Genomic DNA, 144,179 nt, shown 5'->3' on the forward strand with positions numbered 1-144,179 from the left:
AAGAAACCGTCTACTTTCCATTTACACTTTCTCTTTTTGTAACTGTTGAGTTTCCCCTTCTCTATATAAATAAATAACCCTCCTCTGCCCTGTTAGTCTCCTTTGCACTTTCCCACCATTTCATGCTTCTCAGTTTTTTTGAACATAAAACCTATCACTAAAGTTTTGGTAGAAAGTATTTTTATGAATACCATGAATTTTGATGTTTCCTTTATCGTTTCCATTTAAAAATCAATTTGAAATTCCCTTTCTTACTGTTTTTAGTTTCACCCGGTATATGGGGTTTATGTCGTGGGTTTATGGGATTTCACAGAAGTAACTTTTTTATCTTTTATGAGAGTCATAGAACTAGTTTTCACTATTCATGTTTGTCTTCTATTTTTGACCCTCATCCTGTGTAACATGATGGTGGTGGGGACTTCATTTTATCTATTTAATATTATTATTATTAGTTGATTTTAGATGGATAAATTTGATCCTTTTTTATTAGGTAACAATGTGTTTCAAACTATAAAATTTGGCTAACTTTTTCATTGATAATTTTGATTATAAAAATCGATTGTCAATTCAAATTATTCATAATAATACTCAACATACATATTTGGGTGGCTATATCCTACATTTTGGAGGTGATCACAATTTTGCGGTCAAACCAAGCTAGCTGTTTATATTCCTATAGCACTAGAAAAACAAATCTGCCATATTTGAAATTGGGATATTTTACGTAGGCTCTATTTTATCCTTGCATATTGCAAATTCATTCATGATGTTCATATTTTGTTTCTGGGGCAAAATGTTGCTTACTGTTAATTGACTGGTTATTCCATTTCATATCTCGGCACGAGAAGACTTTAGTGTTCAAGCAACCATTAGTTGGTTATTATCAGAAATATTTGGAGTTCAAAACGTGTCAATTGTGGCCGAAGAAGACATACAAACCATTTCAAAGGATGAATCAGCAAGCTTGCTGGATAATGTTGTGAACACTGTGAATGAGTCTTTAGCTTTTGCATCCAAGTATGGTCTTCAAAGTCCAGAGACAACTCTAGGATCAACTGAAATTCTTGAGGCCATTGCCCGTTGCAACTCAACTGGAGGGCCCAGTGGAAGATATTGGGTACTTGATCCTGTTGATGGCACATTAGGATTTGTACGTGGGGATCAGTATGCTGTTGCTCTTGCTCTGATTGAGGATGGAAAAGTTGTTCTTGGAGTTCTTGGTTGTCCTAACTACCCAATAAAGACAGAATTGCTTAATTATCATTACCAGCATCACCAAACAACGCCGCAATCGTCTCTAGCAACTCTTGATACCGGAGGAAAAGGATGCGTATTGTACGCGAAAAGTGGCAGTGGCGAGGCTTGGTTGCAGTCATTGATTGATGGAGAGAAAATGCTGGAATGGCCAAATCGTGCTAGACTTATTCGTGTTTCTTCGATTGATGATCCGACATTGGCAACGCTCTGTGAACCAGTGGAAAGGGCAAACTCTAACCATTCATTCACAGCTGGACTTGCTCACAGTGTGGGACTTAGGTGTGTATATTTTCCCTTGTTTCATTCAAATTCACTAATTCACTGAACTGAAACTAATTCCTACATAAGCGCATTAGAACATGGTGTTAAAAGGTTTAGAGATTTAACTGTCATGACAGAATCTATTTCTGGAATAACAATAGGGTAAGTACAAGTGGAAATTAGTCAGTTATGGCTGTAGTATTTTGCTAGTAGTGAAAAGAATATAAAGAAAAACCAAGCGTTGTAATTCTTGGACTTCAATAGAAATTATAATGAGCAGAAAAATCTGTTGTTATCAACCATAGAATTGCTTTGTCTCTTATGTATAATTTTTTACTGCAAACATTGGAAAGTTTATAAATGAATTATTAAACTGATGATTATCCTATGATAACATAGGTAGTGCTTGGCGTAACTTTATTAGCTTTACTTTCCCTTGAAAGGAGATAGGCCAAACACATTTTGGTAAAAACTCCTATTAAAATGAAGTTTATTTTTTATTAAAGAAAATAGGGGAAAACAACATACATATATATATATATATATATATATATATATATATATATATATATATATATATATATATATATATATATATATATATATATATATATACAAAGAAAAAAAAAAGAATCTGAGTTAACTTTTAAAGATTAAGTGCACATACTTGAGCATCCTTCCCTCCCATCTAGACCAGAACTAATTAATAAACTCAAACAAAACTTCCAGTTTGAAAGCTTTTTAAAACTCTTATTTTGAACTTGAACTTTAATGTTTTTCCTAGAAAGGAATTAAGAACTAAGCACTTTACTTTTAGCCTGATTTAGTCCTATAATTTCATGGATTCATGGTAAAAAGGTTCAGAAGAAGTTGCTATTCTCCAAAACTCCTTGTTTACAGTTTCTTTCAGAGTTGGACCTGAATTTATGACATTTTTTGAATGTTCATATTAATTGTTCTGTTTCAAACAACACTATTGCTGGGATTGAATCATTCTCTGTGAAAATATGGTGCAGAAAACAGCCCTTGCGCGTGCACAGCATGGTAAAATATGCAGCAATAGCACGGGGCGATGCAGAGATATTCATGAAATTTGCAAAGTGTGGGTACAAGGAGAAGATATGGGATCATGCTGCTGGTGTTGTGATTGTTGAAGAGGCTGGTGGAGTGGTAACTGATGCTGGAGGGCGCCCTCTGGACTTTTCCAAGGGAATGTACTTAGAAGGTCTTGACAGAGGTATAATTGCATGCTCTGGTGTAACACTACATGAAAAATTTATTGGTGCTGTTTATGCAAGCTGGGACTCCTCAAATTTATGACCCTTCCTTTCTTCTATCAATGAGGCAAAATTTTGGTAGAGCCAAACTGCAACATGTCTTTTTTTTTCAATCACTTTTTTCCTTTGTTTTTCATTCCAAAACTTTGTGATGCATGTTGGTAGACACAGTAGCTGGCTAAGTTTCCCACTGATATAGCATATTATATTAAACTGATGACATATTTATACGTTGGATTTAGCTCTTCTGTCAAAGAAGGGAGTATACTTGAAAAGGATAAAAGTGTAATTATAATCATTGATTAATGATAAAAGTGTAACTATAACCATCGATTAAACACTCAAAGGAGTGTTTGATTTGACAAAACGTTTTGTTTGTTTTTCTTAGTTACAATGTTACATTGTTTTCACTTTGATTTCCTTTTATGGTGAATAATGGAAAAATAACTTTCACTATAATATATATATATATATTTTTTCATTTTGTCCTTTTAAGATTGTACAATCCGGAAGTAAATGACTTTCAGATGCAATTCGAAAGCTTTTTGGAGAGTGTAAATAACAAAAGGACTTCTAGATTGTGAAATTTGAAAGTCATTTTTTGAATTACATCTGGTTACACAATTCAAAAAGTCAAAAATGATTTCTAGATTATGTGTTTCAAAATTTATTTTTTATTTTTTAAATGTACAGTCCAAAAATTAAAATATGACTTTTAAATTTATACAATTTGAAAAGAACAAAATTTGAAAAAAGTTATAGGAAATGCAGGAAGAAGTTATGGAGGTGCACGAAGAAAGTAAATAAAGTTGTAGCATTATCCATTTGGGGCTTCCTAGTGCGGCATGAAAAGGTTTTTATTATAGTTTGATGATGAATAAATCCTAAGAGCACTTTGTTTCTTGTTAGTTCAACCGTAGACATGTAGATCACGTGGGCTAGTTTTATGTATTTGTTAAGAGAGGAATAAGTTAAATAGCAACCTTTATGATTCAATAAAGGAATCAGTTTCTAGTGCAAGTATACTTATCTCATATTCTTTCAAACTGGTATCAAGAGTCCCCATTGGGCAGTCGCAGCTTCCCACGTACGAAGATGAACAACAAAAACTTTCAGCAAAGATTCCTTATTTTGATGGTCAACATTATGACCATTGGAGTGAGTTGATGGAGAATTTACTTCTTGTAAAGGGTCTCTGGAAATTGATAAAAAATGGTGTTGAAGAGCCAACTGAAGGCACTATCCTGACTGAGGCACAATTGGAACAATTGGAGCAGTCCATAAATGAGGATCACAAAGTCACGCACTATGTTTGTAGGGCTATTGATTGCTCCATTTTTGAACAAGTCTTGGATAAGAGTACATTCCACATTGTTTAGGAGTCCTTGAAAAGAAGTTTGGAGGCAATGCTCGAGTAAAAAGAGTTCATGCTTAATGCATTGTGACGGGAGTTTGAGGTGCTTGAAATGATTGAAACGAAAAATTGTTATAGAATATTTTGCAAGAGTAAAGGCACTAGCATATGAAATGAGAAGTAACAACAAGGATACGTCTGCCTCAAAAGTAGTGGAGAAAATACTTTGAACCTTGACAGCAAGATTTACCTATATTGTTGTCTCGACCGAAGAATCACAGGACACGGAAATAATGTTCATTGATGAACTACAAAGCATCTTGGTGGTCCATTAACAAAAGTTCAAAAGATTCAATTGAGAAGATGAGCAAGTCCTCACGTCAAAAAGTAGTAGAGGAAGGGGAAAAGGAAGAGGAACCAACCGAGGTCGTGGATGTGTGAGAGGGAGGTAATCCTTCTCAAAAGCTACAATGGAGTGCTTCAAGTGCAACAATTTGGGCCACTTCCCATATGAATGTCCGCAGTGGAACAAAGAAGCAAATTATGCAGAATTAGATGAAGAGGAAGAGCTTTTGTTAATGGCTACTACAGAAAAAGGAGTCACAAGGAATAATGTTTGGTTTTTGGACTCAAGATGTTCTAATCATATATGTGGAGACAAAGGTATGTTCGTTGAAATAAACACTACTAAAATTTTCTGTATTTCATGGGAAATTTGTTGCAAATTTTTTACAAAAATTTGTAGAAAAAGTGTTTCCTGCCAATTTTCTTATAAATTTTGATTGGTGGGTAATACCTTCGTGGATAATTAGTTATTAGGAAATTTTAAAATTCGTAGGAAAGTTTAAAATTCGCAGGAAAATTCTTGCAAATTTTTTTATAAAAAATATTCACAGCAAATTTTCTTACGAAAAAACAATTCACAGCAAATTTTTCTACAAAAAAATCAATTCAAAAAATCGCAGGTATATTTTCCTGTAAATTTACATTTCGCAAGTAATTTTCTTGCATATTTAAAATTTGCAGGTAACTTTTCATGCGAAAATAAATTTGTAAGTATAACCACAAGTACTTTTTCCTGCAAATTTACATTTCACAAATAACTTTCTTGTGTATTTTAAATTTGCAGGTAATTTCTTGCAAAAAAATTCACAGGTAAATTTTCCTGCAAAAATGAATTTGCAAGCATATTTTTTCTACTAATAATGTTGCAAGAAATTTCACAAAAAGAATAATAATAAATTTTAAAAACTATATAATTTTTATTTTCATATTATTTTAAATGACAAAATAATTTGTAAAAAAATATTTCTTTTATTATTATCAATACCATATATTAATTAAATAAAAAAACAAAACACTTTCTACGTCTATTTAGCTTTTTTACCAAATAAATGATCCTGAATAACATAATTCATGAGAAGTTAATAAATTTTTACATAAGCTATTTCAAATCTTTAAAATATTCTTCAAAATATATCAAACAAATCACAATAATTTCAAAAATGACATTATAACTTTATCCCTGCAAAATTACCTACGAGCATCCACGAACATACAAAAGATTAAGCTTAATTATGCAATGGTCAACAATGTAGACAAAATAATGCAGAAAACACTTTTATTAATTTGAGCTTTAGAAATTAAAACCATAAAATAAAAGTAAGCCTCTCAAAGGGTCCTAATATCTTTGTTTAAAGGAACTTTTCTAAGAAGCAACATATAATACTTTAATCTTTTGAGAGCCAATTATGATATTTGCCTTGAATCACCAAATTGGTCCTTGCCATATGCATCAGACCTTGCAAATCTTGGAGAGAAGAATCCATGCCTATCATTCTAACAAATTAGTTTCATTCACAACAATAGTTAGACAAGAGTATAATTAAATTAAATCAAAAGCTAAATTGTAAGGTTCTTGAAATGGTCTACAGAGCCTAAGCATGTCTAATGAAAAAAAAAACAACTAAATGCACCTTCTAGATACAAAACAATAAATGTAGGAGTAAAAGTCAGATGCATATCCAAAGTAGTTATGTACAAATATTCTAAAATCAGCATCAAAACATTACTCATTGCGACATGGGGTCATGGAAAGTAGCTTTTGGAAAAATCATAATCAATATTAGATGCTACAAAAAGCCTAAGTTATGCATGTGCATGAAGTGGCCCATCCAGTAGCTTGCTATAAACTTAGACTTAGGCTACGAAAAGCCTAAGTTAATGCATGTACATTATATGCTTCATGTCGCATCAATTCTTCCTTTTTAATTTCTGCATTTTCTCTCCCGCGTCACCTATTTTCAATTTTTCTTCTTTCACACTTAAAAAAAAAACTCAGACAAAATTTAATTTAACCTTCTACAATGCAGCATCAGAAACAAAAGAGAAGATCGTAAGTGGTGGACATAGTCACATAAGACTTCACCATAGTATGAATCCAATATTATAATAGTTCATCATTAATCAATCGTGGTATAAACATAAAAGATATAAGTAAATGAAAAGTGTTGGTATCGCGCAGCAGAATATTTAAACTATGGTAAAAAATCAGGAGGAGGAGTGAATTGGATTTTTATAAGTGTTGACAGGTTTTAAAAATTTTCCTCAAAATTTAAATGATTAACTTAAAATAACAGTTACTTTAAAACCAAGTGCAGATAAATAAAGAGGTTAAGGGAGGAAGATGCACATTGATATTTATACTGGTTCAGATCAAAAGACCATACGTCTAGTTGTTAATCTCTTAAACAAAGAGATTAACTCAATCACTATAATAATCAGATTACAATAGATTATAAAAGAGTAAGGATTAGAAAACACCTCTCTTTAACAACCACAAGAGATGAACAAAAGCTCCCCCTGAATCACACAGAGGATGACCAACTTTCCTAGCAACAACACAACACTCAATCTTCTAAGAACTTTACTTAGAAAAAGTTATCACTCACTCACACTAGGCTTTTCAAAGCTATTTTTAAGAATCTCACAGAGTAAATCTTTGCAGTCACAGCACAAGAACTTTGAATCTTAAAGAGGTAGTTTGAATTTTGGAAACTGAGTTCTATTTAAAGAGGTTTTCGCAGGCTGAGTTAGAAATGAAGAGTTTAGCTGAAACTGCCAAGGATAATCGATTACCATTTAAGATAATCGATTATTCCAATGATTTTTGAAAACAAAGTTTTGTAGTGTTAATCGATTACCCAAAATGGTAATCGATTATCTCATGTACAAATTTGAACAAATATTTTAGGTTAAATTACTCTTTTGGTCCCTCTATTTGTCATGAAATTTCATTTTGGTCTTCAAGTTTTTCGTTGTCTCAATTTGGTCCTCATTTTCTTAAAAATGACTCAATTTGGTCCTCACCGTTAACTTTGACCAGACAGTGTTAAGTCAATGACACGTGTCAATTTCTGTTTTTTTTGAATTTTTTAATACTTTTTTAATATTTTTTTAATTTTTAATATTTTTTTAATTTTTTGACACGTGTCACTTCACAGTTGTGCCACGTGTAAGTGACTCAATTTGGTCAACATATTTGTTTTTAATTTCAATTTAGTCCCATTTTTTGTAAAAATGAAGCAATATTGTCCTCCTTAGATTGAGACTCAATTTAATCTTTGTATACAACTTATGATGATATTCTTAATAAAATTGACGTTTTTATTAAATATTTGTAGAAATATTTTTAAATAAGTTTTTTTTAGTTTTATTATTAAACAAAGTTAAACCCAAACTTAATTTCAAAAGTTAAAAATTTTGTCATCATATATAAAGGCATCAAGTGTATCATATTATACAAACTTAGTAAAAATTAAAAACCAAATAACTTGTTACACATAAGTTTAGGAACTAAATTTCAAGTTCAAAACAAAATCAAAGTCTAATGTTTTGTGTAGAATTTAAAGTTAATTTAAAATATTTATAGAAATATTTAATAAAAACATTAATTTTAGTAAGAATATCACCATAAAATTTATAAAAAAATAAATTTAGTAACAATTTAAGGAAGGACAATATTGTTTCATTTTTACAAAAGTTGGGACTAAATTGAAACTAAAAATAAATATAGGGACCAAATTGAGTCACTTTGACACGTGGCACAATTGTGAAGTGACACGTGTCAAAAATAAAAAAATTAAAAAAAATTAAAAAAACAATTAAAAAAAATTAAAAAAATAAAAAAAAAACAGAAATTGACACGTGGCCTTGACTTTAACACCGTTTGGTCAAAGTTAACAATGAGGACCAAATTGAGTCATTTTTAAGAAAATGAGGACCAAATTGAGACAACGAAAAACTTGATGACCATAATGAAATTTTATGACAAATAGAGGGACCAAAAGAGTAATTTAACCATATTTTTATAACTGCCAGTGGTAATCGATTACCACTGGTAATCGATTATTTCAAGTCGTTTTTAAAGAGCCAAGTTATAACTGCCAATGATAATCGATTATGGTAATCGATTATCTTAAGTAGGTTTTGAAAAATAGAATTTTTTGAGTTGGTAATCGATTATTATAAGTTGGTAATCGATTACCATACTAATTTTTGCAAAAAAAAATGAGTTTCTCTCAGAGGAGTTACGAGCTGGCTGTTGTTCTAACAATTTTGCACCTAACTAGAAAAAGCACCTAACTAGAAAAAGTTCAAGTCTATTAGAATAAGAATCTTTAAACATAAACTATATTGTCTTCAATATCTTCAAGTGTTTTCTTCAGCATCTTTATCATCATCAAAATCTTTTAATCAATCTTTGTCAACAATCTCCCCCTTTTTGATGATGATCAAATATATGTTTAAAGTTTCTGAACTTCCTGCAATTAAACAACTTATGGGAAAGAAACAGTGAGACAACCCTTTAAACTTTTTCTCCCCCTATTTTGATCAGAAGATAAAAAGGGGTCATGAAGGAGGGTAAGAAAAAAAAAACACCAGACAAATATAACATAGAGAATTTGTTATTTCAAAGAGAAAGTCATTACACAAGAAGCAATAACATTAAATTAAACAACTAGATCTCCTAAAATTCTTCACTCATGTCATCATCATGAGTGAATGCATCAAATTTTGTTTCTAAATTGGAGAGTCTAGTATTGACTTCTCCAATGGACCTAAGGACTTCTTCATGGCGAGATGTAGATAGAAGAAAAAAGTCTTCAAGTCTTTGATTCATGCCAAGAATATGGTCTTCTAAAGAGGTGGAGGATCATGTTGCAACATTGCTTGAAGAACCAACATTGGTTTGAGGAGGGACAGGATCTAGGGAGGGAGTTCCTTCATCATCTTCATAGTTAGGAACACCATCTTTATGAACATATCCACCTCCAAATTGCACAATCTTCATTTGCTTGAGGGAAGAGTCAGAGATTTCATTTGAAGGTAAGGTGCTTTGACAGAGTTCCCCCTCGGTTGGAACCTATTTGTACTCACAAACGCGAGATATGAGAAGAGAATATGGAAGAGGATATTGGGTAAGCTTCCTTGCCTTAAGCATAGTCTCCATAAACAACATTGACCAATCAATCATAGTATGATTCATTAAACAATAGATGATCAGTAGGTCGGCTTCACTACATTGAGCATGATTGGTGCCACGTGGGCACAAAATCCAGACAATGAGACAGTGCAGCAGCTTTGCCTCAATTGTGAGAGGGCCAGCCAATAACTTTTTGCTGATGTGCAAATCAGGCTGCCGTAAAAGAGACTGGTATGTAAGAATTCAATTGAATCCATCAATGTGAGTAGACAAGATGGATGTGCGGTCAACAGAAGGAGGAATTCGTGTTACGTTGGTCCAGATATCATCATCAAGAATGATCTCTACTCCCTTGACTTTAGTATACCCAATGTTTCCCTTGAATTTGAGGTTGTAATGGAAAACGCGAACAAGATCGGGATAGTAAACACCTTGCATTTCTGTGAAGAATCGAATGCCTTGTTCTTTGAAAAGATCAGGGAAGGAGAATCCTTGGTTTCGGAACCAACCATTATTGATGAACTTGGGTGTTTGTAGTGGTTTTTATTTGAAGAGGGTGAGAAACTCTGGGCGTCTGCTTTCATCAGAGATCCAGCCATCAATGGAGGCATCTCTCAGAGGAAGATCAACAGAGGATGAAGGTTGAGCACCTCGTCGACGAGAGGGAATCTTCTTGCATCGTTTCGCCATTGATTTGCAGAAAAGGGGTTTTAGGGTTTTGAAAAAGGGAAAAGTGATTTTAGATGTTTGTGAGTGAATAGTGGTTTGTGGAAGAAGGATTTTATAACTGAGAGAGGGAAAACGGTTTGATTTGGTGATTTGATGGAGAATCTAGATGTTACAACGACTAATTGAGGAAAGGTAAACGCGCAACGACGAAGGATAATCGATTACCAAACTATTATTTGCTCATATTGCAGAGTCTAGAATGGGGCAACGAAGGTGGGTAATCGATTACCGTAAGTGGTAATCAATTATTTTCTCATAATCTGGAAAATAAAATGTTCAGAGAAGTTTGGTAATCGATTATCGTAAGTGGTAATCGATTATTTGCTCATAACTTAAGAACCCTGAAACAGAAAGAGGACCTGGTAATCGATTACCATAAGTGGTAATCGATTATTAACACTGTTTTTCGAAATTTTTTATAATGTGTGAATTTGTGCATTTTTGTTCAATTTGGTGCACTTTTAAGACACTTCTAAAATTCCCAGATCTCTTCTAAGTTTATAAAATCTATCTTCGGCTAAAGGTTTGATAAAAATATCAGCTAATTGGTGATTGGTATCTACATATTCTATCTCACAATTGCCTTTATTTATGTGATCCCTTAAAAAATGATGTCTAATTTCAATGTGTTTTGTCCTAGAGTGCATGATGGGATTTTTGGTTAAATTAATAGCACTGGTATTATCAGATTTCAAAGGTATATGATTTAGAAAAATATTATAATCTTCTAACTGTTGTTTCATCCAGAGAATTTGAGCACAACAATTTCCAGCAACTATGTATTCAGTCTCTGTAGTTGACAAAGTCATACAAGCTTGTTTCTTGGAGTGCCAAGAAACTAATGAGCTTCCTAAGAGGTGACAAGTACCACTGGTACTTTTTCTATCTATTTTACAGCCACCATAATCAGCATCAGAGTACCTTATTAAACTAAGTGAGGCCCCAGAAGGATACCAAAGTCCAAAAGATATAGTTCCTTTAAGATATTTTAAAATTGTTTTTACTGCTATAAGATGTGATTCCTTATGACTGGCTTGATATCTAGCACAAACACATACAAATTGCATAATATCAAGTCTACTTGCAGTAAGATATAAAAGAAACCCTATCATACCTCTAAACATAGTTTGATTTACCTCAATACCTAATTCGTCTTTATCCAAATAGTAGGAAGTTGCCATAGGAGTACTTGCTACTTTAGCATTATCCATTTCAAATTTTTTAAGTACTTCCTTACAATATTTAGATTGAGATATGAATGTCCCTTCTTCCATTTGCTTAATTTGCAAACCAAGGAAGAAGGTTAATTCTCCCATCATTGACATTTCAAACTCACTCTGCATTATGCTTGCAAAACCTTCACATAGAGATTTATTAGTTGATCCAAAAATTATATCATCAACATAAACTTGAACCAATAAAATGTGTTCACCTACCCTTTTAATAAACAGAGCTGAGTCTATTTTACCTCTTTCAAAATCATTTTTGAGCAAAAATGTGCTTAAGCGTTCATACCAAAATCTAGGTGCTTGCTTTAAACCATAAACTGCCTTTTTCAATTTATAAATGTGATTTGGAAATTTATAATCCTCAAAACTAGGAGGTTGTTCAACGTACACATCTTCTTTGATAAAACCATTTAGAAAGGCACTTTTGACATCCATTTGATATAATTTAAATTTCATAATAGAAGCATAAGCAAGAAGTAAGTGTATAGCTTCTAACCTTGCAACACGGGCATATGTTTCATCATAGTCTATACCTTCTTCTTGTCGATATCCCTTTGCCACAAGCCTAGCTTTATTCTTAGTAATATTTCCATCCTCATTCATCTTATTTCTGAAAACCCATCTTGTGCCAATCACTTGAAGTGATTCATCTCTTGGAATCAACTCCCATACTTTATTTCTTTCAAATTGATTGATCTCCTCTTGCATTGCAATGCACCATTGATCGTCTTGAAGAGCTTCTTGAATATTCTTTGGTTCAATATGTGAAACAAAGGCAACATTCATACAAAAATTGTTCATATTTCTAGTGATTACCCCTTTTGAAATATCACCAATGATATTGTCTAGAGATAGTCCTCTTGGTGACTTCCAACACTTTTCATGATCTTCAGATTGAGGAGGTGGATTCTCATTTAAATACATTTCATCAAGGGCCTCCTGAATATATTCTTCATCACCTGTAATTTGCTTATTTGACTCAAGAGGGTTCTCCTCAAGGTCTACAACTTCATCAAAGACAACATGCATGGATTCTTCAACATTCAAAGTTCTTTGATTAAAAACTCTATATGCTTTACTCGTGAGAGAATATCCTAGAAATATTGCCTCATCAGCTTTAGAATCAATTTTTCCTAAATTTTCTTTTCCATTATTTAGAACAAAACATGTGCATCCAAAAATTTTAAGATGGGCAACATTTAGCTTTCTACCTTTAAATAATTCATAAGGAGTAATTTTTAAAATAGGTCTAATAAGCATTCTATTTAAAACATAACATGCAGTACTCACAGCATCAACCCAAAAATACTTAGGAACATTATGTTCATTTAGCATTGTTCTACCTAGTTCCTCTAAGGACCTACTTTTTCCTTTCTACAACTCCATTTTGTTGAGGTGTCCTAGGTGTGAAGAAGTTATGCAAAATTCCATTTTCATCACAAAAATTTTCAAATGACTCATTTTGAAATTCCCTACCATGATCACTTCTTATAATCTTAATTTTCAAATCTTTTTCATTTTGAACTAATTTTGCAAATTTTTTTAAATGCTTTAAAGGCTTCACTTTTTAAAGTAAGAAAGAATGTCCAAGTAAACCTAGAGTAGTCATCCACAATAACAAGAGCATAATAATTTCCTTCATAACTCTTAAATCCATATGCAAAAGCTCTAATGGCTTTGAAGTAGATAAAATATTTTTTGAATGAAAGGATGATCTTACTTGTTTTCCTTTTTGACAAGCAGCACATATTTTATCTTTTTCAAATTTTATTTTTGGTAAACCAATTACTAAATCCTTAGAAATCAACTTATTCAATTGTTTCATGTGAATATGAGCATCCCTTTTATGCCATAACCAAGGATTTTCTTCTTTTGCAACAAGACATGTTATATTACTAGATGATTCATAATCAAGATCAATTAAATAGATATTGTTATGTCTCATACCTTTCAGAGCAATTCCCTTAGAATTCTTTTTATGGATAGTGCAATAGTCACTTTCAAATATAACTTTGAGACCTTTATCGCATAGGTGACTGATACTGAGGAGATTGTGCTTCAGTCCTTTTACAAGTAGCACATCCTTGATTTCCAAGGTATCCCCTCCACCAACATCTCTAGTTCCAATTATTTTCCCTTTATTTTTATCTCCATATGTAATAAATCCTTGATCATTTCTTTTGAGATTCTTGATTTTCCTTTTATCACCCGTCATGTGTCTTGAGCATCCACTGTCAGGGTACCACATTGATTTTCTGGATTTGGAAGTTAACTACAAAATAAGAAAAATAATTTCTTTAGGTCCCCATTAACTTTATTGGGTCCTTGGGGTTAGAGAGATATACTAATTATCTAACAATAGGCATCCAAGTATACTTCCCATTTGGAACATCATAATGTCTAATATTGCATTTATTTGATGTATGCCCCTTTTTCATGCAATAAAAACAAGTAGTTATACAAGTATTTTTAGAGTGAGCAGTTCCTTTTTCTACCCACACTCTACGAGTCTTTTTAATTTTATTTTTAGGAACATATTTGTTTCTACTTAAATTCTTTTTCTCACAAACATGTTTTTCAAAAGATTTATTTTCTAAAGCATTTTTAAGTTGATTTTCTAAAATCATTAAATCAAACATATAGCTTTTGCAAGATGCACATTCAACTGTCTCAATTTCTCTATTTTCCAAACTTAAGATTTTATTTTTTAAAGCATTTCCTTCTTGAAGAGATTTTTCAAAATTCCTCTGTAATTCTTTAAAATCACTTTTTAATTTTTTGTGAGCAATATCTAGTTTACTAGATTTAGCAAGCAAATCTTGAAAGGCATCATAAAGTGAATCATACTCATTTTCATTTTCATTGTCAGAGGAGCTTACCTCACTGTCAGAGTGATCATTATTGGCCATTAAGCAAAAGTTTGCTTCTTCCTCATCGGATCCTTCAGAGTTGGATGAACTTGAGGCATTATCTTCCCACACTATGTATGCCTTTTTCTTATAATATTTCTTGCTTTTCTTTTCATCACTCCTTTTTGAATTTAGGCAGTCTGCTTTTACATGACCAGTTTCTCCACATCCATAACATTTAAAGTTTGAGGAGGATCCTTGATTCTCCTTCTTATTGCTCTTGAATTGATTTCTGCCTTTGGCCTTCATGAACTTTGTGAACTTCTTTATCATGAGACTAAGATTCTCATCATCATCAGAATCTTCCTCCTCTTTTTGCTTCTTTCCTTTGACAATTTCAGTTTTGAAAGCAATATTCTTCTTTGTTCCTTGATCTTCTTCATCATTCAATCTTCCCAGTTCAAGCTCGTGCTCTCTCAGTTTTCCAAAGAGAGTCGCCATTGTCATTGTTGCAAGATTCTGTAACTCCGTGATGGCCGTCACCTTGGGCTGCCAAGTCCTATTCAAGGATTTAAGAATTTTTATGTTAAGTTCATCAATATCAAAGGTTTTACCTAGCCCACTGAGATGGTTAACGATGTGTGTGAACCGCTTCTGCACATCATAGATGGTTTCTCCCTGCTGCATGCGAAACATTTCATATTCTTGAATCAAGGAGTTCTTTCTAGCCCGTTTGACATCATCAGTTCCTTCATGAGTTACTCGAAGGATTTCCCACATCTCGCGTGCATTGGTGCAAACAGAAATTCTGTAGAACTCATCAAGAGTTAGAGCAGATGATATGATGTTTCTAGCTTTAACATCATATTGAGCTCGCCTATTTTCATCAACAGTCCATTGAGAAAAGGCTTTGGTTCCTGCATTTCATTAACATCGTTAACAGGAACAAATGGTCCATTCAAAACAGCATCCCAAATACCCCTATCAACTGATTCTAAAAATATTTGCATTCTGACTTTCCAGAAAGGGTAGTTTTCACCAGTGAAAAGTGGAGGTCTATTGATAGACGCACCTTCAGCAAAAGTTTGGTTTGACCCTACCATTTTCAAAAAATTTGAATAACTATCAAAGCACGCTCTGATACCAATTGTTGGTATCGCGTAGCGGAATATTTAAACTATGGTCAAAAACCAAGAGGGGGTGAATTGGATTTTTATAAGTGTTGACAGGTTTTAAAAATTTTCCTCAAAATTTAAATGATTAACTTAAAATAACAGTTACTTTAAAACCAAGTGCAGATAAATAAAGAGGTTAAGGGAGGAAGATGCACACTGATATTTATACTGGTTCATATCAAAAGACCCTACGTCTAGTTGTTAATCTCTTAAACAAAGAGATTAACTCAATCACTATAATAATCAAATTACAATAGATTATAAAAGAGTAAGGATTAGAAAACACCTCTCTTGAACAACCACAAGAGATGAACAAAAGCTCCCCCTGAATCACACAGAGGATGACCAGCTTTCCTAGCAACAGCACAACACTCAATCTTCATCATTTATCTTATTTCTTTTTAAGATTATTGAATATGGTGTGAGTTGATTAAGAAAGCTAAGTGAAATCCCCACTGGACATTAAGATAACAAGCTATCTAGATGTGAAGGTCCTTTCACAAAACTTAAGAGATGAAGATGATGGATTGATTCAAAACAAAAAGGAAATGAAAAACACATAAACCACAGAAAACCAAGAACAATTAAAGGAAGAAGAAAACATAAAATGGAAAGGAAAGAAATGTTAAAAATGTGAGAAGCACGCCACTACAAGGCTAGGCTAGAAGCCATGTCAACCTTGAAGATGAGTGGATGTGTGCCGCCACTTGCTATGCAAGATAAGGCTTAAAATTATTCACTCCCTAGGGAGGAAACTCTCACAAATGGTTAAGACACAAGAGTGTTTTTACTTCAAAATGTTCAACCCTTTTACATGTCTAGGAGCACCCCTTATATAGAAGAGTTTAGGGGCCTCTAAGCAAATAAAAGATACATAAGGATGTTTCTACAAAAACCTAACCCTAGCTTCTAGAAACTAGGTCAAATAAGGTTACAAACAATGAGAGACAAAAGAGCTAATTATGGTGTGTGCAAGGCTAATTTCGTTCTAGCACAAAAGGAGACAAAGAATGTGTCTCATATGTCTCCAAAAAGTGTCCAAAGTGTGCTTAAAACAAAGGAGACCAAAGGTACATAGGTACACTTGCTTCATGCCTTTTACTTTATGCTTTATGCTTTATGCTTTATGTCTTTGTTTTACTCTCTACTCCACATCATTTATGCTCCCCAATCACCATGCGCCACCTAGTATTGCTTTCTTACTCCTAATTAACCTACAAAGAAAATAAACATAGATTAGCATGTTGGCTTAAGTAAAGTCAACTATAGTCAATAAGTCAAACCTAGTCAAAGGTCAACAAGTCAACTAAAGTTGATTCAACTAAGTCAACTTAGGGAATCAAAAATAACAAACACAAATGAAAGGGATGAAGGATTAGTGAACTTCTTTTCTAAACATGCTTAGTCTTCTTAAGCATGTGCCTCTATTCTTGGTTGGGGTCAATCCTTCATCACACCCTTTAGCTTTAATGATAAAGCTTGTTGGCAAAGTATATTAAGGTAGATTACTGGTTTAGATTTCATCTACCTATCATTTTCAGTTCAAATTTTGAAAATTTGTAGTATAAAATTATATCATCTTTATATACTGACCCTAGAAAAAAAAGGTAAGAAAACCTATGTGGTGAATCATGCTATCTACATCACCCTTAATGTGTATATCTATGCAACAGACCTAATGCTAACAAAAGGATTTAACATTACAGGGCAAAAAATAAATTTATTAATGTGTTTTATACCAAAAGGAACATGCAATTTAACCAAATCATCTTTTTCTATTTCAATAAATTTCAAACCATAGTAGCTATAGAGTACACTAGCATACCTCAACTAAAGACAGGGTGGAACATATTTTCAATAACTTCATGAATAATAATACGATGTACTTGCATTTCATATCAATGTACATCTTTTAAAGGGCACACTCTAGCAAAGGGTTACTTGATATCAATAAAACATATTTTTTTAATGAAATATTCCTTCCATTCCTCTACATAGATGTCATATACAATACATTCAATGTGCTTAGTTGTTAAGTTACGTATAAGACAAAGAACAATGTGTGACCTATGAGTACGAGGGTAGACAATGTAAAAGTGAAACTGTACCAGATAGGGCAATGTGAAAATGCATTTGCTGTAAATTTTTACTTATTGGCTACTTATTATTTATTATTTTTAAAATGAAAAATACAAATGCTACTTATTAATTTTTTCCAAATATTCCCGTCGCGCGCGTTCTATTCATTTTAACTTTAATCTTTTAAAATATTATTTTATCAAATATTAAATGAGAAAATAGTAAAAGCTAGGCTACACTAATTGTTTATAATTATAAAAAATAAAAATTATATATTAATATTGATTTTTTATGAATTATCTTTTAGAATTTTTTTTTTGTAAAAAATTAATTCTAAAAAATTGATAGATATTTTTTGTAAAATAATTGTAAATATTTCTTATCACTACTAAAAAAACCTATATTTCTTGTCAATTTTGTTTTGAATTTTTTTGTAGGAAATACTTATAAATTTTGTTATGACAAAAAAAATTGCAAGAAATTGCTGCCAATTTTTTTGTCAAATATTTTGTATAAAACACTTTTCGCAACAAATTTTGTAGGAAATAATTACCCACGACGGAATTACTTGCCAATTAAAATTCTTAGAAAAAATAGCAGGACAAAACCTTTTCTTGCAAATTTTTTTAACAAATTTGTAAGAAAATTCCCATGTAATATTAGAATTTGTAATAGTGTATGAACAATGTTTTATAGAAAAAATTATAAATAATATTTTTTCTAATAGTAAAACTTAAATTGGGATAAAACTTAATATATGCTTAAATGTAATAAATTAATACAATATTTTATTTTACTTTTCTGAGCCGTGGAAATTTTTTTTTAAAAAAAGGAAAGAACATTAGCGAGTTTCTTTCATTTTCTTAATTTTTCATACTTTTTCTACAAAATGTTATCGGCAAGAAAAAACGATAAATACATATATAAATTGGCATGAAATTTTAATTTATCTTTTGCAAATAAATTTACATAAGAAATTTGATAGGTATTTCTTACAAAATTTTATTAATAAGAAAAAGATATATGATAGAAAAATACATAAATAAATTTGTAGGTAATTTTAAATTACATTCTAGCAAATAATTTAACATAAGAAATTTTGGAGGTGTTTCATGCGAAAAATATTTCGCTACAAAATTTCTAAATATTTCTTGCCAATTATATTTTGTATCAAAAATCAAATGAATTTCATGCAAAAAAAAAATCAAAGAAAAATATGCATGAATTTCTTGCAAAATTATTTTTATAAAAAATTTTGCAGGAAATGAGTGATTTTTTAGTAGTGAAATGTAGGTACTAAACACTTTGTCAAATGTGGAAACAATTCTCATAAGACTGTAATTGGATCATGATGTGTTAGATGGACATTCAATGGTACTACTTTTCTCGTAAGTGATGTATATTATGTCGCTGAGTTTCGAAAAAAATTTGTTAAGCATGGGGCAACTGCAAGAAAAAGGTCTTGGATCCTCGTACAAAATGGGACATGCAACATCTATCATTCAACTAATGACTTTATTACACACACTAACATGAGTATAAATCATATGTTCATTCTTTTCAATGAATGCTCCACCCTCCCTACTGTTATTGGAGAATGTTTACATATTTCCTCTAATCTCACCTATATTTGGCATCAAAGGTATGGTCACTTACATTACAAAGGTTTGAAAACTCTCCAACAAAGACACATGGTGCGTGGATCGCCTTAACTTGAAGCATCAAATATCACTTGTACTGACTACTTCACAAGGAAACAACATCGTAACCCAATTCCTCAAGCTAGTGAATGGCACGCTACCAAGGTCTTGGAACTCGTTCATGCAAATATATGTGGACCCATACAACCCATCTCGAATAGTGGAAAGTGATATTTCTTAAGCTTCATTGATGATTATAGTCTTAAAATTTGGGTCTATCTACTTTCTAAAAACTCAAAAGCTTTGGATTACTTCAAGTCTTTTAAGAAATTGGTGGAGAACAAAGTTGAAGCAACCATCAAATGCTTACAAATAGATAGAGGAGGGGAATTTAACTCACTCGAGCTTAAATCATTTGTGAAGCAAACGAAATCAAAAGGCAACTTACCACAACTTATAGACCATACCAAAACGGAGTAGTAGAACACAAAAATAGAACATTCATGAACATGCTACATTGTCTAATTTCTGCCAAACGTGTTCCCAAAATATTTTAGATAGAACTTGTCAACTAGGCATTTTATATGCTAAATCGATGCCCAAATCATGTTATGAACATCACTCCTCAAGAAGCTTGGAGTGGAATTAAGCCCTTAGTAAAACACCTACGAGTGTGGGGATGTGTGGCCCATATACTAGAGGAAATAAAATAGGTAAATTAGATGATAAGAGTTTTCCTTGTATTTTGTTGGGTCTTAGTAATGAATCAAAGGGTTATCGTTTGTTTGACCTTAAGACAAAAACAATCGTAGTTAGTAAAGATGTCATGTTTGAAGAGGAAAAGAGTTGGGATTAGGGTTAAAATTATGAAGAACAAATAGACATCGAACTATTCATACTAATGAAAGTAAGGAGAAGTACAAATGAGAGGATAACAGTTTGAGAAAGACATTGATAGTTGTGGTGAGCATGATAATAGAGGTAGAAATGAATCAGTAAATTTGCAAGAATATGTGATTCAAGGGAGAGAAAGGAGGAAACCAACTTGAATAGGGGAATTTATAAGTGATGAAGGATTGAATGAAGAAGAAGTCGAGGCTTACATGGTATAAGATATTTTAGGTGAAGATCCAATTTTTTTTGAGGAAGTTGTTTAGCATGAGAAATGGAGAAAGACAATGGACAATGAAATCCAATCAATTGAAAAGAATCAAACCTATGAGCTAATAAATTTGCCAACTATAGCAAAAACAATTGGAGTCAAATGGATTTTCAAGACAAAATTGAATGAGATGGGTGAAGTGGATAAATATAAAGCAAGATTGGTGACTAAGGGGTACTCTCAAGAGCATGCAATTGATTTTCTTAAGTCTTTGCCCCTATTGCACGAATAGACATAGTAAGATTGGTACTAGCTCATGCAACTAGTGAAGGATGGGATTCTTCTAGTTAGATGTGAAATATGCATTTCTGCATGGAGAACTCAATGAAGGTATGTACATACATCAACTAAAAGGATATGTCAAGAAAAGGAAGGAACACAAGGTTTACAAGTTACATAAGGCTTGTGGATGAACGATCTGCTTCCTTGTGGCATAAGCGTTTGGGACATATTTCCAAAGAAAGAATACAAATATTAGTTAAGAATGAAATCCTTTCAAATTTGGATTTTACTGATCTGAATGTGTGTGTGGATTGTATTAAAGGCAAACAAACAAAACACACAAAGAAAGGAGCCACGAGAAGCACTCAGCTTCTTGAAATCATACACACCGATATATATGGTCTATTTGATGTGAATTCTTTCAATAAAGAGAAGTACTTCATCACCTTTATTAATAATTTTTTGCGTTATGGACATGTCTACCTACTACATGAGAAATCTCAATCAGTGAATGCCTTGGAAGTTTATATAAATGAAGTGGAAAGGCAGTTAGACAGAAAGGTGAAAATCGTAAGGTCATATAGAGGTGGTGAGTATTATGGAAGATATGATAAAAGTGGACAACATCATGTTTCATTCGCTAAGTTCCTTGAGAAACATGGTATTTGTGCTCAATACACAATGTCAGACACACCATAACAAAATGGTGTATCAGAAAGGCGTAATTAAACCTTATTGGATAAGGTTAGGAGTATGTTAAGTAATTCATGTTTACCTGTATCATTGTGGATGTATGCTTTAAAGACTGTCGTGTATTTGTTGAACATGGTTCCTAGTAAAGTTGTTCAAAAGACTCCTTTTGAGTTATGGACGAGTAGGAAACCCAGTTTGAGACACCTGCATGTTTGGGGTTATCAGGCAAAAGTAAGAATATACAATTTGCAAGAAAAGAAACTGAACGAAAGAACAATCAATGGATATTTCATTGGTTATCCAGAAAAATCAAAAGGGTATATGTTTTACTATCCTACCCATAGTACAAGAATCGTTGAAACTGGAAATGCTCGGTTCATTGAGAAAGGTGAAACCAGTGGGAGTGAAGCTTCACGAAATGTGGAGATTAAGGAAGTTAGAGTACAAGTTCTTGTAGCTAGTACTTCTTTAACAAGAGTTGTTGTTCGACATGTTGTAGAAACTCACAACAATCAAGAAGAGCAACAAATTAATGATCTCAAGGTTAACAATGAACCAATAGTAGAACAACCACAAGAAATAGTATTAAGAAGATCTCAAAGAGATAGAAATTCTATTATTTCAAATGACTATGTGGTTTATCTACAAGAGTAAAAAAATGACTTAAGTATTGATAATGGTCTAATTTCTTTTTCAGAAGCCATTAATGGTGATAATTTTGATAAGTGGTTAGATGCCATGAAAGATGAGATTAAATCAATGGCACATAATGACGTGTGGGACCTTGTGGAATTGCCAGAAGGATGCAAGAGAGTTGGGTGTAAATGGGTCTTTAAGACTAAGTGTGACTCTCAAGGCAATATTGAACGTTAAAAGGCCCGACTTGTTGCCAAAGATTTTACTCAGAAAGATGGCATTGACTATAAAGAAACATTTTCGCCTATTTCTAAGAAAGATTCTTTTAGAATTATCATGGCATTAGTAGCTCATTATTATCTTGAGTTGCATCAAATGGATGTTAAAATTGCTTTTCTGAATGGGGATTTAGAAGAGGATGTTTATATGGACCAACCGGTGGGATTCGCTGAAGAAGGAAAGGAACACATGGTGTGTAAACTTAAGAGATCAATATATGGACTTAAGCAAGCTTCTCGGCAATGGTATTTTAAGTTCAATGATACTATTGTGTCCTTTGGATTTAAGGACTATTGATTGGTGTATATATCTGAAGGTCAGTGGGAGCAAGTTTATATTTTTTTATTTTGTATGTTGATGATATCTTGTTTGCGACTAATGATCTTGGTCTATTAAGTGAGACTAAGAGGTTTCTCTCTAATAACTTTGAAATGAAACATATGGGTGAGGCATACTATGTGATAGGAATAGAAATATTCTGTGATAGATTACAAGGACTATTAGGTTTGTCTCAGAATGCATATATTAATAAAGTCTTAGAGATATTCAGAATGGATAAATGTTCAGCATCTCCAGTTCCAATATAGAAAAGAGACAAGTTTAGTCTCATGCAATGTCCAAAGAATGATTTGGAATGGAAACAGATGGAAAATATCCCTTATGCATTTTTTGTTAGAAGTTTGATGTATGCTCAAACTTGTACGAGCCAGATATTAGCTTTGCAATTGGTATGCTTGGTAGATACCAAAGTTATCCAAGACTGGAGCATTGGAAAGCTACAAAGAAAGTTTTAAGATACCTACAAGGAACAAAGAATCACATGCTTACTTATAGAAAATATGATCACCTTGAGGTGATAGGTTATACAGATTCAAACTTTGTCGGTTGTGTGGATACAAGAAAGTCTACATTTGGTTATGTGTATCTATTAGCCGGAGAAGCGATTTCATGGAAAAGTGCGAAGCAGCTTGTCATTGCTGCATCCACCATGGAAGCTGAATTTGTGGCATATGCTTTGAGGCCACAGTTCAGGCTAATAGGTTACGAAACTTTATTTCAGGACTTGGAGTAGTCAACAGTATTTCCAAGCCACTAAAAATTTATTGTGATAATTTTGTAACAGTCTTCTTTTCTAAAAACGATAAGTATTCCAACGGTGCTAAGCATATGGAGTTGAAATACTTTGTCGTTAAAGAAGAAGTTCAGAAACATAGTGTGTCAATAGAACATATTAGCACATATCTTATGATTGTTGACCCTTTAATAAAAGGGTTACCGCCCAAATTGTATGTTGGCCATGTAAAGAATATGGGCATTATGTCTACTAGTGAATGTTAATTGTTAGTTATTAATGTTTATGTGACACTCTAAGCTCTTTAATGTATAAGTTTCTAAAATCTGTGTTTTCTTCTTTATATTTATGCATGCAAATTATGATGAAGAAAACAAATTATGTTATGTTATTGTTTTGTAAAAATGACATTATGTTTGAACCCACTATGGACTTCTCGTTTTAAGGTCATATTAAGAAGAAAGGGATGATATAATAGTACATGGAAGGGATCATGTCGATCGAATGATGTGTGACCGTCATGAATTTTATTATTTATGTACCTTTAATTATGAATAATGATGGAACCAATTTATGTAAGGTCTTTTAATGCGCATTATGTTTATGTATTAAATCACATAATGTTATGACATCGTATGAGTCAAGTGGGAGAATGCTAGAATTAATTGACGAATTAATTATATTAGTGACTCATTTGAAATATTATGATGGCCCAATTGTGATTTAATAAAATTTAAAGTAATATTGGTTATTATTATGGGAAGTGATAATAAAATAAAATAAAGATAAAATAAAAACCAACTTGATGGACGTTGGTTTATAAAAGGGATTGGGGTTCTGTCTTTGACCATAAGGTTCTTTTCTTTTCATAGTAACCATCAAGAACGTGCGTGTGAGAAGAGAAAAGAAAGGCAAAGAGATAGATTGGAAACAGTGGTTGAAGAGCACACAAAATTACAGATTGAAACACGCATTTTCACATGATCTCTCATAAATCAATGTTAGTGTTCTATTATGTTTTATTGTGTGAGAATCCTAAATCTTAACGATCCTTGATTGTTTTACAAAAGTATGGCATAGACAAAGCCTCGTTAGTTTGATTATCTAGACAAAGCTTCATCTAAGGCGTAGTTGAAGCTGAATCACTAAATGAATGAATTAATTAAGAAATATTCTTTAAGCAATAAAGTTTAATGAAAAGTAGCAAGTTTTTTTGTATGTGTATTTCTCTTTAAATCCTAGTTTTTTTAAGAGTTCCCTGTACGAACTATTTATCAATTTGGCTGTTAACTATGATTATTGGAAAATAGAACTCACCAAATCTTTCATTCTAATCGCTTTTTGTATTATTTACAAAACTAAACCGGTTACTTAAAACAAAATCAAATTGACACTTGAATAATTAACTTTAAAGTTGTCAAAATAATTCAAATGGACTTGACTTATATTAAACTAAAGTATATTATATAAAAAATACTATATTATTAAGAATAGTGACGGATTTGATTAATAATTTTTTGAAAAAAATAATAATATATTTAAACTAAATATAATTTTAAGTCTAACCTCTATATAAAGTCAATATAGTTCATTATTCCCAAGTCTTAAAGTTGTGTAATCGAATTTCTATTTCGCTCACATATGTGGTAGCGGTGAAATAGATACAAAATAATTATATCTCTTTTAATCACCAAACTGCTCTCAATTATATCTTTTTTAATCACCAACAAATATATGGGATTTTTTAAGTCAAAACTCCCATCGTCTCTATTAGAATCCACATACAAAAAGTTAAATTGAATTTTTTAAGTTTAGTTTTAAAAATTGAATTATTTTTAAATAAAATTAGTTATATTGAATTGAACTATAATTTATGAGTTTAAAAATATGTTTTTAAATAATATTCCATTGATAATAATTCAGAAATTTCAAATATTGAAAAAAAAATTATTTAATTAGTTCAATTTAATTTACCCAATAAGTAATGCAAAGGAAGAGCAAAGAGAAAGAAGAAAGTTATATATTTTGCAGTGGTATTTCGAAGATGGTTAGTAGGGAAGCAAAGCCTTTAGTACAAATATATTCTCTTACGAACTGAAAGGAGTAATGTAATTCATTCATGGGACCCTATGATCCCATCATGCCAATCATTGCACGTTCCAAGAGGCTGTTATATCCAGGGCGAGAAATATGAATTATGATAATATATAATACTAACAACACATCTTAGCTAGTTCTTTGAAATTAAGGAACAATATTTGTCTTCAACCTGATAACTAGTTAGTTGGTGCTCATTTATTATCCCAATCATCCCAAATTTATCTCTCCTTGAATAATATAGTGGATCGATCATTATTTTTTATTATTTTTTATGTATTGTTTATTTTAAAATCTGAAATTTATAATGATATTATTTTTAAAAGACGGTTGAGAGGATTAAAGGAACAAGGAATACATAAACTTTTTTTTTACCTCAATTTATAAATGATATTAGACTAGTGTTAAAACTTTAGGAGGAAATTTCACTGGAGAGATACCACACCAATAAGACCTGAGTCCAACCACATAAGGTATTGATGTCACTCTCAACCTAAAACCTCAAGACTATGGGTTTATAGGTCTTTATTCTTATATTACTCTACTTTCTCATTTATATCCAATGTGAGATTTAGACTCACTTGAATTCCTAACAATTAGGTATACCAGAACAACAAACAACATGTATATCAATAATTGTTTGGCCATATCATGCTAAATTAGGTTGAAAATAAAATTTCAGCTAAAATGGCTTAGTTTTAAAGTTAAAAAACGCCATAAAAAGAAAATGCAATTAATACAATATTAATGCAATTATTGTTATTTTGTTATGCAAATGAAATTAAATAACCTAATCCTCTATGTTTAGTCAGCTTTTTATTTTCTTTCATGAACATATTTTTATTACAAGATTCCGACTTCGTGTGAACTAGACTGCCCCATTATCAGTATGCAAGTCATTATTGGATTTTAGTGATGTAGCTTATAAACATCAATAAAAATTAATTTAGTGTGATGAAGAAATATATATTTTCCCGCAACCCGTTTCTTCTTAAAGTGATACACGTTTTAAAGATATTTTTTATTTCAATAACTTTTTAAAAAGTTCAAAATAATATTAACCAATATATATATATATATATATATATATATATATATATATATATATATATATATATATATATATATATATATATATATATATATATATATATATATTTTGTAATTGAAGAGAAAAGTAAAATATAACATGTACCATAGTGGCCAGGTTAACCGCTACCTTAAAGAAGTCATTAACTTGAGGTAACTGTATCATAGTAGGCTGATGATCTACTATCCTAAAAAGTCGCTAACTTGAGGTTAACCACTAAATCTAAAAGGAATGTCATACACAAACCATAACCGAGTGCATGACGACGACATACTAAATTAGTATCTCATCAATAAACATGAATCAACTAAAGTACATAACGGCTCGATCATTCAACTAGGCGGATTCACTAATTGGACAAGCGACACCTATACCAACCGGTCACAAGAGTACCGCCTACTTTAACTTAGAAAAAAGACAACTGAAACCACTTTGAAAGTATGATGAGCCTGAAGTTTGGGACCAACCAAATCCACACCAAGCCCAATAATGATTGGGCTATTGTGAACATAATCAACACCTAATACATAGTTCGAATCAGGGTAAAAATAAGATTAAACTCCTATAAATAAGACATGATGAATAAAACCAAAGAACATCCATCCAAAAAACTCAAAATTTGTAGTAAAATAAAGTTTGAATCCTGTGACGATCTAATATTATTTGTGCATGAACAGAAAATTTTACAAATAGTTTAAAAATAAAGAAAATTAATTACATTTTTATCTAAAAGAACCGTAAACCACAATTTAAAAGAATCCGGGTATTATTTTGTAGTGATAATAATAAATCAGTAATAATTGTGACAATAATGGTAATTCATTCATCAATATTAACAATTCTTTGTCGATCTTAAACACCACCATAACATCTCTCATTGTTTCTATCATATACTTAGCATATCTATAATTTCTTCTTTATTTTCTCACTTTCGTATACAGCAAAAAATGAAGCATACCACCTTTATAATTACCCAATTTCAATTTTAATTTTTTAAATACTCACTCATTCTCTCTCTCTTAATTATTTTGTAGAGGTATATTTACTGTCCAAACAACTCTGGCTAAATATAAATACGATATAAATAATCAATGGTCTGCTTGGAAGGAAAAAAGAAAGAAATAAACCTCACTGATTACAGTGATCTCTCTACAGTCTTCTCTCCCTCATTTACACGCTTCCCTGTCTCTCTGACACTGAGAACGGAAAACGAGGAATCACTGAGAGTTTGTTTCAACCAAAATGACATCACACTATTTGATGCACCATCACCATTAACGTCAAATAAACCTTCGAAGATCCAAACCTCCCACTTTGTACTACCAAACTGTAACTGTATGCCACACACTCCTAGACTCCTGTCTCCTTTTTTGGGTCAATTAAGGATTTTATTTTCAATTTAATTTTGTAGGTATTTTCTGTGAATTGCTGAATCAAAGAATGGGAAAAACATCAAGCAGAGAATGGACGCGGATCTACCTCATCTACGGAATGGATCAGTGGCAAACCTTCGTCTTCCTTCTCTGTCAAGCCGTTCTCTTCTCGATTCTCTCAGTACTCTACCTTCACTACTTCAACCAAATCTCCAACCTTTTCGAGACCCTTCTCTCCATCGCCGCCGTACACCGCGGCGCCGCACGCTTCGCGGCAGGCTTCACCGGCTCCGTCACGGCTCTCTCCGCTCTCTGCCTTTTCTACGCGGCGGCCAACTTTTTCTACTCCGCCGTGCCTCTCCATTCTGAGATGGCTCAGCGCATGGTGAACACGGTCGAGGAGTGGTCCACGGTGCGCTTAGCGCTTGACCTCGGCTGCTGCGGCCGCGGCATTTTGCTGAATGCCATAGCCGCCCGCCTTAAAAAGGAAGGAGGTTCGGGTCGGGTGATTGGATTCAGCGGTCCGAATAAGGCCGGGTTAGCGGCGACGCTTCGGGCCGCTAAGTTAGAGGGAGTGGAGGAGTATGTGACATGCCGCACAGGCGACCCGACCAGACTGCCATTCTTGGATGGCAGCTTTAACGTTGTGGTGTCCGGGACGTTTTTGCACACGGTGGGGAGGGGACACGGGGCGGAGGTGGCTGCGGCGGAGAGGGGTAGGGCGATGGCGGAGGTGGTGAGGGTGTTGAAGGAGGGTGGCGTTGGAGTGGTGTGGGACCTTGTGCACGTGCCGGAGTACGTGCGGCGGTTGCAAGACATGAAAATGGAAGACATAAGAGTGAGCGAGCGCGTGACTGCGTTCATGGTTAGCAGCCACGTCGTGTCGTTCAGAAAACCCACTCAACACGTGCATGGCCCACCTGAGGTTAGGTTGGATTGGAGATTCTGCTGACGTGGATTTTCTCACAAACACTACTGATGTTCATATATACAAACAGAACAAAACCATTTCGTATTTTTGTCTGAGTTTTTCCTTTTTTTTGTTTTCTCTATAATTTTATCAAGGGGAAGAAAAATTACTACTTGGCTGGGGAGGCAAAGTCGCACCATGTAAATGAGTAAGGTTATATAATTTATATTATAGTTTATATACACTTAAACTTTAGTTTGTTGAGTGCAAACTTAGTTTACGAATAATAAGTTTCATAGTTTATATATTTAGATGTGTTTAAATTTAATTTTGCGTTTCAATTTCAGATTGTAACTTGAGAAGGAAGAAGCAAAAAAATCTTTTGGTATTGAACTGTCATTTAATTGTAAGTCAATGACGTTTCCCATTTACGTCTTAAAAATAATATTCCCTGAAAATCAAATTTCTTGGAATGGTTTTATCTTTGCATATAAATATTCTCATGCAGATGTGAACAATCTAACTTTCACTAATTAGAATAAAAAATTATAAAAAATTCATATTATTCTTATTAAATCAATTAGTGTAGTAAAAAGTAAATCTTTTAATAAAAATATTATATTGCTCTTTAATTTTTAGAAATCTTTATGTAAATATTCCTCGAAGTATCTCTTACCGATAAAAAAAAAGAAAAAAAAAAACCTTAGTCATTCATAGGAATCGTAATTTACAAGAAGATTAGAAATCACGATTCCCATCTGTGAAAAAATTTCCCTCATGCCAAACCAATTGAAATGTTTAAATGTGCCATTTAAACTTAAACATAAGTAGAAAAAGGTCATAATTGATGGACTTAAAATAAGTATTCAAATCACTTAAACCTTGATTAATATTATTATTTCAAAAATATTTGTATCATTAAGCATAATTTTCAATAAATAATTATTTGAGGGTAACTAAGAAAAATATCTTCTTGTTACATAAAATAAAAATATTAAATAAACTATTATTCTTAATCAATATAGAAATTGTTAATTTTGTTTATAAATGAGTTGGGAAGTATTATAACATAAGGAGATAACTACCCAAGCATTTTTGTGTTTGTTAGTTGTATAAGAAAAATGTGATAAACAATATAATATAATATAATATAAAAAGGAATAGTAAGAGAGTAAAAAAAGCAATAAAAACAGTAACGTATATTATAATATTGGGAAGAAATTAAAAGAAAATTAAAAATTGGGACACAGAAGGAAAGGGATCACGTTGTCACAATCTAATTATTGCGTTTTCAAGTGTTGTGTCCATGTGAGCTTAAAGTTATGAATAAAGTTGAAAGGTAGTGCTAAGAATTGATGAAAAAGAAAAACAGTGACATGTGTTTGAAGACTCTACTACGTGCAATTCAATTTTGTGGATGCTGTGATTTGATATGAAAAACGTGGCAAGCTGCCCCTGAAGTGTTATTAAGGTTCGGAATGAATTGGTTATAGGTTACTATCAAAATGGTTACTGCTTATCAAATTAACTAACTGTAATAAATCATTTTAAAATATTAGGATTAAAATTAATTGTAAATGATAAGACCCATACATTTCCAATCAAAATATTCCTAATTTTATCTTTCTTTAATTATAACTTTTCACATTCAAAATCATTCGTTCAAAACAGGTGAATTACATCATTAACTTGGAATTATCAAAGGTGGAAACTCTTGATCTTATTCTTAAAAGTCTCAAACTTATTGTGAAAATGCAATCTCAAAATTAATTATTTATGTTAGAAATTTAAAAAATGATAAAATTTATTTATTCATGAATATTGTTTATGCGTACCATTTTTTCCTTTCAAATTTAGAAAACTTTTATACTTTGTTAGCCATTGGGTCATATATATATATATATATATATATATATATATATATATATATATATATATATATATATATATATATATATATAAAATAAATAATTAAATGTGGTAGAGTCATTATATTATTAATCAAAGTATTTAAGTGATTTAATTAATTAAATATGTGGCTATGAACTTACATATGATATATTAAATGTGTGTATACTAATAATATTCTAATTTGATGAATGAGTCAAATTAGGAATATTGAAATTAAGTAACTATCAGAAGTTATATAAAGGATTATGTTAGTGTTCCCATTTATGAGCACATTACATTACATATTATTCCTGCTTCGTTCTCTCCCTTTCCGTTAAGAGAGAATCTAAAGGGAACCTTCAGGTACTCTACTGTTGGAAAACCAGGTACCATCTTTCTTCATCTACGGTTCCCAATTATAAGGTACGCTTCCACATTCAATTCTTTAAAATATTGAGAACTGTTTAATTATTAAGAGAGTTTATTATTTTGATATTTTCATAAATCAACATACTTAATTGATTCGAGTTCTAATCTCACTTCTAAAGTATTCAGAGTTATTTTAACATATTTAAAGTTAATTATATAACTAAATATATTTTATATTTTCTATTTAAACGACTTGGATATATTAATACGACAACTAAATATTTTTTAAGAGATTTTAGATAACTCAATCAATTTTAAGTAATTAAATATATATTTTTTTATCTTTTTCTAAAGGTCTAATAAGTCTATACTTACAGCACATCAATTTAGAAAGTACTTAATACTAAATTCTTAATTCGTTTAATTTTTATATAATCGTATTTTAATATTTTCTTTAAACTTTATTGACTCAGACATCGAAAAATATTTTACATATAAATCCTTCTTTAATTATCCCAATAATTCGACAACAAGACCTTAGAAAGAATAGTTCTTTTAATGACCTTATTTAAAACATCTACTATGATAAAAATTCATTAATATTTTTAATCATCTCAACTAAATCATTCTAATATCATAATTATAGTTTTTTCCCCCTTACCAATTGAATATGCTAATATGGTATTTGACTTGTGACAACAATTATACGATCTTTTGATGTATTGGATACGAATAAAGAGGCACATAAAAATTTATTAAAATAATGTAAATAAGTAAAAAAAAAAAATTTATAGTATACAATATTTGTTTATGATATATTTTTTATTTAGGTTATACTTTGTCATTGAATGATTTTTTTGTGTGTGTCTTAATTAAGTATGGACAGTACATGGTTAGATCAAGTGTTTACTATTAGGTCAAAAGTTATAGCTACACAACACTACTACAGTTTTAACTTTTTAACTCGCTCTTTATGCCTCGGTTGTACAGCAAACGAGGCGTATAAACACGCGGTGGCAATTTTGAAATTTTTCAACCTTTAATGCCTCGGTTATTTCAATACCCGAGGCAAAAACTTACATTATGCCTCGGTTCACTCAAACCCGAGGCCTAATGTCTGTCAATATTTTTAATTCTCCCGTCATTTTTAATTTTTCAATTAAACGAAAAGGGTTTTGTCTCGGTTGTTTAAGACCCGAGGCATAAACTTCACACTGCTTTGATTTTATTTGCACTACAGGAAGGTGGAAAATTTAGGTTAAATAAACCAAAATCAACCACAATCCTCGTCTTCCTCTCTGCACCGCATTCTTCCTCATTTTCTCTAACACTTCAAACTTTCTTTCTCTCCATCTCCAAAATAAAACCCAATCATTTCCAAAGTTTCAAACTTTCTTTCTCTCCAACATCTCAGATCCAACATCCAATCTCAAAGGTAAGATCTTTCAATGAGGGACGTTGCGGTAGCGTCGCTGGCCATCTGACGCGCCACCACCATTGCGCACACTGACGTCGTGGAGACATGGCGGAAGCAGAGGGACTTTGGTTCGCCGGTGCTGCTCGTCGCTGCACCACAGACGACAAACGCACGCCGCCACACGCAGTGAGGGACTCTGGTTCGCCAGTGCTGCTCGTCGCCTCTGGTTCGCCTTCATTGTCGTCTCCGTTCGAAGTTCCGACGCCATCATCCTTCGTTCGAAGGATAGCGTTTTCGTCGAACAGGCATGAGGCGCAGAACAGTGAGGTGTTTGGGATTTATTTGGTGAGACCAGATGGGAGTGGGTTGCGGAGGGTGGAGGTGGCTAAAGGGGTGGAGGGTAAGAGGGAGAGGTTGAATCACGTGTGCTTCAGTGGCGACGGAGAGTGGCTGTTGTTCACGGCGAACTTGGGTGGCGTGACCGCGGAGCCGATTGGGTTGCCGAACCAGTTTCAGCCGTATGGTGGTCGGGAAGATGAAGATGAGATAATGGTGAAAAAAGGGTTCTAAAATGGCCACTGTTTTTGTGCTTTGGGTGCGTGAGTGTTTATGTGTAATAGACATTGAATCTGATAATGGAACTCAGGCAGAAAGGCTGGGTTGTTTTAATTTTTATTTTATTTTTAATGTCTATATTAGGCCTCGGTTATTCTAGAACCGAGGCAGTAATGAATGAATATGCCTCAGGTGTAAACCGAGCCAGAAAGGTAACATTTTTTACCTCGGCAATATATACCTCGGGTCTTAAACCGGGGCCAAAAGACTAAAATAACCGCGGCAGAAACTCTTTCTTGCACTAGTGCAACTATTTTTATTTAAGGGTGTAACATAAGTCCAAGCGCCACAATTTGATTGTGACTCGACCCATTTAGTCTCTGTCACTGGACAATTGATACCACCTATAACAATCTCTCTCTCAACAATTGTCCTACTAGGAATCTCACTTGTGATCTGACCCACTTGGCTTCTGCCACGGGACAATTGTACAACCTGCAACAATTTCTCCCTTAGTAATTATCCACCAAAAATTAAACTGGTGACCTTAACTCTGATACCAATTGATATAAAAATCCCAATAATCACTTTATTAATAGATAAATAAAATAAACACAATAAAATACTTCCTAACATAAATAACCAAGACAATTTTTTGTTTTGATTTTAGTTTTTAATTTCTCTTTATTAAGTGATATCATATATAATAATGTTGATTGTCGGTACGTAGCACATGGTGCATGTGGTCGTGCCTCTCTTAGATGGGCCATGTGTTGAGAAATTAATCAACTACAATTGTTTCAGATAACCAATGTGATTAAAATTGGTCTTTGTAAGACCTATTCTTGGATGAGTGATAAAATTGTAGTTCAAAATATGTGACCGTATGATCTTTTACAAGATACGAACAAATATCATTTTCTTTGTTTGGAGATAAAATTTGTTAGAGTACTCTAGAGCAAACAGTCTGTGATCTATTCTATAGTTTTTGATAAAGGTTATGTAACTACCAAATAAAACACATTGACAAAGAATTTTCAATTAAAATTTACTTTATTAAATATAATCGTTTACATTTTTATAAAAAGAAAAAACACACTTTTTATTTACCATAATTGTTTATTTAAATCTTGTAGCTTGTAGTACATCTTTGTCTTTATTGTCCATCGCATCCTAATTGTTTAAATGTTATTTTGATGTGTATTTTCTCCATTTTTTATTCTATAAAATACAAAAAGAATGTTATTAAAAAGTTATTTTCCAGATTTAATATAATATTTTGTGGAAAAGCATATATTCCTGCATATTGGAAAACTAAAGAAAATTTTTAAAATTGAAATTTTTTTAAAAGATTGTTTCTTTTAAAGAAGGATCTTTAAAGATGAAAAAATTAGTCCATGTATGACCTCAACAAGAAGACAAGTTTTTTAACTAAATCATTCTTCCTATAGCACCTTTGTTTGCTTTCAAATAATTTTTTTAAATAACTCAAAAGACACTGTTTAAAATTTGGTTGTTTAAAAAATTTACTTTCTTCTTTTTCTATTTCTTTATCTAGACTATGGTTATTCACATCCTTCTCATTCTTCTTTGTATTATTTTCTTCTCTTCTCAATTCTCCACACTCATTTTCAATCTCATTTTCTTCTTTTTGCACAACTTTTTCTTGTTCATGCTCACTCTCAATATTTTATTCTTCTTTTTTCTCTCCTTCTAACTCTCATCTCACCTTCTTTATCTCTCAAGTTGTCTTCAATTCCTTTTCTTATCACTATGCCTTGTTTGACAGTGATGGGCTTGCATTGATCCTTATGATTGACCCTTGTATTGTTTGAGATTTGAGCTTCTTATTGATTTGTGAGTTGCTTTGCAATCTGTCCAATCCACACTTCAAGGTTTATTGTGTATACCTCAGTGTTCGTTTCATTAGAAATTTATATTTGTATGAACTAAGTCAAAGCATCTTCAATCTTGGAAACTGTGTCATGTTGCTTATTATGTTGTCCTTGATAGGGCATATGTGCATACTGCCTATTGGATGTTCCTCATTCTTGCCTCCACTAGAATATTGATTTTGATTTTGATTTTGATTTGATCTTAATTGTTGGAATAATGGTTTGTTCTTCTATTGTGTTAATGTAGTTCACCTCCTCCTCTTTTCAAGTCTCTAATGTAGAACATTAATCATTTTGGTGTTTTCCAAAGCAAAAATCACATCTCATCACTTATTGCATTAAGCCAAGAGGTTGTGGCTTAAGCTGCAATTTCTTCATTTGCTTCTTCAGTTCTTTCATTTGTTGTGAGATTATTTTATTTTGGACAAAATGGCATCCTGTGTTCCCAGCTCCAAAATTCTTCTTCTGGAAGGTTGACTTATGTCCTATGATGCATGGATACAATATGAGTATCAAATATGTCGTATACGATGATTCGTCCTACTTTACAAAATATAGGATACAAACATTTCTGATACAACAATTTATTTTATATTAAAAAAAATACACGATGTTATTATAATTTGTTTTAAATCATATTAAAACAGAGAAATTAGTAATGAATATTATCTAAATAGAATATGCTAAATACATTAAACTCGATATATAAATTAAAACTAATAAATTATACTTTTAAATAGTTTAATAAATAAAATTATAAATCACTATACGTTGTCTATTGTCTAAAAATAAATACTCTATATTTTAAATTTATTTTTATGTTAGGTGGTTAATATTAAAGAAAGAAGAAGTGTTAAATTTTTTTAATAAATTAAAGAAAACCTGATAAATAAATTAAAAATAATATTTAAAAATATACTTTTTTATGTGGGTTGTTAATATTGGAGTTGTAAGTGTTGAAGATAATAATGTTAAAAAAATAAAAGAAAAATCCTTTAATAAATTAAAGTTTGGATGAACAAAATAAAGTGTTGTACAAAATAATTATATGAATCAACGAAATTTAATTGGTGAAGCATAAATGTCTAGATAAAACGAATTTTAATGAACTAAGACGTATTTGTGTCGGTTACGTCCTCGACACGGATACACATGCTTTATCTACATGTTCGTGCTCCAGTACTTATGTTATATTGAACTTGTTGGTCATTAGTAGTTATTGATTCAATAATCACAATGGCTTCTTTAGTATTTTTTAACATCATTATTTCTCTTGTAGAGGCATCCAATAACATTTTGGTTTAGGGCATGAGTCCATCGTAAAATATGTTACGTTGTGCTATGTCATTAAATCCATGGTTTGGGCATTTCTTTAATAATGCCTCATATCTTTCCCATGCTTCAGAAAAGTGCTCACAATAGCTCCTTGAGAGAAGGTGGTTATGGCAACTTTTGCATTGATATATTTGGAAGGAGGGAATAATCCCTCTACGAACTTTTTCCCTACATCTTCCCAATTGGTTAAGCTTTGAATTGGGTGAGATTGTAGCCATGTTTTGGCATTACCTATGAGTGAAAAAGGGAATAGTCTGAGGTAAACAACATCTTCATCATCAGAATTAGTTCCAAGAGTTCCACACAACTTATAGAACGTGACAAGATGATTAAAGGGGTCTTCTTGCTCCAAACTAGAAAATTGATTTGTTGTGATTAATGAGAGTAATGCAAGCTTCATTTCTATACCATTAGGAGGCTTGACTATGCTTGAGAAATAATGAGGTCCCTACTATATGTGTAATCACCTAACAACCTCCTTTGGTTATTTTTTGCAGCCATTTGGTCTGGTGTATGAGAATCCATACTAGAGTTTGAATTAGCCACCTCTGCTTATTGTTGTTACTGTCTTTTCACGAGTTGCTTATGTTTTTTTGTTTTTGCTATTGTTTCTCCTACTTGTCCTTTCAATTTCAGGATCAAAGAGTAGACCTTGTTTTTGTTTTCTTCTTTGCATACAAAAAACCTTCGAGCAATAGTGAGCAATAAAATTATGCAATAACAAAATCTATCAAACAGAATAATTTTATATAGTTTATACAGTAATCAAACTAGTTGTAAACAATGGTTTTCTTAACACAAATCCACGACAACCACATAAAAAAACTTGTTGATGCTCCAATGTAATCAATTTTTCCAACAAGTATACTCGGTAGTTCGTAGCATCTAAAAGTAGGAGGAAAATCAGTTGGACCACAACTTGGAACCAATTTCCACTCAATCTCAAGCTAGTGAAATAAGATGAGTGGTAAGTTCATCCAACAACAAGTATAAACTAATTCACAAACATGTAATAAAAACATACCTTGATAAATGTAACAATACCAATACAAGAGTGTTCCAAAGAGTTACATCTTTGCTTCAACACTTAAACAGATTTAGCTCCTCATAATAGATGAAGAGAATAAAATATATTCAAGAATCATCCTTCTTATGCCCTTTAATAATGTTCACTAAGTATAGAGGTAAGTGATTACAAAAAGCTCTCAAAGAGTCTCTCTATAGAACCCCTAAAAAAGTCTGTCAAAACAGGGGTACAACTTTGTTTCATTAATTGTCTAGGGCAATGCTCAACAATGCACTTGTGGCTCTAGTTGCAGAGGTTTCCTTCCTAGTTGAGTTTCCTTTGTGGCTCAAGCCTCATGCTTTGGTGTTGTGGCTCGAGATAACTTCCTAGAGAAGGGGTCTTCAAGGCTTAGCCTCAGGTTCAGTGCTCGAGGTTTTCCTTTGTAATGAGTTCGCTTTTGTGGCTCAAGCCTTGGCTTTGCCACTTAGACCCACCAGTGTCATTTTTTGCCCAAAATTGCTTGAAATTCATTTAATTTATTTATTTTTCCACTTTGACTCTCTGTTGATATCGGGAACTACAAAACAAGTTAAACTGGGGTGATTTGTTAAGAAATTCAACAAAATCAAAACATGACAAGTTCCAAATTCATCTCAAAATTATCTCATATTGGGCACTTATCACTATGTTTCGAAATGGGTGGAATCCAAAGCCATCAGGACTAATGATGCTCGAGTTTTTGTAGATTTTGTTATATCTAATATATTTTGCAGCTTTAGAGTACCCGAAGCTATTGTTAGTGATTAGGGCACCCATTTTTCCTATAGATCCATGCTGGCTTTGTTTAAGAAGTATCAGGATGTTCACAAGATTTCTATCCCTACTAGCCTGAAACTAACAAGCAAGATGAGATTTTAAGCAAAAAGGTAAAAAAGATATTGGAGAAGATTGTGCAGCCCAACAAGAAGGATTTAAGCAACATATTAGAGGACGCTCTTTGGGCACATATGATTGATTACAAGGCACCTATAGGGAATCGAGCCTACTTGGTTGTGAAGTCCTACAACTTCTCTCTTGACCAGACTGGGAGGAAAGGAAGCTGCAATTGAATGAATTAGATGAGATCCGACTCAAAGCCTATGAGAAGTTCAAGTTCTACAAGGAGAAGACCAAGAAATTCCATGACAACTTCATAGCTAGAAAGGAGTTTGTGGTTGGACAAAAAATGTTGTTATATAACTGTAGGATTTGTATCGTAGGTGGTAAGCTCTAGCCTAAGTGGATTGACTCTTTAGTTATGACTAATGTTTTTCCATATGGTGCAGTTAAAATCAAAAGTGAGTCTACATATAAGAGCTTCAAAGTTAATGGGCACCATCTGAAGTCATTCCTTAGCAATCCTTCTTTGGTGGATACGGTCGTCGAGGGTATTTCTCTACTTGACCTTGATTCTCTCCCACCATGACTTAGGGAGTTTTCTCTACCTTTCCTTACTTTCATTGAACTTTTCCAATTCCATTTGTTGATTTGAATGCTTGATCTTGTGTTTGTGCCACATTGGGACAATGTGTAGTTTAAGTTTGAGGGGAGGTTTACATGTTTTCTTTGTTTTAGATTTATGTTTTTTGTACCATTTTTACATGTTTTTCTTTAATTTTTAGGTTTTGTTCAATTTGAGGGCACTTTTGCTTGATATTTCATGGATTGAATTCCTTGTGTTCTTTGCATGTCAAGTTCATTTTGAGGTTTCAGAGGTTGAGTTGAAAGTGATACGTGTACCTATGTGAGGTTTTGAGACATTCTATGTTCTTTCTTGTGTGTTATGCCTCTTGATTGCTTGCATTGTGGCCTTAGCTTGATTCTTTGTATGCTTCTTGATTCATATGTATGTTTAAAGATGATTCAATTATTTTTGTTCTTTTGAGCCTCTAACCAAATGATCCTAACTTTAATTGATCCCTTTGATAACCCTTTTTGTAAGACCCATGAAAATAAAATAAAAAAATATTTATTTAATATAAATGCAACTAAAGTGATCTTTATGATAATTAATGTAGAGAATTATGAAAAGGAGCAATGGTAGCTCAAGTGATTGAGTGTGTTGGGTGGTGTTGAGAGGCCTTAGGTTCAAATCCTGTGTATGCCATTATTGTGATGTTTTAATTATTTAATTTGTTTTGTAGGTATACATGGACACGTGGCACAATGTCATAATTATGTGTGCATGATATGCTAATAACCATGTAATGGCATAATGGTAATTGGGTGGATGAGAGTTTGAACCTTGGTAAGCGCAAAATAGTGCTTTTTATTTTTTTATCATTTGCCATATTGGTATAGGATCAAGAAACCCTAGTCGTCTTCAGAGAAGCTAGAGAGGTAAGGATCATGGCAATTGATGAGCTAAAACCACCATATAATTGCAATTGAATGACACTTAATCATTATTTTGGTTTTGCAAATTAATGTAGTAATTACTAGGGTGAAAGCTTAATGAGAGAGTAAAGGTAGTGTATGAGGGAAGTAATTTCGTGTAGTTGGCTAAGAAGGTTTTCCAGAACACCAAAATGGAACCAAAAGGAAGAGTTGGAAGGGAGAAAGCGCACTCAAGTGTAGGAGAAAAGAGCTAAGGTAATTTCAGTGCAAGAAGGAACTCTAGGAGTACTTGTGGAGAGGGAATACCAGGTTAGGGGAGCTGCAATTTGTGATTTCATTTTTATTCGAGTGATTGCATGATGTATTGGATGTATATGTGTTTTTTTCCTTTGTCAATTCTGGATTTGTATGTTTATGAATTTTTCCATAAACTGCCTAGCGGAATTGAAGGTCCACCAGGCGACGCATGTGCAACCCATTTTTTGGGTTTTTCCTTGAACTGCCTAGCGACAGTGATGATCCGCTAGGCAACACGAGCACAATGGGACATTTTTTAGCGTTGGGTGGATGTCTTGTGGCACTTTTGGGGGGTTTACTATGAAATTATATAATTTTGGGGGATGTGTAATGTTATAAATGATGAAAATACTTTGTTTGATGATATTTTGATAAATTGATGGGTGCACGAACTCGAAAGTTAATATTTGTGCACAGAATGAATGGGAACATAATGTCACGTGCTAAATGATTGTGATTTCATGCTTGGTTGTAATTATTGAATATGTATGGAGGTTGAACATGATTGAATGAGTATTTCATGCAACAAGATGTTTGGGGTCGAGTAATTGGGGATTTAGGGGTTACTACAGATGGAAAAATCTGGGATTTTCCCAGAATCGTGATGCACCGCCTGATGGCATATAGGCATCGTCAGGCGGCGACCAGTGCGCAACAACACTAGTTTCTTTTTTTTGCTTGTTGCGATGGTTGCGTGTGGAGTCTCAATCAGAGGCCATCTTGTTTTAAGGCATGTGGAATTATTGTAAAATGAACAAATTTCTATTGTGGGATTCATATGTATGAACTTATGGCCATGTGACAAGGTTAAAGTTGGATTGGTATGCAGGATGGGGTTCAGGGGAATTTTACAACTACTGTTTGGGTTATTTTATAAATTTCATGAGTTGGGTGCATATTGGATTCTGATTTTGAGTTCCTTATAACATGAATGGTTCTTATTAAATCAAGTATTGACATTGTATAAATATATGAATCCTTGTGTAAAAATATATATGCTTGATTCTTATGACTTGTGGAATGTACATTGAGTTTTGGTAGATGTATAAGTATGTTTTTTGTGTTTTGGATTGTGTGTGAGGTGTGTAGGTTCATTAGAACCTGCTCCGGAGTGCCAAAAACCATTAGCATTGATGCTATTGGTATGGCGCAAGATAAGCCGTCAGACGATAGTAGGTGCAGGGAAGCTTTGGGAGAACACAACGCTAGGCGACACAGGTGACCCTTCAGACGGTTGCGTGGAATTTTTGGGTCTGGACCAACTCTAGGGTGTTGGCGCCTAATAACACAGGGTCCTTCGCCAAGCGGTCTGCACTAATTTTGCCTAGCGGTGTTAGAGTTGCACCAGGCGATACCGCATGTAATGATAAGTTGTGTTGGAAGATTTTACACAACTTTGGATGAAAGTTGTACCCTGATGGTAATTGTAATTCCAATGTGAGCGTACAGGTTGTGACTCGTACGGATTGGTTTCACAAGATTGCCCTTCATGCTAGTGGTCAGTGAGGTTGGTAGTCTCATGATTAATATAAATGGTGGTTCATATTGGGGAGCTCCACTCAGTGTTGCAAATTGTAGTCCATAACCGGATAATTCTCGCGTGTGATCTATAGGTGGTGGCCGGTAGATGGTGGAACCACGAGTTGGAGCTTGTGGTAGCAAGAGTCATCTTAAGGATATCATCAGAGTGTGTAGAATCGGGATGCACACAATGGTGACTGTGATTTCTAGTGCATGATGGTGGAGGTCCTCAAAAAGGGTTTGAGTTAATTTTAAATGCTTTTGATGATGGCTTTAGGGATGGAGACTTTTTGAGGTCATTCCTTGAGTTATAGCTTAGAAAAAAGGGTAAACATGTGGCGACCCCGGGTAATGGTCTGGTGGTATTGGAAATCCAGTGTGAGTATACGAGTTGTGGCTCATATTGGTTGACTCCACTTGATTTACACTCACGGGTAATGGCTTGTGATGTGGGGAATCTTATGTTGAGAATATGAATTGTGGTTTGTATTGGGGAACTCCACTTGGCGTTGTAGATGATAGTTCATAACATGATATTTCGACACATGTGATCTACGAGTTGTGGCTCGTAGTGGTGGAATCACGAGTGGTGGCTCGTGGCAGCAAGTGTTAACTTAAAGTCATCATCAAAGTGTGTAGAAGTTGGATGAACATGGTGGTTGGCCATGATTGCGAGTGCATAAAGAATGATTCTCAAGAGAAGCTCTGGAATCTATGATTTTGCTTTAGGTTAGGGTTTTTATAATTTTTATGTGTATGTTTAATTATATTAAGCTCACTCTATCTGTTTGTGTTTGATGATGATCGTGTAACTTATTACAGGGATCAAATAATGTTGCAAGTGGTTGGTGATGCGTAGAGCCGAAATAGGGCTAGTATGGGGAATATATATATATATATATATATATATATATATATATATATATATATAAGATTTTATCACATTTTTATGTATTTCAGATACTATGGCTTTTATGATTTGGAAATTTGGAAACATTGATGTTTGAGTTTGAATTTTGAACTATGGCGCATTTAATAAATTTAAAATTTTCCCATGCTTTGGGAAAGAGGTTTTATTAAATTGCTTATTTATTTTTACATTTTTTTTATTTTATTTAAATTAGTAATATTCGGTCAGGATGCCTCATCTTTGAGCATGTGTGCCCTACTTCATTGTCTTATAGCTCATTACAAGCCCTTAGCAAGAAAAACCATCATTCACCTTCTCTTTGGAAATGTTGGAGCTTTGGAAATGTTTTGGGAATTGGTTCTCAATTAAGTGTGAGGGTGTGTGCATATCCGTGTTGGTTCTTGGGTCCTCTTTTGTGTATATATGAGTGACTTTGGAAGTTGTTTCATCACTTAAAAATAAAATAAAAATAAAAAATGAAGAGAGAAAAAGAGTTTGGATTTGGACATTGTGTGAGAATTGAAATTGGAAGTGTAGGAGTTTGAAATTGCTTTCATGCTTAACTTTGACTTATTCGCCATTGCTCTTATATTTTCTTTGGTTCTTAGCTACTTGTCTATACATTCCACACCTTGTCCTTAGTCCCATTACAACCTTCAAAAGTCGTTTTGATCTTTACGTGCATGTGTTTTGGTTATTGACTTTAGAGGCTTGGCAAGTCTATCTGATATAATACACCTATTCACAATGTAATACACCTATTTCACAATTTAATTGGGATACTAAGGGAATGAGACATCAATACAAATGTGAATAAAGGCACATGTATAAGAAAGTTCACCAGTGCAGTAAGGGCTTTTTGCCCCGGTTATTTTCCTCATTTTGTCTCGGGTTTGGAACCGAGGCATATTGGGGTGAGGCTAAAAGGTATCTCTTTTGGCCTCGGTTGTTACCCGAAGCCATAAAGTCCCTTTTATGCCTCGGTTCTAAATGAACCGGAGCCATAGGTAAAAATATTTTTTTTAATTAAATTTTTCGCGAGACATGTCCCTCTGCACGTTCTTGATGATAGGTTTAACGGACCTTCGTGTCACCACCGTCATCTGCCTCGTTCTCCTTCTCTTCTACCTCCTCCTCCGCCTCCTCCTCCTCTTCCTCTTCGCCGGAAAAATTTGTCACCGACCGTCGAACCGCAAGAGCTTCCCTGCAATACAACATCACACCGAATCAGAACCCCCATCCCAGCACAAAGCTCTCACATTTCATCTTCCCCAATCGTTCACACCCAAGAACAAATCAGAAATAGAGAAACAGAGAGTCGGAGTCTCGAACAGGAGCGGTCGTTGTCGCGGCGGCCGGAGGGCTGGTTTCCTTGGTGCTCGTGGACCCAGTCTCGGTGGCTGGCGTGGTGGCAGCGAGTCGCAGGACCTAGGACGTTTCTCTCGTGCGGAAGAAGAGAGTTAGGGTTTGGAGACGAATGCGCGCCGGCGTGAATTGTTGACGTAGTCCCCGTCAGGCAGGGCCGCTCAGCCGTGAGAGGGATTAGGGTTTGCGTTGCGTTGTCAACCGTGAAGACTGTAGCAGCGGCGGTTCCGAGGGTGGCAGAGACTCTGCGTCGTCCGATGACTGCTGCGACGAGGATTCGTTAGCCATTTCTGATTCTCTATTAAATCTGAAGTTGATGATACTCAGAAATGGCAAAAAAACAAAAAGTTTCAGAGGTTGCATTTGAGAGTGCGCGCAGAGGGGAAGAGTGAGGAGAGTGTTCATTTTGAATAGGGTGAGGGTCAGTGTTATCGCTCGCAGAGAGAGATGGAGCAGCGGCGCGCGAGGAAGAAGTAGAGGAGTTCGTGCCCTAATTAAACTATATGGCCTCGGTTCAATTAATAACCGATGCATATAGCCTTATTTGGTCCCGGTTCAGTGTCACCCGAGGCCAAAGACCTAACCGCTAGTGGCATTTTTGAAATTTCTAGCCACCTTTTTTGCTTCGGGTCTATTCAACCAAAGCATATAAGGACCTTTTGGCACCGATTTTATTTGAACCGAAGCCTATAACCCCTTTTGGCTTCGGGCTTTTCTTGAACCGAGGCATAAAAGTTGCCTGGAATTGCAAAAATGCCACCGCGCCGTTATATGCTTCGGTTCTTTACCAACCGAGACCTATAAGGCGAGGTAAAAAAACTGGGAAAAACAAATATAAAAAAATATATGTTGCACACTCAACTAATAGGGTCGACTCTCGAATGTCCCTAGTGGAGTCACCATCTGTCGCAACCTTGGAAAGTATTGCGACGGGATGGAGAACTTAAAAAACATCATTCTAAATTATAAATTTAATAAAAGGGAGTTGCCACTGTAGTTTTGGGAAGGGAAACTATGGAAAACCTAAAATACAATGGTCTACAAAATCGAAACAGGTTCGAGAATCGATTACGTGTGGGAAAGATATTAACACCCCACATGTCCATCCTAAGATGATTCCTTTTAATTAAGTGTGTAATGTAATTTTAAAATACTTCTTTTTCCCCAAAAGTCAAAGGAAACAGGCAAATGTGAAGTAAAGAAAATATGTTTTTTTTTATTTGAGCCTCACAAGGTGTTTAACCTTACTCCTACGTATTTTCATGAAAATGAGAAATCAGGATTACTAACACTTTAATTTGATTAATATCTTTTCATTTAATTTTAAATTTTAATATATCTATATTATTTATCAAGTGAATCTGAGACTCAACATGACAAAAAAGTACTATCAAACAAGTTCAAGAATAGACATGATAATTAAAAATTTATAATTATAAAATATTTAATTATTAAGTAAATCCGAGACTTAACATGATAATCAAATTTATTTATGAAAATGAGAATTATAATTATCAAGTAAGTTTGAGACTTAACATGATAATCAATAATCCCTAATATAAAAAAAATCATTTAAAAGAGAAAATGAATTTATATGTAAAAACATAAAACCGAATAAAACATAAAGGAGTGTGTGATAGCTAAAACATGGGTGCAGGCAGCATAAATTTCTAATTAACAATGTGATGGGGGTGTAAGCACGTACGATTAGAGATGGCAAATAAACCCGTCCCCATGGGTATTGCCCGAACTCGTCCCCGTTTTGACGGGGAATCCCCGCATTGACTGGGTATGGGTATGGGGAATCCCCGACTTTTTCAATTGGGTATGGGGATGTACATATCCCCGCCATAATACTCGTCCCCGTTTAAATTATTAAAATATTCACAATTAATTAAGTAACCATATATATATATATATTATTTTTTATTTCTTCTAATTATTTGGTTTGTCATGAAACTCATTCGCATCTCAATTATATTTTTTATCTTATCAAAACCTTTATGTAATTATGTTTAAAAGATGTATGTCAATTAAAATTTTATGTCTCACATTTGAATATTTCTATTATTTTTTAATGTTTTTATTTATTGTATATTTCCCTTTCACATGAGAATGTTTAATACTCTCAATTTAAGTATTTAATAGCACAAACCTTTCATTTATTAGGTGATATAAAAAAAATCCTTTACTTATTATTATTAGTTTTTGTTTCATTTGAAGAACTCTTTTGTTTCACTAAAACCATTTTTGTTATTTCTCAAGCATTGAGTATATATGTTGATATTTGAAAAGTTTTCTTAGATCTCTAATATATTTTTCAACTTATCATACCCTTAATTATACATTTATTTTTCTTTGTGCGATTTCTTTCAATAGTCTCTCAAATTATTTGTAAACATTTGTTAAATTTTTAATATTTTTATTTGTTGTTTATTTTCATTATGTAGAATACTCTTTTGATATATTTTATCTAATTATTTTTATTTTCTAACTCATTATCAATCATACTGTCATTTTTTCACTATAATTGTATAAATAACTTTTATTTACTACAATATAAAAATTTAATGTAATTGTCATGAATATTTTTTTATCATCATCCAAAATAATTGAAGTTCAAAAGATACAAGATCTGTGATAAAAATTTTATTATTATAATTATTATTTGTTTTTTGTATCATTTTGATCAAGTAATGTATTATAACTTTGATTAGTGTATTAAAAAAAGATTCATTAGAATTTAAAAGATTGAAGTAAACAAACATTTAAAATATATTTTAATTTGAATATTTTTTTTCTTTATATTTTTTTTTTAAATATTTATAAATTTTATCAACTATGTTTCATTAATATTTGCAAATTTAATAATTGTTTTGGTTCTCATGAAATTTTATTTGGTATTATAATCTAAAATGTAAACAATTATAATTTATTTTAAAGTATTTGATATTAAATAAACAACCATCATTCTAATATTGAATATTTGATAATATTATGTTTCCTTTACCATAATTTTTTATTATTTTATAAAAATTAATTAAAATTAATATTGAAGTAGTAAGAAAATAGGTATGGGTATGAGATTATACCTGTTACCTAGTGGGGATAGGGATAAGACAAAAGGTTGATATCCGTTGGGTTTGAGTATGAAAATGATGATAAATTTTTTTTACGGAAATGAAAATGGGATAGCGAAACCCGTGTCCGTCCCGCTGTGTTGCCATCCCTACTTACGATGGGTAGAAAGGGTAAATGAATAGGGGTGCATTGTATAAAATATAGGGTGCCCAAAGTAATCTAATAATATCAATCCAGAGGTTGCAAATATCAAACAATGGGAATTCGAAAAAACAAAGAAACAAAATGAAATGGATTTAAGATAAAACCAAACAACGATTTTTAGAACAACTAAAAATATCATGGCCTCACTAATCATATACCCCAAGCAAGTAATCAAGACATTACACATCAATAAACCTTTGTTCCGAGAAAGCTGAACACTTGAACCTCAATCTGTGAGTCCCTGTTTCAATTTAAATGCACTAATTCCAACCTCATTTAATAATCAATAATTTATCATTCATATTATTGAACTCTAAATCAATCCATTCCACCATCGTGATTCAACCAGAAACTTGACATTTAAATGAATCCAAATCAAGAGAAATCATCAAAGATTTAATCATTTCTATAACTTCAACCACTCCATCTCAGAATTAACGGTAAGTAAAATGTGAGCAACTAAAAACCGAACAAAGTTTCACTGTACTCCTTATTCAAACATCCAAGAATGCGAACGTTTTACTAAACCGCACTAAAAATCACATTGCAAATAGAGAGTCCAGAGACGAATGGAAAGCACAAAACTATCCAAAAACAATGCCAAACGAAGCCAGTTCCAGAATAATTATCAGGTTATGCAACTTCATCAATTCCATCTCAAAACCAATTCCTTCTCATTACCAACAACATCATCAATTTCATCATATATTTTCTTTTTCTATTGGTTGCTTAGTCTTCGAGTTGCCAATAATATTTTCTCTGCGAGGCTTGGGGATGTGTTAGGTTTACAGAGAAAGTTTCAATGAGAAGATACACTCTCCCTCTAGCTAAAGCATTTCCAATCACGAGTATCCTTTCTCGTACCGCTAGGTTCATAGAGGGGTTTCATTGGGGAGATACAACATCAATGAGTCTTGAGTCCAACTACATAAGACATTGACAACACTCTTAACCTAAAACCTTAAGGCAATGGATTTATGGGTCTTCATCCTTATATGGTGCTCCACTCCTGTGATGCTCCGACACGGTGGTTGGACGGCACTTCCCGCTCCCGAAGCGGACACAGACGCGGAGGCGTGGCGGACACCTGCACGACACGGTGTCGGAGGCTTCTCTCTGGATCAGACACGGCCAGCTCGGAGACACGCGCCAGCGGACACCTGTAGCTGCTCGGATGCGCAGCGGACACCTCTGATAATGTTTCTGCGTATGCGAGGGAAGATGGTTCTCTGTTCACGCCCTTTTCTTTTAATGTCACTATAATATTTTATTTGATTGTTCTTTATTACTCAAATATTTTATTTGATTTTTTCTTTGTTACTCAAATATTTTATTTGATTGGTATGATATTTTTTTCTCTGTTTTTTAGAGAATAAAGGGAAATCTAACAAATTTAAAATAAAAAAGAAAATAAAAAGAATAAAAATAATCTTTTATACCTTCTACTAAAATAAATTTAAAAAATTTAAAATAAAAAGGGAAATAAAAAATTAAAAATAATCTTTCATACTACCTTCTATTAAAATAAATCCAAAAAATTTAAAATAAAAAGGAAAATAAAAAATAAAAAATAATCTTTCATATCTTCTATTAAAATAAATCCAAAAAATTTAAAATAAAAAGGGAAATAAAAAAATAAAAAATAATCTTTCATACATTCTATTAAAATAAACCCAAAAAAATTAAAATAAAAATGGAAATAAAAGGATAAAAAATAATCTTCCATACATTTTATTAAAATAAACCTAAAAAAATTAAAATTAAAATGGAAATAAAAGGATAAAAATAATCTTTTATACCTTCTATTAAAATAAATCCAAAAAAATTTAAATAATAATGGAAATAAAAAGATAAAAAATAATCTTCCATACCTCCTATTAAAATAAAATAAAATAAAGATGATAAACAAAAATAAATTATTCTAGATTGGGAGCTCTTGAGTTGAGGATAAATTTTTCTATAAATTAGAGTAAAATGAGATGTTATAATCACAAGTAACAAAAACAAAAGAAAGAATCGAGATTGGGAGTTCTTGAGTTGAGAGGAAATACAATTAGAAAACTTGTTAGCAATTGCAGAACAAAGGAAAGCTGTTGCTTTGCAGTTGTAGAACGAAAGAAAGTTGTTGCTTTACGGTTGCAGAACCGAAGGAAGAAGAAAGAAAGACTAGAAAAGGTAACTTTATAAACTTTCTTTTTTATAATTTAAATAAATATCCTTCATAGTTTTTTTTATGTAAAAATAATTTATCGTAGTTTTTCTTATACAGTGTATATTTGTATATCTGAACAATTTTCTTGTTAATGTTGTTAGTATTTATTAAATAATGTTTTATTGTATTTTATAATTTATTTATTATATTAAATTTAAAATTATGTAATTTAATTGTATAATTGCTGGAACAATATATCTATTGTTGAAATTTTATAAGATCAAATTAACTAGAATAGAAGAAAAATAACATTTTTTATGTTTTGAAGTTTTTTATTGCTATATTTTTATTATTTAAAACACCTTTATATAATGTTAAGATATAAATTCAAATAAAAAAGATAAGTTTAAAGTAAAATGAAACAAATCTACATAGAGCGAATAATTTTTTTTATATTTAAATTTTTATTTTTTATTTGAATTATATATTTTTTTTTAATATTTGTCCCATTTAAATTAAAATATTAGTTTTTTATTGTTATAATTAATATTTGTCGCATTTAAATTATATAATTTCTTTTTACTTTGTGATATTATTATTTTTTATACCCAAATAAATTAATTTAATAGAAAATTTATTTTATTATAGGAAATTAAGATGAGTATACCTAGTCATGCCATCGAAAAAGAAGATGAAACGAAACCTTTTGTGGAGATATGTTACAAAGTTAAGAAAAACTCCTGGTGGTGGAAATAATATGATTAAATGCAGTTTGTGTGATTTATCATTCAATGGATCTTACACTCGAGTAAGATCTCATTTGCTAAACATTACGGGAGCAGGAGTTAGAATTTGTCCAAACGTGACTACATCAAAACTTGCTGAGTTTAGAAGATTAGACAATGAAGCAGCATTGAAAATAGAAAATTCAAAGAAGAAAAAGGTCTCTCTACCATCTGTATCTAATGAAGGAAAGCAGACGAATAGCGGTGTTAATCCAAAACACAAAGGTCCTTTAGAAGCTTCTTTCAATATCCAAGCTAGAGATACTCTTGATTATGAAATTGCAAGGATGTTTTATTCTGTAGGACTACCATTTCATCTAGCAAAAAATCCTCACTTCAGGAGCGCATTTTCTTATGCTGCCAGTACTTCTAATCTCAGTGGATATGTACCACCAACATATAATAAATTGAGAGGTCCTTTAATTGCAAAAGAAAGAAGTCACGTAGAAAATCTTCTACAACCCATAAGAGATTCATGGAATGATAAAGGTGTGACAATTGTTTGTGATGGGTGGACTGATCCTCAAAGAAGACCACTTATAAATTTTATGGCTGTCAATGAGAGTGGTCCAATGTTTTTAAAGTCAATAGATGGATCTGGTGAGATAAAGGACAAAGATTTTATTGCTAAACACATGAGAGATGTAATTATGGAGGTTGGATCAAAAAATGTGGTACAAATTATAACTGATAATGCAGTTGTATGTAAGGCAGCAGGTATGCTTATAGAAGCAGAATTTCCTTCAATCTACTGGACTCCTTGTGTAGTGCATACATTGAATCTTGCATTGAAAAATATTTGTGCAGCAAAAAATTGTGAAAGAAATAGTGATACTTATAAAGAATGTTTTTGGATCACACAAATTGCTGATGATGCTACATTTATCAAAAACTTTATTGTGGGGCACTCTATGAGATTGTCAATGTTCAATACCTTCAACTCATTCAGGTTGCTTTCTGTTGCTTCTACAAGATTTGCTTCAACCATTATCATGCTCAAAAGGTTTCAACGTTTGAAGAAAGGACTTCAAGAGATGGTTATTAATGATGATTGGTCTTCTTATAAAGAGGACAATGTGGACAGTGCACAATTTGTGAAAGAAACTTTATTGAATGATAATTGGTGGATGAAGGTTGACTACATACTTGCTTTTACTGCTCCTATTTATGATGTTCTCAGAAAAACAGATACAGATATGGCTACTCTTCACTTGGTATATGAAATGTGGGACTCAATGATTGAAAATGTTAGAAAGATCATATACCAACATGAAAGGAAGACAGAAGTTGAACATTCATCCTTTTTTGAGGTGGTAAATTCAATATTGATTGATCGTTGGACTAAAAGTAGCACATCTCTTCATTGCCTTGCTCATTCTTTAAATCCAAGGTAATTATGTAGTTCAATTACTTTATGACTATATTTTATTAAAATTTATAATATTATGTTAATATATCTTTATGTCTTTTTTAAAATTGTAGATATTACAGTCCTGAATGGTTAAATGAAGACCCACAAAGACGTGCCCCACATAAAGATTTTGAACTTACTCAAGAAAGGAAAAAATGTTTTAAGAGATACTTTGATGACGCTGATGTGAAGAGAGAAGTGAATATAGAGTTCGCAAACTTTTCAGGTAAATTGGGAGATTTTGCAGATGAGGACTCTTTAAGGGATAGAGGCAAAATGGATGCAAAGTCATGGTGGATTATTCATGGATCTCATGCACCAATACTTCAAAATATAGCTCTTAAGCTACTTGGACAACCATGTTCTTCTTCTTGTTGTGAAAGAAATTGGAGCACCTACTCTTTTATACATTCTTTAAAAAGAAATAAGATGACACCTAAAAGGGCGGAAGATTTAGTATTTGTCCACAGTAATCTTCGTCTTCTTTCAAGAAACTCTTCAAAATACAAGGAAAAGGAAACTAGCCTGTGGGATATTGCTGGAGATGATTTTTCAATGGATGATAATGAAATTCTTGATATTGCTAGCCTATCTCTCGATGAACTAGAATTAGAAGTTGTATTTTTTGATGAAGATTAACATATATAAGACTCAAACATTATGATATTTTAAATGTTTTTTTATTATGAAATAAAATTATTAGATTTTAATATGTATATTGCCGTGTCCGTGTCTTATACTTTTTCAATTTTGCCGTATCTCCGTATCCGTGTCTGTGTCGTGTCCGTATCCGGGCATCACAGCTCCACTCTCATTTCTACCCAATGTGGGACTTTGACTCACATTTGGATTCCTAACACATAGAATTCAGTTAAAGGCCAACGCTTAGCTGGATCGTGACTCTCAATCACAACATCCACAAAGCTAGTGGAATACTTCGTCGGCCTTTCTTTGATTTGACCATTTGAAAGCATGTCCCATATACCTAAGATCATGTAGGGTACAGTCTACCAATGCCTCTTTGAAGGCTCGCATTAAACTCGGGGCCTCGATCTTCCGATCCTGTCGCTTCACTAATGTGTAGAATCTCATTAAAATCACCGATAAAGAGAGAGCCTACTGAAAGTGAATTTTCATTTACTGACTTGCATTTTTATTCTTTTCTGCTCTAATTTTTCTTTTATATATTCTACTTACACTATAATTTTTGGATTAAAATACGAATTGATGCTAGAAGAAAATTCGTCGGAACAAGAAACAAGTAAATGCCCAATCAATTCAAGAAGAAATAGAAAATGAAGGAAAAAACGATTCGAGCTTATATCAAAATATTCAATGAAATCGATAATAGATATAAACCTCTTTAGCAAGATAATTCTTTATTGATCTTCAATTCTTCTCGAATTTCCAGAATCTTCTAGGATCAACTTTCTCTCTTCCAATTTGCTTCTAACTTCTTAATTTCTTTCATCCAATAAAGATTCCTTGCTCTTTGGTTGATAATAGGAGAATGAATGGTAAGAGAGAGAAATTGGATCAGGAGAGCGTTATTAGAGGATCTATGATGCTCTGACATGCCTCATAAATGATATGTCCCGTGTCCGATACGTATCGGACGCCCACACTCATACGATACTTGTAGGACACACTATGTCCAATTTGAAAGATATTTTTTTATCGTTGACATGATTTTGACAATTAAAATAAGGAACAAATCTTACATTATCATTACTTTTCGCATATTGAATATTAGATAGATAAATTAAATTCATTTTTGTGCTAGTTGACAATGTGTTAGTTGACACTTTCAAACTTAACATGTATATACACGTCGTGTCCCGTGTCCTATATTTTTTCAATTTAGCCATATTTTCGTGTTCATGTCCGTATCGTATCTGTTTTTGTATTCGGGCAACATAGGCGAGGATTTTCTGGAAAGGAATCCAGAACCGTGTGAAGGAGTGGGCCTTTCCTCAATGAGATTCGAGAGGGGATGAAAAGGTTGGATGACCTTGAATATATATTGCTGCATGAGGAAGTGAATCGTTTGTGTTTGCGGGTTTTGTAGAGAAGAAGAAGAGAATTGGAGAAATAAGAGGATTCGTGTTGTGTTGGTGTGGGTCATGGCTCCTCAGAAAGTGGGGATATCCGTGGGTTTTTGTATGTGTGTTTTGTTTTGTGAAAGTGTTGAAGCGTCTGGTGTTGGGGGGTGGATCGGTTAGTTGGTTGAGTTTGTTAGGTTAGTTGGTGGACTTAATGAGTTTAGGTTTTGTGCATGAATTAGTGAGTGTATTCGGGTTATTGTGTGTGTTACGTGAGAAGAGGAGGTAGCAGTGGCGGAGCATATAAGGGGCAGGCGGGTGCCACGGCCCCCCTCCCCAATTTTTTATTTATTTATTTTTTATTATTTTACATTTAATTTTTTTTAAATATTTTAAATTATTTATATTTTTTAAATTAAATACTATTATATTCAAAATTAATAAAAATTAAATTAATTATTTTTTATTTATTTTATAAAGTACAACAATAAATAATAAAATATAAAATTAAATATATAAGAAAACAAAATTATTAAGATATTTTTTATTTTTTTTCTTAATTATTTTTTGAGTTTTTGATATATTGTATTATTCTTTTATGTTTATTTATTTTCTTTTGTTACTAAAAAAAAGTTAGGCATAAATTCAGTATTTCTATTCTCATCTTTTTATATTTTCTATTCCATTATTAAATAAATAAATAAGGTAATTTCCTCTTGTCTCACTTGATAGTAAACTATTTCTTTAACATTTAGTATTATTTTTTTATCTCATGACCTTCTTGTATATTAATTTTTTATTAATATAGAAGAAGAAACAATGTACTATGTGATTTTTCATAGTCAATTTTTAATTGTAACTTGATTATTATAGTTTTTTTAGTAATTATATGTCTCAACTTTTGATTAGATTATGATAAATTATTTTTTAGTCTTAAACTTATTTTCTAAATAGGTATATTAATGAAAAATAAAAGAATAAATTTATTTTTTAAAATTGATAGAGAAACTACTGGTGAAGATGAAAACATGATAATATGGTTATTTATCACATAATAATAAAGTGAAAGTTTGTGAATATTTTTTGAATCAAATGTATGTTAATAAAACGGAAGATGAATATTTTGCAGATAATATGATTATTTACATCCAAAAAAGTTAACTGAAAAATCTAATTATAATCAATTTCCATGAGTTCAAAAATATGACAAAAACAATAGACATTCCTTTAGATTATGTAATTTCTTTGATAATTATATATGTACTAGATTATGTATTCATTTTTATTGAATTAGTCACAAAAATATTAAATATATAAATTTTGAATATATTATTTTGGCTCCCCTAAAAATTTTAGTGAAGATCCGCCATTGGGAGGTAGTGTGGCAGTGAGTGTTAAGTGTTGCTGTGAGGTTTGAGTGAGTGCAGTGAGAGTGTGCGTTATGCGTGGGTGTTATTAGAATGAGTGAATTGTGAGGAAAAAGAAAATGAGTGCATGGTGCAGGTGTGTGTGATGCGTCAATGGTATGGAGTGGGTGTACAAGTTACATGAGAGAGAGAAGATGTGAGGGGGTGTGGATCCCACGGTGTGTGAGAGATAAAAAAATGAAAAGAGAGAGAAAAAAATGACACGTCTTGTATAGGAGGAGATTTTTGGAGGAAAGAAAAGAAGAAAACATAGATACGGTTCGAAATAAGAATTGTACTTTTTGAAAGAAGATTATGACTGGTAAGAAAATAGAAAATAAGGTGTGTTAAAAGGAAAACTTTCCACTATTTTTAATTAATTTAACCAATTCATTTTTCTTTTCATTTTTGTTTTATTATTATTTTTATTTTTATCTTTCTTTTACCCTTTATTTCATTTATTTTTATCCCTTTATTATTATTATTATTTACCATTTACTTTTTTTTTAATATTTAAAAATCATTTTATTTGTCCGAACGAAATTGGATGTTGACATAATTGCATAATATGTTTAGTTGGTTAAATTCAGGTGGCATGAGACTTATCTGAATTGAACAATAGATTTTGTAATCTGGGATAAGTGGATTTACATTTGAATCAAGGAGTCAATGCATTTTAATCATGGTTTCATTAACCATTTTTAATAGCATTTTGAATCTGCCAAACCTCTCTAACTTGTGTTCTATTAGAACCTTTTATTGAAAACAATGGTCATTGGGAGATGACCTTGAAAGAACTCCGAGTACTACATTTAAATTATTTATTTGATTGGGTATGATAATGATCATTTGTCTCTATGCATCTTTTATTAAATCATGTTTGTTGAGCTATGATTCTTTTATTAAATCATATTTATTGAGCTAAATGTCTAGTATTAAATGTTTGCATGTTATATGTATAGAGTGTGATATTAATTCTAGAATGTTCAAAATTATAATTAGCTTACCCTTTCTTTTTTGTATTGTTGTTATGTTTTCTTTTGCAATGATCATTGTTATCGCTTGTAGTGACAGTGATAGTGACAGTGATAATGAGACTAAAAAATAAGGGTGTGGATCACTAATGGGAGTTTGAAAGAGTAGTTTTATGCATGTATGGATGGATATATTATGTAGTGTAAAATCATAGTCCTTCTTTTAATTTTGAATTATGTGGAAACTAACTTTTTTTTATAAGCTTTGCAACAAACGACTCTAATTACGTTTTGAATAGATTTAAGCATGTCTCATGTTTGCTTGGTTTGTTTTACTTAATATCTATCATGTATGCGATCTATAAATAGAATTTCTCTCTATTTTCAGAGTGTTACAAGTATCATTAAAAATTATGAATAAATATTATTAAATATATACATAATTTTTGGGGACAGGGAGGTACAAATATATTTTACTTTATTAATTTCAAAATATCTCCCCGAAAGAAAAAAAAACATCATTATTGCTTTATCCACTCAAGTCATACCTACTTCCGTAAAACTGAGTTTGGTCTTCCATCATGAAGCTCTCTAGATAGCTCTACGTTAGGTGAGAAAACTCCACCCATTTCCATATTGCATATCCTATTTAACCCTCCGTAATTATACACGTAATTATATATCATTGAGAAGAAAATGAAGATCTCATACCACCAATCTTAATTTTTTATATTTATTTATTTCAACACCTTTAATTTTATTTTTATCTAAATTTTACTAAATGTAAAATTTAAAAACCTAAAATATTTTTTTTTAAATTAGAAAAGTGAATTTTATTAAAATATAATGAAAGTGAATGTCATTCATAAAATAAAATAGAGGAATTGTTGAAAATTATAGAAAACTTTAGCGTCTTTTTATTTAAATAATTAAAAATGTGATTGTTTATTTTAAAACTACATAGAATGAGTATCATATACCGTATAACCTATTCTTGGCAAGTGAATTTTCTTAAGGAAACATATTAAATGAATATAATCAAATTCATAAAAATTTAATTCTTTAATCTATGTAATGACAATTTTAATTAATTAAATACTATAAACTTGATACAAAATTATCAAAGATATTAAATTCCATTTTATTTTTCGTTCTAAGTTATTAATAGTTTGTTAATTTTACATTGATTTCATTAAGCAAACCCTTTAAAATAAAATAGTGTTGTAAGAATAGAAACTACAAATAGGAAAACACCATACATCACAACTACTACAATCTCGATCTATATATATATATATATATATATATATATATATATATATATATATATATATATATATTCAAACTCCGAAACCATTCAAAACCAACAATTATGACTATTTCAAAAGTTGAAAATGTGGTATTTTCCTAAAATAACTAAAACCCCATCTTTAAAAGCCCATTTACATCACCATTATTCCTCAGACCTGTAAGAAAATAACATAACAAAGCCATACACATTTGTTTCATCAACAACACTTGCAGGTCTCAAACAAAGTCACATTTATTCATCATGGACATGAGGAAGATTGCTTGCGCTGCTCTCATCGCCGCTGCCTCCGTTAGTGCTGTCGTGGCTACCGTCGAGGTTTCTGCCCCTGCCCCTGGACCTAGCAGTGGAGCCTCAACTATTGTACCGCTTGTCAGCTCCTTGGTTGGTGCCTCTGTCTTGTCTTTCTTTGCCTTGTTACACTAAGCTTTCATGGCAAGAGGTTAATGGAAGAGTCATCAGTAAGGAATAATAGAAAGAGTGGATGATGTGATCTTGTAACAAATTCATTTAATATGTTAATTATACCACAAATATATGTGATAATAGCTATGAAAATATAATATTAGTCTTAAATGAGACTCTAATAGCATCATTAAGAATGCAAAAGCAAATGAGAAAGAAGAAAAAACTAGTTAGAATTGGTCCAACCATTCTAAAATGAAAATAAATTTTAAAAATAATATATAAATAACGTCGACTAAAGACACTCAAAATTCAACACAATGTTAATTTTTTGTCGTCAATGCTAACGATGAATAAATATAAAAATAGAAAAGAAATAACCACCATGGACTATTACGACACTAAAATGGACATTGCAATTTAATTTTATATTGAAAATTAAACTTAAAGTTTGTCAGACTAACGCTATGGAAGGATATATATATATATATATATATATATATATATATATATATATATATATATATATATAAAAGCAAAAATGATATAAATTGTGTTGGTCATTGGGACACTAATGAATACTACAATTTAATTTTGAATTAAAAATTGAATCATAGCATAAGTTAGACCAACTCTAAGAAGTCATAAATGTAAAATTTCAAAATAAGTGTTGCGTGTTGTTTCTGAGATGCACAAAGGGTCAAGTTTCAATAATAAAAAAATTAGAGCATTTGATTGGATTTGTCGACGCTTTAGATTTTATAATAAAAATAAAAATAAAAATAAATTCTTTAAAAATGTTTCTGTTGACTTGGCGGATGCATTTCAAATAAGTTTTTCATATGAGATTTACAGTGTTGATATAGCCAACGCTATGTGAAAGTTAATACGTGAAAGTTAGTAAAGTTAGAAACATTTTAGAGTCTAGGTTTCCTCCATTTTCTTTCCATAAAATTGAACACCATTACGCTCGCGAATGTGCTTCGTCCAAGCTTACGTCCTTTTCATAGTTTGTCTTGGTTGAGCTTATTGAGAGTTTGCGCAAGATTGCAAGCCGTACACTTTTGAAGGGGATGCAATTTGTACCCTGTGAAGTAAGAAGAATATAGACCTGGTATGTAATCAAAATTCCCCATGTTATTGTTCATTTTATCCATTGCGGAACCATAATCTTTGAATTTTTTTTCCCAATCATGGTCCCCAACATTGAAGGCGGAGCTGTTTATGAACAGAAATAAGAAGTGTTTTGTTTGTTAAGGTAAAGGTTAATGGTTGGATCTGAAACCCTGAATTTGAATTAGAGGTTAATTTTATGACCGAGTTCATTAAAAAATTTAGTACATATTTGATTTTGATTTTTGTTGTGATTGAATGACCTATTGTGGAGGTTGAACAAAGACTTTTGCATGGAGGGGAATCCTTTGTTGGCATGGTGTTAAAGGTTAGGTGAGTTCTGTGCATGAAATTGTTTTAGTTGTTGCTATATACATTTTCATAATGTCTATGCTTTTTTCAATGTCTATGTTTTTTGTGTAAGTTGTATCTGTGTTTTTTCTTTAAAGTTAAAACTTAGGCTCTTTTTTTTATATAAATATAGTTAGTAAACCTATACATAATATGCACTTGAACTAGTAGTCTACTCCTATTGTGTTTTTGTTAATCCTGCTAATTTATTCATAAATGAAGATTTGTTTGTTTAAAACTACTACCAATAACTCATAACAGGCTAATGAGCATTTAAAATGAACATGTAAATTAAGAAAATTATTTATAAAAGGAAATATAAAATAACAATGTCCTCTATTATTCAAACAAAAGCTATCATCTGAAAAATTAAGGGATACTATTTTAAAAAGATATTTTTCTCCACTTTGTTTGTCATTGCTTTGTGCTATGCAACAACAAGATGAAGTGATTTTTTGGTAGAATTTTGAAAAAAAAAAGGTTAGATTCATTATGCTTTTGGAGAAGCAGAGTTCAAGTTTGTGCAATTCATTTTAAAATTTTAGTTCTTACCTACTTCACAAGAGGTTTGTATAATTAACTCTACCTCTTTCCTACGATGCCTAGGGATTTGTTGATGGTGATCATCATGATAATGACTATTATACACCTCTTCAAGTCTAGAGAAGTAAGGGACCTCATTATGTTCTCACCTTCTATATGATCCCTGACGTTGTTTACTCCTTTGTTTGTTTTCCTTTTGCACAAGTTGAGCAAGCATGCTCTTCAAACCTCATCTCTTTTTCTAAATTCCTTTTGTCATTTTCTAAATTTTCTTTAAAGTTTCCAATCTCATCTCTCAAGTTCATTCCTCATTAGGGTTCTCATTGCTTCTATGCACACTATAATTCCTTGTATGTCTAGAATGACAATGATCACTCCTTTTTTATCAAAAGATTTTCTCAAAGTTTGAAAGGCTTTTACAAAAATGGAGTGACATAGGTTTTCACAAAAAAGATTTTTCAAAGAGTGTGTGTGCAAGTTTATGTATTTGCACGTGAAGGGGGATTAATGGGTCATTTTGGGGTGCAAAATACATATAACATCTTGCATGAGCATTTTTATTGGCCTCATATGAAACATGATGTGCATACATTTTTGTGATAAGCGTATTGATTGCAAGAAAGCTAAATGTAAAGTCATACCAAATTGTTTGTATAATCCATTACATGCTCCAGAACTATCTTGGATTGATATTTCTATGGTCTTTGTTTTAGGTTTGTGATGACTCATTATTTTGATGGATGTTTAGTGCTTATTTGTCTATTGTTAGTGCATTTTCATCTATTGGGCTTCATTAGACCAATAATTCAGTTTTTTACTAATTTGGATTTAGTGCATTTTAGACGTCTAATTTTCGTTTGTAATTATTTTTAGGGTCTTTTTTGTGAAGCAATAATTGGTTTGGACACTTCATCTTGAGCTGAGAAAGTTGTGCCACTTCAACCCTATTTCCATGTCAACATTTAGGCCTAGAGTGGCAATTTTGTAATTTTGTCGCCCACAATGGCAGATTTGTAATTCTGAACATGTTTGGTGATGTGACCAAGTTGGGTTTAGGGTTTTAGGGACCAGAACCTCTATTTTTGTTTTGGTCTTCTCTTTTCACGTTTGGAGAGACCTTATAAGAGCCATTTGAAGGCAACCACTCTATTTTCATATTTTGGTTCATTTTGGACAACACCCAACTTAAGGTTTCACATTCTAGTTTGATTGTTTACGTTTCTAGTTCAATTTATCCCTTTCCATGATGCATTTTCACTCTATTTTGTTTTCTAATTTGAATCCCATGGAGAATTAATTTTGTGTATTCTTTGGAAAAGAATGAAATGAAATCTTGAGGTTCTTTTTCAAATTGTGCTTTTGTTCTGTTTACTTCTTCAATCTTTGTTTTTATTAAGAATATGAATTTGAATGATGATTAATCTCATATTCGTGTTTCTACACCTTAATCAACCTATGTTCATGCTTAATGGGTATGTGTTATTCACAACATGATTAATCTGTGGGTGTGAGTTGATTGAAGCAAGCTTTGCTTAATTGCATAAATAAACCTGTGTTAATCTCTGCTTAGTTGGTTAATTTCGGGTTTCATGAGAGTAAACTGGACATAACAATTAATTTAGTGACCTTTGATCAGTGGAGTTTCATTGAATCCAAGGAGTCAATACGTTTTCATTGACTATTTATTGAATTTATTTTTGTTTGCTATTCTGTCAAATTGCGTTTTGAAACTAAACCCATATTTTTTGTTGTGTTTGAATCCTTTGATTGAGGACATTGATCACTAGAGATGACCTTTGGATAACGTCTTGAGTACTACATTTAAACTATTTTATTTTTTCGAGTACGACCTCGATTACTTGCTTCGGTCGAAAGGAGGAAAATAATCAATTTTCATAGTGGTTGATAGGTGTTCTAAGATGGTTCATTTTATACCTTGTAAGAAAGTAGATGATGTATGCATGTTGCTAACTTATTTTTCAAAGAAGTGGCAAGATGACATGGCTTGCCTAAAAGTATTGTAAGTGACTGAGATTTCATATTTTAGTCACTTCTGCAAGACTTTGTGAAGGTAACATTGGAACTAAATTATTGTTTTCAAAAACTTGTGACCACAAATAGATGGACAAACTAAGGTGTTGCATAGTACCATTTATACTCTTCTTAGAGCAACAATTAAGAAAAATCTTCGAACTTGGGAAGAATATTTATCATGTGTTGAATTTGCTTACAACATGGTTGTACATAATAATACTCAATTGTCACCATTTGAAATTATTTATAGTTTTAATCCTTTAACTCCTTTGGATTTGTTACCATTACCTAACATTTCTCAATATAAGGACAGGATAAGATGAAGCAAAATATGTCAAGAAGTTACATGAGAAAGTGAAGGCCCAAATTGAGAAGAAAATGGAAGGGTATGCAAAATATGCCAACAAAGGAAGAAAAAAAAAAAGGTCACATTTGAACTAGGTGACTAGGTATGGGTGCATTTCAAAAAAGAGTGGTTCCCATAAAAAAGAAGAAGTCTAAGCTTATGCCAAGAGGGGATGGTCCTTTTAAAGTATTGACCATGATAAATGATAATGCCTACAAACTAGATTTGCCAAGTTAGTATGGTGTAAGTGATACTTTTACTGTGGATGATCTATCAGTGTTCGATGTAGGTGATGATTTATCAAATTTGAACACAAAACCTTTTGAAGAAGGGGGAATGATGTGGACATCATTGACAAGGGTCAAGTTTTTAACAATCATGAAGTTTATATTCAAGATGAAATGGAAGCCCAAGACCCAATACAAGGCTTAAGAGGGTCCATGACAACAAGAGCTAAATTCACCTAGGAAACTTTGAAAAAGATGGTGGTTAGTCTAATGGAGGTGTAGTTACATGATAGGACCCAACATGTGAAGAAGCTACTCACATGTAGTGTTTGCTTGGAACAAGAACAAAAGGCTCAATTGTTAGACTCTTGATAAAAGACCTAAGAACTTATTTATGTGATATTTTTTCTTTGGTAAAAATGGGTATAAATAATTTGGGAATGAAGGGAATAAACATAATTTTTAGTTATAATTTAATAGAGCTTAGTTGCATAGTCTATTCAAATACCTAGATTCCCTATTTAATGCAATATAGGGCATAACCAGATATCAATCTGCAGATATAGTAAGACAAATGAATAATATGCATGTATGGTATGATTTGCTTAGGAAAAACTTGCTAAAACTTATCTAAACTACCTAAATTGAATGCAAAACTTAACTAATTATGAACTAAATGAATATGGAATAAGTAATGCATGCATAAACTATGCTGACATATGATATTTATTCTCTGAAAGTGCCTTAAAATGATGAAATCATAATGCACAACATGTGTTTAATGAAAATCTTAAAAGAGAACCTAATGCTTGAAAGGTGTTTGACAAAATGCTTGTGAGAATGGGATTGGATTTATGCAATGCAAAGCATACAAAAAAAATTAAGGGTTAAATATGTTTTTAGTCCCTGAACTTTGACTCAAAATTGGAATTTGTCCCTGTCTGAAACTTCGATACATTTTGGTCCCTAAACTTTATAAATGGATGAATATAGTCCTTTTTAACCCAATTATGTTAACTTTTTTTGACGTGTTGAACGCTTTTCATATTAGTATTAGAGTTTTTTACACTGTTTGACACATTCTTGGTTCAATATCTACTGAGAAATATGTTTGACACTTCAAAAAAAGTTAACGTAATTGAGTTAAAAGGACTATATTCATTCATTTTTAAAGTTTAGAGACCAAAATATATTGAAGTTTCGGACATGGACGAATTCCAATTTTGGGTCAAAGTTCAGGGACTAAAAACATACTTAACCCAAAAATTAACTACACTAAAAACAACTGAAATTTATGTTGAGATTCAATTAAACATGCACACAACTCTCTACTCGAAGAAAAATGCAGAAAACAAGAAAATGTGTTATGGCATGGCTTATGAATAAGAGCTTGATGCGATTATGATGTATGAGCAAGTTATGATGAGAAACAAATGATACAAATCATTCACAAATGAATGCAAGTGCAAACTAGAACTATCAATTCACTCTACAATTGCGAAAATCGAAAATCCCCAAAAATGAACCCTAATTAACAGAATAAATGGTAAAAGTGAATTCACACTAAATTCCACTTCATTTATGATGTGATTTCAGTCAGGATTCACTTTTCAGCTTTATTATGAATTTTACTCTACTTTTGTTATTCAAGAGTCACTATGAACATCTTGAATGAATATAAGTCCACTATGTGCTCACGAAATCATAATAATGACTATGCATATACTATGATCTAGCATGTTACAAAAGCAAAATTTCATTCGCTATCAATTTGAAAGCAATTGTTAAGTTGAAAAAGAAAAACGAATTAAAATCATGTAAGAACAATGAGATGAATGAGTTTAATCAGTTAGAATTAACAAAAAATATTATAGATGGAAGGTATCACTGAAATCACAAACAACATTTTGAGTTCATGACCAAAGCTCTCTCTATGGAGTTCAAAGTTCATAAAATTAACAACTAAAACTACAAGAGAGAGGAAACTTGAAGATCAATCTCCTTTAGCTAGATATGTAGTTTGAGATTCAATCGAAACTTCAAGGACAAATCCTAAACACTGGTGGAAATATAATCAAATGTTGTGAAGTGTGGTTGTTCATAGCCTCTCGAGAGCTCTTTTGATCTTGATTCTTGTATACGTTTCTACTTTCTCCAAACTTCGAGAACTTCCTTTACTAATTCAGATTTCACTTGCTAAACATGTTTACTCACTCCTTGCAGCAGGTCAATTTTTAGTTTGGCTTTTCCTTTCTAGTTAGACTTCTTCTCTTGGGTTAACAGGTCTCATGTCTTCCTACATAGTTTTTTCTCCTTCACTGGCTATTTTTGGTTGTTGTAGTTGTGTAAAATTGTCCTTTAGAGTCCTTAACATGCTACAACATGTTACGTCTCTAGCCTCGGCCCTTTGCAGGTCATATGGCAGCAACAAATTCAACTTCAAGTCAATGGCCTATAGCAATTCACTACAAAAAAACATGTAAATACCGACGTTTATTTTTGTAATTTACGTCATTTTTAACTGTCGTTATTTACTTGAGCGACGGTTTCCTGAAATATGGTAATTCTTGCCGTCACAAAGTATAATACAGCGGTTATAGATGAACCGCCGCAACAACCATCATTTTATACAACGTATAAAGTGACGGTTTAAAGAGGCAAAAAAACGTCAGTTAAAGCTGACGTAATATTTTTACTGGATGACAAATATAATGTGAAAAACGACACTTTAAACTGACACTATTATCATTATATTATGACTTTTTTAATTGTCACCAGATAAATTACGTCATTATCAAATGTCATAATTTTAATATTTAATTATCTATTATTTTCCACCATACTTTCATAATTTAATATAATTTATTTTTTATGATAATTTAAAATATATAAAAAATTATATTACTATAAAAAAAAGAAATTAATAGACTAAATTATTTTATTACCAACATAATATAATTACACCAAAGTACAAAAATATTCAATCATCCAAAAAAAACATTAAAATTTCATAAGACAATTATAAAACTTGCAATGCTAATTCTAAGTTGTTTTGCTTCCACCACTTGATCTTCATATATCGTGTGGAGATGGCACACCACTTCTAACATTTGGTGCCTACAATGAAGAAAGAATATAAATACATATGAATAAGTAAAATTCAAATAAATTAAGAGATCCATACAATTAAATGCCAAAATAATTAAATAAAGATGTTCTATTCTCAAAACAATTAAATGAAATAGTTAACTAAAATAATTAGTTAACCAAAATATTCATTCAAAACAAATATAAAATTATATATATATATATATATATATATATATATATATATATATATATTCTGCACACATATAAAATAAATGTCAAAAATGTATTTTATAAGTTTTAAGCATTTTATCTTCTTAAACATCATACTTGGCTAAAAAAACATAACAAACAACTACGACATTTAACATATAGACCTTAAATCCTTTAAAATATAACTTTTCATAAAAGTATAAAACAAATTTGAACAAATTCAAGAGAAGTGTTAGATATGGGTGAGTTGCTAGTATTTCTCATTTTGAAATATGAACTTTTAGACATATTGAAAATGGTGAGGCAATACCCCTACACGCACCATAACCGAACAAGGTTAGCATTTGAATATACTAATTTAACATTATCAGATTAAATATAACACGGTCTCTTTATGGAATTAAGGGAAAAAGTTGCTAAGTATTTAGTTTTATTACACTACATATATAATCTCATCAACATCTAATTAACATAATAAGATTCTCAATGTATAGGTCATACAAGAAAGAATTAAGAAGTCACGTGAAAAACCCAAAACTTTATGAGTTATGAGAATTGAAATGCATACCTTTTGTTATTTTTCAAGCTTTTGAAATAGGGAATATGCAGGTAGCATAAACTACCTCATTGAGAAGCAGAACATATATAGTTATGAAAACTAACCTTTCTTTAGTTAACATTCTTGCTCACAGATTGCGTATCTGCACAAAACAACAGTAAATTCTTTAGAAGTTATATACATACGACTCTTTTATATATATATATATATATATATATATATATATATATATATATATATATATATATATATATATGAGAAACAAAGAAGAGAAGAAAAGAAAGAAAAGTTTAGCATGTGATATATCTATCTCATAAACACTTGTATGAACAGGGGTCTTTGTCACACCACCTTTTGAAAAGGAAATGGGAAGTCAAATTAATTGAAATTCATACAATAAGCCATATCTCTTTACACACCCAACCTGCAAGCCTACCAAATTAATACATACATACACACATAAGCAAACTGAAATAGAAAAGGAACATGAACACACATTATAAATTATTGTCATATTACTTATAAGGCTATGAATTGTATAACTTCCTAGTCGACCCCGAGCATGCTTTCTCTTAGAATAAGTGCAAACACCTAAACAACCAACGCTAATAGGAAGAATCTCAACAAACTTGTTCTTCCTTACCTCATACAACAGTATAATTTGAAAAAAAAATATATGCATTAACTATAAAAAGCATAAAACATAAGATTCAACACACAATAATTGGGTAGAAATTCAAACCTTTAGAATGTGTATTCTGTGGATTCAACATAATTACTCACTACAAAGTTGTCTCTTTAGGGCACTGCCTTTATGTTCCAAAGGATATATTTGAGTTTATGTATGCAGATGTTTAAATATAGTTGTGCTTTCTTCTACTTTTCAAATGGTATTCGTATTCTGCCTCAACAGAAAGTGAAGAACTTTTCCCTAATTGCACAAGAAAAACAAAAACTAAACACCCATTATCCAGAAGGCTTGATTATACATTGACATCATCATTACTTCACAAGTGCCTTCTAATTCATATATTCACAAGAAATGAAGAGGAAACTCACAAGAAAAAATTGTGTCGTTGTGTCCTGACGACCCACCACGATCCCCTTCACGAAAAAAATGCAAATCCACGCCCTCCTTCTTGCATTATTGTTTAGCTTCTCCTGCGATGACGATAGGGAAAACAATCCTTGGGTGTTGAAGGTAGTTCCTGAGCGGATGAATTGAGAAACCCTAACTCAGTGATAAGATGAAGATATTATAGAAGGTGGAGGTAGGTGAAAGGGAAGAGGGCGAGAAGGGTGGCATTGGCGGGGGATTTATAGATGCAGCCGAAGAGGGAGTGGTCACCGTCATTGTTGTTGGAGAAGAAGTCAATGTTTAGGGTTCCGACGTGGGTGAGGTAGAGGAAGGGGCGGCACTAGTGGCGACTGTGGAGGGGAGGTCCTGGGAAACTGAGAGTGAACTGAACGTAATCGTCAATGACTAAGTCTACAAAATGTGAATTTGGAAATGTGGGTTTGGAGTGAAGCGTTTCTGAGAGGGTTTGGTGAGTAGGAAAGAGGTGCGGGAAAAACAATTGTGGGAGGCAAGGTTAAAAGTCGACAAATTTTAAGCACCGAGAGGGTAAGTAAAAAGTGAGAGGGAAAGTATCAACATTAATTAAAAAATGACATTTAAAACGTCATATTTTACCGTAAACTGCCATATTTTACTCGTAAAATGTAACAGTTGTTCAAATGTCATATTATATCGTAAAAAGTGACAGTTTTAAACAACCGTCATATTAAAATTATCATAATATACATGATTTTTTGTAGTGATTGTCTTTCTTTAGATGCCACGTTCCCAACTTTGTCGTACTTGCATTAAAACTTGACAAATATCATGAACTGAAAGCAAATTATTTTGGACAGACATAATGTTCACTATTGCAATTATTTGTTAATGAAATGAAAAAACATGTTAACCATTTAAACTAAGGAAAATACTGCCATTTAAAGCTAAAGAATTAATAGTCTAAAACCAAATTTTATATTCAACTAAGTAAAGCTAGATAAATTTGATGCAAAGGCAAGAAAAACTAAAAAATCTACTTATTCTATCAATTAAAAGTCTAGACTAGGTCAATTAAGACTAAGACAAACTAAGGCAACACTGCTATACTCTAGATTATCACTAAACAAAGCCTAAAAACTAGTAATTAAAACAAAACGCAACTTAAGACCTAATTATCTAATCTACACTAGAATTGCCCTAAAATACAAATAATGACACTACATAGCCCTTAAAGAAGTGATTTTAAGCTTGAAAAACATGACCACTTAGGGACTCATCAAAGGAATATAAACATAATTTTTAGTTATCATTGAACTGAGAGAAATTCTCTGTTAGGGTTATTTCCTGAACCATTTCAATGTTATCAAGATTTTTCTATATCTTGTGGTGATCTTCGAGGCTTATCAAACCTCGTTGTTTGTGACACTTATTTTTATGTTTTTTTTTTATCTATTTGAAATTCCACAGTTCAAAATTTATAGTTGCCAAATTTGCATGTTTTAGGGTCACTCATTGGTAATATCATTCTCTAAATCTCATTTATGTTCATACAATTTCATTGGTATTATGAGATATGTTCAAGCCCTAGTTAGGTCTAAAATTCATTATGACTAAGAATAATTCTCATCATATGTGGCATGCTACATTAGGTCATGTAAACTCTGTATAGGTTCTGAAATTTCAATGATGAGGATTAATTAACTTGCATGACAAAAAAAGAAAGAAACTTGATATATGTGTAGAATATAAAATAACAAAGAAAACATATAATTGTGTAGAATGTCAAATTGAACTTCTAGATTTAATTCACACCGATGTTGTTGACTTAAATCAAACCAAGTCTATGTGTGGGAAAAATTACTTTGTAACCTTTATAGATGATTATTTTAGATACACCAAAGTGTACTTAATCAAACATAAGGATGAAACATTTGATAGGTGCTTTTTACACCTATAAATAAAATTAGTTAAATAGGAAAACTGAACAGACTAGATCAAATAGAGGTGGTGAATGTGCTTTTTTCAATGATTAATTTGTTAAAGATGATATTATTTACGAAACAACCCCACCATATTTATCTGAGTCTAATGGAGCTAAGTGAAAAAATAACACTCTTAAAGAAATTACGAAAGTTATTCTTATTAAGTCTAGTGCTCCTAATGAATTTTTAGGAGAAACATTACTTACCATATGTTTTTTTACAAAATAAGATACCAAAAAGTAAGAAAATTGCTAAAACACCCTATAAGTTGTGGAAAAGTTATCCACCTAATCTCAAATACCTAAGGGTATGAGAGTGTCTGGCTAAAGTGATGCTACCCGATCCTAAGAAAATGAAATAGGTTCTAAAACTTTTGATTGTATGTTCTTAGACTATGTAGAACATAGTGTTTCCTATAGGTTTCCTCTATTCAAATTTCGCTAGCTCTAACATCTACCCATAAGTTAGTTATTCACCAAATGGATGTTAAGTTTAAGAGTTAGAATCATAACGAAAAGAGAGTATAGTACTATCCTAAGAGCAATATTAAGAAACTTAGTAAGTTGGATTATTTTGAACTCAAACAAGTAAGCACCCTTTATGATGCTAACTCTCATTTAAAGAAAAATAGAGGATACTTTATTTCCCAACCTTAGTATGTCCAAACAATTGGGAACTTACTGCATCCAATGAACTTTTTTAGACAAGGCATTAAATATGCATTAGGTAGACTAAGTATATATTCTCAATGTCCTAATCAAGAACATTGAGATACACTTGAAAGTCTCAAAAAATACTTGGGGGGTAAAATGAATTATGTTATTGAATATAGTAGATATCCTGTTGCACTAGAAAAGTATAGTGATGCTAAATGAATCTCTTATTAAAATGAGATAAAATCCACTTGTTGTTATGTGTTTACATTTGGGGGTGGTACGATTGCATGAAGATCAACCAAATAAACAATTATTGAAAGATAAATAATAGAATCATTGCTTGTTGCATTTGAAATGGTTGGAAGTGAAGTTGAGTGGTTGAAAAACTTCTTAGCAAATATTTCACTAGGAATGAAACCAACCCCATCTATATGAATACATTGTAATTGTTGATCAACAATAGTTATAGTTAAAAATAAAACTTACAATGGAAGGAACAAATGTATACGACTAAGACGTAATTTGATAAAATAGTTGTAAAGAGTGGCACAATTTCCACTGACTATTTTAACTCAAAATAAAATTTACCAGTTCCTCTAACGAACCCCTTAAAAGAAATATGATTTTAGAAACATTGAGGAGAATGACACTCAACTCCTTTGCAAACAAAAATTAATGAAAACTCAACTTTTATGATCTACAATCATTTGAATAAAAATTAGTCACCTGTTAGTTTTGCTAGTGTTAAAATTAATTTTAAATCAATTCTCTCCATTCCTATGGTGGGTGAAAGTGCTAGATAATATATTATTGAGAGGATAAACTTTATAGTTAAAATTCTAAGTGTTGAATAGACTACTTGTATAAAATCTTAACAAAATTTTTAGAGTACTCATGAATACTAAAACATTCATAAATCTAAGCATATAGATGATTTAATCAAACATATCATTATATTAGATTGTCAATAATACCTTTTATTTGTATAATAATACATATATTTGGTGTTCACAACAACCAAATGGCAACTATAGGTATTTTATATATTATTGTTTAAACAATTGAATTGGTCCCATGGTCTAGTGGTCAGGACATTGGACTCTGAATCCAGTAACCCGAGTTCAAATCTCGGTGGGACCTGTATAATAATATTTTTAAAACTTCTTGCATCTGACTGTTAGCAAAAATTTAACTCACATGAACAGCTACACTTAAAAGAATATTGTTCTCCCATTCACTCTCAATGAATTGGTCCCATGGTCTAGTGGTTAGGACATTGGACTCTGAATCCAGTAACCCGAGTTCAAATCTCGGTGGGACCTTTGTCTAAACTTTTTATTATAACTTCTAAACGGAGGGCAAAAATGTAATCTCAAATCAACCGCCACACTTGAAGCATTTTCTTCACCCATTCACTCCCACACAACAACAGATTAGGCACGCACGCACACACTCACAGGGTGTCCTTTCTTCCCTGCTTCAATGGCGTTCACTCTCTCTCCCTCCTTTAACCTTTCCCTCACTCGTAACCGAATCACCTGCTTCTCCAAGGAGCACCGCCGCCAAGTCATCGCAAAGGTGTTCCATCACAACAACGCGCATTACAACTGCAATGGCACGTTTAACATTTCTGTCACGAGTGGGTTTTTACTGAACCTGTTTTCGGGATGGTGCAGGAAGCGGTGGGAGACGCGACGCGTGCCATTTCTGCGAGTGTTGTGGAGAGGATAATGAAACGGTTGAGGAGTGTGGTTCCGATGGTGATTGCGTCCGTTCAGATTAGCGCTATGGTGCCGTTGGTTGATTACGTGGCGTCTCCTGGTGCTGCCGAGGCAGTTTTGTATTCGCCTGATACGAAGGTTCCAAGAACCGGGGAGGTTGCTCTCAGAAGAGCCATCCCTGCCAATTCTAATATGAAGTCTATACAGGTCTGCTCGGTTTTGCTAGCGTGTTTAGTTGATTTTTTTTTTTTTTTTTTTTGTGTGTAAAGGAAATAGTAATCGCTTTCTTTTCTTTTCTTAAATTAATATGAAAACGCCAAATTTTACATTTATTGGCTAAGATGCTACTTATGTTTATCTTAATTTTCCATATTTCATGTAAAAAACACTACATTTCTTAATAAACAATCCTTAACATTCTTCTTTAAGATGATGCTCATGTATTTTTGGAATAAGAACATTAAATGGGGTTATATTAGTTGGAATTTACATATATTTTAATTCACCAAAACGTAGGGACTTGTGTCCCTTATAATCCTGGTGATGCCAATTTGTGTCGTTCAAGATATCTGAGATGTTAGTCATTGCCTAAGCTTTAGTTTGAAAAAAAAAATAGTTTACCAAACTGAAATCATTTTTTTAATATTTTAATTTAGAAAAAGCATAAAAGTGTCGTTTGTTAATATAAGCAAGCATTTTATTAAGGGTAAAATGGGATAAATAGGTAATTACAGAGTTCAATGCTTACACGCTGAAGATACTTATTGTGGATTTTTTTTATATATTTAAATTCAGAGGAAATGTACGCGTTGTTGTACTCTAGACATATATTTCATTAAGGGCAAGATTGGACAACCAATTAATTTAAGAGTGCATTAGGAATGTACTTAAAATAGTTATATCACAAACTTATGATATTTAACATATTGTAATATGATCACAATGCAATCACATTATCCCTGTTTTTTTTTTTTTTTTTTTTTTTTTTTTTCTGTTCTTTGTTAATTATCTAATAACAGTTTATTTGCTTATGTAAGCTTAATAGAATAACATAACAAAATACATACTTATTTTGATAGAACTCTCCATCAACCTTGAAACAAGTTTAGAAGAGCTGTTGGAAAGTTAATATAAATGGATGCAATCTAGACTTGGGCTGTAGACCTCGAAGCTATACTGACTGAAGCAGAACATGAACAATGGCCCGATACAATGTTACAAGAAATTGCAGTCTTAGAAGCTGTAAGGACACTTGGAAGATCGAGAGGCTAGTGGCAATGGGTCTACAAGATAGAAGTACAATTCTATTTTAATGGTGGAGCGCTATATGTCCAAGCTTGTGACAAAAAGGTTCACTTAAGTTGGAGTTTTGGACTTCCATGAAACCTTTTCACAAGTAGCACAACTTTTATTGGTTACAGTTTCCACTTCAGTAATACTTTCGGAAAAAGGAGACTTAGTAGATGCTAGCAATTCATTTGTGCATGGTGATATAGAAGGGATATTTACATGTGTCTCCCCCTCGGCTTCAAAGCAGGTGGAGGTAACAAAGTTTGTTGAACTCAGAAGTCAATTTATGGATATCTTCAAGCATCACAAAACTGGTTTTTAAAGTTAACTGCAGCTCTGAAACGTTATGTATTTGTTAAGTCCCTTGCTGACTATTTTCATATCTGAAAGGCAAACTCTTCATTGGGTTGTTAGTATAAGTGCATTACATCTTACTAGCAGAAAATAGTTTAGACGCTTGTTTGGACTTCAAGAGTTATTTGGAAAAACATTTTCATATCAAGGATTTGGCGGTGCTCAAGTATTTCTGAGGAATAGAGGTAACAAGGTAAAAACAGGGAAACTTTGCGCAAAAGGAAAATAAAATGCATTGAACATAATATCACCTTGTGTACGTAGACCTGCTGAGTCTTCCATGGATGAGGGACAAAAATTGGGGCTAGCAGGACACCAGGAAATGAAGTATTACTCAGTTTATCAACATCTAGTTGGCAGACTATTTACATGATGATTACTGACCAGAGATGTTTTATTTCGCTGCATGTGTTGTCCTACTTTGCACAAGCACATAAAAAAGAACACCTAAAGATTGCAATGGTGGTAGTGCCTTACCTCAATGTCAATCCTTGAGAAGAGATATTACCGACCAACAATGATTTGATATAGTACACCTATTACGGGCACATTGAGATCCGTGATGGATACTTTGTCAATATTGGGAATCACCCATGTATTGGAAGACGAAAACTTAGGGCAATATATCCTATTTTTTAAGAAAAGCATAGTATCGGGATGGAAGCAGCCAGTAATGAGCTAATTTGCCTGAAGTCAATTCATCCTTGGGGATAGGTCTCAAATGACCTATTATGAGGTTGTATTGTGATATCAGTATGCTATAATCATAGTAGAAAATCATGTTTTCCATATTGAGATAAATTGTTACTGTGCAAGGGAGCAACTACAGGTTGAAAATATTGTGGTGATGACTTATGCCATCAGTTCATAGTTCCAACAGATAGACATATTCAACCAGGCTCTCACTTGACAATAATTTCAATTTCCACCGGTCATGCACCAACTTCAGAGGGTGGAGGATTACTGAAAGTAGATAGCTGCTGTAATTGGTTATAGATGATTATTGACAGATATTGGATTTGGAAAGTAAATATTTTGCTATAGAATTTATTATAGTTGGCCAGAGATGATTTTGGGATATGATACATTTTCATTTGATTCATTTGAATGTTACATTGATTAGGAATTTTTATATAAGGCAGGAGCTGCCCGTTTGTACATCTTTTCTAATCCATTCTGATTAATATGGAATAGGAGAATTGTTTTTCAGATTTTTGTTTGTCTTTGAACCTTTTAATGATCAGCATTTTGTTCTGTTAATGTCTTTTTCAGGACACTCTTGAGGATATTACGTACCTGTTGAGGATTCCCCAAAGAAAACCATATGGAACAATGGAGGGGAATGTGAAGAAAGCTTTGAAAGTATTCAATAATTTTTTTTATTTCCTGTTTCTTTCATCGTTTGTTCTTAGCTGTATTTGATTGAGAAACAAAATATTGATTATTAGGTGATGTAGTGATGTTGCATCTGTGAAATATTTGCCTTTCATTCTATGGACCGACACAGGTCAAATTTTGAATTTCATACATGATAACATGTGTGAGCTTTAGACCTATCAATTTGGCCCAATCCACATGGCTTGACCTTGACTTACATGGAGCATGGCCAAAAGGGTCCAAAGGACCAAAAACCCACATAAGACCAAAAAACCCATAGGGCAAATATGCCCACAAAAAGTCTTATGGGTCAGGGCAAATCCATGGACCATTTTTTTGAGGTAAAAAATTTTATTTAAAATGAAAATGAAGAAAAAAAATTTAATTAAATATCTCTTTAGACACGAAAAACATTTACTCAATGTAAATCCAAATTTAAGTCACTATGGGTAGGCTCCAATTACGCTCAAGTCAAGTTAGGCTAGGCCAAGACCATGTATAGTTGGGCCTAGGATAGGCCAGGCTGGGTGTAGGTTAGGTAGAGATGAATCAGATCTAACTCAAGCTGAGTTAGGACGAGCCCAAGTCGTGTTGACTCGGGTTGGACCTGGGTTAGGGTGAGTTTGGTTGGCCCAAGACAAGTTGAATCTAGGTCGGACTGAGTCTAGTATGAAATAAGTCTGGTCAGGATGAGATGGGCTCGACTTTGGTCAGGAAAAGTTAGGTTGGACCCATGTCGGGCCAAGTCGGGTTTAGCCGAGGTCAAATTAGGCTAAGTCTAGTTAGGCCAATTCGAGTTGGGTCTATCTTAGGCTGAGTCAAGTTCGGTCTAGGTCAGACATAGTTGAGAGTCCATGTCGTGCTAAGTCGAGTTAGGCCAAGCAGAGTTTGGGTCCAAATCAAGCCATGTCATGTTGGGCTAAGACAAACTCATTTGAGATTGAGCCCATGTCGAGCAATGTCAAGTTTGACCAAGATCAAGTCAGGCCTAGTTTAGACCAAGTTAGGTTAGTTCAATGTTAGGTTGGGCCCTATTCAAGAAAGTTTAAGTTATGTTGGGCTTATGTCATGTAAGATTGGGTTGCGCCCAACCTAAGTTTGGGTGAGGTTCAAATCAGGCTTTGTTGGGTTGGACTAGGTCAGGTTGAACTTGGGTGGGAAGAGCCCAAGTCAAGATGGGATTGAGTTGGGTTGAGCCTAGGTCAATCTGGGTTGGGCCTAGTAAGTCCATGTTAGGTTGGATCAAGCATAGCCAAAAACAAGATTGGTTGAGTTGAGTCGAGCTCAAGTTAGGCTTGGTTGTGTCAGGCAAAGATTAAGTTGCGTCCAAGTTAGGAAAGGTCTAGTCATGTAAGGTCAGGCAAGCTGAGTCGAGCTCAAGTCAAGCTGTGTCAAGTTGGGTCTAGAAAGGTTGGATTTGGGCCCAACCTGGGAATGTTGTAAATAATAAAAAATAATGACCAATTTGCAATTAGTATAAAATATTTAGAGATTAATTTGTTATCTAGAATACCATAAGGATTCATCCGATCCTGGGAAGTATTTAGGAATCAATTGAAGTCTTATTGTAATTTTGTTGTAGGCCAAACCTACATTGGTTTTGATAAAGCTTGCTATATCTTTTTTGTTGATTAAGAAATTGAGGCATATAACTAAGAAACTCCTTTAGAACTTATTTTGCCTTTGGATTTCTGTAGTATTTGTTGCACCTCAGTAGAATATCTTCTTACATCTTTGACATTGTGTTTGGTCTGTTGTTGATATGAATTTGTACTGTTGGCATTTGAGGACATTTAATTTTAGTAATTTTCTTCTTTTCATCAGTTAGCAGTTGATGAAAAGGATTCTATATTGGCCAGTATACCGGCAGAACTGAAGGAAAAAGGCTCTTTGGTACATGCATCCCTAATAGAGGGAAAGGTATTCTCAAAAACTGTATCTTCTGGAACATATGAATTTTAGTTTGTATATCCCGATATAATTATTGTCATTATACATGCTGGCATTCATGATCTAACGCCCTCCTCTATTTGGATAAAAGAGTAGTCATTTGCATTTCATTTAAATTGATTATTTGTACAACGATCTCAGTTGAATATTTCTGAGGTTATACTTAAGATTATAGTTCTTACATTACAAAATGAATATATTTTTCTATTGTCAATGTTTCTGATATGAAACTAATATACCGGGTACCTATTTCCAAAGGAATACTTAATGCAAGAAAAGAATTTTCAAATGTAGAAACTAGAATATGGATTTTGTCATGTTTAATATTGTTCTTTATGTTCTGTCCTCTGCAGGACGGAATCTACTAGAATATCTTAGAAGTCATAATTGACGAATTATGGAAATTAGTAGTAATGGTTCATTATAGAAGCTACATCAGTGATGTCAATATTTTGCAGGGGGGCTTGCAAACTCTTCTTCAATCTATAAAGGAACAGGATGCAGATAAAGTATCTGTGAACCTTGCATCTACACTGGACACTGTAGCAGAGCTAGAGTTGTTACAGGTAGCTGCAAACTAGATAATATGATAGAATCTTGAAATCAATGTAGTTATGTTCAATTATCCAAAAATACTTGAATGAATCTGTCCAACAACAATATTATAACCATATCTGGAATCTGAACTTGTTGCAACAGGCGCCAGGATTATCTTTTTTGTTGCCCGAGCAATATGCAAAACAATATCCACGGTCAGTGACTCAAATTAAAAGTCATGTCATTCTCTACCTTGATGTAATACATAGATCCGTGTATGGATATTTCAGTTTTCCACCCTTTTAAATGTTGGACATACCGTGGCCATTTGATATGAGTCTAACATAACAAAAGATATTCACTGAAATTATTCATAGCTCAATTCCTTAGGAAAAGTGAAGTGTGTAAACATTGGGGAAAATCAATATCTTGCCATTGCTTTTAGGCTTTCTGGGAGAGGAACTGTCGAGTTCACCATTGAGAAAGGAGATGGTTCAACATTTTCCCCAGTTGGTGGAGAGCAGAAAAATACAGCCACTATTCAGGTATAATTAATCCCGTAAGTTCCCCTTTGTAATTTGCCATTGGTTATTGATTTGGTGGGTTCAGGTGTCTTAAAGGATCTATAAGCAGTAAGAACAGATTCATTTTGAAGACTAAATCAAAATTGCAGTTTGATAAATGGAGCATGAATAAAAAAAAAACTGTTAATAATTGGTATTATTAAAGATTAACTATTAGACCTTTGTTTTCAGGTTGTTATTGACGGATACTCTGCTCCATTAACTGCAGGAAATTTTGCAAAACTGGTAAGGTAGTGGAACGTTACTTCAGACTTGTGAATTTTCCATATGGTTATTCTTTCCCTATGGCCATCCTTGATTTTAATCACTTCTGAGGGTTCAATCACTTTCGTTCAGATTTCCCAAGTTCTTTGAGTGAACCAAAGCACTATTTGAATGGTTAATGTCAGTTACTAAGTCCTATTTGCTTGAACTTCTCATACCATCGCTGGAAATAATTCGATCAATTAATATTCTTGTGAAAACTAAGTTCTTTGAGAACTTTATATTTATTTTGGCCTCTTGGTTTGATAGTTTGAAAATAGAAGAAAGATTCTGTTGAGACTGTAATGCATTTGGGAATGGATCCATCACTAAACTGAGAAAGTTGTTTAGGATGTCAAAGAGTCAGCAATGAACTGAACTTGTTGATTTATTGGAATATTGCCATTCTTAGAATATTTAGTTTCAATTGTACATGTCCATGAGAACTTGTATTATGCAGTATAATTCCTGTTTTTAATTGTTGGTGCTTTAAATATCAAGATTTTTAGATTGTATAGTGGAAACAACACTTACACACTCCCCACCCTCCAGGTGATGGATGGAGCTTATAATGGCGCAAAACTCAACTCTATCAACCAAGCTATTCTCTCAGATAATGGTGGTGAGAAGAACAGTGGTTACAGTGTTCCCTTGGAAATAATGCCCTCTGGACAATTTGAGCCCCTTTACAAAACAACATTAAGTGTGCAGGTATGTTCATAAAAAATTGGCAGCAGGCATTACAGGAATTTATGATACTGTTCTCTTATATATTTTCTGTGTTGAGGAAGGATGGAGAACTGCCAGTTCTTCCTCTATCTGTTTATGGGGCAGTTGCTATGGCTCATAACGAAGCCTCAGAGGAATATTCATCACCTTATCAGTTCTTCTTCTATCTCTACGATAAACGAAGTGTAAGTGCAATTTATTACTATTATTGATTAAGCAATTCATTTTTCCTCGTATTAATGTAACCTCTAGTCGTTTTCTTTTCCTCTTTCGTAGGCTGGTTTGGGAGGGATATCATTTGATGAAGGACAATTTTCAGTTTTTGGGTATGTTATCCTAGCCTGCCACATAATCAATTTTGGATATCAACATTTTTTCCAGTGTTTATTTATGGCATTAAACGATGCAGATACACAACCACCGGGAGAGATATTCTTCCCCAGATAAAAACTGGTGATATTATTCGTTCTGCAAAGCTAATTGAAGGCCAAGATCGTCTTGTATTACCGAATGAAAGTTGAGTATATTTGGTGGCGGTGTTACCCAAGTAGGAAAAATATTCATTCTTTTTAATATATATGTATATGTGGATGGCATATGGCATCAACCTGATTTTCTTGGAGTAGGTTGGGTTCTAAATTATGTAGAAAATGAGTTGAAATTTCTATTTAATAAAAATTCCATGGAACAGTCAATTAAATTCTCCAGAAAAGGAATCCCTTTCGGTGACTTAAATATTACTTTAGTTTCTTGTAAACGAGTATATCATATGGTTCGTTATCCACCTCTTACTAAAAGGATTATATATTATCTGTGCAGGCCAGTCGGTTTAATGGGTCTGCTGCCCAATAATGCAACGTTTAATAACTATTAGGAATTTTAGGTCAAAGGCATGGAATAACAATCTAATTTTTTTTATACTTGAACATGTTTGAAAAACTTTTAGAAAGACAAGTTAATTAGGATTTATAAAATACACATTTCAAAAGGGAGACATTTATTTAATTCTACATTTTTTGACTAGAAATTTTAGGAATCATATTAAGATTTTTTAACTATAATATTTAGCTTCTACCATAATGCCTGATGAAACATTTTGTAATACCTCATTTAAATAATAACTTTAATTAAATGAAATGTTACACAGAAAATTATATGAAGCAAGGTCATGGCGTATAATCACTACTTCTTACAGTTATCCAAAAGAAACCAAGAATGAACTAGGGCACATCACGATGCAAAATAAAGTCCAAGTCTAGCTTTAAAAGAAAACTCAAATCAGCGGAATTCAACCCGGATAGACTATGCAGCGAAATCTCTATTACCCTATTGACCACGAGGAGTTTTTGCATATGCTCCCATAAATAAATTGATGATCATCGCAAAGAGAGAAAACTACATAGAACATACAACAAGCGGAAAGGGTAAGCTAGAGTGGAAAACATTTTATCATACAATTGCATACAATTTCATAGTCAAAGATACATGCATCAACCAATCATGTGATGACTTACACACAATACACTAAAACTCAAGACACCACTTATCTAGATACATATAATTAGTCAGATTCACTGGATGCTTGCACTTTTGGTGGCCTATACTTCTCTGCAGAGCCAATTGGCAATGGATTTCACCCTACCATTCACCAGGTTAGCCTTCAAAGATCTAAGGCCTCCTACTACTCTCACCATTTGAGTTAGTATGCTCTACGTGAGACTAACTGACTCTTTAGAGTGTCAGGATGCAATCCTTACCTTGAATCCTTACTAAATTATATAATGAGGCACCACCACAAATTTCGTGGAATTACGTCCTAAGTATGAGGCACCACCATGAGCTCCCACTAACAAGGGTCATGGAATTACGTCCTAACCAAATGAGGCACCACCACGCAATCATCATGGAATTACGTCCTGACCAATGAGGCACCACCATGATATCTCACCTAGAGATTTATGGAATTACGTCCTGACCAAATGAGACATTACCACGAAACTGTCGTGGAATTACATCCTGACTATATCAAAATCATGTTCCTCCAACCAACATAAGTCATCATACATACGAATTTCCATGTCAACATTTATTACCAACCATCCCATACTTGTTACATGCCAAGATCATGCCAAACTCATCAATCAAGCCCACACAATCAGAGATTTCATGCATATCCACATATTTCATACTTTGAAGGGAACAAATCAAGTAAATCATGCCATAAAACACTGCAGCTATAGAAATATACAATCCTCCAAACACACTGTTGTTAACCTCGCTCAAGCTAGCAGCTCTCGCTCAGGCGAGAGGGATCCCTCACTCAAGCTAACAACATTAACCTTGGCGAGTTTCCGAGCAGTGGGCACCTCGACTTCTCGCTCAAGCTAGCCTATCTCGCTCAGGCGAGATTACACTCGCTCAGGCGAGAGGCCTTCGCTCAGGTGACAACTCGAAACAGAGGAGGGGGCAAGCCACTGTTATTCTCGCTTAGGCGAGAGCTCCTCGTTTGGGCGAAAGACACACTCGCCTAGGCGAGTTTAACAAGTCACTTCTATTTTCACGCGAGCATCATTCCAAAAACTCAGATTTCATGCACGCACAACATCAATCAAGCATTTAAAACACGATTCACCAATAAAATAAGCCATATGCCACAAAACTTAAAGAACCCTAGCTTCCCGTACCTGGAAATAGGCTAGTAAGGGACACCAACACTTAACAGTTGAGCAATATAGCTCCAGAAGCAGGTTTGCGAGCTGAAAAGATAATGGTATAGATTGAGCACGTGAACTAAGGTGAAACCTAACTGGACCACGAAAACAAACCAAAGAATAAAGGAATGAGTTGGGGACCAACTTACGTGGAGGGAGAACGAAGTTGAACTAGCTTGCAATGGAGTAGAGGCAAAACCTAGCAGAGCTTCTGAGAGTGTAAGGTGGTTGTTGGCAAAGTGAGAGAAATGAGAGAGTTTGGCTGCTTTAGGGTCTTTGGCACCCTATGAGCCAGCCCTAGGCCTAAACTAATTTAGGGCAGCCCTTAAACATTAGGGCAAAAACATAAGTGGGCCTTACACATTTAACGTTGTCTTTCCTTTGATTGAAAATTAGTATAAAACCCGTGCAATCTTTTGTGCGTGTGTGTTTTTTATTATAATAAATATAGGGTTAAATATGTTTTTGGTCTTTTAACTTTCAGTGAATTTTAGAATTAGTCTATTTCGAAACTTTAGACCAATTTAGTCCTTCATCTTTCGAAATACATGGATTTAGTTCTTTTAATTAAATTTTGTTAGGTTTATTTGTTGTTTCGCACACATTTCAGGATTATATTTGAGTTGTTTATACTGTTTGTACATTTTTGCTTTAATGTTAGGTCAAATACTATTATGAAACGCGTTTGAAATATCAAATAAACTTAACAAAATTTGATTAATAGGATTAAATCTATGTATTTCGAAAGATGAAGGACTAAATTGGTTAAAAATTTTAAAATTTACTAATTCTAAAATTCACTGAAAGTTAAGGACCAAATATATATTTAACCCATAAATATATATTATACTAGAAGAGATTTAAATGTTAAGAAAACAAATAATAAATACTTTTAATGAGATAGAAATGTTAGACAATATATTCATGATTTTAGGTACAGAAATGTTATATATGATATGATGTTAGACAAGTAGAAATGTTATACAAAAGTAACATACCGTAAACAAGCAACATAATATATATATATATATATATATATATATATATATAAAGAAATATTCTTCTATATCCATATTTCATTATTCTAATTTTACCTTTAATTATTATTTTAAAGAATTTATATTTAAAATGAAAATTAAAAAATGCGAACACTGACACTATCACGCCTGTATTATGAAAGTTAATCCCCAGACAAAATTAAAACAATATCAAAATGAGGTTACAGTGGCAGAACATATATATGATAGGGAGCCGTGGCTCCTCCAACGAATTTTTTATTTTATTTTATTTTTTATGTATTTTAAAAAAATATTTATATATTATTATTTTATTTAAATTAATTTAGTTTGAAAAAAGATTTTTTTTTAAATTTAAAAATCACTTTTTTCCTCTCTATTATAATTTGTTATATTTCTTTATTTGGTTTCTCTCTCTTTCGTATCTCCATCTCTTTCGCTCATCTTATTTTCATCTCAATTTTCACTATCAATTTCTTATTATTTTCAAAATCAAATTGCACTATGACAAAATTGAGGAGTTAAGAAATATTTTGGATCAAACAATTTATTTTTTTGAGTATGTTCATTTTTTATCATTTTTTTTCGAAGCAATATGTTTTCCTCTTGTAAGTAGTTTTTCCACACTCTAGGCGTATCTCTATCGGTTAGAGATAATAAAATCATGCTCTAATTGTTTATCAAACTCTTCTTTGTATAGATAAAGTTCTATTTTAGGCTTTGAAGTTGTGTAAGGGAAGTGCAAGATTAGGAATCTACTCTAAGGTAAGGAAAATTAATCATTTAGAAGTTATTAGTTTTCTTAAAATATTGAGTCTTGTTTTTAAGATTTAATTTGAAATATTCATAATTTTCGTTTCGTAAATAGGTGAGAGGTGACAAATTTATATTAGAAAAATTATGATAAAGAGTAAAAAAATTTATTCTTTTTTCAAGAGGAAGGTTTGTGATGAAGATGAAAAAATACATCTACATCATCTAAAGTTGAGAAATTTCATGAGAATCCAAAAAATGAAGAAAATGAAAAACAACTCTCTAAGGTTCCTAAAGTTACATATAATGAATTTGAAAATGGTTTAGAATGTGATACGGGGAAGCGTATTCAAAGTTGCTAGTACCCACCAAATCAAATTAATGAGGTATGGAGGACTTATCTAAAATGGGGTCCATATCAAATGCATCTAGAAAATTACTTGTTGTCTGGTAAAGATGATCATCCAAGAAGATTTTAGTATACATGGTTTAGCTTATTTCCTTCATGGTCAGAGTATTCACTATTAAAAGATGTTGCATATTGCTTACCGTGCTATCTTTTTAGTAAAAAACAAGTGGATAACCTAGCTCATATGTTTTCATTGTTACATGTAATTGAGTTGATTTTCGCGGAAAGAGATATTACAACTAGCTTTAGTTCTGATTCAATTATTGAAGATTTGAAGTCATTGAAAGAACGTAGAGGAGCACTCTCAGTAAAGGTAATTTTTTTAATATATTATTGTTGATGATAAACTTTATGTTACTCTTTCATATATATTATTGTCATAATGTTTTGGATTCTATTGTCATGAGTGCTTGTTTTGAATAGAGCAATAATGTAAAGAAATGAAAAAAAAATTAATTAAAAAAAATAATTTATATATAACAAATATAATTTGCCCCCCCTAAAATTTTTGTTCAAGTTCCGCCACTGAGGTTAAAATTAGAGTAATCCTTACAAAATGCACATGTATTGTGAAAGGAAATTTCCGTACAAATATAGAATAATAAATAGAGGTCATGCAAGATTAGGACACAATCTTTCAATTGAGTTACTTATTGGGTTGTAATCCGAGCATTCACAGATGAACAACCAAAATTTCTCACTAAATTAGATTTTGAGTCACTAGAAGTTGATGTAATTGGATTTTACTCTTACTAATCAAAAAATATTCGAATTAAAGAAGATAAGCTTTATATCTTTGGAATTTAGCATGTTTTCATTCCAAATTCAGTATTGAGATGCAAGAACAATTTTCAATTAATCACACATTAAACAATCAAAATCAACTTTTGTTGGAAAAACAAAGAAGTAGGAAATTGAACGGTGAGAAAGAAATGAGTAACGAATATATATGAAGAAAAAGAATTAAACTCAAAATTGAACTAAGAAATGGATGGACCTATGTGAAACACTCCAAGCACCAAGCTTCCTCAACATAATTTGGCCTCGTAGAACTTCCACAAAGAGAGAAAAATAAAAAAGACGAAACTCTGAAATGCTTTTTTTTTCTTCTGTGTGTAGTATTAGTGGTGTCTTGAACAAGCTTAATAGCTTTGCTTATATACATAAAATTAGTCCTATGCTACTGGTTATTATTGTAAGGCCCACTTTAATTCTGCCCTAAAGTTTAAAGGGCTGTCCCAATTAGTTGGGCCTAGGGCTGGCCCATATGGTGTCCAAAAAACCCCTAGAGCAGCCTAACTCACTCATTCCTCTATTTTTCCAGAAACAAACTAGTTCCCTTCTCTCTTCCTTCTCTCAACTGAGCTCTGCTAGGGTTTTGAATCCCCTTTCGTCTTCAAAACGAACTAGTTCCCTTCTCTCTCCCTTCTCTCAACTGAGCTCTACTAGGGTTTTGAATCCCCTTTCGTCTTCAAGTTAGCTCAACCCATTTTCTGCCCACGTAAGTCAATTTTCAATTCATACTCTTTCTCTTTCAGCTTATTTTTCATGGTTCCAACTAAGGTTCGTCTTGATAAGCCGTTTAAATCTGTTCTGCTATTTTTCCAGCTCTGGAATCTGCCCTTAAAGCTGCTGTACTCCGCTGTTTGGTGTCAAAGTCTTTGCTAGCTCTTTCCAGGTAAGGGAAGCTAGGGCTTTACTATTTTCATGAGTTATACGCTTGTTTAGTGGACTTTACGTACTGGGTGATTGATATAAGTTGTTGGTTGCATGAAAATGTGTTGATTGTACTGCTATGATGATGTGAATCTGTCTTTGCGTAAAGAGAGATTCGTGAGCTCTGCCGAGCTCGCCCAGGCGAGCGGGTTGGTCAATCAAAACGAAAGCTCTCACTTAAGCGAGGAGCTCTTGCTGAGCGAGAACAACAACAGCTCATCCCCTCCTCTCTATTTTGAGGGCTCGCCTAAGCGAAGGCCACTCACTTGAGTGAGAGTAGTCTCGCCTAAGCGAGAGGGGCTAGCTTGAGTGAGACCTCGACGTGCCCACTGTGTGCAATCTCGCCTAGGCGAGAACTGGCAGCTTGAGCGAGGGGTTCTCCTCGCCTAAGTGAGAGTTCCTTAGCTTGAGCGAGATTGACAGTGGTGAATTGATAAGTGTGTTTCAAAGGCTTGGTTTGGTTGGCTATCTTAACTGATTGAGTATGTGCATGATAAGTATTTTATGAGACACAATTGAGCTGAAATTGATGAGTTTGGCATGATATACGTATGAAATGTGGTTGGATGGTTTATAATATATTGGAATGAGATTGATACGCAATATTATTTCATATTTGGTTGGTGAGACATGATTTCTGGTGTGGTTAGGATTTAATTCCACGATGGTTTCATGGTGGTGCCTTATTGGTCAGGACGTAATTCCATGAATCTTTAGGTGAGATCTCATGGTGATGCCTCATTGGTTAGGACGTAATTCCACGATGGTTGCGTGGTGGTACCTCATTGGTCAGGACGTAATTCCATGACCCCTATTAGTGGGAGCTCATGGTGGTGCCTTATACTTAGGACGTAATTCCACGAAATTCGTGGTGGTGCCTCATTATATAATTTAGTAATGATTCAAGGTAAGGATTGCATCCTGGCACTCTAAAGAGTCAGTTAGTCTCACGTAGAGTGTACTGACTCAAGTGGTGAGAGTAGCATGAGGCCTTAGATCTCTGAAGGCTAACCTTGTGAGTGGTAGGGTGAAACCCATTGGCAATTGGCTATGTAGAGCAATAGAGGCCACCACAAGTGCAAACATCCGGTGAATCCGACTAATTATATGTATCTGAATAAGTCGTGTCTTGAGTCTTAGTGTATTGTTTGGGATTCATCACATGATTGGTCGATGTATGTATCTTTGACTATGAAAATGGTATGCAATGGTATGATAAAATTTTTTTCTACTCTAACTTACCCTTTTTGCTTGTTTGTATGTTATGTGTGTGGTTTTCTCTTTTTGCGATGATCATCAATTAATGGATGAGAGCAGATGAGAGAACTCCTCGTGGTCGTCAGGGTGATGGAGGCTCCAACATGTTCTCAACACACCATCATGTTCTTAACATACCAACATGTATTCGATTTCTTATCTTCATGATCCATAAAACAATGTAACAAAGTAGTTACTATCATGCATACAACATATCAACATAGTGTTCATAAATGGAGTACAAGATTATTGAACGTAGTAGTAAATCAAGAAACGGCATATGCATGATGTTTTCATTTCTATTAGTGTAATAGATAACAACGTATGAGAAAATTTGTTAGCATAGATAAATGGGAGAGACTTTAAATATAAAAGAACGTTATCTTTATGTAAATATTTTGTGTATACGGGTTAGGAACCCATTTCTCCTACTCAATACAATAGTTTTGCAGATAAAAAGCACCGAATTCCCATACTTAATTTTGGGGAGTAATTGTTTTCATTTTCTTGGCACATACCAGCAATGATTATAGAAAAGACAATGCAACCCATTTCATTTAACTTCTCCAACAGCCATCAAAGTATATGTTATGATCATTGTAGACAATCTGTTCAAAGTTCGTTAGTTCAGTCATTATATTCTGTTTTTTTTATCTGGATGTAACTGTAACAACAACATACTGCAGTTCAAACTTATTACCATGTTTATATTTGAATGGTCAATTTTTTCTTCACTTATGGAATGGCTTCGCAAAGTTTTGATTTATGTTTAATTCTCTCTCGAAAAACAAAATCTAGTCGTTTGGGAACACTAAGAGCAAGAGGGCTTTGCCTCTTTTTCTTCCCTGAAAAGTTGCCATATGTACTTTGGATAATGACCCACTAACTTCAAATTTGGAATGCGTTTGCCGTTTCTTTGATTTACAATTGTACACGCTGCTCGAATAAAACAAGAACCAGGAACAAAAAAGAAAATGAACAACACTTGAAAAATCCGATCCTTGCAATTACAGCCAATTTTTCATTTATTTTTTTCTAGTTCATAACATCCTTATCGTATATATATATATATATATATATATATATATATATATATATATATATATATATATATATATATATATATATATATATATATATATCCTCTCTCTATTTCCAACTTCTAAGAGAATTCTAAGTTTACACTAGCAAGTTAATTGACATGGCTATTTGCATTCGTCGATTCACTTTCCTTGCCTTCTTTTGGTTTGCTCTTCTCTTTTCTCTTCCAGGTTAGATTCTTCCCTCTTAATTATACTTGTCAACACAGAATCAAACGAGTTTAATTTTTCTGCAGTCTCAATGTAAAATTGTATACGGTCAATCGATAAAAAATTAAAGTAGATACTTTTAAAATGGTTATTTGAAATGATAAATTTATTATATATGATAATTTTTATCAAAAAAATTTAAACATATTTTTTATTTATATGATTTTCTCAATAAACATATCACCCATGTCTTATTCTTTTCCAATAACCCTAATATTTGAGCGAAATCTACCTTGCAACATTTAATGATTTTTTTTTCTTAATCATGTTTTTCTTTTCTCCATCCATATGGTTCAAACCTACTGTGAAGTTTGAGGTACAAAGCACCTCTCTCTCATTATAAGTATATATACAGAGTTTTTTTTTACATACATTTCATTTCATATTTTATTATATCCTACATAATAATACTGGCGATAATAATTAATATACCCTTGACTTAATATCCTAGATTCGCCATTAATGCAGGGATAAGCCGTTTTTTTAATTAACTTAAAAAAAATAAAGGAATTAATTTATATACCTTCATTTTAACTCTCCTGAAGCAGTGATTATCTAGTTATATTTATTTTCCTTGCTTGCAGAGGTTAGTATTGGTGCAGCAATCTGTGGGAGGCCAAGTGGAACATGGAGAGGGCCTTGTATAATCTCAAGCATATGCAACAATCAGTGCAAAGAGCGGGAAAACGCACAGGGAGGATCCTGCTGGGTTTTAGCCTGTTACTGTAATTATTTCTGTAACAACTGAGACTGGAACATTACACCATCATTACAATATCCACTGCGTCTTCTCTCAATAATGAGTTCAACATTGAAACTATCAGTTTCAGTTGCAGCAGCTATGCTACGGTTTTCCTGTTACATCTTTGGACTTTGTGATGTTTCAAATTGTGTTTGAAAGAGTGTGAAAAATTGAATTTAAATGAAATTGATGTGTGTTTGTGTATGTTCGGTCCACAAATCTTGAATATGTGGTATGATATATTTATTAGGGAATAGAGTGCAGTGTGTAGAATAAATTAAGGAACTAGAGAAATCATAAATAATGTTATGCATCTTAAGAAAATAGTAGGCTTTGAAATACGTAAGTCAAAGAAATATTATTTCAAAATATATTTGAGAAGGCATAATTATCTCAGAATAAACTGTATTTGAAAAAAATCAATTAATTTAAGGTAAATTAACTTCGGGAAAATTTAAATATAAAGATTGTTGTTCCTGCAGGGAACAAATAAGATAGGTTAGGTACAAGCGTCACCTTATCACGTAGTCCGCTATCTCCTTAGTTGGCCTCTTCCCAGTCGGTACATGTCGGCTTGAACCCAGGGGGTTACCTGCAGGAGAGTCTCCGAAGCTCAAGTCAGTCAAAGCTCTTAGAGAGTCAAAATCAGTGATTAATGAATGCGTACCTTTAAATGATGGGGTCCACGTGTATTTATAGAGCATTAATGACGTTTGACCATTTCATAGGCTGGGCCTTGACTTGGGCTCTAGTTTGGGCCATGAGTGGGCCTGGGCCCTAACCCAGGCCCTTGAGACCTATTGAACGCGGGGGCTTCGATTTTCGCTAAGTTATTGGAGTAGTCGGCTTGGGCCCTAACCTTACCAGATATGCTCGAGTAGTCGGTCTAGACCGACTACTTGCCTAGATGGCTTTTGTTGGTGATATGAGGTGCAGGTTGTCCTCTTAGACATTTAGGTTAGGTTAAAACCGGTACAAGTTAGCCTGGGTACTTGGCGGTCTCAATATGTACACTGTTTACTTGGTCGAGTTTGGCTAGGTACGGTACACCAGTCTCCCAGCCTTGTCCGATATGGGTTGTCGGTCAAGGATGATATGTGTTGATAAGCTAGCGGAACCGGTTAGGTGTGATACATCGGTCTCCCAGCCTTTAAGTGTGGTGAACAGTGTTAAGGCTTAGAATTTGTAACCGTCAGAAGGTAGGTGAAAGGGTGTCAGTTAGTCAAATCGAAAAAGTTTTGGCGCCGTCGTTTTGAAGTGTCATATCTTTTGCAATGATGGTGTCGATTGGTCTGTGGTATGGTTTTGGCGGGAAGAGGTTCGTCGTTTGGGATTGTGGGCTATAAATATGTGTTTACAAACAGATGAGGGGTTACTTGTTTCATTTGTGAATTCTGAATTTAAAGACCTTGTGCGCGTAAAAGTGTTCGACTAGTCCTCAATTTCGACCGACATCTTCTCGTAAAAAAAACGAAATCAGGTATGTCCAGTAGTGGTAGCGTGTCTTCGTCTAGTAGTAGTGAAAGTACTGAGTCAGATAGAAGTAAGGATGGGCGACTTGGCGGAGAGGGTACGAGTTCTGGAGTTGTTACGAGCGGGATGCCGATGGAAGTAGTGAGGGAGGTTCGAGAGGATCCTCCCGAAGAGTTGGAGGAGAGTAACTGGCTGGCCAAAGGCGGCTATGGGTGGGTTGCTGCTGATGTTCGTGATCAATCATCTTTATTCAGGTGGTCTCGTCTGTTGAACTCTTGGCTGAACTGCACACCTGTTATGTCCAGGGGTGTCAGTGGAGACATTGTTTCGCTGGAGAGGGTGAGTGCCGTCGACCGGGTATGCCATGGGCAGGAGGGGGCTACCGAAAAATTCTTCTACATGTATATGTGCCACTTTTCTCAGCTTCATGTACGACTGCCCTTAGACAATTTCACTATGGGTGTGCTGCGGGCGTTGAATGTGGCACCTACCCAGCTACATCTTAATAGCTGGGCTTACTTGCAGGCCTTCCGCATTCTGTGTGAGTCCTTATATTTGGAGCCTACTCCCTATGCTTTCTTGTATTTTTATGACACCAGGCCCCGAAGGCCAGCTACTTGGCTTTCTTTAATCAGTCGCCCCAGCATCAGCAGACTGGATGCTTTCTCCCAGTCTTTCAAGCATTTCAAAGACGGGTACTTTAAAGTCGTCGTTAAGGAAGGGGGTAAATCTCATTTTTTGAATGCGGATGGGAGTACCAAGTTTCCCTTTAGCTGGACCAACAATCCTTCTCGATATAAAGACATGGGAGTGGAGGAGTTGTCGGCTGGTGACAAGGAGGTGGTGGGGATGTTGTTGAAATTTGTGGATAAGTTGCCCACTAAGGGCCTAGTTAGGGTTTATAATTCGGTGCATTCGATAATAGATATTGAAGGTATCTGTTTATTACTTAAGCTGTGTTAATAATGCTAAGTTGTTTTGATCCGAGTCGTGATATGTTATTGCAGGGCATATGGCGCAATCTGGCAAGAAGAATTTGGCGCTTTTTCAATCACTGAGGAAGGAAATGGCCGCTAAGGCCAAGGCGGCTGGGAAAGCTGACGTTCCCAACCTGCAGGAATCGGTTGTGGAGGTGCATGTACACGGCGAGACGAAAAGGAAAGCTGAGCTTCCGCCTCAACCCGGGAAGGGCAAAGACGTGAAGAAGATAAGGGCAGCTCTTTTTGGGACGGCTAGCGGGGCGGGGTCGGCTAGTGGAGAGAAGTTGCCTGAGGCCGGGTTGATCGAGTTGCCAAAGATATCTGTTAGGAAGGATATCTCGATCGACCTTCCGGATACCGTTGTTAACTCTATTGATAACATGGAGGTGGATCATATTGTGAGAACAATGGTAGAGTTTGGAAGTAAGGCCTTAGTCCTGAGTCGGCGTGTAGGGTCTTTTTACAGAAGGGAAGTAAAGGAGGTGGGGGAGTTGCAGGGTAAGGTGGATAAGCTTGAGGAGGAGAAGGCGACTTTAGAAAAGGAGAAAGAAGGTTGGGAAGCAGAAAGGAAAAGGTTGGCAACATGGAAGGTGCGTTGCTTGGACTCTGAGGAAAAGCTAAACAAGCGTATAGGGGAGTTGGAAGAAGACTATGAGGATTTGAAGGATAAGTATGATGGGGCTGTTGGGGAACTTGACGATTTGAAGAACAGCGTCATCCAAGAGCATATTAATGGTTTCGAGAAGGGCTTGCGGCAGGCGGCCTTCTTCCATCCGAATGTGGATGTCTTGGATTCAAGAATTGACGTAGATAAGGACGTAGTTGGTGGGAAGTTGGTGAGGGAGGATGAGGGGGATGTTGAGGAGGTGGAGGAGAAGGCGGCAGAGGAGGAGAAGGATGCGAGAGCTGCCGTGGGGGGTGATGAGAACAAGGGGATGTAGGAACTTCATTTTTTTATAATTTGAAACTTGAATTCTGTTTGTAATAATGCGTACACTATTTTACTTTGCCCTTAATATGATGAATGCCTTGTGTATGTTATGTTTGTTATTGGATGTCGATAACTTGCGTGATATTGGTGCGTTAGCGGATGGGATAATTATGAGTGGATGTTTTGGTGTATGTGATGTATGGGATAACTTAAACGAATTAACCACGAGTAAAGGGTGTTCGACCCAGGCCGCTTACTTGGGGTAAGGGTGGGGAACTTAAACGAATGAACCGAGATTAAAGCGTATTCGACCCAGGCCGCTTATTTGGGGTAAGGGTGGGGAACTTAAACGAGTGAACCAAGATTAAAGGGTGTTCGACCCAGGCCGTTTACTTGGGGTAAGGGTAGGGAACTTAAACGAATGAACCAAGATTAAAGGGTGTTCGACCCAGGCCGCTTACTTGGGGTAAGGGTGGGGAACTTAAACGAGTGAACCAAGATTAAAGGGTGTTCGACCCAGGCCGCTTACTTGGGGTAAGGGTGGGGAACTTAAACGAATTAACCACGAGTAAAGGGTGTTCGACCCAGGCCGGCTACTTGGGATAAGGGTGGGGAACTTAAACGAATTAACCACGAGTAAAGGGTGTTCGACCCAGGCCGCTTACTTGGGGTAAGGGTGGGGAACTTAAACGAATTAACCACGAGTAAAGGCATAGAGTCATAAAGTAGGGAACCCTTCTTTTTATTTATTGAATAGGGGTGCCTCGTTAAAACCTCCTTGGCCAAAACCTTCCTTAGGGAAAAAAGACCAAGTGAGAAAAAAGAGTACACCCGTGGTTACAAGTATTGGTTCAATTATGATACATATTTAGCTGAAGTAGAACTTGAGATGGGATACATTCCATGTGTTGGGAATCTCTTCCCCAGATAATTGTTCCAGGCGATAAGCCCCTCCTTCTGCGTCTTCTCGTATGCGGTACGGGCTGTCCCAATTGGCGGAGAACTTGCCATCCTTCTTTCTAGCATTGCTGGCCATTCTCCATATTAGGTCCTCGACGACAAATGATCGTGGGTGTAGGTTTGCATTATATTTCCTGGCAGCTCGTTGTTTGGCGGCTAGATTGCGTATTTGGGCTTTTTCTCTGAGTTCGGGAAGGAGGTCGAGATGTAAGGCCATGTTTTGGTGGTTGTGAGTTGGGTCGTATAGTTCTCGGCGCAGGGATGGTTCGCCAATTTCTACCGGTATCATGGCGTCTACGCCGTAGACTAGGCTGAATGGGGATTCGTTTGTTGATGATTGAGGGGTGCATCTGTAAGCCTATAGTACTTTTATTAACTCTTCAGGCCATCGGCCTTTGGCAGTATCCAACCTCTTGCGTAGCTCTATGAGAATAACTTTGTTTGCTGCTTCTGCTTGCCCATTGGTTTGTGGATGTTCTACAGAGCTTGTGATGTGTTTGATGCCTAGGCCGGTGTAGAATTTGGCTAACTCCTTGTCGATAAATTATCAGCCATTGTCTGTTATGATGGTATGTGGTACACCATATCTGCATATAATGTCCTTCCACACGAACTGCTGGACTTGCTGGGCCGTGATGGTGGTCAGTGGCTTGGCTTCGATCCATTTGGTAAAATAATCAACGGCTACGATTAGGAATTTTACTTGCCCCTTGACGGGTGAGAAGGGGCCGAGGATGTCCATTCCCCACTTAGCGAATGGCCATGGGGACAGTATGTGGTGTACTTGTTCTTGTTTCTGATGGATAAGGTTGCCGTGCTTCTGACATGGCTTGCACTTCTTGACATGATCATGGCAGTCCGCTTCTATAGTGGGCCAGAAGTATCCGGCTCTGAGAACTCTTGTGGCCATGGTGCGTGCGCCTGAATGATAACCACAAATTCCTTCGTGTAATTCTTTGATGATATATTGGGCTTGTTCTGCCGTGACACACTTAAGTAGGGGTTGGCCGTACCCGAGTTTGTAGAGGTCATCGCCTACCATAGTGTACCTGGCGGCCTTAGCCAGCCAAGTTTTGTCCGCGTCGAAGGGGGGGGGGTTGCCGGTTTTGAGGTATTGAATGTAAGGGGTGGTCCAGTTTTGGGTTTGGGTGGGGGTGATGTTGTTTGATGGGGTGTGGGTTAACGTTTGGCAAGTGTGTGTGATGGAAGGTGTGGAGAGTGTTTGCTGTAGTAGGGATCGATTACGGTTTTTGAGTTTGGTACTGGCTAATTTGGAAAGGATGTCGGCCCTAACGTTGTCGGTTCTCGGGATGTGTTCGACGCAGACTTGTTCAAAGGCGGATTGAATAATCGCACGGACTAGATGGTAATACTGTTGGAGGATGGGGACTTTAATTTGGAATTCGTCATTTAGATTACCTACAGTGAGTTTGGAGTTGGTTTTGCATGTTAACTTCTTGACGCCGACTTCACGGGCTAGGGAAAGGCCGGCGAGGATAGCTTCGTACTCGGCTTGGTTATTCGATGTTTTGAAAGCAAAGTGAAGAGATTTCTCGATGAGGATGTCGTTGGGGCCTTCTAACACGATGCCAGCGCTGGCACCCCTTGGCTTTGAGGAGCCATCTACATGAAGTGTCCACTGGTCCTCAACGGGTGTTTGTTGTAGGTCATTGACGAAGTCTAAGAGACACTGGGCTTTGATGGGGCCGTGGGGTTCATAGCGAATGTTGAATTCTGACAGCTCCACGGCCCATGATGACATGCGTCCGGCTAGATCCGGCTTTTGTAATATTTTTTGGATTGGGTAATCGGTCTTGACGGTTATGGTGTGGTTTTGGAAATATGGGCGTAGGCGGCGTGCGGCGTGGACCAAGGATAGGGCTAGTTTTTCTACCATTTGGTACCTGGTTTCAGGATCTTGTAGTGTTCTGCTCACGAAATACACAGGATGTTGCGTGCCTTCTACTTCTTGGACAAGGGCTGCACTGACGGTATGGTCGGTGGCCGTGATATATACCAGCAGGGGTTGGCTGATGTTTGGTTTGTGGAGGATGGGGGGTGAGGTTAGGGTTGTTTTGAGTTTCTGGAAGATTTGTTCACAATCATCAGTCCACGTGAACCGGGCGGATTTCTTTAGGAGCTGGATTATGGGTTGAGTTTGTTCCGCTAGTTTGGGTAGAAAGCGAGAAATGGCCGTGAGGCGGCCGATTAGGCGTTGGACTTCTTTGACAGTAGTGGGGCTGCGCATTTCGATGATAGCCCTGCATTTTTCCGGGTTAGGCGGTCACATTTCTATACTGCTGATGGTAATACTAAATTCCTGTTCTTCTGGACCAGCAACCTTTGGAGATATAAGGTGATTTCGAGGGAGGATCTGTCGGTGGGTGAGAAGGATGTGGTGGATACTTTGATGCAATTTAGCAATAAGATGCCCACTAAGGGCTTAGTTAAGGTGTATAATTCAGTTCACCCCATTATAGATATTGAAGGTATTTTTTTGTAACTTTGAGCATTGTTATTTGTTGGAGTATTTTGACGATTTGTGTGTTGTGTACTTCAGGGCATATGGTGCAACTTGGCAAGAAGAACTTGACACTTCTCCAAACCCTAACGTAAGGAGAAGGCGGTGAAGGCTAAAGCTGTCGGGAACACTGTGGTCCCCAATCTGCAAGATTCGCTAGTAGACGTCCACGTGCATGGAGGTACAAAAAGGAAAGCAAAGTTGCCTATTAGGCCGGGCAAGGGCAAAGATGTGAAGAAAGTGCGAGCTGTTGTGATGGGAGCAGGCTCGGCCAGTGGGGTGAAGGGGCCGAAAGCTGGGTTGATTGAGCTTCCGGAAACTACTGTTCGGAAAGACATTGAGATTAATGTGTTGGAATCGCTAATGGATTCAATTGACAATATGGAGCCAAAAGCTTTGGTGAAGGCCATGGTTGAATTTAGCAGCAAGACCTTGCTGCTTAGTCGGCGTGTGGGATCCTTATACGAACGAGAGCTGAAGGAAGGAAGCCGGACCAAGGTGGAAGAGTTGCAGGAGAAAGTTGATAAGCACACTAAAGAGAAGGAAGCTTGGAAGAAGGAGAAAAGAGGAATGGGAAGTGGAAAGGAAGAGGCTCGCTACGTGGAGGGTACGATGCCTTGATTCTGAAGAAAAGCTAAAGGGCCGGATTGCAGATCTTGAGGCCGACTATGACGATATTAAAGAAAAACATGACGAGTTGGAGGGTGAACTAGAGGACTTAAAGAGCTGCATAATTCAAGAACATATCAATGGCTTTCAGAAGGGGGTTCGTCAAGCGTCATTTTTTTATGAGAATGTTGACGGTAATGACGCTAGGTTTGATGTCAATAAAGATGTCGTTGACGATGTGCTTATAGACGAGGCAGAATCTAGCCTAGAAGGGGATGGGGTGAAGGATGCGGTTGATGCTGATGTTGGCGGTAACGAGGTGGTGACGGAAAAGGCTGAGCAGAAAGAAGCTTAGGATTTTTAATTTGACATTTCCAATTTGGTTTAATGATTCTAAGTTTGTAATAACTCGTACATTGCTTTATTTTGATGTTTGATATGAATGCTGGTTACTTACGGGTTAATTGCTCGTTATATTTGTGTATATATGAGATGTTTGTTTGCGTGCACTATTGTGTGTGAAGGGTGTTCGACCCAGGCCGTTTACTTGTGGTAAGGGTGGGGAACTTAAAACGATTAACATCAAGTTAAGGGTGTTCGACCCAGGCCGTTTACTTGTGGTAAGGGTGGGGAACTTTGAAACGATTAACATCAAGTTAAGGGTGTTCGACCCAGGCTGCTTACTTGTGGTAAGGGTGGGGAACTTTAAAACGATTAACATCAAGTTAAGGGTGTTCGACCCAGGCCGCTTACTTGTGGTAAGGGTGGGGAACTTAAACGATTAACATCAAGTTGAGGGTGTTCGACCGAGGCCGCTTACTTGTGGTAAGGGTGGGGAACTTAAACGATTATGAAAGTGAAACAGAGAAAAGATGTATAGTTGAGAACCCTTCGTTTTATTCATTGAATCTGGGGTGCCTCGTTAAAACCTCCGTGGCCAAAACCCTCCTTAGGGAAAAAAGAGTACACCCAGGGTTACAAGTATTCAGTTTAATACAGTATGCATTTAACTAAAGTAGAATTTGAGGTGGGACACATTCCAGGTATTGGGGATCTCTTCTCCAGACAAGTGTTCCAAGCGATAAGCTCCTCCTCCTGTGTCTTCACGTATGCGGTATGGGCCGTCCTAGTTGGCGGAGAATTTGCCATCCTTCTTTCTTGCACTGCTGGCCATTCTCCACACTAAGTCCCCGATTGCGAATGATCGTGGACATAGGTTTGCGTTATACTTTCTGGCAGCTATTCGTTTGGCAGCTAAATTGTGTATCTAGGCTTTTTCTCCGAGTTCGGGTAAGAGGTCGAGATGAGTGGCCATGTTTTGGTGGTTGCGGGTTGGGTCGTATAGTTCTCGGCGCAGGGTGGGTTCGCCAATTTCAACCAGTATCATGGCGTCTGCGCCGTAAACTAGGCTGAATGGGGATTCGTTTGTTGATGATTGAGGGGTGCACCTGTAAGCCCATAGCACTTCTACTAACTCTTCGGGCCATCGGCGTTTGGCGCTATTTAATCTCTTGCGCAGTTCCACTAGGATAACCTTGTTGGCCGTCTCTGCTTGTCCATTAGTTTGTGGGTGTTCTATAGAACTTGTGATGTGTTTGATGCCTAGGCCAGTGTAGAACTTGGCTAGCTCCTTATCTATAAATTGTCAGCCATTGTCTGTGATGATGGTATGTGGAACACCATATCTGCATATAATATCTTTCCAAACAAACTGCTGAACTTGCTAGGCCGTGATGGTGGTTAGTGGCTTGGCTTCTATCCATTTGGTGAAGTAGTCGACGGCTACAATTAGGAATTTCACTTGCCCCTTGCCGGGTGAGAAGGGGCCAAGGGTGTTCATTCCCCATTTAGCAAAGGGCCACGGGGATAGTATGTGATGGAGTTGTTCTTGCTTTTGGTGGATGAGTTTGCCACGTTTTTGGCATGGTTTGCACTTTCTGACATAGTCCTGACAGTCTGCTTCTATAGTCGGCCAGAAGTACTCGGCTCTAAGGACTCTAGTAGCCATGGTACATGCGCCGAAATGGTAGCCACAAATGCCTTCGTGTAGCTCTTTAATAATATACTGTGCTTGCTCTATCGTGACACATTTGAGGAGAGGTTGGCCGTATCCGCGTTTGTAAAGGTTATCGCCTATCATGGTATACCTGGCGGCCTTAGCCAGCCAAGTTTTGTCCGCATCTTGTGGGGGGTTGCCGATTTTTAGGTATTGGATATAGGGGGTGGTCCAGTTATGGCTTTGGGAAGGGGTGGTGTTGTCAGTTGGGGCATGGGTTAGGTTTTGACAGGTATGTGTGATGGAGGGTGTAGATAATGTTTGCTGTAATAGGGATCGGTGACGGCTTTTTAATTTGGTGCTGGCCAATTTGGAGAGGATGTCGACTCTGATGTTGTCGATCCTTGGGATGTGTTCGATGCGGACTCGTTGAAAGGCGGATTGAATGACTGCACAGACCAAATGGTAATATTGTAGAAGGATGCGGTCTTTAATCTGGAACTCGTCATTTAGTTGCCCTACAGTAAGCTTGGAGTCGGTTTTACATGTTAGCGTCTTGACACCTACTTCGCGGGCAAGGGAAAGGCCGACGAGGATAGCTTCGTATTCGGCCTGGTTGTTTGATGTTTTGAAGGCAAAGTGAAGGGATTTTTCGATAAGAATGTCGTTAGGCCCTTCTAACATGATGCCAACACCGACACCTTTTGGATTTGAGGAACCATCTACATGAAGCGTCCACTGGTCATCTGTGGGTGTGTGCTGGAGGTCATTGACAAAATCTAAGAGACATTAGGCTTTAATGGGGCCATGGGGTTCGTAGCGAATGTTGAATTCCGACAGCTCGACGGCCCAGGATGACATCCGTCCGGCTAGATCTGGTTTTTGCAATATTTTTTGGATGGGGTAGTCGGTTTTGACGATGATGTTGTGGCTTTGAAAGTATGGGCATAGGCGGCGAGCTGCGTGGACTAAGGATAGGGCCAACTTCTCTACCATTTGATATCTGGTTTCAGGATCTTGCAGCGTTCTGCTAACGAAGTAGACAGGGTGCTGCGTGGCTTCTATCTCTTGATTGAGCGCGGCGCTGACGGTGTGGTCGGTGGCTGTGATGTATACGAAGAGGGGTTGGTGGGTGTCCGGCTTGTGGAGGATAGGTGGTGAGGTTAGGGTAGTTTGTAGTTTTTGAAAGATTTGTTCACAATCGTCTGTCCACGTGAACCGGGTAGATTTCTTTAGGAGTTGGACTATGGGTTGGGTTTGTTAAGCCAGTTTGGGTAGAAAGCAGGAAATGGCTGTGAGGCGGTGTAACATCCCGTCAGGATATTACTGATTTATAAAAAAATAAAAGAAATAAATTAAAACCACGTGCATTTAATAATACCTCATTTTCCCAAAACGCGGGAAAATTTAAAAACTTTATTAAACCATCAATTAAAATCTATGAATACCAAAACCATAACGTTATAAAATTACCCATCAGGGTTTACAATTGTTTTCAAAGGCAATAAAGAAAACATAAGCATTTCCCCAAGTCTAACCCCTCTCCGCGGCTAAGCGTCACCTGAGCCACCTGCATCAACAGAATCTGCTCCCGTGTACCGCGTACACGATCATCGCCACACACACGCAGATAGGGTGAGCTTAACAATTAAATCACATATATAAAGTTGTAGGAACTTAAGCATATAAACACAAGAGATCGTACATAACATAAACATCTCACATTGCCCTATTCTTTAATTCCTGCCATCTGACCCCCAATCAGATTATTCGTGTTCTACAACGACTAAGGATTACTTCAAGGTGACTTGCTACCATACCTATCAGCCACAACCGATAGAGCACGTGCGGGAAAACATGTTACGGATCATACACCATAACGCCAGGTAGAGTTCCCATATACGAACATAGTCCGTATAGTCCCAAGACTACCAAACTCGTCAGCCAACAACTGAGGAGGGCAATCCATCTGGACCCATCCGTACTGGCCACAACCAGCACACTCACACCGGCAACACTCGCCAACCCGAGCCACAACTCCAGGGTTCCTCGTGTCCATCCGCCATCCCGAGCCACAACTCAATAGATGTTATTCCGAGCCACAACTCAAGGAATACCACGTGCATAACCCCTATCCCGAGCCACAACTCAAGGGATACGTTCCGAGCCACAACTCAAGGAACACCAGCAATCTCACCCTTAAAGTATCACTAGACGCACTGTAGATCACAATTTCATAAATAAAACTCAAAGCTGTAGCAGTATAAATCGCCTGGCGGGGGACACGTACCGCCAGGCGCCAAACGCCTCCAAAAGAATTACAAAGTCTGCAACAACCGCCTGGCGGAAACGTTCACACCGCCAGGCGGACGCGACCCCATATCGCCTCTGTTCGTTCTCTATCGCCTGGCGGGACCTCCCTCACCGCCAGGCGCTGTATCAGTTACACCACTGGTTACTGTACTGTTCAGAATTACGTCACCGAAATTCATAACTAGACCACATTAGTCTCTCAACCAAGTTTTCCACTCCCATCCACGTAACCTATCACCGTATGTTTTGATAAAATAAACAGATTTATCTTATGTTAACCTTCCTCACTTATCAATTCACAATTCACTTAATACCATTCCCAAGTTCATCTCTAGCTTTCCACTCTTAATCACCCAAGACCTGTCAACAAATCCTGCCACCTCAACCCATCCCTCGAACTGCTAAAATTCTCATTTTCCATCCTTAACCCTCCTAATTTCATTCGCTCTTCAACTTGACTTCAAGCTCCTCCCCACTTCCTCACTGTTCCACGCAAACACCCAAGAACAGCACTGCCACGAAGGCGCCTGGCGGCAAGCCCGTGCCGCCAGGCGGCACATAGATTTCTGGGTAATTTCCCAGTTTTACAGCCCCTGCAAAAATGATTCTCATACCATATGGATGCCCCCTTTCCTTCCTAACCTCTCCAAGAACCTGATACGAGTGCCTTCAACCCACGCTTAGTCTAAATCCAACACAGTAGTTTTATTATAATAAACTTTGTCCAGTTTAGTGCTACCAATCCGCCAATTCCCAAACCCTACAACTCAATTTCACTGTTCCATCGGATTAACCTTTCATTACGATCAAAATCAATGGAAAACAATTTAGAACTTCCAGTAACCACTATCCCATTGTTTTTCCCCGATCAACTCAATCCAACTACACCAAAAATCACCAGAAATCGAGCCCAACAGACTCGCATCGCCTGGCAGAAATTCATCACCGCCAGACATTTCATCAGTGAAACCCAGAAAATGTAAAACTTCACACAGCGCCTGGCGGCCGGGAGCGTGCCACCAGGCGGTTCCTCATCCAGGAACCCAGATCAAATATATTTACATGCACCGCCTGGCGGCTATGAACAGCCCGCCAGGCAGTTTCTGGAAATTTTCCAGAAACACAAAGATTCAACCAGAAACGAACAATAATCACAATTATACATATATCTATCAATTCAAATGCACTTATAAAAATTCTAACGTATAAAAGCTCCCCTAACCTGGAATCCCTTCGCTTAAATTGAATTGTTTGAGATACTCCAATGATCACTACGTCTCCCCCTTCTTGATGTGGTCACTCAAACCTCACCAGAACCTCACTCAAACCTCACCACTCTCTCTGATTTTCGTGCTCTAATTCAGGTCGCTATTCCAGCTTGCCAAAACATTCCCTATGGCCACTTTTTACCCTTTTAAACTTGGCTTTTAGTAGAGTTTAATTACCCAAAACGAAATTTACCTAATGGTACTGTTAACTATCATTTAATTGACCTTTATGATTTGTTTTTCAGCTACCCAAGGCTGCCTTTCAACTATCTAGGGTTTTTCCCAACCTTTCATATTCAATTCAAAGCCAAAATGCCAAAAATAATGTTTTTTAGTTTGGTTCTCCAAGGTTTGAACCCATAACCATTCAATCACAAAGTAATTACACCACCAATTCAACCAAGACATGTTTCATGCCTAACAAATCCAATTCAGACATCATATCATACCAGAACATAATTACATAGATTTAAATAATAAAACAATAACACAAAAGTTAGCATACATAGGACTCGAACCCAAGTCCTCTCACACAATTTAAGTACTCTCAACCACTTGAGCTAGTACTTTTCCACGTCATACCAACCATAATTTACTGTCATAATTATTTCCCCTCCCGTATTTATTAATTAATTATTTAATTAATTAATTAAATTCTACGGGTCTTACATGTGGCCTATGAGGCGTTGGACCTCTTTGATGGTAGCGGGACTGCGCATCTCGATAATTGCCTTGCATTTTTCGGGATTGGCCTCTATGTTGCGTTGGGTCAACATAAACCTAAGAAATTTACCACGGTCAACGCCAAATACACACTTGTCAGGGTTGAGGCGAAGGTTGTATTGACGTAGCGCGGAGAAGACCGCTGAGAGGTCCTCAACATGTTGGTGGTGGCTTGGAGACTTGACAACCATGTCGTCAACATATACTTCGACACATTGTCCCATTAGATGACTGAAAACCTTGTCCATTAACCGTTGGTAGGTTGCTCCAGCGTTCTTAAGACCAAAAGGCATAACTCTATAGAAGTAGTTGGCATCATCCGTGATGAAGGCGGTCTTGTTCATGTCAGATGCAACCATGGGGATTTGGTTGTACCCAAAATATGCATCCAAAAAGCTAAGCACTTTATTTCCTACCGCGCCGTCAACAAGTCGGTCGATATTGGGTAAGGGGTAGGCATCGCGAGGGCATGCCTTGTTTAGATCCGTGTAGTCTACACACATCCTCCATTTGCCATTGGCTTTCTTCACCAAGACTACGTTAGAAAGCCAAGTGGTGTACTGAGCTTCTTCTATGAATCCTGCGTTTAGTAATTTTTCGGCTTCAACCTTAGCCGCTAGTCGGCGTTCTTCGCCATGTTTGCGCTTTTTCTAGGAGATGTAGCGGGCTTCTTTGTAGATGGATAGCTTGTGGGATGCTACTAGAGGGTCCACCCCAGGTAGGTCAGCGGCTGACCAGGCAAAAAGTTCGGTGTTGCTGATGAGGATGGGTGTGATGATGACACGCTCGTTAGAGTTCAAACCGGTGCCGAGGTTGATGGAGTGGCCGTTGGGAAGCTCTAGAGGAGAGGTCTCCTCAACTGGTTCGAGACGAACGTCCCGACCTACTCTGGGTCGAGATCTTCGCCTGATATGGCGATGCTGGAGCTAGGTGGTCGCTCAATGTGGTTGGTTTGTTGAATTGGAAGTTGTGGGCGCAGGCTGGCCATGTAGCATTCGCGTGCCAGGCACTGGTCACAGTGGATGGTGAGGATGTCACTGGAAGGAGAAGGGAACTTCATGGCCAAGTGAGGGTGGAGACAACAACGTCAAGGGTGTTGAGGGAAGGACGACCCAGGAGGACATTGTAGGATGTTGGCGCGTCGACGATAAGGAAGCGGATTGGAATTGTTTTGGTTTGGGTTCCTTCACAAAACACAGTGTGAAGGTCGATGTAGCCGCGGGTGGATACTTGTTCGCCAGAAAAGCCATAGATGGGTTCGTTACACGGGACCATAGCGGTGTTCAGGAGTTGGAGTTTTTGGTAGGTGGCCCAGTAAAGAATATCAACGGAGCTGCCTTGGTCGACAAGGACTTTCTTAACGACATAGTTCTCGATTTCAGCAGTGATGACCATGGGGTCATCTTGGTGATGGTCGAGGCCATGAAAGTCGTCATCTGTGAAGATGATGGGAGGTATACAACGTCTGTGGTGGGAATGGGTGATATGATTGATGGATTGGATATGGCAGAGGTGTTTCTTTCTGGAAGAAGAAGTGAATCCTCCACTAGCGAAGCCACCAGAGATAATGTTGATAGTGCCACGTAGTGGAGGATCTGTAAGGGTGATGTCGCTACGGGCCGGTTAGGGTTCCTGGTTAGCGGTTTGAGCTGGGCATCTGTCGTGACGGGAGTCGTGTGGAGGGCGTCTGTGGTCGGATCGAGGGGGGTGGCGGGATCGAGAGGAATGATCGTCTCGTCGGGTGAAGCGACGAAAATGACCAACACGGACCAATTCTTCTATCTTATCCTGGAGTGCTTTGCAGTCTTTTGTAGTGTGGCCATGGTTGCGGTGGTAGCGGCAATACTTGGTCATATCAGTGTTAGGAGGTGTGATTGTCTTGCGTGGTGGGGGGATGAGGTCAGCTTGTAGGGCTTCATCGAGGATGCGGGAGCGGGCCACGGTAAGAGGGGCATATCTAGTGAAGCGGGGTTGGCAGGGCTCGCGTGGACGGGTATCAGGACGGGGAGGTTGCGGGGTAGGGTTGGCGGTGGTGGCTGCATAGTCATTGCAGAATTTGGTATGGAGGGTCTGCATCTCCTCCAAGCGGACATAGTCGGCCGCGCGTAATTTAAGTTCGTGCATGGAGGCAGGTGGGTGGAGGTAGACGTTGTTGGCGAAGGGACCGGGTTGTAGGGTAAGTGCCATGCACTGGAGGATCATCTCTTGGTTGAGGTGTGGGGTGCGAAGAGCTGCCTTACTGAAGTGATCTATGAACGCTCTGAGTGGTTCGCCTTGTTCCTGTCTGATGCCCATGAGGGAGATTGTGGTAGTTTGGTGTGGACGGCTGCTAGCAAAATGGGTGGAGAACATGTGTGAAAGAACGTCGAAGATGTCGATGGAGTAAGGCGGAAGGGTTGTGAACCATTCCAGAGCAAGGCCCTTGAGGGTGGTGGGAAAGGCTTTGCAGAAGACTGCATCTTGGGACGTGTATAGGGCGACATGGGTGATGTATACTTTGAGGTATTCATCATGGTCGGTTTCGCCAGTGTAGCGGTCCAGCATGAAGGGTTCCCACTGGGCAGGAAAGGGGGTGTTGGTGATAAAGTCGGTGAAGGGGTGACGACGTCTGGGCTAGTGGGGAGGGAGGAGATGAGGTGGGATGGGATGGTTGATCATAGCGGGGAAGGTGGAGGTAAGGTTGTGAGGGGGGATGTGGGTTGTTGGCAGGTATTGGGGGTTGTAGGGTGGTACGTGTGTAGTGTGTAGGGTGGTGGGTATGTTGTAGGGGATTTGGGTGGTGGGGAGGGTAGCAGCAGGGGTTGGGGCTGCAGTATGCCCTGGTTGAGTGGATAGGAAGTGAGTGGGATGGGTAGAGGGAATGGGTGTTTGTTGGGTGGTGGTGAAGGTGTGAGGGGTGGGGTTGTATTCGCTTTCCTTTAATTAATGGGGTCCACGTGTATTTATAGAGTATTAATTATGTCTGGTTATGGCATGGCCCGGGCCCTGGTTTGGGCCTCAGTTTGGGCTGTAAGTGGACCTGGGCCTTGGCCCAGGCCCTTAGTTCAACTATTGTGGGCTCATTGGATGGCAGAAGGGATTTCATTTTGCTAAGTCTTTAGGAGCGGTCTGATCTGGTTACTTCTCAACTTGACGGATGTCGTTCTTGCCCGTGCACTGTCCTAGGTTGGCCGTTCTGTTGTTAGTTTAGACTTCGTTCAGTTACGAGTTTAAGTCCATGCCGGCCCAAGTCGTGCACTTGGGTTGTTTCCGGTATATACGTAAGGGTTGTCATTTATATGGTTAAGTTGACCAGGTCCAATACACCAGTCCTCCAGCCATTGCCGATACGATGTGTCGGTGAAGGATGATATGTGTTGTTGTGCTAGTCGGGATCGGCTAGGTGTGATACAAGTGTTTACATTAGGTCCTTTTAGAAAAAAAAATTATTAACGCCATTAATAGCGTGCCACGTGTCAGCCTCTGGTTTTTTGTTTTTTAATTTTTTTAATTTTTTCAATTTTTTATTTTATTTTTTATTTTATTTTTTTGCCATGTGTCAAACCTCTAGTGTGATACATGGCATTGTTAGTATCACGTGACAAGGTACTGCAATGTGTCAATGTATATATACTACTTGTAAATAAATATTTAAAATATATTTAATCATATAAATAGTTTCTAAATTTTAATTGATTAATTAATATTTTTAATTGGATAAATTGAAATAATTATTACATTTGCATAATAAATTATTTTATTATAATTAATAATTGAAACTTAATTTGTATGTGTTAATAAGTTAAATTATAATAGTATAATATAATATAAAAATAAAAAAATTATAATATAGAAAATTTAATGTTTTTAATTATTTTTTTTTAATTTTTAATTTAAAAAATAAAAAATAAAAAACAAAACATGTCAGTGGGCAAGGGGTGGGCTGGCCCGCCTTTGGCCGACCAATTTTTCGAGCTAGGTGGGCCGGCCCAAAACGAGCTGGCAGGTTGAAAATTCTAACCCGACCTATCTCATTTTGGCAGGCTAACGGGTTGGTCCATGGGCCACAACCCATTTTTACACCCATACCTTGCCGTCACAAACTATAACGTGGTGGTTTTATACAAACTGCCGCAATTACTATTTAATTCACTCCATAAAGCGACATTTGAAAATTGTCAATAATTGAAGTTAAAATTGTCATAAATTTATTAAGGTTTTTAAAATGATTTCAATACAAAGAGTTGCACATAAAAACACCATTATTTTCACTAAACTGAAATATAATACAACATTTCCAACTATATAAAATTGAATGTAAAATTATTCAATCATTTTATAATATCACTATTTAATAAAATTGTTTTTCATAAACTCATAATAATTACTAAAAACATATTACAATAGATAAAGTTTTGTTCACAAATATTTTAATTCATAATTCATATTATAAAAGTTTTTATTACTCAATACATCACCCAAAGGTTTACATGTTCAAAACAAATCACAATTTGTATAACACATTTTCCTAAATTTCTATAGTTGTATTCTTAATAAGTCTTGTCCCTCTTATCCTCGTATGTCATTTGGTGATGGAGCACCACTTCCAATATCCGGTGTTTGGAATAAAAATAAACACATATAAGTTATTCAATTTCAATGTTTATTAAGATAAATGAAGACATAATATAATAAAATTATGTAATTTCTTAAGTAAACTACTAAATTTTACCTTATTAATCGAGGGATATACCAAACGTTCAACCATAACAACAATATGTACAAGAACATGATCTCTATAAGTGATGTAGGCAAGAAGTGTTTGCATTTGGTTTTTGACAGTTGAGTTCTTTTTCCATCTTCATAAACTTGTCCTCTATATATGTTGAATTTGCACTATATGATGCAAAGTTCATACTACTTCACCTTGTAGTGAATTGTTGAAAATCAAGGGTATCAAACGCTTAATGTGATAGTCCTCTAACCCTACCAAGATGCAACATACAAAATATGACACCAATTGGATCATTTGGAGATATATCTTATCTAATTTTTGAGTTTTTCAACATTAGCTCATGTAAGAGCCTAGAAAATTGCATTTTAAAAGTGATAGTGGTTTAAAAATAGTGAGATTAAAAGGTTTTAGTATAAATACAATTGTTAGAAACGAGTTTCATTATTTTAAAATATACCATCTCTCTAGAAACCACTTTTCTAGATTCTCTGACTTCTCTAAGAGTTATTCTTCTCTACTAGTCTATTTGAAGATCTACGACCACTAGGATGATCCTTTTGGCGAGCTCTTCCTTTCTGTCCAATCAATTTCTTCAACCTTGTAAGTTGAACTTCTGCTTGTTTTCTTGTGGGTCTTCTTAGGTTTGGCTTCCATATAGTCTTTCTTTTGGTTACATGTGTCGTTTAAGTCATCAATGTGACTCTCTACTGATCAGTGATCATAACAATAGGTCTTGATTGTTTTTGTGTTGTTCCTAGGTATGGATAGAGCATCTTGCGAAGCTAAAGGTGTTGAGATGTCTTAGGACTGTTTTTGCAGTTTGGTCAGGTAAAGGAAGCTAGTCTTTGTCTGTGTGCGTGAGTCCGATACAAATTTATGGTTGCATGTTGATGCATTTAAATCAAGAAATGAGATTGGTTGTGATTGATGAATTTTGTTACAACATGTATGATGGTTGTGATCTAATATGATGATTGATATTAGCACAATTGTGATTAATTGAGTTTGGTAATTATCATTAATAGTATGAGTGATTTTGGTATGTAAATTGTTTAATGAATCTTGTACGATTGGTTGATTGATTGTGAAGGAATTTGGGAAGAGGTAGGATTTGAGTCATTGATCAAATTGGCACCAACTCCTATGATTTAAAGAATAATTTAGACCAATACCTGTAGGAGGAGTACCAATTTAAGCTATGAAACAACTCTTGATTTCCCAAAAAACATAAATTGAGATTTTTGATATCTGATAAATCGTTGAGCCTCATCATGGCAACGTTGAGTGTTGGCTTTTATGAGCTAATCAACAATGAGCCTCACCATGGCAATGCTGAGCGCTGGTTTTAATGAATTGATCAGTGTTGGGTGCCACTTTTTGGCATTGGGTGTTGCCTATTTTTCAACATTGCATCCTTTTAGTAAAATGAAGATTCCAGCTTCGTTACCCGTCAGATCAAGCTGAAAATTTTGACAGCTAATCATAGACATGTGAATTTTCACTTTGAGTGGTAAGATCTTTGTTTTGAAGTATGTGGTTAGAGAATTGATTTTTATTGTTTGGATGCACTTTATATATGACGCCATTTGCCCTATTTTCTTGTTTTTAATATTTTGGTCACTTTATAAATTGAATTGAATATATAGTTATGGGCATGAGTTGTTTTGTTGATGAAAGAGTTTCAAGGAGGAATTCTAAATGGTGGTATATTAGTGTATGCATTGACAAAAGGATTCATTATTGGTTGGTATCCTTTCTCTAATAACTACTCATACTCAAGTAGAGCATAGTAGGTTATATGGTAAAGAGAAGAAGGAGGTCGTAGTCACTGGACTTGATCAGGTCGTAGGTGCGAAGGAGATTTACCTTGTGAGTGGTTGGGGGATAACCCATTGAGACCAAACTCTACATTGTTTGGAAACCACCATAGGTGTAGACTGCTAAGGAATCTAATGTCAATTGCATGTATTTGGATAATTGAGTTTAGTGTCAACTGCTTCTATGATTATAGAGATAGATATGTTTTATACCATGTTTGTAGGTATTTGGCATGATTTAAATATATGTATGAATATTTCTTTTCTACACTAGATTACCCTGTTGTGTGTTTTGTGTGCTAAATAAAGGAATCATGCTTGGACACTCAATATCAACATCAATAATTCAGGTGGACAAAGCTAAGGTGGAAGTCATAACTACTTTATCATATCCTAAAATAGTAAAGGAAGTCAGGTCATTATTGGGGCATATAGGTTACTATCGAAGGTTCATCAGGGATTTTAGCAAAGCTCCTTTACCACTCTCAAACTTGTTAAAGAAAGATGTAGGATTTGAGATTGATGATTCATGCAAGGAAGCTTTCTTAGAGTTAAGGAAGATACTAAGAGAATTGGAACATTCCATTTGATTTGATGTGTAATGCTTTAGATTATGCTTTATGAGCTGTCCTAATGCAACAAATCAATAAATTTCCTCATGTAATCTCATACACATATTGAACGTTGGACATAGCCTAAAGCCATTATACAACCACTGGAAAGGAGCTTTTGGCAATCGTTTTTGCTTTGGATAAGTTTCGAGCTTACTTACTAGGCTACAAAGTGGTTGTTTTCATAGATCATGCGACTCTCAAATACCTCTGGAAAAAAGGCAGTCAAAGCGAAGGTTGATTAGGTGGCTTATGTTAATGCAAGAATTTGATCTAGATATTGTGGATATGAGTGGTAATTAAAACCTGGTGGCTGACCATCTAAGTAGAATTAATACAGGGACATAATCCCAATTGGTGAATGACAGATTTCCAGATGAGGCCTTGTACAAAGTAGAAACCCCGATAGATGCTCCCTCGTATATAGATATAGTGAATTATTTGGTTGCATCAATGATTCCTGAGCACATGAGTACAAAAAAAGTAATAAGCTAAAGTCTGACTCAAAGTACTACATTTTGGATGATCCCTTTCTTCAAAGAAGTTGTAGTGATCAAGTAATCAGACGATGTGTACTTGAGGAGGAAGTAAACAATATTTTGAGATTTTGCCATGATTCTACTGTGAGGGGCCATCACAATGCCAAGAAGATTGTAAGAAAAGTTCTGGATAACAGTTTTTTCTGGCCAATGATTTTTTAGTAGAGTTGTAACATGCTTCTAGACAGATCTCATTTAATTCGTTCAATTGTAGCTTTCTTTCTCCCTAGCTTGATCAAGTGAGAAGTTGCATGATTTGACAACCCAATAAGTTCGGTGCTCTAATTCGTTAGAGCCCAAATTTCCCCAAATCTGAGACGATCTTATGTCATTTGGTAATTAGAGCTTGGTTGATTGATTTACGTTTGAGTCATTTCGGATTTTCGCTCTCCCATTTGTTCACATTTTGGTTCTCGTTGTTGGTTCTCGAGCATCGTATATGTGAGCTACAAAGAATATCTGGTAGAATGCGTTTCTTGTTCCCCTTTTAACGTTACCTATAATCAGAGACCATAATAAGAAATGGCGAAGTGGTGGTTAAGTGAGTGAATCAGTAGAAGACAACAAAGTTGATTGCACGACTACGATTTCGATGTTCATTCGGTATATGCTCGTGTGTTTACTCTCGTTTGGTCATTTGTTGCATACATGTGCTGGTTGGCCGTTGCATACCAGGTGTTTGGGAAAATGAGTCAATGTAGATTTTGTTTCGTTTGAATTGGCGTGTTCTATTGAAGCACGCAGTGTGTTATGATATTTCATGGGTGGAAAAATTGTTTCTGAAATTTTAAAATCGCATTAGTAGTGGAGTTATTGGTCCCATCTTGTAGCAAAAAAGATCTTGTGAAGTGGTGCTGTAATTGATTATGGTGATTAGGGGGGGCATACCACACATTTGTACAAATTTCCCAGTGGAAAAATATTGAAAATTTTTGCAATCCAACTTCCTAAGTTCGGGGGACAGCAAGATATTGATCCATGTTTGGCAGTCAAAGAAGTTCACCAGGGTAGCAGCTCTTCCAAGCTTTCAGTGGACATTTTTAAGGCTTTCGGGCTAGACGAATTACAAAAAGCAAGCAGTGTGTGTTGAAGCAGAACACGTGATGCAAGATTTCTTGGACAATTAACACAATAGTCTATTTCTCTTGTCCAATTGGAGCTGGAACACTTTTTGTGCAGTGCAAATACGTGTTGTAGCTTATTTGGTGAAACACCTATTTCAGTTTAAGATCACCACAAATCCTTCGAGCCTTGTTGGTGGCATTTAATTTGGTAATACCCATTTTAGTGCAAAGCGTTGCTGCGTCAAGTGATTTGCTCCATTCAGTGCACAATTTAGATTGTTTCAACAAAGCGGTGCAAAGACAATCCAGTTGTAGGTCTAAATACACTGTTTAGATTACTTGTTACATTTTGCACTTTGATGTTAAATTCTTCATGAGTTGATTGTAGGTTCTTTGAAGAACCGAACAGGAACTTGAGAGCAAGTGAAACACGAGTGGAATTGAGTGTAGACACATAAGGAGTGGTGAGACCCATTTCATAATTTTATCTACATTACTTGTGCTAACCACTTATTGTGCTTTATGTTAGTTCTTGTTTCCTTTCTTTCATTGTAGGAATTAGCAATTTTGAGCACTCCACAATGTTCCGTACATGTTCCACCTTGATGGAGGATACCAACTTTATTGTGTCTAGAATTATCAGGCTGAATAGCAAACTTGGGGATCTTAGAAGGGAGCACCATCATCATAGAAGATGATTGCCAAGAGGAAAAAACAAGTGTTATTAGGTGCACCAAGTGTGAAGGTTATGGACACGAAAATTATCAATGTCCTAATTGGAACGCAAAGTACATGACTCTTTTAGAACTCCAAGATTACATTGTATACTTGAAAGAGGTGAAGCAAACTGTTAGGCAAAAGCTCGAAGTTAGACACTTGTGTATTTAAGGGGACCTTAAACACTTGTGTAACATCCCAGCCGGATATTTTTAATTTAAATAAAATAAAATAAAAGTAATATTAAATTCGCAAATAATATTCAAAGCTCATTCCCACAATGTAAGAAAATTCCAAACTTTATTAAATACTCTAGAACTCAAAATACAAAATATACTCGATGTTCACAAAATCCAACAATTGTTCATAAATGACAATTTACAAAAAATAGTTCCCTAAGCTAGCCCCTCTCCAACTTTATGCATCACGAACTCCACCTAAATTATCATCTGCTCCCATGTAACGGATTACACAATCATTGCAAATCACAAACTGATAGGGTGAGCTAACAATATAAACATTTTATATAACAAAGATAGAAAGATGCACACACACACACATACACACACTCGTCGGAGAACCACAATTCTCCAATCTAGAAAGAATGGTCACCACCATGCTCATCCACGTTCTACATCCTTAAATGATTACCTAAAGATTTCCTTTGCTGCCACAAGCCACAACTCGTGGTTCCACCATCTACAAGCCATAACTCGAAGATACACGTTCAAGACTATCCTATTATGAACCCAATTTCGTAATGCCAGGTGGATTTCCTAATATAAACCAAAATTCATACTCTCGACACAAGATTAACAACACCACTAATCATGCACCTATAAATAGGACATCATTAACTACTATTCCAACTCTAGGAAAAGAAGAACCAAATTTATGGTTAGTCCTTAGACCTGTTACAATAACAAATTAGGACTCATGCCACCCCATATTGATATCAACCATTCTGCATTAATTTTTCCCAGATATTTTCACCTTTCATTTTTAATTAGTCCACTTTGCCAATCACTTTTATGACCTAAAGTATATCAGTTAACAACAACTCCATTCACACCTATTTCCCACATTTAATTCCACTTGAACCCCCTAAAGAAACCCCTCAACTCGAGACTCATAGCATCACCTCCAAGCTACTTTCTCCAGGTATCGCTTGGCGATAAGCTATAAGTCATCAGGCGGTACATCATTCTCTAGAAAAACTCCAAATTGGTTTTGCACCTACGCGAAACCTAACTCCCAAGAATTTATTATACTCTCCCAATCTCCCATTTCCACCATTATTTAACACAGTCGACTCCACATAACATTGATTACTAGTGAATTACATAGAAAATCACCACCAATTGTAGTCTAAATCATGGTACCTAAAATCCTCCAAATTAATACAACCTTAACATCCATGAACTCTCCAATTGAACCAGTTGCAGTAATTACAGTTTCATTCTGCACACTTTGTCAATCAACCTAGTATTCCATGTTACAAAGACTCCCATGAGTAAATAAAATTCCGAGAGAACCAATTTGAAGCAAAAACCTAGAAAATAGGTTCAAAGCAAAAACCTAGAAAATAGGTTTCATCAGTATGAGTCGCTTGACGGCTTTGAAGGTCCACCAGACGGTTTCTAGAAAATTTTCAAAAACGAAAAACAATCCAAAATTAAAATGCACAACAATCATCCCAACTTCTCATACAATCCATATTTACGTAAACAAAATTTAAATAGGAGGTACAACTCCCCTAACTTTGACTCCTTGCTCAATTTGAAGAATTCTAGAGTTCTTAGTCCCAAATCCATCCTAGCCCTTACTTTCCATTCCAAAATTCTGCTAAACTCTCAAATCACTCTTTTCGGTTGCACTCAAACTTTTTTCTCAAACCTCAGTTGTATTCATTTTGTTTGCCCACTCAAAACTATTACCCACATGCACTTTTTAGTCCCAAATTAAGTGAATTAGTTTAGAAAAAAAGTTTAATTAATAATAAGTTTAATTGCCATTCAAGGGCCATTACTAGGTGGTTTTCCAACCCTTCGATCTGCTCCTTAAGATGGCAAGGATTTTCTAATCCCTCTCATTCATGCCAAAAAGAAATTTGGCAAAAATGATCCTATTTAGCATCAACCAAGGTTCAAACAAATAACCACACAATTTCAAAGCAAGTGCACAACTAAATCAACCAATTCATGTTTCGTGATAATCCCTACACATCTAGGATTATATTATCGCACACCATGGTCAAACATATAATTCAAATAATAAAGCAATTAATTTAACATACAAACGACATTCGCAGGAGTCAAACTCAAGTCCTCTCAACATGACCAAGTACTCTTAACCACTTGAACTAGTACTATTCCTTGTCGCAAATTCCAACATTAAATATTACCCTGAATTTATTAAACAATTATTTATTTAATTATTTAATTTTCTCAGTCTTACAACGTGTACAAGGGTTGAACACTTTGGAGAATTAAACACCTTTATGTATCAACCATTGTGAGATTTTCCTCCCTAGGGAATGAATACTTTTAAGCCTTATCTTGAGCCTTATCTTGAGCCTAGACTCAAGTGGGGGCACCATCACTTATCTTCAAAGGATTTCATGGCTTTGCCTCTCCTTTGAAGTGGTGTGCTTCTCACATTTTTGTCATGTCTTCCCTTTCCATTTTAAGCTTTTCTTCTTCTTATTTTGGTCTCGGTTTCTATGTGTTTATGCACATTCCATTTCTATTTTTTTAATCATTCCATCATCTTCTCTTGAGCTTTATGAAATGAACCTTCACATCTAGGTAGCATGTTATCTTAATGCTAGTGACAATTTTCACTTAGCTCTCTTATGAAATCATCACCATATTCATGAATATTAAAAAGGAACAAGATAATTCTAGATCAGTTGAAAATTGGCAAATGAACCAAAGTTGACCTTAGAGTTCTTTGAAACCTTCAGTGGACCGAATGAAAGGGGCAAAAGGAATGTCAAATTTTTTTTCTTTAAAAGGTATGAGGCATAAACATGATAGGAACGAACTTTGTCTTTGCTAGTTTATAGGGAACATTAGTAATAAAATCTAATCCCATCAATTGGATGGTTATCAAGGCATGGTTCTAGCAAGGATATGATTGGTTTGAAAATAAAAACCAACCAAAGATAGAGAAACCATAAGGACCAGAAACGTTACCTAGTGGTTTTCTGGAGTTGAACAGATCAACAACTTCATAAAAAGTTGTAAATACATAGGCCAAAAGGAGTTTGGTGTAGATCGATGATGAATGTGTATTTTTGCCCTCATTTAATGTTTAATTCTGGGTATTTAATTGAATTTTTGTGCTTAAAAATTGATTTCATTGGGATTTCCTATAATTGGGTTTATTGAGCATGAGATACAAAAATGTTAAAAATAGCTTTTTTAGTTGCATAAATGTTTTTTGGATATTTTGAGGTATGTTAATGCAGCTGCAGCTAAGTTGAGCTCATGGAGGTGTGAAAATAAATTGCTTAAAGCTTCATGTCACCTTAAAGATAAATCCAAGAATAAGAAATTATCAAAAGCACAAAAATCCAAGCTAAGCATTGCATGAAGACGCCAAGAAAAGCTTGAAAAAGTGAAGAAGTTTGGCTAAACCAAGAAGAAAGCAACAAAAAAATTGGACCTTGCGATTTTCTTTATCTTTATGATAGAAAATAATTTGGGAAAAATATATCTTTAAATATTTTATTTTATATTTTTAAATAATTATCTTATTTAATTATATCATAAAATATTAAAAGATAATAACTACCAAATCTTTTAAAACATGACAAGATCTTTTTGAATCTTTTTAGATCCACAACAAACAAATATATCTTGCACATATTGGATTATTTAGAAGATAATTTAAGGAGATTGCAAAGGGATGATTTGGAAAATTAATACAAATATTAATTGGTGATAATTTACCATATATATTTAAGTAATTAATTAATTTAATTATATTAGATATTGATATTATCAACCAAATATATTTGTCAAATAGTCTATATTTCTCCAAATATTTTTAAATATTTATCTTTATCTTTATTTTAAAAGATATTTGAGAGATTTTAGCAAGAAAAGCCCAGTTCAAGTCCTATATACAGAGACCATGGGAGTAGGAAAAAAAAGGGAAGCTCGGGACTTCAGAGTTTTGGAACCCTTAGGGGGCCTAATTTCGTTTCCTTTCTCTCTCTCTCCATTCTTCTACTTTTATTTTACTTTCGCATTCTACTGATTGATAAATGTCTTGGGTTGATTCCATTGTAATTTGATTATGGATTCTGAGGTTAGAATGAAATAATTTCTTTGTTCTTTTTATTATTATTGAGGTTTTAATTCATTTATGTCTTTTATCTTTGAATCACGTAAGAAGTAATGATTTTAAATCTATATGCATGTTGATCATATGAGTCCAAGGGTTTTTAAATTTAATTGAGACTTTACTTTGATTTTATTTAGAAACTTTCATGTGATTGAATGAGGTTTTACCAATAATTGAGACTTTACTTTGATTATAGGTATTTACTCTAACGAAAATTAATGGAGACTTTACTTTGATTAATTAAGATTTTTATTTGGTGAGGAGATAGAAGAATAGACATGATTAGGCATAGTAAAATTTGATTGAGACTGTACTTTGGTTGAATTTACTGTGGATAATCTAAAAGTTCTCACTTTTAATTGAGACTATACTTTGGTTAAAAGTGAGAACGCCAAATAATTAATTGAGACTTTACATTGATTAATTTGCAAATCTACAACAATAATTAATTGAGCAATAATCTTTAGATAACCGATGATGAATCTATTTTGAGAAAGCAGTGGAATCAATCTATTTTTCTTTACTAGTGTTTCTATCTTATTTTATCTTTTTATCTTTATCCCTCATATTTTTATTATTTTATTTGACTAACTCTTTTGTATAGTTTTATAAGAACTAATTTGTTAAAAATAAATTCCGTGTTCGTTGGGAGACGACTTTGGGTTACTTTACCCTTTCTATTTTGTTGACTACTATCTTAGCAATACTGACGTTGCTATAGTTTAGTAGTATTAATTTGATCGCGTCAATGACAACGTTATCGATCGACTAAGAGACTGTATGAAGAAGGTAGGTTTAGGCTGAAAAAATGGTAAGAAATTTGGATCGAGAAGGGACAAAAACACTTGGGTGCATAACCAATTGATAGCACACCCCTAGCCAAGGGTCCAATCTCAAGAAGCATGGCCAAGTAAAATCAAGAAGAGTTAGCAACATCTAGTCAAGGTGAAGCTAAACTCATTTTCTCTTGGGCCATCGTGGAGCATGTTTAGATCTTGTATTTAGGGTCATGTGTAGGATTTTTCCTTTGAAGGCCTTGGATTAAGGGTCAAGTAGTATAGGATTTTAAAAACAATCTTGCTTGAGTAGAGAGCATCATATGCGCCAAACTTAAGCAACTCTTTGATGTTTAATTTTGTTAATCAAGCTAGCTAGGTGGAGGGTGTCCCACACATGCCTAATGGCAAGCCCTTAGTGGATAGGTCACTTACATAGGTAGTGGTCATGTGTTATTATCTTATTGGAGAAGCTTTTCATAAAGTAGCTTTGCACATGGCACCTTGTGATTGGCTTGGTTTTGTGAGAGTGTGGAGTGCCACATGTCAAGCTCTCCTTCACCAAGATAACATTTTTTAGGGTTTTCGTGCATGATAAGAAGAGAACATATTTCGTCCAACATGTAAAGTTTCAAACAAAATATTATGTCTCATTGTTGATAGTGGTTCATGTTGCAATTGTTGTATCACTAGGTTGGTGGAAAAGTTAGGTCTCACAATCAAAACCTTACAAAATTCAACGGCTTAATGAACGAAGGGATTTGAATGTGGACAAACAAGTGGATGTCAAGTTTTCTGACAAAATCCTAATGGAAGCTTGTCACATTCTCTTAGGTAGACTTTGGCAATTTGACAAGAAAACTTTGCATAATGGTCTTACCAATGAGATTACTCTCCCCAACAAGGAAAAGAAGTTTGTTCGTCATCCCCTAGCACCTTCCAAAGTGTTTGAGGATCAATTACAAATGAGGAAACAAAAGGATGAAGAGAGAAAGGAAGAGAGCATAAACAAAGAGTTAGGAGAGCAAGCTCCCAACATGTGCATTCATGATGAGGGGAAAAGTAGTGTTCCTCCAAAGGTCACACAAAAGGAGAAGAATTTGTCTAAGAAAACTTTAAAGAAAAATATCCTATATGAGCAACCTTCCAATAACTTCTCTTTTGTAAAGGAGCTCTTTCATGCATATCTTCAAATCTAGAACCCAAGTATCCATCTCCTTTCGAAAAACTTTCGAAAGAATTTGATGATGTGTTCCCTCAAGAAGATCCTAAAGCTCTTCCACGAATTAAGGGCATAAAAGCACAATTAGATTTTTTTTCTTGGGGCAAACTCACCAAATAGGCCAACCTATAGAACAAATCCATAAGAAACCAAGGAGATTGAAACTCAAGTGCAAGATTTGTTTGAGAAGGGGTGGGTTCAAAAGAGCTTAAGTCCATGTGTCATTCGTGTGTTGTTTAGTGTTAAAACATAAATCACCACGAGACGACGAACTAAAAATAAATTCATTTCGAGAAAAGAGATTTGAAGTCGCTACCATCCGAATAAACCATAAAGTCTGCAAAAACCAAATTTAGGGTCCGGGAGTCGGTTACGTGTAGGAAACGTATTAACACCCTATAATGCTCGCTTAAGGGCGGTACCTAATTAAATTTGCAAAAGAGATGTGTTTATTTAAAATATTTATTTTTCCCAAAAGTAAGAAAATAAATTGAACAAAATATATTTTTAGTGAAAAAGGACCCGACAAGAATTAACCTTGGTTCTACGTATTCTCATTAAAAATGAGAAATCAAGGCTATGTAGTTCTTCATAAAACTCTTTGAAAATAATTTGGAAAACGTTTTGATTTTTTGGGAAGTGAACCTGACAAGGACTTGCCCTACTCCTACATATCTGCATTCACAATGGAGAATGAAGGATCACGTAGTTCTTGATAAAATTGATTAGAATATTTAATTATTTAAAGTTGTCTTTTAACATTATTGAAAATAAGTGTCATGCGACGCTTGCGACCAGGTTGACATCAAAAACATTTTTTATATTTTGTATTTTTTAAAAATAAAGTGTCGTGTGACGCGAGCGGTCAATTAAACACCCAAAACATTTATATGATTTTTTATATTTTTGAAAAGGAGTGTCGTGCGATGTGAGCAGTCGATTAGACACCAAAACTATTTTTATAACTTTTGTATTTTAAAAAGGAGTGTCATGCGACGTGTAATGTCCCATTTAATTAATAAGCATAATTAAAAAAAGCGTCACACAATTATAATATAACAGTGCAGTCCTAGAGTTTAAACATAACTCCTTACTATCCAAGGCACACCACGATGCCCAAAAAAAAGAAACAAGTTATACAGTTTACTGGAATCATATAGAAATTTAAAGACAGACAAGTACATGGGCCGTAGTCCTAGAGAAAGCCCAAGAAGGATAGGAAGTCCAACCCGAGAAGACTAAGCAGCGGAATCATCTCTCCCCTATTGACCACAAGTACCTCTCGCATCTGCTCCCATCAATAAATTGATGATCATCGCAAAAGGTAGAAGAACGACATACAAAGCAATCAAACAAGCAGAGGGTAAGCTAGAGCCAACAAGATTTTTATCATGCAATCAACTATACATTCACAGTCCAATATAAAAATATCATCCAAGCATGTTATGACCTTTCAATCAATACACTAAGACTCGACTCGACTCATCCGAATACATATAACCTGGTCGGATTCAGCGGATGCTCGAACTTGTGGTGGATACCTCTGCTCACCCCTGAGCTGCTCACCCCCGAGCTATATGTTACAAGTGTTACAATGAATCAATTCCCTCACACACAAGGTTAGCCCTTAATGAGTTTCAGGCCTCCTGGTACTCTCACCACAAGAGTCAATCCGCTCTAAGTGAGACTAACTGACTCCTTAGAGTGTCAGGATGCAATCCTTACCTTGAATACTTACCAAGTTATATAGATGGGGCACCACCATGGACACCCACTAACAGGGGCCATGGAATTATGTCCCGACCACTCAAGCACGACCCTGAGAGTCTCACCTAGAGATCCCAAGGAATTACGCACTGACACGGACCAATCATATTTAATAAATCAAAAGGATTTAACATGCATATACATTTATATATTATACCAGCTCTTCATATTTCACCTCTTTCATTTTTTCCCATTAAATCCATACCCATTCGTTATTCTCAAACCATAGTTGTCAATTCCATCTCATGCCAATACCATTCCACTTTAATACCAACAATCTCATTTGTTTCTCATGCCAAGATCACACAATCACATCAATCCAATATGTAACCACAACTTATCTCATGCATCTCATTTCGCAAGCCTCATACATTATATAGAGTACAACATAGAATAAACATTTCATTTAGCTAAACTAAGAAAACAACGTAACCCACAACGAATCTCGCTCAAGCCAAGAGCCATCGCTCAGGCGAGAGGAGTGCCCTCGCTTAGGCGGTGGACTCTCGCTTAGGCGAGATCGCAACAGAGACGCTGAGAGGCTTTCACATGGCTTGCTAGGCGAGCCCTTCTCGCATGAGCGAGACAACCCCTCGTCCAAAGGTGAGGTTCCTCGCCTGGGCTAAAACAAGAGCAACATGCCAAGGCTCTCACATGTGCTCGCTTGGGCAAGTGTCTCTCGCCTGAGCGAGATGATGATGTGACCCCACCAAGCAATTGCACCTTCAAGCCCAAGCCCAAGCCCAAGCCCATTAAAAGGCCCAATTACAAGATCAATGATGAAAAAGATTCAAAAGGGCCTCCCATTAGATGATCACAAAATCAATGGGCTTCTCACATTCTTTACATGGGCCAAAGAGATCACAAAGACTTGAAGAAGTGCATGTAAATCTAGTAGTGTAGATTTAAATTAGGCCATTATTTGGGCTTTGCTTTCCAATAATACATAAGACATGAAAGGAACATAGGATGGGTTAAAATTGGGCTCGGCTCAATTCTCTTCATATATGGCCGAGATTATCAAGACAAGGAGGCTCTTTTGCTTCATGGTTTGACTAAGGTTGGTCATCACATCTAAAGGCTAAGAATCCTTCTTGTTCTTCAAGCCAAGATCCAAGGGGCGTGATCTTGTCTCCTTCTCCTAGCTTGATCTAAGGGCCAAGATCAAGGCCCACTCCATCCAATGGCTCTCCTTTCTCATGTGTAAATGGCTTCATATAAAAGCCAAATTTTCACTCATTTGTAGACACTCTTGAAATTTGATGCAATAGATGCAACTTGAGTTGAGAGCAGTCCTCCCTCTATTGTCTTTGAGAGTCACCACTTTCTAGAGATTTCCTTTCTCTACCTCTAGCCACCTTCCTTAGGCTAGCATAGATTAGGAAATCCTATCACCTCTTTCACCTTCCATTGCTTGCAAGTGCCTTCCAACTTGCCTCCATTCCTTCATCCATTTCCGCTGCACATGGAGCTCTTCATGCACCTTTGGAGCTCCACCATAATGGTATCAAGAGCCATAAAACCATGGTCTCTCAAGGTTTGGTAAGGTTCTTTCCTAGTCTTGTGTTTCCTTCATTTTCCGTCTTGTTCTCATCTTCTTCTTCTTCTTCTTCTTTGTTTTTCTTTCACATTTACCGTTCATTGTCTATTATATTGTGTTTCTCCATTGATTCCATGCAACTATGAGACTACAAGAGTGTTCTACACTCTATTTGTAGATTTCCTTACTTGCTATGGTTCACATATTTTACTAGCTTTCCTTTACATTTCAGCACCATTTTTTTGCTTCCATTGTGTTTCTTGTCATTTTTATTCGGTGATTCTTTTTTCTTTTCAATTTCCACCGTTCAAGTTGTGTTCTATGTCTTGTTCATGCTTTCTTTTACATGTTTCTTCAATTTTCCACCGTTTACATTCATTTTCTGCACTTGCTTGAGTGAAACCGTGTCAAACTCCACTCCAAAACGCAATGAAGCTTCATGCTATGTGTGTGGTTGTTTGAGTCAGCTTTCCTCACTGTTTTAATGTCATTTCACCGATTGGTTTGTGCCTTAGAGTGTCCTAAGATGTTCATCTTCATCTATGCTTGATTCTAGATCATAATCAAGCTCCAAATCGAATTGATTTGTCTATTGAACATCTTCCCCTTTCACTCTGCTTTTGCTTCTGTTTTCAACTTTTTTCCACTGCACACCTTCTGTTTGAGAAGTGTCACGAGTGACTCACTCCACCAAATTTTAAGCTGATTGTTGCTTCGAAAAGCTAAGTCATAGACGAAAATTCTCCAATAAGAATCATTCATTTATGTTGAGAATTGAATTCTATAAAAATTTTTGAAGTAGAGGCAACTTTCTGCGTTTTTCAGTGTCAGTTTGCTGCTGTTTTCACTTGTGTCCTGACGCACACTTTTCTTGTGTGATTTAACTGTAACGATTCATAGCACCGAATCACCTTCTGATTTTGACTAATTTTCTTAACATCTGGACGAAAAAGTATCAAAAAGAATCATTCAAATATGTCTAGTACAAAAAATATGAAAAATCTTCAAAGTTAAGGCATCTGTCAGCGTTTTCTGGTGCTGTGTTTTCGGGAAAATCACTGTTTAGTGCGTTTTTGGTGTGTTTTGCTTCAGAATTTCAGTGCTCTTGGTCTATACATTTGCTTGTTTATGTGTGTATTCAATATTGCCATCAATTTCTTTCATTTGGAGTGGATTACTTCCCTCACATTGGCATACATGCAATGAATACCATAAGCATTTTATGAGCACTGCAGTTTCTGTTTTTAGTTTTTACTCTATTCTAGTTTCGTTCTAGGATTCCTTTTGTTGTGCTTTCCTTTCTTTCAAGCCTTAATTTCTTGCTTGTCCTTGTTTTTGGCTATTCAATTCAGTCTTGTCAAATCATATTCAATGTGGTTTAGCTTTCTTAATTAGCTTTTCTTGTGTTATACATTTCAATTGGCAAGTAATGTTGGCTTCAATGCTCTTGATTGTAAATTAAGTGATTTTGTTTTCCAAATTGGTTGCTAGTCTAAGGTAGCATTTTAGGTGGTGGTTGAGAAGTAAAACTCTAGAGAGTGTGCTTGAATTCTTCCTCTCACCTTCACCATATTTTGGAAAGTTTTGAGCCATCAATTTCTTGCTTGAGTGGGAGTTAACCAATGCCTTTGGCATAGTTTGTTTGCTGTTTTTGTTCATTATTTTGGCCAGGTTTTTGTTGTTGTTTGGTGTTGCATTTTGCATCCACAAGGGGTCCAAATTTTCCTCCAATTGGTGTATACTTCAAAGCCATCAACTAAGGCTTCATTTGGCACCAAAGTGCTCTTGGGAGTGCATCACTTTGCTGTCCAAAAATGTGGTGTTCAAGTTGGCCTCGGGAGTAGCTTCCAACACCAATTTCAAGCATTTTTGTTGGCCATTGTGGCTTGTAATTGTTGCATCTTTTAGTTTACTAGTTTTTCTACAATTTGGTCACTTCTTTTGGTCAATTTGGAGCATCCTTTGTGCCTTATTTTCTACTCAAAGTTCTCTAAAAGTTTGGTGCTCTTGGGTTCCTCCTCTTTGCCTATATTTTGTGTACCAATTTTAACTCTCTTTGAACTTGTATTTTGGCCTACTTAGGTGTCTTGGGGAACCACAAGGTGTTCAATCCCATCTCTTAAGTAGAACCTTTCCTATCCATTAGTAATTCGCTTTTAGTTGTAAGTGTGTTGAAAGTTCTAAGTGCTTTCTCACCTTACATTAGGCCGCATAGCTTATATTCAAGTTTTCACGTTGTTTAGTGGCTTAAAATTTTGAGACCAAAGTCTCTACATATTTTTCGCCAATTAGGGGTCCGTCTTTAGTGTTTTATAGATTTCTTTGTTCTTTGTTGACAACTAGTGTCTAGTGATTGTCATCATTTAGCACTTAGCCATTGTGTGAAATTCTTTCAAACTTACCCAAGTGTGCCTTGGCTAGGATTGGCTTTGGTTATTAAGTGGTATTTTTAGACTCACCTCGCCTACCTGGAGGTTCACTTGTGTTCTTAAAACTTTTATTCACACTTTGTCTCAAGTACTGGATCGTGTCAATCATGAGCACTAGAAGGGCTACACGTGCACGGGTGCAGACCCAACAAAATTCACCACAACCCACACAACATAACACTAGTGTGGATGATGAGGGTGATGTTTCCCCTCGTATGCTTCACAAACTCACCAAAGTGGTAAGTGACATCAAGGCTCAAATGGCTGCCATGCAAGCCAATTTGCACTTCATATCTGAGCAATTAAGGAATCCTCCACAAACTCACCGTGCTTCTCCTAGATCTTCTCGCCCCCCATCAAGACATCATCATGATCTTAGTGGCGAGGAGGAGGATTTACAACGCCCCTTTCCAAGGCAATCTCCTCACACTAGGAGATAAAGGCGTGTTCCTCCTCACCCCAAAGAAACAAGAATAGATTTGCCTCCTTTCCATGGAAAAGACAATGTTGAGGCATATCTAGATTGGGTGGCAAAAGTTGAACAACTGTTTGACAGCCACGTGGTTGAGGAAGAAAGACGTGTCTCTCTTGCTGTCCTCAGCTTCCAAGGTCATGCCTTAAATTGGTGGACAACCCTTGTCCTCCAAAAGCGAAAGAAAGGCCTTCCCGAGATTGAATATTGGTTTGATTTCAAAGAGGCCCTCCATGCTCGTCATGTTCCTTCATACTACAAAAGAGAGCTTATGGATAAACTCCAAAGGCTCCAACAAAGAACCATGTCTGTGGAGGAATATAGGCAAAAGATGGAGTTGTACATCTTGAGGGCTGGGATAGATGAGGAAGAAGATCTAACCGTTGCTAAGTTCTTGAGTGGTCTAAACTACAACATAAGAGATAGAGTTGAGTTGCTCCCATATCAAAATTTAAATGAACTTGTTCAAATGTGCATCAAAGTGGAGCAACAACTCTTGAGGAAACCTATTCGCAAGGATTCTTCACTCTCTTTTTCAAAATCTGATTTTCAAAAGAAAGATTTTTCTCATATCAAGGAGACCGCTCATAGACACCCAACAAAAGGTCAAGATAAGGGTGAGACCTCCAAGCGAGGTAGTGAGATCAAGTGTTTTAAGTGTTTAGCTAGAGGTCATGTGACATCACAATGTCTTACCAAGCGCACCATTGTGCTAAAGGGCCAAGACCTCTACAGCAGTCAAGAGGAGTCTTCTAAGGAATCTTCCTTTTCTAGTGACTCCCATAATGACAAGTCCTCCAAAGATAAACATCACTCTTACCCTTAAGAAGGGTCTCTCTTAATGATTAGGAGGCTTCTCAATAACCAGCCAACCCTTCCTCTCAATGATCAAAGAGAAAACATTTTTCACACTCGCTGTGACGTTTTGAACAATACTTGTTCTTTGATCATTGATAGTTGGTCTTGTTGCAATTGTTGTAGCACAAGAATGGTTGAGAAGTTGAACTTGACTTTGTTACCCCATCCCAAACCTTACAAACTTCATTGGCTTAATGAAGATGGGGATCTCGAAGTCAAGCATCAAGTGTTGGTTAAGTTCTCTATTGGAAAGTACAAAGACAAAGTTTTATGTGATGTAATTCCAATGGAAGCTTGCCATATTCTCTTAGGTAGGCCGTGGCAATTTGACCGCAAAACCACCCACCATGGCCATACTAATGAGATCACCCTCCAACATCATTCCAAAACTTTTGTGTTACATCACCTCACTCCTACTCAAGTTGCTAGTGACCAAGCTCAAATGAAAGCTAGGAGGGAGGAAGAGAGTTCCACCAACTCTACTAAATTATCCAAGGCTTCTAAGAAAAAGGTAGAGGAAGTCTCTCCTTCTAAGGATGTTCATCATGACGTGCTTCTCACTCATAAAACTTCTTTACAAACTCTTCATGTTGAACACCCTTCCTACCTTTTGTTGTGTCATGCTGTCCTTACATGTCTCCAACATCCTTAACTTAAGGACCTACCTCCTTTTGTCCGTGCTCTTCTCCATGAATTTGCGGATCTTTTCCCTAAGGATGGTCCCCAAGGCCTCCCACCTTTTAGAGGAATAGAGCACAAAATTTATTTTATCCCAGGGGCCAGTCTACCTAATAGACCAGCCTATAGGACAAATCCAATTGAGACTAAAGAGATAGAGACTCAAGTGATCGAGTTGTTAGACAAAGGATGGGTCCAAAAGAGTCTTAGTCCTTGTGATGTTCCCGTGTTGTTGGTGCCCAAAAAAGATGGCAAATGGCGCATGTGTTGTGATTGTAGGGTCATCAACAACATTACCATAAAGTATAGGCACCCCATCCCTAGACTAGATGATATGTTGGATGAGTTTCATGGGGCCAAAATGTTTTCAAAAATAGACCTTAAAAGTGGTTATCACCAAATTCGAATTGCCCAAGGTGATGAGTGGAAAACCGCTTTCAAAACTAAATTTGGTCTATATGAATGGTTAGTCATGCCTTTTGGCCTAACCAATGCTCCTAGCACATTCATGCGACTAATGAATCATGTCCTACAGGATTGTTTGGGGAAGTTTGTGGTTGTTTATTTTGATCACATTTTAATTTATAGCCACAACTTCAAAGTTCATCTAGGACACCTTAGGGTAGTCCTGTCTCTCCTTCGAGACCATCAACTCTATGCCAACATAGACAAGTGCACTTTCTGTGTAGAGAGTGTCATCTTTCTTGGGTTTGTGGTCAATAAAAGTGGGGTACATGTTGACCCCGACAAAATCAAAGCCATCCAAGAATGGCCTGTGCCAAAGAATGTAGGGGACATCCGTAGCTTTCATGGGCTAGCTAGCTTCTATAGATAGTTTGTACCCCATTTTTCCACAATTGCCTCACCCCTCAATGAAATTGTCAAGAAAGACACACCTTTTGTGTGGGGTGATAAGCAACAACAAGCCTTTGAGGATATTAAGGCTAAACTCACCCAAGCACCAGTTCTAGCTCTTCCAAACTTTGAGAAAACTTTTGAGCTAGAATGTGATGCTTCTGGGGTTGGAGTAGGTGCGCTTTTATTACAAGAAGGCCATCCAATTGCTTATTTCAGTGAAAAACTCAATGGCCCTTCTCGTAATTACCCCACCTATGACAAAGAGTTGTATGCTCTTGTGCGAGCTCTTCATACTTGGGAACACTATCTTGTGTCTAAAGAGTTTATAATTCACACTAATCATGAAACTCTCAAGTATTTGAAAAGCCAACACAAGCTCAACAAGAGGCATGCAAAGTGGGTTGAATTTCTAGAACAATTCCCTTATATCATCAAATACAAGAAAGGGAAATCCAATGTTGTGGCTGATGCACTTTCTAGAAGATATACTCTTTTAGCCAAACTTGGATCTCAAATTCTTGGATTTGACAATATATGTGAATTGTATAGTCAAGATCTCTTCTTTGCCGCTATTTATTCTAATTGTTTAAATAAGTCCCAAGGCGGCTTCTATGTCTCAAATGGATATCTTTTCAAAGAAGCCTGCCTATGTGTTCCATGTGGTTCTCATCGTAAACTTTTAATCATTGAGATGCATGAGGGGGGACTTATGGGACATTTTGGGGTCGCCAAAACGTTGGCCATGCTTAAAGAAAAATTCTTTTGGCCCCACATGAAACGTGATATTCAAAAACATTGCGCTAGTTGTTTGACTTGTTTGCATGCTAAGTCTAGCACAATGCCTGCTGGGATGTATACTCCTTTGCCTGTGGCTTCCACCCCTTGGGAGGATATTACCATGGACTTTGTCCTAGGGCTTCCAAGGACTTCTAGGGGTGTTGATTCGATTTTTGTGGTTGTGGACCGGTTTTCGAAAATGGCACATTTTATTCCATGCCACAAAGTCGATGATGCAAGCCACATTGCAAAGTTGTTCTTTAGAGAAGTGGTTCGTCTTCATGGCTTACCCAAAACAATTGTGTCTGATAGGGATACTAAGTTTCTTAGCCACTTTTGGAGGACCTTGTGGTCTAGGCTTGGAACTAAACTTTCTTTTTCTACTTCCTGTCACCCTCAAACTGATGGGCAAACAGAGGTAGTCAATAGATCCCTCTCCACATTGCTTAGGGTTGTGCTTAAGGGGAACCATAAATCTTGGGATGAGTATCTTCCCCATATTGAGTTTGCCTATAATAGAGTGGTCCATAGCACCACCAAACTCTCACCTTTTGAGGTTGTTTATGGCTTTAACCCTCTCACTCCTCTAGACTTGCTACCTCTTCCATCTTCTTTTGAATTTGTTCATAAAGAAGGGGTTTCTAAGTCTCAATTTATCAAAGATTTTCATGAGAAGGTTAAAAGTCAAATTCAAGCTCAAATGGAAAAGATTGCCAACTCTAAAAACAAGGGTAAGAGAGTTCGGTCATTCAATAAAGGTGACTTAGTTTGGCTTCATCTAAGGAAGGAAAGATTTCCTCAATTATGAAAATCCAAACTTAGTCTCCGTGGTGATGGTCCATTCCAAATCATAAAGAAGATCAACAATAATGCTTATCAATTAGATCTTCCAGCTGAATATGGTGTGCATCCTACTTTTAATATCACCGACTTAGTTCCTTTTACAGTTACTATAGCTGATGAGGATGACAACCAAGATTTGAGGGCAAATCCTCTTCAAGGGGGAGGGGATGATGTGACCCCACCAAGCCCAATTGCACCTTCAAGCCCAAGCCCAAGCCCAAGCCCATTAAAAGGCCCAATTACAAGATCAATGAAGAAAAAGATTCAAAAGGGCCTCCCATTAGATGATCACAAAATCAATGGGCTTCTCACATTCTTTACATGGGCCAAAGAGATCACAAAGACTTGAAGAAGTGCATGTAAATCTAGTAGTGTAGATTTAAATTGGGCCATTGTTTGAGCTTTGCTTTCCAATAATACATAAGACATGAAAGGAACATAGGATAGGTTAAAATTGGGCTCGGCCCAATTCTCTTCATATATGGTCGAGATTATCAAGACAAGGAGGCTCCTTTGCTTCATGGTTTGACTAAGGTTGGTCATCACATCTAAAGGCTAAGAATCCTTCTTTTTCTTCAAGCCAAGATCCAAGGGGCGTGATCTTGTCTCCTTCTCCTAGCTTGATCTAAGGGCCAAGATCAAGGCCCACTCCATCCAATGGCTCTCCTTTCTCATGTGTAAATGGCTTCATATAAAAGCCAAATTTTCACTCATTTGTAGACACTCTTGAATTTTATGCAATAGATGCAACTTGAGTTGAGAGTACTCCTCCCTCTATTGCCTTTGAGAGTCATCAATTTCTAGAGATTTCCTCTCTCTACCTCTAGCCACCTTCCTTAGGCTAGCATAGATTAGGAAATCCTATCACCTCTTTCACCTTCCATTGCTTGTAAGTGCCTTCCAACTTGCCTCCATTCCTTCATCCATTTCCGCTGCACATGGAGCTCTTCATGCACCTTTGGAGCTCCACCAGATGGTGACTCGCTCAAAATAAGAGCTTTCGCCTGAGCGAGAGCTCGATTGCAGCCCTGGCCTGCTCCTGCAAGTCTCGCCTAGGCGAGACTGGCTCGCTTGGGCGAGAGTGTCGGACCTCACCACTGTTTCTCCCTGCCACAAACATATTTTCATGCCCAAACAAAGATACCAACCATCTCATACATTCACAACAACATACAACCTCAATCTATCACGAAACAACACAAAACAACCGTAATCACACCAACAAATAGGAGGGCTCTAGCTTCCCTTACCTAGAAAGGAGCTAATACAATACCCCGACACCAACCACGGAACACAACAGCTTTGGGATGAGGCTTGGAACTGGAAAACAGTGGAACATAAGGATAATAGGGTTACTATTGCGAACCTTAACGGAAATCATGAAAATCAACTCGGGAAGGAAAAGTAAGGTCCAAAGACCAACTTACGTGAGATGGAGCGAACTCTTGAGCTAGCACGAACGAGTGAAAACTAAACCCTAACAGAGCTTTGTTTTAGGTGTAAGGGAAAGGTGACGACTGATTTTCTGAAAGTGATGAGAGACAAGTGAGTTAGGGCAGACTTAGGTCTGTTTTCCCTTTTTGGGCCAGCACTAAGGCCCAATAGTTTAGGGTAGCCTTTTAAATAAAAGGGCATAACGAAAAAATGGGCCTTACACGACGCGAAGAGTCGATTAGACACTAAAACATTTCTATAATTTTTGTATTTTAAAAAGGAATTGTTGTGCAACGCTAGTGGTTGATTAGACACTAAAAGAAAAAAAAATTAAATTTTTATTTATTCTTATTTTTATCATTTTTGAAAGTTTTAATTTTTATTTCAATTTAAAATACTTTAATTAGAAGAATGGTAAAATTGGAAATAAAAAATGAGATTGCATAAGTGAGTATGTGGGTGTAATGAGAAAAACTACACACATTAGAATGAGGGTGCATAAAGAGAAATGTCTGGTACCTAAAGTAAATGCATCCTAGCCTAAAAAAAGAAATTAAAGAAGTAGGGTGTGTGCTTAATGAAAATGTGAGTACATGAGGTAAAATAGAAACTAAATGCAAAGGGTACGAAGTTATTACATTGGGGAGTGCATGTAAACAAACATAAATGAGCAATCTAATAGTAAGAGGTGTGAAAATTAAATATAAGGGGTGCCTCTTGGAACAATGCAATTAGTAACAAGACATTGGCACATGCATACACCAGACATGCTTTGATAATATTTCAAGTGAAATCAAAGGATTTATTGTCCACAATCGAAACCAAAAACGAAAGCCATCCAATTCCATTCCATTATTAAATAACGCGTTCAACAATGAGTAAAAAAAAGCCTAATCAGCTACTTAACCAATAAATTAATTAACATTCTCAAAACAAACCTGACCACTTAAAACCAATAAATCCATTAATATTCTCAAAACAAACAAAAATTGACGTAACTAATAATATATATTTATATATATATATATATATATATATATATATATATATATATATATATATATATAATTTAACATAGGTATAAAATTTATTCCAACTTCACGTTTCAAATAAAAAAACAAACAAACCAAATTTTATTATAAAAAAGAAGTTAACACACACCTAATACCAATTTCACGTTTCAAGTCAAAAGAAAACAAACAAACTCCAGATTAAGCCACTGTACACACCCTTTTAAATAAAAACGAAACAGGTTTAAACCAAAATTCTCAAAAATGAAGGTTTCTCATCTAAACAAACATTAATCTTCATCATCCATTTAAACATAATAAACCCCATAATATTCCAAAGCCCAATATTATTAAATTTAAATTTTAACGACCATTTTCATGGAATACTTCAACCAATTCACACACCCTAAATTAAGTTCAACCCCATGCAAACACTATCGAAAGAACAGAGCAAATATTATGCAATAAAGCCCACAATTAGAGTAAGGAAGAAATCAAAGCGGAAAGGAAATAAGGGAACCTGTTTAGCACCGACAATGAAAGAATTCAGAAGCAGAGAACACGTGACAACTTTGGGTTCCTCTCGGTGACTCTCTAGTGAAATTGATAACGGAAAAGATGAACTTTTGTCTGAGTAAACAGAGAGGATAAAAAAAACTGTGTTTTCTATGCAGTGTGGTGATTAATGTTTTTCTTCATGACACTATGGTGGTTTTTTTCTTTTGTCCCTTTTTTCTTTTCCATGATCACTCCACCAAAAATAACCTCCCTGCAATTTTGCCACGATTTTTTTTAAAAAAGGTAACTAATTAGAACCTTATTAACTGTCCCGCCTTGCACCAACATCACTGGGTCCAAAATTGAGTTCGGTGAAAAAAAGCTTTAGGGTGTAGGAAGACTAAACTGTGGTGTGAAAAACTTTTGGGCTTTTTGGGTCCAACGTGGAACAAGAGTGTAAAAACTAAAACTAGGGATGAAAAAAAGAACTAGGCTATCAATTCATTCTAAAGAAAATAAAAATAAAATAAAATAAACACATAAAAAAAGAGAAACACACACATAAATTATATTTTTCACAAACTTTTATACATTTTGTTGAAAATAAAGAAAATAGGGATTGAGATTAATCTCCCTTGTGTATAAACCACGCATAGGGTAATCTATTTATAATAGAGAGAGGTACAAGTAAAAAGAGTAACTGAAAATAAAAAGATTAAATAGAAGATATTGTTTGATATTGTGGTTATTAATATCTAACAATATCTTAATTATATCAAACAATATCTAACACATTTTATTTTCTCATATTTTTATTTATTTATGCACTCGGACGAAATAGGGTGTTTATAATTAGTCCCTAAGAAAGATGAATAATGGAGCATGTGTAAGGCTCAATTATTTTTTGCTCTTATTTTTAAAAGTTACCCAAAAATTAGTTGAGTCTAAAGGATGGCTCATAGGTTGCCAAGGTCCCTAAAGCAGGCAAACTCTCTCATCCCTGTTCACTTCGCAAAAATAGTGTTTCTCAAAACCTCCCTTGTTCTCAACAGAAGCTCTGCTAGGGCTTGGTTCCCTCTTGTTCACGGTAGCTCAAAAGCTTACCCCCATCTCATGTAAGTTAGTTCTTAAACCATACTCTCCCCTTTCTAAGTTGTTTTCATGGTTTCTGTTGGGGTTAATAGTAGTAAACCTATTTTTCCTTCTGTGCCGTTGTTCACAGCTCTCGAGTCTGCTCTTGGAGTTGTTGGGTTTGTTGGCTTAAAGTTTCAAAGTCTATCATAGTAGCTTTTCCAGGAAAGGGAAGCTAGGGTTTCTCCTTTTTAAGTTGTTTTTGCTCATTCTTGTTGTATTTTGTGCTCTTGATGATTGTATAAAACTTTTGATGGTATGAAAATAAATTGGGTGTTGTTCTGATTGGACGTATGTTTTGAGCACACAAGAACAGTGGAGAACCCTAGTATTTTAGCCAGGCGAGCTAGTCTCGCCCAAGCAAGACTACCAGAAGTTGCTCCCTAGAACTTGCGCAAGCTGTCGTTCATGCGACGAGCTCCCGTTTTACGCAAGAGTTCAATCGCTCAGGCGAGGATGTCTCGCCTAAGTAAGAGAACACAAAAGCTCTCTGTTCCTCTTTTCGAGCTCTCGCCTAGGCGATAGGAGCTCGCTTGAGCGAGAGAACCCTCTCGCCTGAGCGAGACTTGTTAGCTTGAGCAAGAATGTGTTTAGTTCTGTTTTCCCTCTATACTTGGATGTTTGCCATATGTTTGGATTGAGTAATCTTGTAAAGCATGAATTGGGTGAATATGTATGAGTCAAATGATTTATGGTCTGTGATGGATAAGTTTAACATGATCTTGGCATGTGACATGTATGGAATGGTTGGTTATGAAAGTGGCATGGAATTGGCATGAGAAATGATTCTATATTAATTGATGGGATGATGAAGGATTGACCCCAACCAAGGATGGAGGCACATGCTTAAGAAGACTAAGCATGTTTAGAAAGGAAGTTCACTAATCCTTCATCCCTTTCATTTGTGTTTGTTATTTTTGATTCCCTAAGTTGACTTAGTTGAATCAACTTTAGTTGACTTGTTGACCTTTGACTAGGTTTGACTTGTTGACTATAGTTGACTTGACTTAAGCCAACATGTTAATCTATGTTTATTTGCTTTGTAGGTTAATTAGGAGTAAGAAAGCAATGCTAGGTGGCACATGGTGATTGGGGAGCATAAATGATGTGGATGAGAGAGTAAAGCAAAGACATAAAGCATAAAGTAAAAGGCATAAAACAAGTGTACCTATGTACCTTTGGTCTCCCTTGTTTTTTGCACACTTTGGCCACTTTTTGGAGACATATGAGGCACATTCTTTGTCTCCTTTTGTGCTAGAACGAAATTATCCTTGCACACACCATAGTTAGCTCTTTTGTTTCTCATTTTTGTAACCTTATTTGACCTAGTTTCTAGAAGCTAGGGTTAGGTTTTTGTAGAGACATCCTTAGGTATCTTTTATTTGCTTATAGGCCCTTCAACTCTTCTATATAAGGGGTGCTCCTAGACATGTAAAAGGGTTGAACATTTTGAAGTAAAAACACTCTTGTGTCTCAACCATTTGTGAGAGTTTCCTCCCTTGGGAGTGAATACTTTTAAGCCTTATCTTGCATAGCAAGTGACGGCACACATTCACTCATCTTCAAGGTTGCCATGGCTTCTAGCCTAGCCTTGTAGTGGCGTGCTTCTCACATTTTTTTACCATTTTATGTTTTCTTCTTCCTTTAATTATTCTTGGTTTTCTATGGTTTATGTGCTTTCCATTTCCTTTTTGTTTTGAATCAATCCATCATCTTCTTCTCTTGAGCTTTGTGAAAGGAACCTTCACATCTAGATAGCTTGCTATCTTAATGTCCAGTGGGGATTTCACTTAGCTTTCTTAATCAACTCACACCATATTCAATAATCTTAAAAAGGAACAAGATAATCCTGCATCATTGGACATGATGTTAGTATGGTTACGACGTAATTCCATGATAGTTTCATGGTGGTGCCTCATTGGTCAGGGCGTAATTCCATGAATCTCTAGGTTAGATCTCATGGTGATGCCTCATTTGGTCAGGACGTAATCCCATGACCCTTGTTAGTGGGAGTTCATAGTGATGCTTCATTTATATAATTTAGTAAGGATTCAAGGTAAGGATTGCATCCTGACACTCTAAAGAGTCAGTTAGTCTCACGTAGAGCGTACTGACTCAAGTGGCTAGAGTAGTAGGAGGCCCAGAACACTTTAAGGCTAACCTTGTGTGTGGGGGGATGAAACACGGTAACAATTAGCTCGGTAGAGCAGCTCGATAGAGCAGTAAAGGCCACCACAAGTGCAAGCATCTGCTAAATCCGACTAATTATATGTATCCGGATAAATAGTGTCTTGAGTCTTAGTGTATGGTTTGCGAGTCATAACATGATTGGTTGATATATGTATCTTGTGTAAGACCCATGAAAATTAATTAAATGCGGGTAGAAAGAGCTTTTATGGCCTTAAAGATTGTTTGATGTGACGTGGAAAAGTACTAGCTCAAGTGGTTGAGAGTACTTTGATTGTGTGAGAGGACTTGGGTTCGAGTCCTATGTATGCTTGTTGTGTCTTATTTGATTTATTATCATTTTGTTAATATATTTGTGAATAGGGAGTGATATCATAATTATAGAATTATAATAGTTATCACTAAATGTGAATTGGCATAGTGGTGGTGCTTTGGCCTTATAAGTGGAAGGTCATGGGTTCAAACCTTATTTGGGAGAAAGAAGGGTTTATGAACTTTGGTCTGAAAATTGGAGAGTGAGAGGAGAGTGATGGGTGCACATGCTTCTTATGTTGCTTGCCATCACTTTGTGTTAGAAGTGATTGAGTGATGTTTGGCATTGGTTTTGGGTGAATGGAGTGCGTGAACAGAGAGGGGACTCTACAAGTGTCACCCAAGCGAGTCTACCTCGTCTAAGCGAGAGTTGCAGCACCTCGTTTCTGGTTTTGGTTCGCGTTGCTTGCATAGGCGATCTGGTTCAGTGTTGAGCAACACATAGTATCACATAGGCGAGAATGGTTCGCCTAGGCGAGGTCGCGAGGAAACCTGGACGTTTTGAGCGTGACTTCTTGTCTAGGCGAGAAGTTTTGGAGTGTTTAGCGATAGGTACACTCGCTTAGGCGAGAATGGCTCGCCTAAGCGAGGTCGCGATAAGACTTTGTGTTTTTTTTTATGGAATCTTCGTCCAGGCGAGGAGCTTTGTGTGTTGAGCAACATAAGATCTCGCTCAGGCGAGAAGAGCTCGTCTACGCGAGATGAAGTGGTACATCCATTGTTGCATGCTCGCTTAGGCGAGATAGTGTAGCCTAAGCCAGACCGACGTACTAGCTTGGGCGAACAAGCATAACTTAAGCGAGAATGGCGAGGAGTCATGTTTATATGTGCTATTTGTACTGTTTGCTTATTATTTCCTAAAGTATAGGAATTATATGCTTGTGCCTGTGGTGTTTGGGCTTGAAGGACTAAGTCCAATAGGGGTCTGGGATGTGCTTGATGGTTGGACGCATGATGGGCATGGAACTGTGTAGTTCTCGTCGGCTGCTAAGTGGCAAGGAGTCTTTAGTATGGTGATTACATGCGTCGAACGCACGATGGGCAAGGAAATGTTATGTTCTCGCCGGCTGCTATTGGGTGAGGAGTCCATAGTATGGTGATTGCGTGCGTGCCATGGTCCGAGCGAGGGAGGCTTGGATGATTTATTACAGACGAGGAGTCTATACGGCAGGACTATGAGGAGGATAGACTCATAGGGTTGGACCACGAATGGGTTAGTTTCGTGGGAGCACAGTGAAGTCCGAAGACCTAGTTCATGCATATGACTCATGAAAGATTATGAGATCAGGGTGGGTAAATTGAAAATAATGAAATACTATAGTGATGTTATCTTCTTTGGGATGGATGACATAATTATTTTATGTATTTATATATTTGGGCATAGCTCACCCTATCTGTGTGTGTATGGCGGTGATCAAATGACTTGTTATTCGGGAGCAGATGATTTGACAGGTGAGCCAGGAGATGCTTAGAGGCGGAGTGCAGGGGCTATCTGGGGATTTTGAAAGGATTTTCATTTTAAGACTTTTGATGTAATCTTAATTATGTTGAACTTTGATGGATTTTTGTAATAATGTAATTGCGAATACTAGAATTATGTTATAATTAAAGTTTGAAATTTCCCATGTTTTTGGGAAATGCTTTTTATAATAAATGATGTATTTATTTCTGTCGGTTTATTTTATTTTATTTTATTTTAAGTAATATCCTACCGGGATGTTACATCTTGGACTATGAAAGCGTATGAACTGTATGATAAATCCTTTTCTACTATAGCTTAACCTTTCTGCTTGTTTATGTTCCTGTGTGTGGTTTTCTCCTTTTGCGATGATCATCAATTTATTGATGTGAGAATATGCGCGAACTCTCTGTGGTTATCAGGGTTATGGAGGTTCCGCTGCATAGCTTATCTAGGCTGAATTCTACTTGTCTGAGTTTTCTTTGAGGGTTGTGGCCCATGTATTGTCTTGTCATTGGGCTTTATTTTGAAATATTGTTGATCCCTTATTATACTTTGTTATTGGCATCGTGGTGTGCCCTAGTTCATTCCTGGTTTCTTTTGGGATAACTGTAAGGAGTAGCGTTTATACTCCAGGTCCTTGCTTACTATACTATTTTGTGTAATGTTTCATTTAATTACATTATTTTTTAAATGGGACGTTACAGAATGTTTTGTGATTGTAGGGCTATCAACAACATTGTCATTTAGTATAAGCACCCAATTCCTAGATTAGATGACATGTTGGATGAGTTATATGGGTCCACCATGTTTTCCAAAATAGATCTTAAGAGTGGTTATCACCAAAATAAGAATAACAGAGGGTGATGAGTGGAAAACCACATTTAAGACTAAAATTGGTCTCTATGAGTGGTTAGTGATGCCTTTTGGCTTAAGTAATGCACCTAACACTTTCATAAGATTAATGAACCATGTCCTTAAGGATTGAATTCAAAATTTGTGGTTGTGAACTTTGATGACATCCTAGTGTATAAGTCCTTTATCTCTAGAGTTTTTCTTAGCTAATTTCATTGTTTTAGGTAGGTTTAAAATGTTAATTAGGAGTTATTAGCTTAGAATTAGTTTAGTTAGGTTTTTAGTCTAGTTTTACAAAAGTAGCTTAATTAGGTGTTTTTAATGCATTTTTCATGTAATCCTTAGAAGGATTTATTAGTATGGTCTACTTTAGTAGATTTGATAGATTCATAAATAGGTTATAAGTTAGTCTTAATTAGGTATAAAGGCTTAGAAGAAGAGTTGGTCTAGTTGTAGTCTAGTTTTAGGAACTTTTAGGAGTTTAGTGTGACTAACAGTCATTGTGAGATCTTTTTAGTTTAATGCATAAAAAAGGATGAATGGTAGCATTCAAGTGTTCAAAGAAAGCCATGGGAGAAGCTTAATCAACCAAAAATTGCTTGATAATTTGTAGAGTTGACTTTTGCTAGAAGAGTTGACCAAACTTGACTCATACTTTACTTTTTGATTTTCAAATCCAAATAATATGGCACTTGTGGGAAAAGTTTTAGAACATTAAATCACATTTGTTCTTACCTATAAAGGGCTAAAAAGTGGTCAAAAGATGCTTGAAACTCCTAAATCTAACTTTCATATGTTTAGTTCATTTAGGTGGTTTTAGTTGTAGCATAGCTTGGGTTTATGAATTCTAATTTGCTTCTTTAGTTGTGAATACAAAAAAGGCTCAAGTGTGGAGCTACTGGAAGAGATATAGAAGTTGCTAATGAGATGAAGAATGTAGTGGATCAAGGGCTATTTTTGAAGAAAGAACGTGAGAGGCTTGGAATTTGAGGCAAACGAGAGTTGTCAAGGGGCTGGCTGCGTCAACTGTTGTGGAAGGTTGCATTTTGAAATCACTTTCTTTTTTAAAATAGAGGAATTACCTACATTTGAAGGTAATTAAAATAACTCGTTTAGCGCAACTGGTCCCTTTTTTTACAATTGTGTCTAACAATTACTAATACTTTGGTGTTGGATATGAGAAGAAATGGATGTAGTTGGATGTATAACACGATTTATCCTTCTAGGAGACTTATAGAGGAATTCATCAATGGAGTGAGAGACTTTGTATCGAGGCAATGGATCGACATTACTTTACTTTAGATGGAGGGATAAGGTGTCCATGCGTCAAGTGCAAATGTGAGAAAATCCTCAAACCGATTTATGTGAGGGCTCACTTGTTAAAATTTGGATTTATGCCTGATTACTATATTTGGGTGAGTCACGAAGAAGAAAGATCAAATGTTCCAAACTTAGGTTATGCATCTAGTAGCTACAAAAACATCACATATGTTGACCAATTTTCTTCAATGACTGAAATGGCGTATGATGCACACATGCAACCATGTGATATGGTGCCATTTGATGCTATATATGAAGAGGACCCTAATGAGGAAGCAAAAAAGTTTTATGAGACGTTAGCCGCTGGAAATCAACCCATCTATGAAGCTGCAACTAAGTCAAGGTTATCAATAGCTATAAGGCTTCTAGCAGCTAGAACCAGTTGTCGAGCCACTGAAAAATCCATAAATTATTTTATTCAATAGATTCTTGATGTGGCTCCAAAAAATAATTGCATACCTAAAAACTTCTATGAAGCAAAGAAGGTAGTGTCAAGTCTTGGCATGAAGGTCGTAACATATTAGCCGGATAATACTAATTTAAATAGAATAAAATAATATGGAAAATGAAAATTGCATTTATTATAATGTCTTTCCCAAAACGCGGAAAAATTCAAACTTGGTAATCATTTCAAAGTGTACATGTCCGAAAACTAATAATAAAATTTGTTTACAAATAGGTAGTGATAAACGTCATAATAAAACTCCCATGTTGCCTCGCTCAAGCATTATGCCTCACTAGCACTACCTACAACATCATATGCTCCCATGTAACGAATAACATGATCATCGACAATCACACACGGATAGGGTTAGCTAACAATATAAGCATGTTATAACAAAGATAAAATGATACACACACGCACTCATCGAAGAACGACAATTTTCAAATCGAGAAAATGTGGCCACCACTATGCTCATCGACATTCTACATCCTTAGATGATAACCCTAAGATGTCCTTTGTTACCACAAGCCACAACTCATGGCTCCACCATTTACAAGCCACATCTGTAACGCTAGGTGGAGTTCCCATTAAGAACCACAAATTGTACTCTCAACATAAGATTTGCAACATCATTGGCCACAACCCGTGATTGCCCAATCAAGAGGAGACCATTCGTACAAGCCACAACTCGCACACTCACACCTATACCAAATCATGATGAAGGATCGTCTTGGATTTGGGGTGTAATTTGAATAGAACGGAAGTGGGTATGAACCCTAAAACGAAAAGGAGGAAAATGGAGAACGTCGATTGGGGATTTTTGCGGAATGGGAGGAAATCACGCCACTTGGAGAAGGTTCCAAGATAAGTGAGGAAGATCTGCCACTTTGTATCGGAGATTCAAAGATAAGGATCAGTGGTTCTAAGGAGAACCTCGAGACGTGAGAGAAAACTCAAATTTTCATATAACTCAAATCTGAATACAAAAGTGTGTCACAAGGGCTTATATACTATGGGCTGAAACACTAAAAGGCCCAACACAACTAAAGATCTGATAAAGCCCAAGTAAAAACATTACAAAAATTATAAAAGAGTTCTTGTTCTACAATCTGAAGCTAATCCGAGATCTCTTTTAAGGTCTTGGACATGATTCCATCAATTGCTCTGAAATCCTTATGACAATCCTGAACCACGCCTCCATCATTGCCTCCGGGTTGGAGAAAATTTGACCTCGAATTTTAGCACTTTATTACCTACAACCAAACACACAAACATAAGTGCTGAAATCACACAAAAATATAATAGTCTAAAGATAGAAATAAAATTCTATAAAAAAATGAGATTGGAATCATGGAAGAGGCCAATCTCTTATTATCAAGGTGCTTGGAGATTGTCCTCTAGGATCAAAGATAAACCTGCAGAACACATCAAAGAGTTTCAACACAACTATACTATCCACAGTGAAACAAAAAGGAAAACAACCCCTAGTAATTAGAATAGAAAAAGAGTATCCCTGAAATCCCTTAGGATTTTCATGATAGAACAAACAGACAAGCAGATGGTTAAAGTCAGGTTCATGTTTTGTCCATGTTGTTGCTGCCTTTTCTAGCATCTTTTCTTCACCCCATTGCTTAAGCCATTGCGCCTTAATGTTTAAGTCTTCCCTAGGCATTAAGACAAAAAGAGAGGGGTTAGTAAGTGTTTCCAATGAAAATGAAAAATCATGATGTGAATGGGAACAACAATTTAACGCATTATCATCCTCTTTTAAGGATTTCATCTCAACCATGCATGTTAAGGGTGTGAGGAGAGACATCTACACTGAGTGGGAACAAAAAGTGGACCAAATTTTTACCATTCATGTAGTTAGTGATCAAAAGCAAGTAGATTTGGTAGTCTTAGAGTTTGAGGATTATGCCATGACTTGGTGGCATCAATTATGTATGGACAATATTAACCAAGAGTCACTCATGACTTCTTGGAGGGACCTTATAGATTTGATGCGCGCTAGATTTGTTCCTTCCTACTATAGGAGGGAGACTCTTTTGAAGCTCCAAAGGCTTCAACAAGGGTCCATGTGTGTGGATGAATATTACAAGTTGATGGAGTCCATGCTTCTAAAAGTAGGACTCCAATTTGAAAGTGAAGAGGAAAAGGTAGCTAGATTTGTGAGTGGGTTAAGGAGGGACATACAAGATTTAGTAGAGTTATATGAGTACTCCTCTCTTGACAAAGTTTTACATTTGGCCACCAAAGTTGAAACTCAATACAATGACTAATATTCTAGTACTTGGAAAGATAAAGAAAGAAAACATGATAAATCACCACCCAAGAGTTCCCAAGACCCACCTCCTAGGACTAATTCATTTAGGCCTTCTAATGAAACTCCTAATTCTTCTCAAGGTACAAGGACAAGTTCTATAAAATGTTTTAAGTGTTTGGGATATGGGCACATAGCTTCCAATTGTCCTACCAAAAGAACCATGGCCTTAAACTTTAAAAAAGAAGTAGAGAGTGAACATTCTTGTTCCCCTTCTCCCAAAAGTACTTCTTCCCACACTTCTTCTTCAAGTGAAAGGATTAAACCCCTTGAAGGTGGATTGTTAATGATAAGGCACCAACTAAGACAAGTTTCCAAGGAACTTGAGCCTTCTGAAAGACAAAACCTTTTTCATTCAAGGTGTCATATCAATGACAAACTATGTCCCCTCCTCATAGATAATGGAAGTTGTGTAAATGTGGCTAGCACAAGGGTTGTGGACAAGCTTGGCTTGAAAACTATCCCTCATCCCAAGCCCTACAAGCTATCATGGCTTAAGAAAGAAGACATTAAAGTAACTCAACAAGTCCTCATTAACTTTTCAATTGGAAATTTTAAAGATGAGGTGTTATGTGATGTTGTGCCTATGGAAGCAACTCATATTTTGCTAGGTAGGCCATGACAATTTGATAGAAAAGTCTTTTATGATGGTCATGCTAACACCTATGCTTTCTCCTTCCAAGGCAAGAAGTTCACACTCCTACCTCTCTCACCCAATCAAGCGAATGAGGACCAAAATAAAGTGAAAGATAAGAGAAAAGATGAAAAAGAAAAAGAGCAATTTACCTCCAAAGTGTTACTTGCCTCAAAAAAAGGATTTCGAAAGCAAGATGGACATCACCATTCTTCCTTCTCTTGTAAGGCTCAAAAGGAAGACCCAATGCGCAAGCATGAGAGGAAGAGTGGTCTAGAAAAGAGGGATGGCCTAACCAAAGCTAGGGGTAATACCCTTAGAAAGGATGGAACAAGAGATCATAAAAGGGAGGCGCAAAACCTCCCCCAAATCAAGTCAAGCTCCATCAAGGCTTAAAGAATTTGTGGTCAAATTCTCTCCAAGAAGGGGAGGATGATGAAGGATTGACCCCAACCAAGGATGGAGGCACATGCTTAAGAAGACTAAGCATGTTTAGAAAGGAAGTTCACTAATCCTTCATCCCCTTCATTTGTGTTTGTTATTTTTGATTCCCTAAGTTGACTTAGTTGAATCAACTTTAGTTGACTTGTTGACCTTTGACTAGGTTTGACTTGTTGACTATAGTTGACTTGACTTAAGCCAACATGCTAATATATGTTTATTTGCTTTGTAGGTTAATTAGGAGTAAGAAAGCAATGCTAGGTGGCGCATGGTGATTAGGGAGCATAAATGATGTGGATGAGAGAGTAAAGCAAAGACATAAAGCATAAAGTAAAAGGCATGAAGCAAATGTACCTATGTACCTTTGGTCTCTTTTGTTTTTAGCACACTTTGGCCACTTTTTGGAGACATATGAGACACATTCTTTGTCTCCTTTTGTGCAAGAACGAAATTAGCCTTGCACACACCATAGTTAGCTCTTTTATCTCTCATTTTTGTAACCTTATTTGACCTAGTTTCTAGAAGCTAGGGTTAGGTTTTTGTAGAGACATCCTTAAGTATCTTTTATTTGCTTAGAGGCCCTTAAACTCTTCTGGGTGCTCCTAGACATGTAAAAGGGTAGAACATTTTGGAGAATTTATACACTTTGTGTTTCAACCTTTTGTGAGAGCATTCCTCCTTAGGGAGTGGAGTTCTTTCAAGCCTTATCTTGCCTTGGCAAGTGGCGGTATACACCACTTATCTTCAAGGTTGCCATGGATTCTTCTAGCCTAGCCTTGTAGTGGCGTGAATACTCCATTCCTCCCCTTTCCCTTGCTTTTCATTTTATGTTTCTTTACTCTTCTTGGTTTATATTGTTTCTATTATATGTTTTTCCTTTTAGTTTCTTACTCTCTATCAATCCATCCTCCTCCTCTCTAGAACCTTGGAATGGAACCTTCACATGCAAGACAAGTGATTTGGCCACAACACCCTAAGAGTTTCAAAAAAAGAAAACTAGTAAGACAAAACAAAGAACACCTAGTGACAAGCAAGAAAAGCACAAAAGCAAGGAAAGCTAAAATCTAAAGAAGAAAAGTTTGAGACAAAACTTTTAACAAGACTAAAACAAGAAAAGCACATTATAAGAATGACATGGAAAATACTTGAACATGCATTCCCTAGTCCTAAATCATGCATACACCAAGAAAGATCATAACCAAGTCAGAGAATGAAACTAATTTGTCAATATCACCCATTTCTCAAGCATGAAAACTAGTAGCATAACACTTAGTGATAAACACATTTTGAGTTCACCAATGAGCAAGTTTACTCTCGGTTTTTTGACAAATTTTGGTGTAAAAATTTTCTTCTTTTCACAACTAGCTTCATAAAATGGTGAGAAAGAGTTTTAGGTGGCTTGGACACTTAGTTCCTCACGTTTTAAGCCAAAATCAATTTCATGGAGCATACATCAAGCAAGACATAAAGTGAAAGCAAGATTCAAATACTTGGAAAAACAAGAATAAGAAAACTTCAAGTTAACATATGACATATGACTCAAGCAAAAGTTAGACACATTTAAAGACTCAACATGACATACACAAAGATACAAACATGTAGCTATCATGCATTCAAACTCATGGATTTGAGGCTCAAAGACTAAGCATCCAAAGACATGTTATCCAACCACATTTAGGAGCTTAAAGAGGTGCAAAAACCGTAGCTAAACTGCCACAACAGAACCTAAAAACGTTGATTCACTTATTCTTGGCAGATCTGACCTTTGCTCACTAATTTGATCATAACTTTCTCCACAAAACTCCAAATGCGTTGGTTTTTTTTTTTCTGGAAACTAGACTCACAGAGCTTTCTTTGGACACCAAAAACATAATTTTTTGGAG

The 144,179-nt window shown here is 35.5% G+C and overlaps 4 protein-coding genes, 1 long non-coding RNA gene and 2 other non-coding genes across 8 annotated transcripts in view; all 7 read left to right on the forward strand.

The window, feature by feature from the left end:
• Positions 1–3,008, forward strand: part of LOC114170541 (PAP-specific phosphatase HAL2-like) — a 9,544-nt gene extending 6,536 nt beyond the window's left edge. The window contains exons 2-3 of the mRNA XM_028056040.1: positions 849–1,536; positions 2,535–3,008. Of these exons, the coding sequence (XP_027911841.1) occupies positions 849–1,536; positions 2,535–2,838 (992 nt within the window). The 3' untranslated portion in view covers positions 2,839–3,008. The remainder of the gene's footprint in view (positions 1–848; positions 1,537–2,534) is intronic.
• Positions 3,009–27,541: 24,533 nt separating this feature from the next.
• LOC114170072 lies at positions 27,542–29,158 on the forward strand. Its single transcript, XM_028055553.1, has 2 exons — positions 27,542–27,921; positions 27,998–29,158. Exons 1-2 carry the CDS (start codon positions 27,678–27,680, stop codon positions 28,909–28,911), a joined length of 1,158 nt encoding a protein of 385 aa, XP_027911354.1. The 5' UTR covers positions 27,542–27,677; the 3' UTR covers positions 28,912–29,158.
• Positions 29,159–49,915: 20,757 nt separating this feature from the next.
• LOC114170201 lies at positions 49,916–52,077 on the forward strand. Its single transcript, XM_028055686.1, has 2 exons — positions 49,916–51,417; positions 51,510–52,077. The coding sequence occupies exons 1-2, from the start codon at positions 49,916–49,918 to the stop codon at positions 52,075–52,077; spliced, it is 2,070 nt and encodes a 689-aa protein (XP_027911487.1).
• Positions 52,078–58,473: 6,396 nt separating this feature from the next.
• Positions 58,474–60,820, forward strand: LOC114168232. The gene is made up of 3 exons (XR_003600643.1): positions 58,474–58,688; positions 58,787–59,020; positions 60,455–60,820. It is a non-coding gene; the product is annotated as an uncharacterized LOC114168232 (long non-coding RNA).
• A 9,990-nt stretch (positions 60,821–70,810) lies between these two features.
• On the forward strand, positions 70,811–70,882 carry TRNAQ-CUG. The gene has a single exon. It is a non-coding gene; the product is annotated as a tRNA-Gln (tRNA).
• Positions 70,883–70,992: 110 nt separating this feature from the next.
• TRNAQ-CUG lies at positions 70,993–71,064 on the forward strand. The gene has a single exon. It is a non-coding gene; the product is annotated as a tRNA-Gln (tRNA).
• Positions 71,065–71,152: 88 nt separating this feature from the next.
• On the forward strand, positions 71,153–79,239 carry LOC114168713 (peptidyl-prolyl cis-trans isomerase CYP37, chloroplastic). Of its 2 annotated transcripts, XM_028053620.1 has the most exons (12): positions 71,153–71,320; positions 71,419–71,670; positions 74,380–74,469; positions 76,309–76,404; positions 76,893–77,000; positions 77,134–77,186; positions 77,417–77,516; positions 77,727–77,780; positions 78,351–78,509; positions 78,590–78,712; positions 78,804–78,853; positions 78,937–79,239. In XM_028053620.1, the coding sequence occupies exons 1-12, from the start codon at positions 71,225–71,227 to the stop codon at positions 79,046–79,048; spliced, it is 1,293 nt and encodes a 430-aa protein (XP_027909421.1). In that variant the 5' UTR covers positions 71,153–71,224; the 3' UTR covers positions 79,049–79,239. The 2 variants fall into 2 exon arrangements, with proteins under 2 accessions (XP_027909421.1, XP_027909422.1); XM_028053621.1 differs by lacking the exons at positions 71,153–71,320; positions 71,419–71,670 and adding an exon at positions 73,023–74,133.
• The last annotated feature ends 64,940 nt before the right edge of the window (positions 79,240–144,179 follow it).

The sequence above is a fragment of the Vigna unguiculata genome, chromosome 11 (genome assembly GCF_004118075.2).
Source record: "Vigna unguiculata cultivar IT97K-499-35 chromosome 11, ASM411807v1, whole genome shotgun sequence".
Classification (NCBI taxonomy): domain Eukaryota; kingdom Viridiplantae; phylum Streptophyta; class Magnoliopsida; order Fabales; family Fabaceae; genus Vigna; species Vigna unguiculata.

Excerpts from the sequence above, each read along its gene's own strand:
- LOC114170072 (XM_028055553.1), top strand. The coding sequence starts at position 27,678 with ATGGTCTGCTTGGAAGGAAAAAAGAAAGAAATAAACCTCACTGATTAC. Across the intron at positions 27,922-27,997 it reads TGTACTACCAAACTGTAACT|GTATTTTCTGTGAATTGCTG; the intron begins GTATGCCACACA and ends TTAATTTTGTAG.
- LOC114170201 (XM_028055686.1), top strand. The coding sequence starts at position 49,916 with ATGCCATCGAAAAAGAAGATGAAACGAAACCTTTTGTGGAGATATGTT. Across the intron at positions 51,418-51,509 it reads GCTCATTCTTTAAATCCAAG|ATATTACAGTCCTGAATGGT; the intron begins GTAATTATGTAG and ends TTAAAATTGTAG.
- LOC114168713 (XM_028053620.1), top strand. The coding sequence starts at position 71,225 with ATGGCGTTCACTCTCTCTCCCTCCTTTAACCTTTCCCTCACTCGTAAC. Across the intron at positions 74,470-76,308 it reads ATGTGAAGAAAGCTTTGAAA|TTAGCAGTTGATGAAAAGGA; the intron begins GTATTCAATAAT and ends TCTTTTCATCAG. Across the intron at positions 78,510-78,589 it reads AAACAACATTAAGTGTGCAG|GATGGAGAACTGCCAGTTCT; the intron begins GTATGTTCATAA and ends GTGTTGAGGAAG.